The following is a 144,179-nucleotide window of genomic DNA, read 5'->3' on the forward strand; positions in this document are numbered from 1 at the left end:
AGTGCCAAGCTGAATAACTGCTTGTGTAAGGGCCAGAGGTGGACCAGTGTGTTATTAAAATAACTAAAACTAAACTCCTCCCAAACAAGCCATGAAGTCCCATCAGTACCAACCGGCTGCTGTGTCATCCTCAGCCCCCAGGTGTCCCATTGTGTTATTGAGTTGCTCAGTTTGTGAAGTTGTTTCTCTTGAGTAAACCATCCAATCTTCCTGAAATTGTAGTCATTTGTCTGTCTGCACATGTACATCACATCTCCTGGTTTCCATCACATTCAGATTATCCCTTCATGGTGCATCATTTTTTTGTGTTAGAGTGTATTAAATACACTGCTGTCACCAGCAGGAAGTATCTTAACCTTCATAAAGCACTAGAAATGAATTTAATAATGTCATGCACACTGAAATAGAGAATGTTCATTTGTGGAGTTTAATGTTGATTTTCTGTCAGATAGTACAGATTGAGAAGGCATCTAAAATTGTTGATGTCTAGCTTTGCATTATGTTCCAAAGTCAAATTTCGTGTGAGAATTTACGAAGATAGTTTAAGAGCTATTGACCCAACAACATGTAGTGATTTAGCTATAAAACAAATAGTAGCATGTTGGCAGCACTGGGTGGTTGATGTTTTGCCAAACTTTTTCCCATTCAACAGTACATAGCCTAACTTCCAGCTTGTTATGTTATAGTCATTCCAGCATAACAGAACAGAGGCTTGCAGCCAACCAATGCCTGCATGTAGCTGTTCCTAGAATGTAGCTCCTGTTTAAGAAATATCCTTTAATGTAAGATAGTTGAATAGCATGTCTGTGACATGTACAGCTTCTTCCTTAAATCTACAATCTACCATACTGTTTGTAGGATCATACTTTTGTTTTTATTCAAGTACAGTTGAAGGTTTTTGTTGTGGCCTTAGTGGCCTAAGGAGGCAACAAACAAATATTTGTACACTGTTGGTAGAATTAAAGTGTGCTTTTCTTCCAGAAGTACTCCTCCCTTGCATAACACATTGTGGTGTTCCTCAGTTGTGGTTTTGCAAGACCAGTCCACAATTCAAGTGTTGAGCTATAAGTGTCCTCTTTTTGTATGAAGTTCTTCCACACAGTTTTCATAGGCCATCCATAACCAGTAGACTTGTCTTTAGTTTCCAGAAGTGCAAACTAGTTACCTTCCTACTACCTGTTAGTTTCTTGACACACAGGAAACCACAGTGATCGTTAAAGGTTATTACTTTCTATTTCTGATTTTTGTTAATTGTCTTTTAATTATTGAGAGACATTTATTCCATCTATCAGTGGAATGTCCAGGTTGGAATTTCAATGGATATGAAAGGATAGATTACTACTCAGTGTAAATATGCCACCATGAACTGCATACACACATAACAAAAAGACTGTTACACACTAAGCTATCGGCCCAATCATTCTTTAGAAAAGAAAGGAAAACAAACATGCATTCACACCCCATACACACATAACTGTTATCTCTGGCTGCTCTGGCCAGACTGCAGTCCTCACACTGAGTGAAAGTAGCAATGGGGAGTAGGGCAGTGAAAGGGGAGAGATAGTAAAGTACGAGTGATGGGAGAGAAGAGCACTGTCTGGCAGAGTGTGCAGGGACTAGAAGGTGGCAGGACAAAGCTGTCAGTGATGGGACGCTATTGGGGGAGGATTGTAGCAGAAAAAACAGAAACAGAGAACAGAGATGGGAAAAGATGGGCCTGGTGGGTATGGTGACAGAGAATGGTGCACAATGATGAGGAGAGGATGTGAAATGTGAGGAAGTAATAGGACAGAGAGAGTAGATACTATTCAGTGGGGGATGTGGGGACAATAAGTTATTGTAGGCTGAGGCTGGGATAATTTTGTAAGTACAGAATGTGTTATAAGGATAACTCCCTTCTGCACATTTCAGAAAAGCTGGAGGTGGAAGGGAGGCTCCAGATGGCTCGGGTTGTGAAACGGCCATTAAAATCAAACATGTTATGTTTAGCTGCATGTTGTGCCACAAGGTGGTCCACTTTGCTCTTGGACTCATTTTGGCAGTGGCCAGTCGTCCTGGTGGACTAAGGGCCAAGACACTCTTTCCTCATTGCTTTACAACCTCACCATCTTCTCTCCTATCTACTTCACCTGCTCCTCCTCAACCCAGTGTGCCACTTCCTTTATGTTGACCTCCTCTTCTCCGACAGCTCCATCCACATTTATGTCCACATTAAAGCCACCAACCACTAACAGTACCTGCATTTCAACAGCTGTCATCCCTTCCACACCAGAAGACCTTGCTATGTAGCCAAGCCAGGGACAAGAACTACATTGCCCAGTATGCTGATGGTCTCACAAACGCCTTCACAGATGGGCATTATCCCCCAGACCTTATCTGCAAACAGATATCCCGTGCCATATCCTCACACACCCTCAATCCTCCAACCACTCTAAAGCACCAGCTACCCCCCTTCCTCACCCAGTGCCACTCTGGATGGGAACAACTGAACCACATCCTTCATCAGGGCTTTGATTATCCATCATTGTACCATGAAATGAGGTACATCATATTGTATCGTATCCCTGTGGAAGACCCAAGTACAAGATCTGCCCAATCCATTCACCTAGAACTTCCTATTCCAGTCCTGTCACAGGCTTGTCGTACCCCATCAGAATCCCAACCACCTGTGAAGTCAGCCATATCATATACCAGGCCTACTGCAGTCATTGCACAGCTTTTTATATTGATATGATTACACACCAGCTGTTCACCCTGATGAATGGCAACACCAAACTGTCACCAAGAATGTGGTGGACCACCCTGAGGCCCACTAACATAATTATCCCAATTATCCTAACCTCAACCTATGGCCCCCCACCCACCACCCAACAGTTTCTACCCCCTCTGTCCCATGAACTCCTACACATACTCCGTTATCCCTCCCCCTTCACTGCCCCACTCCCAATTGCAAGAACTGTGGTACAGACTGAGCAGCTGGGAATAGTGGCCATATGTGTATGAGGTATTCGTGTTTGTGTCGATGTGTAGGTATTTTCCTTTCTTTTCTGAGGAAGGCTTTGGCTGAAATCTTTGTGTGTAACAATCTTTCGATTGTACCTGTCTGCAACTCAATATACCATCTTGAAGGTGAGTAGTGATCTATCCTTTCATAATTATTTATATTCTATCCATCCTACTTGTACCACCGCTATCTAAGTGTGTGAACAGTGTTGTGCTCAGGAAAAAATGGCATCAGGTATCCACTAATTTTTAATAGCTACATCTGCAAGCTCCTGGCATTTCGTAGGATTGGAATACTGATCTACAGACTCAGTTATGCAATTAAAATTGCCACCAAGATTTATGTGGTGGTTTGTTGTCAGGAAAGGACAGATGTCTTTATTGGAAAAAAGGGGGCTTGCTCATCTGTTATTTGTACCAGACAGTGTGTAGATATTTATGAGTTGCACTTCCTGTCTATTACAAGCTATAGGCTGTAGAGAGAGGGTGGCAGTATGATATTGCATCATAATCCAAAAAACTATACTGCCAAGACTGCTGGTTGGATGAGGATATTGGCCTTGGGTGTAGGGTCAGCCCAGTGGATCTTAGCATGCTTCTGGGTAGTAGACCCACCTCATTTCACTCCTGTACACCTCAAATGAAACTGTGAACTAGTTTGATTCACAGCCCTTCAAACTTTTTATATATTTTTATATTTGATCTTGCTTTCATAATTATTTGTTATTCCAGATTTTAACATTCTTGGCAACATCTAAAATTCTGTGTGTATTTTACACTAACTAGGAGACTTCCAATTTGGTACTGGAGTTTTCCTTCCACTGCAGGTCTAGTAGGTGGTTGGGTGGAGGTCGTCATCTCAGCTGCTTCTGGCTGGTCCACCTCTCCCACCTCACTCTGTATTATTACTTTTTTATTGTTGTTTTTCCTTCCCACTACTTTTTACTTGTTCCTTTGCATCAGACGACACTGCAAAGTATAAAATTCACTGTTAACTCATTTCTCCTCATGTAATCCTTTAGGCTCTCAATATTAAGAAAGAAGGAACTTATGACCACATTGTTTAATCCCTTTTCACCTCATTCATCACATATCATTGTAAACACTTGTGATGATTCTGCTCTGGAAGAGAGTAAACTTGTTTTAACTGTTCAGTCATCAAATATTGCATAACATTGGTGAAAGGGTGCGCAATGGGCATCTGTAAGCATTTGTATTGTAATATGTTAAAATAATGTTTCACTCAAACCACCAGGAAGCACCCCACTGGTGTTAATGTTGGGAGACAGTTTCAGAGTTCAAACCTTATAAAGTATTAATAAATTCACAGTGTGTATTTAATTAAAAAAGATAAGATAGCAGTGACAAAAATATGTGAAGAATTATTATACTAAATACAATAATCCAACCTTACAAGGTATAAATTTAGTTTAGAGACCTAGCAGTTTGGAATCAAACAATCAGAAAGTGTCTTCAGATTGAAGAACGGTTGAACCAGTGCTGTAGAAGCTGTTCTTTGTCATATGGTAAAAAGCTGTATAAGTCAGTTACAGGGGCTGGCACTGTTGGTGGTGCAAGTACACAGGTGGTGTACTGGAATACCTATGCCACAGAGAGTTGCCATTAACATCAGTGACTGCTTGAGCTGACTATGTAATAGTCATGCAAGCTGTTCATTTTGAGGGCTCATTTAGAAGAGTTATGCATAGTTGACAGTCATTTTAACTTGAACATGCTCATTCCTGCAGTTGTCAGTTTTAATTTAAAGATTGTTGACACATAACAATGCAGAAGGTTGTGGTACCATCACCATTAAACTCACAATAATCCAACGAGTATAGGAATTTAACAGTGAATAACAGTTAAATGTATTCAGTGGTTCTTGAACTTGTTGCTGTCACCTTCAAAACTCCAGAATACTGAGGTAATTGTGATAATTATCAATTTTAACAGATTAGCACTAGTTGTAATTGGTCGTTAGTACAGTTGCAGATCATATGGTATATGATGCATGGTGTAAGCCTATGGTACAGAAGTAATCAGCAGTGGCTACTTCTGCCAGATAATATATAACTGCACATTTCTGAGTACTCTTATTTGTGATGGGATTTATGGAACACTGTGTATTCAAATGAAACTTCGTGTATAAATTCAGTATTTGTGTTAAGAGGTGCACACAATCCATAGGGCAGTGGAACACATAAGAAATGTTCAAATTACAAAATTCCATATCTATTCTGATTCACAGAGTCCTCTCCACACCATCCAATACACATATGTACAACAGAAGAACTTTCTAGTTAGCCCATGAGATCTTTTATTGCAACATCTAGGGAAGGATGCAATATTCTACTAGGTATTACAGCATGTGTGAATTAAGGAAAACACATCAATGAATAACACATACTTTTTCCAATCAGTGAATGTAGCAGCCAAGAGAACTCTTGTCAGTGTATAGTTACAGTATTTTTAATACAGTATTTTCCATACTAAAGTAGAAGGTAAATCAAGCAATGGGAACTCCAGGTGGGAATATCAACAATGTAGAGGGGAAAAGATAGGTTGCTACTTACTATACAGAAGACAAGTAAAGTTGTAGACAGGCACAATTAAAAGACACTCTCGTATAGCTTTCACACACACATACAAGCAAGCATAACTCATGCACACACAACTGCCAATTCCAGCATCTTGAGCCAGAATGGAACATGTTGCTTGTGTATGTGTGAATGGTGCTTGTGTCTCTCTTTTACTGCTGAAGTCTGTGGTCAAAAGCTTTATGTGAGTGTCTTTTAATAGTGCCTGTCTGCAACTTCATGTGTCTTCTTTATGTTCAGAAGGTAAACTGGATGGAAATGATGGAAAGCAAGCAGTGACTAGTGAGAACTGCCTTGGCATGTTGTATCTCCCTTGAGCTGCAGTGGTGGTGTGATGTCATGTTGATGTGTTTCTGGGTGAAGCACTGCCCTTTAGCAAAGCTTTCGGCAGAAGTGCATCATTGCATGGTGTTTGAAATGTACATATACAGTAAAACCCCAAATTAAGGAACCCACTTTTAGGAATTTCGCCCTTTACATGAATACTTCCATTGGTCCAGCAAAACTCTCATTAGAACAATATTATTCTTCCACACTTTTAATGAACCTTGCCTTAAGAAAAAGTCACTTTTAAGGAATAAACATGAAACATTCTGTAAATTAAAATCTTTCCTCAGTAATTAATTAAACCTCAAGCAGGCAAGCCATGTGTAACTCGAGCAGGTGTGTGGCATAGTTTGTTCATATGTAAAGAATAGCTGTCTTTATGTTACCAAGGTAAAACATTTATGAGCAAATCACAGTTTAATTTTAGTGTAATTAAACAAGAATAAAATAAAGTTGCATTATATGACAAAATCACTGTTTCCTCTGTTGCCTTATGGAAGTGATACCCTCCTGTTAATTATCAACTCGAAGCATTAAACACCCCAGTGGCATCAGATACCAGCCAGCTGCTTATTTTATTGCTAATAATGTTATAGAAAACTGCCTCATTAAGCAACTGTGATGTTAACTAGGAATATGAACTATTTTCTTGCTTTGAGCATACATTTTTCTCACCTAGCTTGCTGTTTATTTTATGTTGCTGCTGCTCTCTTGGACATATGAGAGCACAACTTATCACTGTGTTAGCTGAAGCAATAACGAAGGAATAGGCATGGCCTCACAATTGTAAAACAATGCCAGAATGGTACAAGACAATGTTATTTGTGGTTGGCACACTTTGTACATAGGCAGGCCTACTCAAGTATTAAAAAGGGGTTTTACAGTTATTGATAGTTTTAGAGTACTGAGTAGAAACTGTTTCTCTATACTGTAAGTGAGCTACAACAGCCAAATTTTAAAATCATGTAATTTTTGTTCCTTTTTATAAATTTTAAGCTATTTTTCAAGTATTCCAGCACTTCCAGCTACTTTAACTTCCAACTCTGGATTGTTTTATACCTCAATATGGACAACAGAGTATTTAAAATAAGTTTCTATTTTATCACGTTTTCTTTGCTACTCTATTCATTGATATTTTGTCTTTAATTTTCACGTGCTGTGATACCCAGCAAACTGTGATTACTACGCTTTTTGATTAGTTTGTTTTCTGCATAATTTATTTTCTAGTAAAGTGTAGTGTGCAATATTTAAGCTTGAAAAGTGCCTTAGACCAAGCAACAGAAACAAAACAGTAATAAATGTCATCTTGAAGTAATTTACAATATCAAAATACCATTATCATGTGTTATTCAAGTAATATTGCCACTTCCAGTCATCTTCAATATAAAGAGAGAAGCTACACGTTACATTTATTTGGTATTTCAACAGTATAGATCTCACAAAGAAAAACTGTGTGAGAGATATTACTTCCAGGAATTTTTGAAATGGCACACAGCCTACTGAAGAGAGTAACATTCATTTTGCAAAATATCACTGGGCTGTGTCTCACCCATTTCTGTGTGATGTCATTCTTTCCAAAGGTACTAGTCCAACAACATATGTGGGAGGGTTCTTGGGAAGTTGGGAAGATAGGAGAGAGGTACTAACAAAACTGAACCCATGAGGGTGGGTCATGAGTCATGCCTGCATATCCCAGTAGATAAGCACCTTACTTACAAAAGCCATGGTTCCACACTGGAGTCCTTGTCCAGCACACAGTTTGAATCTGCCGGGAAGGAAGGAAGATCAGTATTTAACTTCACATTGACAACCAGTTCATTGGATATGGAACACAAGCTCAGATTAAGGAAAGATGGGGAAGAAAATCAGCCATACTGTTTCAAGGAATACATCCCAGTGCTTGGCTTAAGCAATTTAGAGAAATCATGGACACAGTAACCCAGAATGGCTGGGTGTGGATTTAAACTGACATCCTACCAAATGTGAGTTAATTGTGCTAACCACTGCACTACCTCACTTGGTTAATCTACCTGGAATATTCAAAACTATGCACATTCCACTGAAGAGTCAAAGTTTCAGTTTAGAACAATTTGTCTCCTAATAGATAATAGTGAAAAGACTAGTAGCTGTTATCTTACTTCATTTTCAGTCACTAGAGTCAAAATTTTGGGTACTGGTAATGCCCCAATATGTGAATAGTGCACAGAGTTTCACTGTATCTCATCATACTGTATTTAATAAAGAACAGAAGAAGTGCAATCAGTCCTTTGTTATGCAGTTATTGTGATTAATTTGATAGATGTTGTAAATCCTCACTACACAAAGCAGCAGCCATAGTATCTGATGTAAAACTGTGTTGACTGTATCTGGCTTCATCGCAGTGCAGTCAAAAGTAGTCCCATACTCAGGGAATGAGAACAGAGAAGCAGATGCTGGAACCTGCATTACCATTCCAGGCAATGTCCTAGTGGAGGCAGTTTGCCATGGCCTTCCTCCATGGTGTGTGCTTGCCTGCCAGTATAGTGCGTGCTTATGCAGTATAGTTTTGCATCAACTTATTATGGATGAAGGGAAGGAAGAGGGTGAAACCCAGTGCCAGCACATAGCTTACTATCCTTGAATAGTGCCAATGTTGTCACTGAGCTTAATGTCTCCATCCTTCAGATGGATCACTATCAACAGAGTCCTCATTTTTTCACAAACTGTGGAGAGGGTTGGAATTTAATTCAGGACTTTGGCACAAATACTGATGATCAGGAGCTTGACACCACCATCTCTCCTCTGCTTTACAGTCAAATACTGACAGAAAGTTTCCACCACCAGGATTTGAGCTGATGTACCTCTGAGTCAAGTGCCACTGCACAAGCATGCATGAGAAACCTCAGCTCTGGAGGAAAGTTATAGAACTGTATGATGCCCATTTACATATTTACATTTATTCACTGCTATATATCCTAAACATTCTGTGACTATTTGTAGAACATTTTATGGATGCAAATAAACATTGTACCTTCCATTGAGAGGAATTGTGTCACTGAAAGTTGCTCTAACTGTGTAATTATATCAGCTATTTTGCAAAACACTGTACTTGTGTCACTGCAGACTGACACAATAGATGATACTAACAAGGGAATTATCTGATTTATCATGCTGATACATGCCATAATTGTTTCACCACTGATTTAAGATCCATATGTCAAAATTTGAATGTATTTTTTTCAGCTTTTTTTCTTCAGTTTTGGGTGTTTGTAAACATATAATTCTGACTATTGTATTGTATTGTATTGTATTTATTGGTCCAGTAAATCTTACATGTACAGTACAGCACATCAGATATTGGACAGGTCAAAGTATATCTTACAATTAAAACACTTTAGAAACTAGAAAATTATGTTCACAAAATTTTACAGCACTTCATATACTGGGCAAGTCAATGTGTAAGTTATAATTAAACCACATTAGAAACTTGAAGTTTACAACTGAGTACATGTATAAGCCAATATTAACGATTAAAGTATTTGCATGATCCTCTCTTAAGCTCTAAGGATTTTTGAGGAACTCTTCTACACTATGAACTGACATGTACACTAGAGAATTACATTCACAGAATTTTACTTCATATACTGGGCAAGTCGCTATACAACTTATACTTGAACCCCATTATAAACTTGAGAATTACATCTGAATGTATTTATAGGCCAATATTAATGGTTACAGTATTTGCATAATCATCACTTAGACTCTCGAGGATTTTGGAGGAACTCTTCCACACTATAAAAGCAATGTGTCAACAGATATTCTTTTAATGCTGCTTTAAAATTTTTTACATCTGTCATTACTTTAATTTCTCTTGGCAATTTATTGTAGATAATTTTTCCATGGTGTAATGTTCCTTTTTGGCACAAACTGGTTTTTGTATGGAGTACATGAAAGTCAGTTTTCTGTCTTGTATTATGATGATGAACATTTTCATTTTTGGGGAGGATACTAGGATTTGTTATTGTATATTTCTTTATAAACATTGCACTTTCAAATAGGAAAATACATGGAAGGGGAAGAATCCCCATCCTTTTAAATAATGGTCTACATGGTTTGTTCCTTTTTATTCCAGCCATGATTCTCACGATTCTTTTTTGCATCCTGAATAGTTTTAGGCAGGATGGCGAGTTACCCCAAAAAGTGATCCCATATTTTAGGACAGAATGTATATTAGACTACAGTTTAGCTTTCAGATTAAATGCTGTATATTCACTCTCGATGTGCAGGGATGGGGAACACTGTATTGATACTTGTCTTGGCTGTATGAGCTCATCTGAGCTACTGAGAGAAAACATGCATTCATATTATCAGGTGTGGTAAATGTTGGTTAAATTTTTAGATGATCATTTAAATAGTATAGACATATGGTTAGAAATTACTTAATACTTGACTTTCTGTATGAACCAAAGTGAAAATTCTGAAAATGGCTGTACTTATAACTGATCTGAAAGTGATGATGTCACTTTTGATTATCAGCTATTGCTGAAAGGAAATTTAGAAATTGAAATTACTTTATCATTCACAGAAAATGCAATGCTTTGATTGACAGTGCTAAGTAACACCCTTTTGTCAGCATTCTTTAAAAGAATTTTGCTTTATCATTGTAAACATTCAAACATTCTCTAAGTCAAAAATGATGAATTTGTAATAAATAACAGCAACATTAAATGTGTGTCTTTTTGAACATTTTCCTGAAGCTGGACAAAAAATCATTAGTTGCAGCAACACAATGTTGCATGACTGGACTTTAAATATTTCATATGATATAGGCACAAAATAATTTACAGTTTTTCACTTCTTTATTATACAACTTCAAGACATCATATATATAAAAATATGTCTAATGTTGTATTGAAGAACATGTCAGAAAAAGGAATGATGCTAATTCAGAGGAGAACATCACTGGTTGTCATGAATCATATGTGTGTAAATACACATCAATTTAAGTTTTGGAAAAATTGTGCTAAAATGATTCTTTCATTCAAAAGAAAAAAAATGCAGCAATGACTAACTAGTTCCTGCTTGTAGTAATAAATTTATACACAACAATCCATGTTATTAGTCATCATTGTTAATCGAGAATCGTGTGCCCATAAACTTTGGACCACATGTAAAAAGATCAATGTTCTGCACAATGCAAAAATAACAGTGCTCTGCATAGCATGAATAGAGCAACATTCTGCACAAAAAACATTCTATGACAGAATCTCGAAGACTAGAAAATGGAAAGAAAAATAATGGTTACCATCCATCACATTTATACTCCACTTTGTGGGGAAAAACTTGACCTCCTCTTAGTTTCTAGAACATGTATTAAAATTCAGAATCATCATCAGCTGCATTTGAAACTCATCTGACAGATACACTCAGATACTTCAGGGTCCACCAGGTATGACTAATGAACTTGAACCATTAGGCCAAGAGTTTTTGCAACAGAAAAATACATCTTACAGGATATTGTTATGAACAGATCACAGCAGTTTCCTATCTGTTACCTAGACAATATATTTCCATTCAATAGCTAATACACTATCAATTTTCCTCTTTCTGGTTTCAAAATATGATTCAATATGTGTGGCACCCCTCAAAATTTATTAACAATGGCATTAATTTATCCTTAACTCCAGCCCAATTTTCTGCAAATATGACAAAATCTGTCTGTGACTCATACTGCTGCCACACAACATCCTTAATTATATGCTCATGGAACATAAAAAAAATTACACATTTGGAGAATTCTATCAATATTTCAAACTTTTCCAGCAGTTACAAGGAATAAAATTGCGTTGACATGTTGGAAATATCACACTTATTTGTGTCTAAACTATACCAGTTTGGAAGTAACATTATGAATTTACATACACTGAAGAACCAAAGAAACTGAAACACCTGCATAATATCATGCAGGGCTCCCACAAGCTCGCAGAAATGCCACAGCAAAACATGGCATGGATTTGACTACTGTCTCAAGTAGTGTTGAAAGGAACTGACACCATGAATCCTGCAGGGCTGTCCATAAATCCGTGAGTACAAGGGGCTGGAGATCTCTTCTGAGCAGCACGTCATGAGGCATCCCAGATATGCTCAATAATATTTACATCTGCAGACCTCCATAGCCAGCGGAACTGTTTAAACTCAGAAGGATGTTCCTGGAGCCACTTTGTAGCAATTCTGGACATGTGGGATGTTGCAATGTCCTGCTGGAATTGCCCAAGTCTGTCAGAATGTACAATGGACATGAATGGATGCAGGTGATCAGGCAGGATGCTTACGTATGTGTCACCTGTCAGAATCATAGCTAGACATACCAGGGGCCAATATCACTCAAACTGCACGCACCTCACACCATAACGGAGCCTCACCAGCGTGAACAGTCCCCTGCTGATATGCAGGGTCCATAGATTCATGAGGTTGTCTCCATACCCATACATGTGCACCTGCTTGATACAATTTGAAACAAAACTTGTCTGACCAGACAATATGTTTCCAGTCATCAACAGTCCAATGTTGATGTTGACAGACCCAGGCAAGGTGTAAATCTTCGTGTTCTGTAGTCATCAAGGGTACACGAGTGGGTTTTCAGCTCTGAAAGCCCATATCAATGATGTTTTGTTGAATGGTTCATGCACTGACAATTGTTGTTGGCCCAGCATTGATATATGCAGAAATTTGCGGAAGGGTTGCACTTCTGTCATGCTGAATGATTCTCTTCAGTCATCATTGGTCCCATCCTTGTAGGATCTTTTCCTGGCTTCAGCATGTGAAGATCTGATGTTTTACCTGATTCCTGATATTCACCGTACACTCATGAAATGGTCATACAGGGAAATCCCCACTCCATTGCTACCTCAGAGATGCTGTGTCCCATTACTCATGCATCATCTGCAACTCCAGGTTTACACTCACTTAAATCTTGATAACCTGTCATTGTAGCAGCAGTAATTGATATAACAACTGCACCAGGCACTTGTGATCTTATACAGGCATAGCCGACCACAGCGCCATATTCTGCCTGTTTACATATCTCTGAACATTGAATAGGTACATTTATACCAGTTTCTTTGGTGCTTCAGTGTATAGATTGTATTTGTCTACAAATATTTCATAATCTTCTCCTTACTTTCAATAGGTAATTCAGTACTCATCTTCCAAGGCTCTGTAACTAGTGGCAAGAGCTCTTTAGAATTCAAGATTGTATGGTAGGCAATTTCAAGTCTGTAAACTATGGAAAGTCATAGTTCATAAATTGTCTGAATAGCTTACATTTCATTTGACCAGTAAAATTTTTGCATACAGAATTTATGCAAAGATAGAAAACAGCAGGGGCTAGTAGTTATATTAAATGGTTCAATAAAAGTGGCTAACTTTGAATTGAACATTTCACATCAGCATTTCAGGAGTGAACAAGTAGAAGGCATTTGTTTCTAATTGATCTTAATACTATTTTGTTTTGAAACTTTAGACTTGTACTATCTAACATATAATAACACAATGACTGATGAGAGAAAAACAGTAACAAAGGTATATTCCACTTTTTTTCCAAGTCAACATTCATTTGACCATGAATGTGTAAATTAATATACATATAATATATGATTTATCTGTGTCAACTGCTGAATGGTCAGCGTGGCTGACTGCCATTGCCAGGTCACCTGAGGAGCTACTCAACTAATTAGCAGTGGTTTCAAGGCCGAGAAACCTGACAGCAATTGGGAGAGTGGTGTGCTGGCCACATGCCCCTTATACTACAGCTGATGATGCCACTGGCTGAGAATGATAGAGCAACTGATCAGGTCCAAATGGTTTAACTAGGGCCAGAATGAAAAATGTGGAAAAAATATATGATTTACTTTGTGAGGCACAAGCACTATGAAGTTCACCAAACTTCTAGTGGCTGAGACAAAAAATAGATTCAGTATTCATAGCCATCTGTAATTTTGTTTTCTCTTTTATAAATGATAGAAATACTTCTCTTTTTTAGAGGGGATGTCAGTTCATGATTTCAAGAAGCATGGGAAAGACTTGATTGATTACATATACCAGTTCATGAAGACTATAAGCTCAAGAAGAGTCAATTCTGATGTAGAACCTTTTTATCTTGTAAAATTACTCCCGGATGAAGCACCTCATGAACCTGAGGAGTGGGACAAAATTATGAAAGATGTTGAAGACAAAATAATGCCTGGGGTAAGTTTCTTTAACATTACTGCCTACAGTTTTCAATAAATAGTGTTGTAGAAAATATTTTTCACTTATGAAATTTGTTATAAATGATACAACACAATTGACCAGAGCAGTCATGTCAACAGAACAACACCAGAAGAAAAAATTACCATCTTTACTTAATCATTAAAGCTGTCACTTGCTCAAAAAAATGTTAGGTATGTGACACCAAAATCTCAGTTTTCCCAGTAATGTAATGATCTGACAGCTAGGGAAACAGATTTTAAATATTTTATGAAATAGGTTTTTCTGGACAATTGTTCTATAGAAGGAAACCAAAATTACAAGCCAGTAGCATAAAAAATTAGCTTTTGATTTTCCTGTTAAAATATGTTTTAGAAAGCCAATCTGTTTTTAGCAGATGTGTTCATCTTTGTCACACCAGTGTAAAAAAGTATAATGAAACCAGCTAAGGAAAAAATCTTTGCATTTCACATACACTGAAAAGCCAAAACATTATGCCTATAGCCTACCATGACATTGGATGCTGCCTAATGGTGTTGCGGGCACATGACGCAATACAAAAGTATGTAAGCAGAGCAGACATGGATGGGGGATAACCCTAACAAAGATATGGGCTACAAATGGGGGAATCCATTGAGATAAGCAACTTTGACAAAGGGTACGTTATTATTATGCAGAGCCTGTGAATGTATAGCTCTAAAATGGTGAAGCTGGGCATACATTCATGTGCTTCTCCCATGAGCATCTACAGAAAGTGGTAGAAGGACAATGAAACTACCAGTAGGTGCTAAATGGTTTGACATCTGCAACTCTCCACAGAATGTTGGGCTAAGAGGCTTGTCTACTGTGCAAGGTAAGGTAGATGGTGATCAGTGGCAACTCTGCTGAAAGAACATAATGGTGGTGCACACACAAGTGTTTTGGAGCACACCGTTCATCATATGGTGTTGAACATGGAGCTCCATAGCAGACCACCTGTACGTGTTCGCATACTGAACCAATGACTTCATCAATTATGATTGCATCAGGCAGGGGACCATCAGGATTCAACCATCAATCAATGTTAGCTCATTGGGTGAATTGCACTTTTACTATAATATGTCAATGGTTGTCTCCACAAACATTGTCATCAATGTGAATGGTGCCTCATACCATGCAGTGTTCCACAGACACAGGCTGGTGAGAGCAGTATTACTGTATTTTATGGACAATAAGACTCACTTTTTTCTGTGAAAAATTGTCTCCAAAATTCCGGTACATCTCATACACAAAACTAAAATAAAAATGTCCAGTGTCCGATTTAAAATTCCCACTCCTCTTAAAAATGGCAATATGTTCAGTGCCATGGGAAACCTTCCTCTATCTAGCAACACTGGAATCAACTGGAATTGTCTCCATCCTATTCGAGCACCTCAAACACAGAACATTGACAAGCCTATGATGCATCACTGCAGTCTATGGTGCCAGTGAACCTAAACTGAAAGTGATTTGTGTTATTGGTAACAGTGCAATACTTTTGCCAGTACCTAGTTTTGTAATTGAAGAAAATAAAAGGTATTCATATGATATGGACTATAAACTGAAAGTAATAGTATATGCTGAAGAATATGGAAACAGGGCAGCTGAGTGACATTTTAGCCCTCCACCAACAGAAAAAAATCATTTGCTATTGATAGACTAATAAAGAAAAATTGATAAAAATGAGGAAGACTAAATGCACAGATAGAGGACTGAATGCAGAATGGCCAAAACTAGAATAAGATATATTGAAATGGATTCAAGGACACAATCAAAATGTCACTGGAATTAATACAAAAATAATTGAAATACACACTCTGTAATATTAGTAATTTTCGCCTCACAAACATTAAATACGCTCAATAGTAAACGCCTGATGGCCTAAAGTTATCGAACAATTGTAAAGTAAAAGAAATGAACCATCGCATAGCAGTGATAGAATCTATTATTCTGTATCTTTGCCGTTCTTGCGCGGTGCCAGTAAATCTCTATGTACATGTATCGATTAATGGTGTAAAAAAGAACTCTGTTGTTTCAAGACAAATGAGGCTTTTGGCGCCTCACCTTTTCTGTTTGTATTCCATGAGAGGCGGACGCGGACTTGCTGCGTTCCGCAACTGTATTTTATATTCTATGTGAAAGTATTGAGTGAATATGCTAATTGTTATTTTTTCCAAACAGAAAACATGTAGTTTCTTGTAACTGATATCGAACAGACAGCGTCAAGAGGACATTTTTACTGTTATGTATAAAGTATCTAACCACAATGGTCATCTATTGTAATTTAATATGAAAAGGTACGTAGCATTAAAAAACGTGTGTTAAAGATAAGTGTGCTTATTTTCGTAAATTAACCTTGATGATTCCATCTCCTTATTTACCTGTATGATAATTATTTTTGTGTTACTTCATCACCAGAAATACGATCACGCTGATGGGCCGAATGCAGCATGAGGCAGAAGGAACATTATCGTTTTCCTATTATTTCTGAACCAACTCCTTTTTTTTTTAATTGTGTAGTGTTGCATTTCTTTTAAAGTCTATAAATCTTCTGGTCCCTTAGTGTTGATCCGGGTATGACTACATCGCGACTATAAAAATGCAGAGAAATGATAATGTTTCTTCCGAACGATCTCAAATATATATATATATATATCAATATGCTGCTCTTATTCAGGTATTTAATGCTCAACGTATGTTATTATAATAGTGTAATCAATCCCTGATTCTGTTGCCAAGTGGCCCACCAAAATATTCACTTTTTCGACATTAAAAAAAAAAGTAACAGTTCTTTTTATTTTCGTTCCCCAAGAGCAATGCTACAACTCATAAGCTAGTGCTACAGTGGAACTTAACAGACTAGGGTGGAGTGCTACAGGCTTATGAAGCATCATGGACTTAGTATGTGGAACAAACCAAAATACCTCAGAAAATGCCACAAGAGTATCAAGAGAAAATATTATCTTTCCAGTGCTTTATTATTCAGCATCAAAAGAAAACCAGTGTGGAACTAAGCCAGATAACAAGTAAAGATGAAACTCCTCTGACATCTGATGTGCTGAGTAACAAGTGTTGCTATGAAAGTGGCTAAAACTGTAACTATAAAAACAAGTGAACACCAAAAGATGCACTACACTGTTGTCCTTTCATGTTGTGCTGACAGCACTAAAAAAAATCATTTTCAAGCACAAAACAATGCCAAAACCTTCTGAAATACCACCAGTTGTTGTTGTTCACATACATGACATCGGCTGGATGGATGAGGCTAGTGTGGAACTACAGATTAGCAGAGCATGGGACAGAAAGATGGGTGCTTTGTTGAAGAAGACTTCTCTTCTTGTGCTAGATCAATTTAGTAGTCATTTGAAAAATTCTGTGAAAAAGGATTGAGACAGGTAAATACAAAGCTTTCTATTATTCTGGGAGGACTTGTTTCACAATTGCAACCCTTGGTGTCTCAATAAACAAGCCATTTAAAGTGAATATGAGGGAGGAATGGAACTAATGAATGATAGACGAAACGAAACATGAATTCACATGGAGGAGAGCTTTAAAATAACCTACAATCAAACAAGCGTGTCATTGTAAAAAAACAGTTTTGATCTAGAGTGAGAGAAGACATTATTATTAAATCTTTCAAGAAGTGTGGCATAAGTAACACTCTCGACAGCAGTGAAAGCCATCTTATATATGAAGAGTACAATCATTATGAGGAAGAGGAAGAAAAAGAAGAAGAAAGTTCAGATGATGTTTTCCAGGAATTTTAAAGGTCAGTTTGGTTTTCTAAACTAAGAATTTTGTTTTAAATATGACTTTTCAAACTAACAATAAAATGGTAAAAAATGGTATATCTAAAAAAATTCCTTAAAAATTCTATCAATTACTATTAGTCCATAGCATCTTATAGTCTGTAAAATATGGTATGCTATGGGAGTCATTCTCCTGTGCTGGCATGGGACCCATGGTAGTAATCAAAGATACAACGACGACTGAGAACCACCTGCATCCCCTCATGTGTTATGTCTTCCCTCATGACAATGTCACCTTTCAGCATTATAATTGTACATGTCTTGGAGCCAGAATCATGCTACAGTGGTTTGAAGAGCATTATAGTGAACTTACATTGATGTCTTGAGACCAAATTCATCTGATATAAATCCTAAGGAATTCATACGGGTCACTATCAGGCAACAACACATGCAAATTATTTGAATTATATGACCTGTGCATAGATATTTAATGCCATGTACCTCCACAAATCAACCAACAAACTTTTGGGTCCCTGATATGCAGACTCAGTGATATATTACACTTCAAAGATGGAGAAATAAGCTACTAAGCAGGTGGTCATAATGTTTTGCCCCATCAGTGTATTTATTTACTTATATCAGTATAAGACAACTTTAGGAATTTCCTTTGTGTATCAGATAAATTCACTTCAGAAATCTAAATCCTAATCTTTCAGATGCTATTTAAATGTGATTTTTGTGTTGTTTCACCTTTACATTATTTTTAACAACAAAACATGTGTATGTGTTAGGTTTTTTGCATAGTTTTCAAATGCTGAGGGTCACAAAAAATGTAATTTGGACAGTCATACCTTAATTCAGGCAATCATTCTCACTAGTTGCATTTCAGGAGTAAAGGTATAATTCTGAAATTTTTTTGGAAATTTTTGTATTGAAGTAAATTAGAGGTTGTAAGTTACAGTTGCATATATCACACAAAATGTTTTTCATTGTAAATAGACAGTTGTATCTCACATTCTACATATATTAGCAGCAAATCTGATTTTAAAAATCATTTCCCCTTAATTGTAGTGTAGATAGTTATGTAATTACTACAATATTTCCACCTTTTCCTGCTAGTTGATCAGTTTACTTTAAGACAGTGTCGAAAGTTTGCAATTGCAAGGTAAGATTTTACAAAGTCCAATGCTGTAATATAGTAGTGTGTTCTGTGGAGAGTATAATTATATCAGGTTTATTTAGTTCCTGTTTATTTGGCTCCTGTTGTAAACTATCTGAATTTGTCATAAATTTCTCCACTTTTCCATTTTTACATCAGTTTAGTAGGGACTATACCACAACAAAATGATAGTTTTGAAACTCCACATTCTCGAGTAGCTTCAGGGAATCAATAAGTTTTTTCACAGGATTTTCTATTGTTAAGGAAAGAAAATTATTTTCTTCAGTGTTTACTGCCTCTGTTCTCAAAATGAATATTTAATCCTCGTGGTGTAACAGATCCAGAGATTAAAAGAGAATTAACAAGATTAATATAAAGTTATTTGTTTACCATTAAGAAAAACATTGTAACTGTCAGAAGGCAGAACCCCACTGTGAATGCTGCTCTATATGCAAGATGAGGTTCTTGCTCTTTGGAAGTAACTGTGCTCTTTGTAAGTAACTGTAGAACACCTTGACCACTGTCAAGTGTCAAGTGATGAATAGTGCTGCAAATGGTTGTGCTCAGTCGGCTATCAAGAGACATGTACCAGAGATAACAAAGGTATTTCAAGTACTGACCTCTCCCTCAGATACTGTCACCTTTCCAGGAAGTAAAGAACCTATCACCAGTCATCAACTTGAGTATAAGTGGCATCTCCATGTTAGGTCTGAGGGCCCTGTACAGGAGGGGCAGGGATGAGGGAGAACATGAAGTATAGTACTGCACAGTCAATGATAATAAGATCATTATAGCATAACTGTCTATAGGTGTCAATAAAAATTTAAAGAAAAGTATGACACTATTCCTCCTTGTGAGCAGTGAACTTTAAACATTTATATCCAAGAAATAAAATGTTGATTACAAATGGATAAAGTTTGAGAGTATTCTACAACATACTATATCCACGTATTCGCTGAACAAGGAAGGACTTGCCGTATTAGCTAGCTGTTCTAAAACCAAAGAGAGCTTCTCCACATATTTCAACACAGCTAAAGTGTCATAGGCAAACAAAAAGTGGACAAAGCAAAAATTAGTGTAATGAAAGTCAAGAAAAATTGATCAACAGTTTTTGAATTGAAAATTCTGTCTCTCAGTTTGACACAAAATGCTAAGGTTTGTTAATAAGTTAAATCAGTAATCAGATGAAAGGCAGCTGTCCAGACACTCAGTGACCTTAACAACATTGGAACACAGCATGATAGAGTGAATGTCAAAATACTAAATTATTTGTTCTAAAATTGTTGCACTAAGGAAGATTATACTATGGTTCCACCTCTCAATAATTCTATAAACAATAAAATGACCACATGATAGAACATCAATAAAAATTGCTCAACAGAGGAAAGGTGGTTGGAACTGATGGGATACCTACAAAGGTCTGCATGAAGTATGTGAAAGAACATTCTCATCTAGCAGCAGTCTACCATATGTTTCTGGAGTAATGAAAAATTCCAATTGATTGTGTGAAACTGTGCTTTCTCCACAAGTCTGTGAGACCCAGAGGGCATCAGTTACCAGTGCACATGTTAATTCCATGTTCTTTGGTTCCTAGAAGGTATTTGATACAGTTCCACAGTATTATCCAGTGGAGAAAATATGAGTAAACGGAATACTAACAAAGAGATAGAGGGGCTGGCCAGTACTTACCTCAGCTCAGTACAGCCGATAGATACACACAAAACAAAACCGAAAATTTATGTTCCTAGCTTTCGGAACAAATGTTCCTTCATCAGGGAGGAGAGAGGGGATGGTTGGTTGGTTGGTTTGGGGAAGGAGACCAGACAGCGTGGTCATCGGTCTCATCGGATTAGGGAAGGATGGGGAAGGAAGTCGGCCGTGCCCTTTCAGAGGAACCATCCCGGCATTTGCCTGGAGTGATTTAGGGAAATCACGGAAAACCTAAATCAGGATGGCCGGACGCGGGATTGAACCGTCGTCCTTCCGAATGCGAGTCCAGTGTCTAACCACTGCGCCACCTCGCTCGGTAGAGAGAGGGGAAAGAAAGGGAAGAAGGGAAAGGAGATTCAGTTACTCACAACCCAGGTTATGAAGCAACAGGGAAAGGAAAATAGGGAGGGTAGCAAGGATGGAGGCATGGTTGTCAGAGGGAAGCCAAAGATATTCTACTGTAAGTACTGTGCCAGCTTCAAACCAAAGAGGATGCATACAGAAGTAAAGTGGTATATAGTATAAAGATAAACACAACTATGCAGGATGAAAAGATGCGTGAATGGCTAAGAGGAAAGGGAAAGAGGAGAAGACTGGAGAGTAAATGGGAGTGAGGTTGTTTAATGTAAGTTCAGTCCAGGGGGATGGCGGGATGAAAGGATGTGTTGGAGTGCAAGTTCCCATCTCCGCAGTTCAGAGGGACTGGTGTTGGGTGGGAGAAGCCAAATGGCACATACGGTGTAGCAGGTTCCTAGGTCCCTAGAATTATGCTGCAGGGCATGCTCCGCTACCCTGGTATTGGGCATCTCCTAGGCGGACAGTTCGTCTGTGTCCGTTCATGCGCTCAGCCAGTTTAGTTGTTGTCATGCCGATGTAAAAGGCTGTGCAGTGCAGGCATGTCAGTTGATAAATGACATGTGTAGTTTCACATGTGGCCCTGCCTTGAATTGTGAACGTTTTACCAGTAGCGGGGCTGGAGTAAGTGGTTGTGGGGGGATGCATGGGGCAGGTTTTGCAGTGGGGTCGGTTACAGGGGTAGGAACCGCTGGGTAGAGAAGGTAGTCTGGGAATATTGTAGGGTTTAACAAGGATGTTACGGAGGTTAGGGGGCCGACGAAAGGAAACTCTGGGTGGTGTGGGGAGAATTTTGTCAAGGGATGATCTCATTTCAGGGGTTGACTTGAGAAAATCATATCCCTGGCGGAGTAATTTGTTGATGTTTTCGAGGCCAGGATAATATTGGGTGACAAGGGGGATGCTTCTGTGTGGTCTGGGGGTAGGAACATTGTTGTTGTACGGGGAGGAATGTATTGCTCGAGAGATCTGTTTGTGGGCAAGGTCTGCAGGATAGTTGCGGGAGAGGAAAGCACTGGTCAGGTTATTGGTGTAATTGTTGAGGGATTCGTCACTGGAGCAGATACGTTTGCCACGAATACCTAGGCTGTAGGGAAGGGAGCGTTTGATGTGGAATGGATGGCAGCTATCAAAGTGAAGGTACTGTTGTTTGTTTGTGGGTTTGATATGGACAGAGGTGTGGATGTGAGCTTCAACCAGATGAAGGTCAACATCCAGGAAGGTGGCTTGGGTTTTGGAGAAGGACCAGGTGAAATTCAGATTCGAAAAGGAGTTGAGGTTATGGAGGAAATTAAGGAGTGTTTCTTCACCATGAGTCCAGACCACAAAGATGTCATCTATAAACCTATACCAGGCCAGGGGAAGCAGCTGTTGGGTCTTCAGGAAAGCCTCCTCCATGCGGCCCATGAAGAGGTTGGCATAGGACGGAGCCATCCTGGTTCCCATGGCCGTTCCCCTGATTTGTTTGTAGGTCTGGCCTTCAAAAGTGAAGTAATTATGGGTGAGGATGAAGTTGGTAAGTGTGATGAGGAACGAGGTTTTTGGAAGATCTTCGGGTGGGCGTTGGGAGAGGTAGTGCTCAAGGGCAGAGAGACCATGGGTATGTGGGATGTTTGTGTAAAGGGATGTAGCATCTATGGTGACAAGAAAGGTTTCAGGTGGGAGAGGAGTGGGAATGGATTTGAGGTGTTCTAGGAAATGGTTTGTGTCTTTGATGTAGGATGGGAGTCTGCGGGTGATAGGTTGGAGGTGCTGGTCTACCAGAGCTGAGATACGTTCGGTTGGGGCTTTGAAGCCTGCTACAATGGGACGGCCAGGATGGTTCTCTTTGTGGATTTTGGGTAATAGGTAGAAGGTAGGGGTACGTGGCTCAGGTGGAGTGAGTAATTCTATGGAAGCCGTTGTGAGGCCTTGTGAGGGACCTTGGATTCTTAGGATTTTTTGCAGCTCAGTCTGGATGGAGGGAATGGGATCCTGGGTAACAGCTTTGTAGGTTGAGGTGTCGGAGAGTTGACGCAGTCCTTCTGCCACATACTCCACACGGTCAAGTACGACAGTTGTGGAGCCTTTATCTGCCGGGAGGATGACAATAGAGCGGTCTATTTTCAGCTCCTTAATGGCACGGGATTCAGCTGGGGTGATGTTGGGGGTTGTTGGGATATTCTTCAAGAAGGACTGGGAGGCAACACTGGATGTGAGGAATACCTGAAATGTCTGCAAGGGATGGTTTTGGGGGAGGGGAGGAGGATCCCTTTGAGAAGGCAGTCGGAACTGTTCTAGACAGGGTTCAACACTGGGTCTAGTATTTGGGGGCTGTGTTTGGGTAGTGAAGTGGTATTTCCAGTTGAGGTTCCGGGTGAATGAGAGGAGATCTTTAACCAGGGCAGTGTGGTTGAATTTAGGCGTGGGGCTAAAGGTTAAGCCTTTTGACAGAACAGATGTCTCTGGAGGAGAGAGGGATCTGGATGAGAGGTTTAGGACTGAATTGGGACTGGCGATTATGTGGCATTTGACTGTGGTTATAGTTGAGATTTGGTCTGTGTGGGGTATGTGCTGGGATGGGGAGATTGAGTAGGGTGGCTAGGCTAGGTTTGTTGGCTATGAGGGGGGTTTGTTGAAGGTTCTGTTGTGGTTGGTGTTTGTGAGGGATAGGGAGAGGGACCCCACTTCTTAGGTGTTGCACTAGCACTGTGGATAGTTTTTTCAGGTGTTATGTGGCATGGAACTCAAGTTTGCAGCTGGCTTCTAGGATGATGTTCTTGAGTGTGTTCTCCAAGCAAGGGTTTGAGAGGTGGAGGACTTTGAAGAGAGATAGGAGCTGTTGGGAGTGGTGGTTACATGAAGTAGTGTAGAGATTCAGGACAAGTTGGGTAAGGGCTAAGGATTGAAGGTTCTGGAAGTCCAGGAGAGACTGGTGGAAGGAGCAATTGCACCCGGAGATGGGAACTTTTAAGGTAAGCCCTTTAGGGGTAATTCCAAAGGTTAAGCAGGACCGGAGGAAAAGTATGTGGGATTGCAATTTGGCTACGGTGAATGCATGTTTCCGGAATGAATGTAAATAATGTGGTATAGGATTAGGGTACTTAGTGGGTAACTGGTGGGTAGGGAAATTAAATAACTAAAATTGAAATAGTAATCATAAGAAGAAATAAAATGCAGAGGGAAGGACGAGAAAGAAAGAAATTGTGTTGGTAATGTTCAATACCAAAGGAAGACCACTAAATAAGAAAAATACGGAAAAAGTTGACCAGACCAAGCAAGGATGTCCAGATCGGGGGAAAAGAACACACGTTGCTCAAAAACAGAGGTAGCGAGTGGCGAAAAAAGGATCGCGCGTGCTGCAAAAGATATCACGCGTACCGCAAAAAAGATCGCGCGTACCCCAAAAGCGATCGCGCGTGCCGCAAAAAAGATCGCGCGTGCCGCAAAACTATGGAACTGGCTGAGCGCATGAACGGACACAGACGAACTGTCCGCCTAGGAGATGCCCAATACCAGGGTAGCGGAGCATGCCCTGCAGCATAATTCTAGGGACCTAGGAACCTGCTACACCGTATGTGCCATTTGGCTTCTCCCACCCAACACCAGTCCCTCTGAACTGCGGAGATGGGAACTTGCACTCCAACACATCCTTTCATCCCGCCATCCCCCTGGACTGAACTTACATTAAACAACCTCACTCCCATTTACTCTCCAGTCTTCTCCTCTTTCCCTTTCCTCTTAGCCATTCACGCATCTTTTCATCCTGCATAGTTGTGTTTATCTTTATACTATATACCTCTTTACTTCTGTATGCATCCTCTTTGGTTTGAAGCTGGCACAGTACTTACAGTAGAATATCTTTGGCTTCCCTCTGACAACCATGCCTCCATCCTTGCTACCCTCCCTATTTTCCTTTCCCTGTTGCTTCATAACCTGGGTTGTGAGTAACTGAATCTCCTTTCCCTTCTTCCCTTTCTTTCCCCTCTCTCTACCGAGCGAGGTGGCGCAGTGGTTAGACACTGGACTCGCATTCGGAAGGACGACGGTTCAATCCCGCATCCGGCCATCCTGATTTAGGTTTTCCGTGATTTCCCTAAATCACTCCAGGCAAATGCCGGGATGGTTCCTCTGAAAGGGCACGGCCGACTTCCTTCCCCATCCTTCCCTAATCCGATGAGACCGATGACCACGCTGTCTGGTCTCCTTCCCCAAACCAACCAACCAACCATCCCCTCTCTCCTCCCTGATGAAGGAACATTTGTTCCGAAAGCTAGGAACATAAATTTTCGGTTTTGTTTTGTGTGTATCTATCGGCTGTACTGAGCTGAGGTAAGTACTGGCCAGCCCCTCTATCTCTTTGTTAGTATTTGTTTCACATCTCTATATGAGATTTTCCATTAATCATTTAGATCACCTATATGGTCCACATCCTTCATTGTTTTGTCCCTTTTGTTAGCTATCACTTACGTCTGTCATCTTAACATTTTCTCTTCTTCAGTGTTTTATATATCCATAAACTAATATTTTCGTCACCAACTGTGCTAGTTTCATCTTCCTCCTATTATCTTTTTCCGTTTATAGTTCTCTTCTCTTTTTTATTTATTGATTTATTTATTCAACATTCCATAGTTTTAACGTTCGTTATTTACTGTATTCCAGCCAACAATCACTGCCAACAATCTCTTCCGCACCTACCAGTATCATCCATTTCCGTCGATTTCTTGTTGCTGGCGATATTTTTGTGCCATTGGCAATCTTTCTCTGCCACAAGAAATTTCTTTTGGGACATTTTTGCGGCACGCGCGATCTTTTGTGCGGCACGCGCGATCTTTTTTGCGGCACGCGCGATCTTTTTTGCGGCACGCGCGATCGCTTTTGGGGTACGCGCGATCTTTTTTGCGGTACGCGCGATATCTTTTGCAGCACGCGCGATCCTTTTTTCGCCACTCGCTACCTCTGTTTTTGAGCAACGTGTGTTCTTTTCCCCTGATCTGGACATACTTGCTTGGTCAGGTCAACTTTTTCCGTATTTTTCTTATTTAGTGGTCTTCCTTTGGTATTGAACATTACCAACACAATTTCTTTCTTTCTCGTCCTTCCCTCCGCATTTTATTTCTTCTTATGATTACTATTTCAATTTTAGTTATTTAATTTCCCTACCCACCAGTTACCCACTATGTACCCTAATCCTATACCACATTATTTACATTCATTCCGGAAACATGCATTCACCGTAGCCAAATTGCAATCCCACATACTTTTCCTCCGGTCCTGCTTAACCTTTGGAATTACCCCTAAAGGGCTTACCTTAAAAGTTCCCATCTCCGGGTGCAATTCCTCCTTCCACCAGTCTCTCCAGGACTTCCAGAACCTTCAATCCTTAGCCCTTACCCAACTTGTCCTGAATCTCTACACTACTTCATGTAACCACCACTCCCAACAGCTCCTATCTCTCTTCAAAGTCCTCCACCTCTCAAACCCTTGCTTGGAGAACACACTCAAGAACATCATCCTAGAAGCCAGCTGCAAACTTGAGTTCCATGCCACACAACACCTGAAAAAACTATCAACAGTGCTAGTGCAACACCTAAGAAGTGGGGTCCCTCTCCCTATCCCTCACAAACACCAACCACAACAGAACCTTCAACAAACCCCCCTCATAGCCAACAAACCTAGCATAGCCACCCTACTCAATCTCCCCATCCCAGCACATACCCCACACAGACCAAATCTCAACTATAACCACAGTCAAATGCCACATAATCGCCAGTCCCAATTCAGTCCTAAACCTCTCATCCAGATCCCTCTCTCCTCCAGAGACATCTGTTCTGTCAAAAGGCTTAACCTTTAGCCCCACGCCTAAATTCAACCACACTGCCCTGGTTAAAGATCTCCTCTCATTCACCCGGAACCTCAACTGGAAATACCACTTCACTACCCAAACACAGCCCCCAAATACTAGACCCAGTGTTGAACCCTGTCTAGAACAGTTCCGACTGCCTTCTCAAAGGGATCCTCCTCCCCTCCCCCAAAACCATCCCTTGCAGACATTTCATGAATTCCTCACATCCAGTGTTGCCTCCCAGTCCTTCTTGAAGAATATCCCAACAACCCCCAACATCACCCCAGCTGAATCCCGTGCCATTAAGGAGCTGAAAATAGACCACTCTATTGTCATCCTCCCGGCGGATAAAGGCTCCACAACTGTCGTACTTGACCGTGTGGAGTATGTGGCAGAAGGACTGCGTCAACTCTCCGACACCTCAACCTACAAAGCTGTTACCCAGGATCCCATTCCCTCCATCCAGACTGAGCTGCAAAAAATCCTAAGAATCCAAGGTCCCTCACAAGGCCTCACAACGGCTTCCATAGAATTACTCACTCCACCTGAGCCACGTACCCCTACCTTCTACCTATTACCCAAAATCCACAAAGAGAACCATCCTGGCCGTCCCATTGTAGCAGGCTTCAAAGCCCCAACCGAACGTATCTCAGCTCTGGTAGACCAGCACCTCCAACCTATCACCTGCAGACTCCCATCCTACATCAAAGACACAAACCATTTCCTAGAACGCCTCAAATCCATTCCCACTCCTCTCCCACCTGAAACCTTTCTTGTCACCATAGATGCTACATCCCTTTACACAAACACCCCACATACCCATGGTCTCTCTGCCCTTGAGCACTACCTCTCCCAACGCCCACCCGAAGATCTTCCAAAAACCTCGTTCCTCATCACACTTACCAACTTCATCCTCACCCATAATTACTTCACTTTTGAAGGCCAGACCTACAAACAAATCAGGGGAACGGCCATGGGAACCAGGATGGCTCCGTCCTATGCCAACCTCTTCATGGGCCGCATGGAGGAGGCTTTCCTGAAGACCCAACAGCTGCTTCCCCTGGCCTGGTATAGGTTTATAGATGACATCTTTGTGGTCTGGACTCATGGTGAAGAAACACTCCTTAATTTCCTCCATAACCTCAACTCCTTTTCGAATCTGAATTTCACCTGGTCCTTCTCCAAAACCCAAGCCACCTTCCTGGATGTTGACCTTCATCTTGTTGAAGCTCAAATCCACACCTCTGTCCATATCAAACCCACAAACAAACAACAGTACCTTCACTTTGATAGCTGCCATCCATTCCACATCAAACGCTCCCTTCCCTACAGCCTAGGTATTCGTGGCAAACGTATCTGCTCCAGTGACGAATCCCTCAACAATTACACCAATAACCTGACCAGTGCTTTCCTCTCCCGCAACTATCCTGCAGACCTTGTCCACAAACAGATCTCTCGAGCAATACATTCCTCCCCGTACAACAACAATGTTCCTACCCCCAGACCACACAGAAGCATCCCCCTTGTCACCCAATATTATCCTGGCCTCGAAAACATCAACAAATTACTCCGCCAGGGATATGATTTTCTCAAGTCAACCCCTGAAATGAGATCATCCCTTGACAAAATTCTCCCCACACCACACAGAGTTTCCTTTCGTCGGCCCCCTAACCTCCGTAACATCCTTGTTAAACCCTACAATATTCCCAGATTACCTTCTCTACCCAGCGGTTCCTACCCCTGTAACCGACCCCGCTGCAAAACCTGCCCCATGCATGCCCCCACAACCACTTACTCCAGCCCTGCTACTGGTAAAACGTACACAATTCAAGGCAGGGCCACATGTGAAACTACACATGTCATTTATCAACTGACATGCCTGCACTGCACAGCCTTTTACATCGGCATGACAACAACTAAACTGGCTGAGCGCATGAACGGACACAGACGAACTGTCCGCCTAGGAGATGCCCAATACCCAGTAGCGGAGCATGCCCTGCAACATAATTCTAGGGACCTAGGAACCTGCTACACCGTATGTGCCATTTGGCTTCTCCCACCCAACACCAGTCCCTCTGAACTGCGGAGATGGGAACTTGCACTCCAACACATCCTTTCATCCCGCCATCCCCCTGGACTGAACCTATGTTAAACAACCTCACTCCCATTTACTCTCCAGTCTTCTCCTCTTTCCCTTTCCTCTTAGCCATTCACGCATCTTTTCATCCTGCATAGTTGTGTTTATCTTTATACTATATACCTCTTTACTTCTGTATGCATCCTCTTTGGTTTGAAGCTGGCACAGTACTTACAGTAGAATATCTTTGGCTTCCCTCTGACAACCATGCCTCCATCCTTGCTACCCTCCCTATTTTCCTTTCCCTGTTGCTTCATAACCTGGGTTGTGAGTAACTGAATCTCCTTTCCCTTCTTCCCTTTCTTTCCCCTCTCTCTACCGAGCGAGGTGGCGCAGTGGTTAGACACTGGACTCGCATTCGGAAGGACGACGGTTCAATCCCGCATCCGGCCATCCTGATTTAGGTTTTCCGTGATTTCCCTAAATCACTCCAGGCAAATGCCGGGATGGTTCCTCTGAAAGGGCACGGCCGACTTCCTTCCCCATCCTTCCCTAATCCGATGAGACCGATGACCACGCTGTCTGGTCTCCTTCCCCAAACCAACCAACCAACCATCCCCTCTCTCCTCCCTGATGAAGGAACATTTGTTCCGAAAGCTAGGAACATAAATTTTCGGTTTTGTTTTGTGTGTATCTATCGGCTGTACTGAGCTGAGGTAAGTACTGGCCAGCCCCTCTATCTCTTTGTTAGTATTTGTTTCACATCTCTATATGAGATTTTCCATTAATCATTGAGTAAACGGAATATCAGACCAGCTGTTTGATTATATTTAGTAGGTCCTAGCAAACAGTACACATTACATACCAGTCAGAATATATAACCAATCAGATACCATTAGAAGCTCTGAAAGGCATTTTTTTGATGATGCTGTCATATTGAGAAATACCCCACTGTCAGAAAATTGTAGCAAAATGTAATAAAACCTGCAGTGGATTGACACTTGCTGCAAGGATAAACAAATGTAGCATGTTGTGCATTAATAGTCATAAATCTTTCTTATTATATAAGTAGATGATTTTCAAACAATTACCAAAAAGCAGTCACAAACATTAAGTATCTGAGGGGGCTTACAGAATGTTTAAAGTGGAAAGACCACATAATACCTACTGCAGCAAAGGCATATGCCAGATTGAGATGGATTAGAAGAATCCATAGGAAATGTAGTTTGCCCATCAAGGAAGTGGCTAACAAACCTCTTGTTCAACAATTACTTGCATATTGCTTATCAGTTGGGATCCTTATCAGAATGTATTGATGGAACAAACAGAGAAGATACAAAGAAGAGCAGTGGATTTCATCACAGGTTTGTTTAATAAGCATGAAAACATCACAGAGACACTTACACATCACCAGTAGCAGATGCTATAAAAATCAATCAACATGTGATTTAGAGTAAAAATTCTGGCTGCATACATTCCTATATATGTGTCAGAAAAAGATGAAGGTAAAATCAGAAAGGGTCAAGCTTACATGGAGGTATACCATCTGTCGTTCATCCCATGTGTCATTCACATCTCAACTGGAATGTGTAGATGCAACACTGGTACACAAAGTGCCCTAGACAACACACTACAATGGGGCTTCGGGATTGTAGATGTAGCTATAGGTGTAGATCTGCTAATCAACTTGTTTGTGGTGATATCTCCCTCTTAAACTCAATCTGAGCTGGTAGAACCCATTCCACCTCTTGGGAAGCCTGGGTGTCTCATGTATGGGTAAACAAGAATGAAAGGATTAATCATCAGGAGTTTGCATGTGTGGCAAATAATGGTACCCCTTAAAGGATTGATTGCAACAGATAGGAAAGATCACCATGTACACTCAGTGCCCATACCTGGAGGCCTGTTTCAGTCTGCTGAAGAAGCTGCTCTAGCAACCATTGAGGGAACTGCCATTGTGGCCCATGTTGGGATGAATAATGTCCATAGTCTGGGCTCTTAGGTTATACTTGGTTCATTCCAGCAAACTGGTGAAGAAGCTTGAGAAGACCAACCTTTTTCATGGAATTTCAAAAAAGCTCAAAACCTACGGGACTATTGCCTGAAATGATTATGATTCTTGTACAGAACTGAGTGGGAGGCTCGAACTAGAGACTTCTAAAGCTCTGTGACAAGCTAGGCTGCAGATTTCCTGGACTTGTGATGTAGGATTGAGAGCAGTAGGGCCCCAGGTAGCTGACTGTGTGTGGAGACCACTACATTAGTTTCTTTTTTTCTTTAAACAAAAAGATTAAATGACACTCCAATGAGTCCATTTTATATTAGCTATAGGGACCTCTGAAATAGTTAGATAATTAGTACCATGTTCCATGGGTTATTTGTTCTGATATTGACCAAGTTATTTTATATTCACCTCACAAAGTGTTTTGTAAATATTGCTATAGGCTGATCATTTACATTTTGTCCTTTTTATTTTTTTTATTTTTAAAACATTCAGATGAAAGTTAGTAATTCCTACTAACCATCTTTTACTCATTACAATAATAGAAATTATTCTACAGAATAGAAAGTTTTTTTTTTTTTTTTTTTTTTTTTTTTTTTTTTTTTTTTTTTTTTTTTTTTTTTTCAAGGAGAAACTTCTTCAGTTTGATTTCAAATATTAGTTTACTGTCTGTCAGACATTTTATATCACTGGTTAAGTGATCAAAAATTTTGGTTATAGCACTGTGCACCCCTTCTCTGCACTAAATAGAACCTTAAATGTAGTTTTTTCTTCTGGTTTTGTGTAATGTACACCATTGTTACTTATGACTGCAGTGGATTATTGACAACAAACCTCATGAGGGATTAAATATACGAAGCAGTAATCAAAATGCCCAACTCCTTAAACAAGTACCTACAAGATGAGCATGAATAAGCACCACATATTATTCTTACAGCAATGAAGACTTTTCTTCCTTAAAGATGAGCTACCCCAGGACTTTATTCCATACAAAATTACTGAATGAAGATATGTAAAGTACATCAACTTGCTGATTTGTCACTCCCTAGGATTTTCAATGTTTCTAAGTGTAAATGTGACTGACAAATAGTTTTAGGAGTTCCAAAATGTGTTTTTCACAGTTTAAATTCTCATTAATATGGAAACATAAGAATTTTTAAGTTCTCACACTATTTATTATTTCCTCAATGTGTGTTGCACTTATTATTGGTGTAGTGTCTGTAGATGTGCAGAACTGAATATACTGTGTCTTTTAAAAATTGAGAGTGAGACCATTCAAAGGAAACCAGTCAAAGATACTTTTAGGACCACTGTTTACCTTTTCGTATGTTGCTATGTGTTTTCTTCGATTGATTACAGTGCTAGTGTCATCCACAAAAGAACTAAATCTGCTTGTAGTTTATTAGACAGGAGATTGTTTACATGTATAAGGAACAATATCGGGCCTAAGATTGAGCCTTGAGGACCCCAATATGTGATTTCTCCCCAGTCAGAATAATATCCCTTGATTACATTGGCTGAATTACTAAGAACAACTTCCTGCACTCTTTTCCATTGGTTGGCTGCACTATCAGTCCCATACAAACTCTGTTTATCTTGGAGAATATTATGATCCAGACAGTCAGTTGGCTTCAATAGGTCACAGGAAATAATGGCTGGTGTTATTTTGTTAATCAATAATTCTAAAATTTGGTGAGCGACCATGTAAATATCATTCAAAGTAGAGCAGCTCTTCTGAAAGCGCACCTTTAATTTAAAGAGTATATTATTATTGCTCAGTTGGACTATTATTCTAAAATACATCATCCTTCAAAAATCTTGTAGAATCGTGGCAGTAGTGGAAGAGGATTGTATTTATTGACATCTCTTCTATCACCACTCTTACAGAGGGATTTCACAACAGCATATTTCAACCCCTGGAAAAATGTCATGAGTTAGTGACACATCACATACATTCCTGGAAATTGAAATAAGAACACTGTGAATTCATTGTCCCAGGAAGGGGAAACTTTATTGACACATTCCTGGGGTCAGATACATCACATGATCACACTGACAGAACCACAGGCACATAGACACAGGCAACAGAGCATGCACAATGTCGGCACTAGTACAGTGTATGTCCACCTTTCGCAGCAATGCAGGCTGCTATTCTCCCATGGAGATGATCGTAGAGATGCTGGATGTAGTCCTGTGGAACGGCTTGCCATGCCATTTCCACCTGGCGCCTCAGTTGGACCAGCGTTCGTGCTGGACGTGCAGACCGCGTGAGACGACGCTTCATCCAGTCCCAAACATGCTCAATGGGGGACAGATCCGGAGATCTTGCTGGCCAGGGTAGTTGGCTTACACCTTCTAGAGCACGTTGGGTGGCACGGGATACATGCGGACGTGCATTGTCCTGTTGGAACAGCAAGTTCCCTTGCCGGTCTAGGAATGGTAGAACGATGGGTTCGATGACGGTTTGGATGTACCGTGCACTATTCAGTGTCCCCTCGACGATCACCAGTGGTGTACGGCCAGTGTAGGAGATCGCTCCCCACACCATGATGCCGGGTGTTGGCCCTGTGTGCCTCGGTCGTATGCAGTCCTGATTGTGGCGCTCACCTGCACGGCGCCAAACACGCATACGACCATCATTGGCACCAAGGCAAAAGCGACTCTCATCGCTGAAGACGACACGTCTCCATTCGTCCCTCCATTCACGCCTGTCGCGACACCACTGGAGGCGGGCTGCACGATGTTGGCGCATGAGCGGAAGACGGCCTAACGGTGTGCGGGACCGTAGCCCAGCTTCATGGAGACGGTTGCGAATGGTCCTCGCCGATACCCCAGGAGCAACAGTGTCCCTAATTTGCTGGGAAGTGGCGGTGCGGTCCCCTACGGCACTGCGTAGGATCCTACGGTCTTGGCGTGCATCCGTGCGTCGCTGTGGTCCGGTCCCAGGTCGACGGGTATGTGCACCTTCCACCGACCACTGGCGACAACATCGATGTACTGTGGAGACCTCACGCCCCACGTGTTGAGCAATTCGGCGGTACGTCCACCCGGCCTCCCGCATGCCCACTATACGCCCTCGCTCAAAGTCTGTCAACTGCACATACGGTTCACGTCCACGCTGTCGCGGCATGCTACCAGTGTTAAAGACTGCGATGGAGCTCCGTATGCCACGGCAAACTGGCTGACACTGACGGCGGCGGTGCACAAATGCTGCGCAGCTAGCGCCATTCGACGGCTAACACCGCGGTTCCTGGTGTGTCCGCTGTGCCGTGCGTGTGATCATTGTTTGTACAGCCCTCTCGCAGTGTCCGGAGCAAGTATGGTGGGTCTGACACACCGGTGTCAATGTGTTCTTTTTTTCATTTCCAGGAGTGTATTTCACATACGACAGGCCTTATTGTATGGGAAAAAATTTAATAGTCTGTTGTAAACACCATAAAATCCAATTGGGCTTTAATTCTTGATAGAATATATAATTTTCTTAATTTCAGGAGGAGAAGTTGTTGATAAGTTCATATGATTGAATTTTATGAGTTATATGATTGAATTTTACGAGAATAGAGTTTTAACATACTGCTGTGATATTTCTCTTGAACTGTCCATCCCTATATTTTATACTACATTTAGAAAATGATTATTAAACATATTTGCTATGTGTGATTGATCTTTACATCCCTTCCTTTTGATTCATTAGTGATATTATCTCATTCTGTGGCTGGTTGTCCTGTCTCCCATAAAACCTCATTTCATATAGCTTCAAGTCTGTGCACACAATTATGGTTTCTGACAAATGTGCCTCTTCTTTGATTTTTTGATAACTTTCCCTGATAATTTTGAGTGGCTTTTGTAGTGTGAGACTAACTGAGGTCTCTACTTGTTCTTGCCAACAGAGACATTTCCCTTTCCCTTTTACAAGGTATTTTAATCTCTCTAGTAATCCATGGTTTTTTACATGGCTGTGTAGTGTCCTTTCTGATTAGCTGGTGTGGAAAGCTATTTTGAAGAATTACATGAATTTATTGGAGAATAGATTGTATTCTATGTCACCATTTGGTTCGTTATAAATTTCATCTCATGTCATCTATTGTAAACTGTTATTAAAACATTTGTTATGGAATATTTAACTATCCTTATTTCCAATGAGGAGTGTCAATACTGTAAGGTACTATCTCATTTATCCTAACTGTGCATCATCATCATCAGAGAGACTGTTTGTTCCTGGGTACACAGTTAGTTTCTTGCTTTGAGCTTCATCAAAGAAAAAATTATCAATTAGGGGCCTACTGCCTTTATCCACCTGTGTTGGAAAGTTAGTTACTGAGATGAAATTTTAGGATCCAATTAAGGTTTCCACATCATTTTTGATATCAGAGTCTTTTAGGAAACCTACAGAGAAATCACCATAGACTACTGTCAGACTGCTGTCTGACAGATAGAGTATTAAGGAATCCAAATTCCTCATAAACAGTCCAGAATCTCCCAGTGAGGATTTATGTACAGTTACAATTAGAAGTGAACTGTTTTTCAGTGTTAATTTACAAGCACACTTTACCATGCCTGTCTCAATATTTTTGGATATGTATTCTGTCTTTACATAAGTAATAGCTCCTCTTTTTCCCATATTATTTCTGCATGAGTAAGATTCAAGAGTGTAATGTTTTATATTTAAATTCTCTAATCCTGTGGTTATGTGGTGCCCAGAAAGACAGAGAGTGTCTGTCTTTTCAGAGATCTCTAAATTTTCCAAATGGACAAAAGCTATCTTGTTGCTCAGTCCTTTAATATTCTTTTGGAATAAACTGACCTTACTTTCCTTTGTATTCTTAAGTATTTTGTTGGACTCTCCTGTTATCTTAACTTCCTTCATAACAGGCTGCCTAAATTCTGATTCCAATCTAGAAAAAGGGTACCTCTCTGACACCAGTTATCACAGGGATCTTGCTTCATGTAATGGTAGCCCCCTCCGCATTTTCCACAAGAGAGCCAGCCAACCTATAGTTCCTTCTCTTATTCAGGTCTAGGTCATGTTTACTACGAGGGCTATCCACAAAGTACATTACATTTTGGAATTAAAAATAAATAAAGTATTGGAATTTTTTTTTTATTATATACAGATGAAAGCCACACTTCAATACTACTTTTCTACAAAGTTGCCATTTAAATTAAGGCACTTATCATAGTGATGGACGAGCTTGGAAATTCCTTCATCGTAAAATTCGGCCGCCTGCGCCTTCAACCACGTGGTTACCTCTTCTTGAAGCTGTGCGTCGTCATCAAAACGCTGCATAGCCAACCACTTCTTCATTTCTGGGAATAAGTGGAAGTAGCTTGGTGCCAGGTTGGGACTGTACTGCGGATGAGGAAACAACTCCCACTTAAAAGATTCGAGAACTTCACGAGTGGCATTTGTCGTGTGGGCCCGGGCGTTGCCGTGAATCAGCAAGATCTTTGAGCCCAACTTTCCCCTGCACTTGTTTTGTATTGCTCTTCTGAGGTTGTGCAGAGTTTGGCAATACCTTTGAGAGTTTATTGTAGTGCCTCTTTCCAGGAAATCCACAAAAATCGTATTTCTACCGGGTTACTGATTAACCACGTGGTTGAAAGCGCAGGCAGCCGAATTTTATGACGAAGGAATTTCCAAGCTCGTCCATCGCTATGATAAGTGCCTAAATTTAAATGGCAACTATGTAGAAAAGTAGTATTTAAGTGTGGCTTTCATCTGTATATAATAAAAAATATTTCCAATACTTTATTTATTTTTAATTCCAAAATGTAATGTACTTTGTGGATATCCCTCGTATATCCCCATGTCCAAAATTTCAGTGAGCAGCAGCCTCCTCAACTCAGTGTTCACATGGCTTGCAGTGGTGTTCTCTCAGGGTTGGTCATGGCCCTGAAATGTCTACAAATTGGTGTACAGTTACTACTCTTATTTCATTCAAGTCACTCCTAATGCATTACTTTCTGTCTTTAGCCAGGTTGTTTCCTGCTCCACTGACTATGATAGCCTGATTCTCTTTATCAAAGTATTTACACAAATTTTCTATGTCATCTGTCAACTGGCTAAGGCACTTGGCTCCACAATACTTGTGACATTGTACCATTTTCTTAATTTGCCCTGTACTATCTTTCCTATATCCCTCTCATGGCTACTGTCTAGCAGTAAGACTGTTTTCTTCCTACTCTCTTTTAGTACTGATCTACACTTAAAAAACTTTCTTTGCTAGAAGTCTGTTATACCCTACTATGACCTAGAGCTGGATGAGACTATTCCCCTCCTAATTCAGGTAAGAAGTCAAACTTATTAGATATTGTAAGTTCAAATATAGATGAAGAAGTTGAACACCTGTTCCTCTTTCACCCATTGTTGTCGCCTTTACAAAGTTCACATATCATTTTCACCCTTCCATGTATCTAGTTCCAATTTCACATTCTCTATCTCAGCTTGAAAGGCACAAATCATTGTCGCCTGTTCAGCAATTCTCTTGTCTTTTTTGCAGAGCCTACAGTTCCAAGGGAGAGTCTCACTGAGTTCCCCATTTGTGACTGTTCACCTTCCTCTTTTATTAAAATGCAGGTTATATTCACGTATGTTAATGGTAATTGGTTAAAAGTGAAAAAACAAATTTAAGAAGGCAGATGGCAAAACAAGAGGGGAAGTAAAAATGTCCCAGCTTGTTTTGTCACATTACCCCCTCATTGGATTGGACAGATAGTTATTGCAAATAGCTAACAGGGTAATTCGATAACCACTAGTGACCCCAAACAGTGGATTAAATATCTACACAAAATTTTTACAAAAGAAATCTTATCAAAAACTACAGTACACATGTTTTTCAAATTCCAGCTTATGTGAACTGGCCATACAAAAATCCACATACAAAATATTTACATACAGTTCATTGTACAATGTCACAAAAGATCTGCAAGTTATACTTTTAATTAAAATTATGCAACTTCATCACATGTGATGTCCTTTTTGGGTAAGCAAAGATTAAATTTAAAGACACATGTCATTTTATACAAGTCCTGTCTTGCTTAACAAAAAGTTAATCCTCATGAGTAGCACAAAGTTAAATTATACTATGCCTTGCATTTTACTTTTTAGATAGGAAATTTCACTTTCTCAGTGTTTAGTATGTTTCACAAGCACTTTCACACTTTTAATGAGCTTTATCACATTTTCTCACCAAGTTGTCCACACCTACAATGGGTCCAAGTGGCAGTTAGTTATGAAATGCACTGCGATCAGTTCACTTGGAGGTGGTTCTCCTATGTCACAGTACATTAAAAAATGAGACAAAATACCCTACTTTAGAACACTTACTTTTACTTCTAACTTAATTCTAAAAAAAGGTTTAATATTAATGGCAAATGATAGTCATTACATCATAAATAAATACATTACATAGTTCTCATAACATTATAACTAGTAGCACTAAAATTGACTATAGTGCGAAAGGTGTGGACTCGTAAAACTTTAAAATCAAGTTTACTTTACACTACAAAACATTACTCTAAGTCATAACTGTCTGAAACTGGTTAAACTCGAAAGATTTTTGTTTCCTTCCCATTTGCAAAATAGCAAAAACCTAAGATGTGCAGTAGCACAGATTTACTAATCATTACATTATGAAGAAAATAGTCACCATCACAGAACTTAATTACTGTCCAAATCAAAATTACTGGGATGGAAATTGTACCGAATCATTGCCTCACTTCTCTGCTCCACTCTGAGAACTATTCTCACTCAACCAGAAAATTAAATCATCACAAAATCACAAAATGATACCAAATGGTTGACTTGTCCGAATATTCACATCACTCTTGCACCACAGTTATCAGTTAGTCAACAAACTTACTGTTCTTTGTTTCAGTATTACCACTTTAAACTCATAATTCCTCAGAACAAAAGCAGAAGTTTTCCAGATAATGTATTGGTCTAATGATGCAGCATCATGCAATTTGTACATCATTAAAATATTGCTCTTTCTGGTAAGTTCTCATTCCCAGCTGCATTGTCATGAATTGCAAGATATACACAGTACCCAATGTTGCCTAGATCAAATTTAGATCCTCAATACAGTTACACCACATTTGTTTGTATAAGTTATTTTTTTCATTAATCATACTCCATTATTTCACTTACATTTCTTACTTTGTTAGCCAATGGAGTGCATTCTCAAAAAGTATCCCTCTGCAGAGACAGGCACCCTAACCATTAATACCCTAACATTATTCATTATTTCATTATCTAATAAATAAACACCTGCTCTGCTTATCTAATACAAAATTGATTCTCCAGAAAAACACTCCACAGTAACAGATCCTTATGCTAAGGAAAACTTAACCCTCATTACCAATCAGACAAAATTATCACTTAGAAAAACTATTATTTCGCTGTATTCCATCAAATTACTTGATATTCTAGCCTGAAGGGTGGTGTACATACAAATCTTGCTTACACATTCCAGACACATTACTCCAGACAACTATGTTTAAAGTTGTAATCCCTTAATGTTCTATAGGTAGATAGTTATCTCCATATACTGATTGCACTGAACACAAAAACTTCTACAATACCACAATTAATATTAAGATATAGTATTTAAAATGGTTTATACTGCACATTGCCTCTGCTGTTGCATCAAATTATACTAATTTCACACATGAGTTGATAGGCTGTTGCACCACTGAATTGTAAACAGTTGTTGAGTTCACTGTTCAAAGTTCACTAGTCCTTGTTTATTGTGCCTACGTACAATATTCCTCACTTGGGGCACCAAATGTAATGGTTTGCCTTCTTCTTTTATGAAAATGCAGATCATATTCATGATGTTAATTAGTTAAAAGAGAAAAAACAAATTTAAGGAGGCAGATGGCAAAACAAGAGGGGAAGTAAAAATATCACAGCTTGCTGCTTTGTCATACATTGAAATCCCAACTACAACTGCCCCAATGGAATTCCAATCCTCAACTGACAAATACCACTCCCTGCCTGTGTGCTACATCTGCAATTATCTTGCACTGCAGCAGAGATTAAATGCTACAACTAGAATTAAGTCACTTAACATACTTTATGATGCATGAATTTTTGTTTTTATGAACCATAAAAATGAGCTCTATAGATTAGTGCTTCATCTGTAAAATATGATGTTAAAAATTATTTCCACTTAAAGCAAGAACTCAGCACTCACATAATTGCTGTATCTGTTAATTAACTTATTCACAATAAAATGTAGTCTTAAACTTCAATGTACACAAACTGTATGTAAACAGACTACTAGTGCAAAATTTCTGAATCATATGACATAAAATTTACACTACTTCCCAGAAATGAACTAAATAATCTAGGGACAGGCAATACTTAAATTGCTGGACAGGAAAAATAAGTAAATGAGATTCTGTAAATTTATTGCACCAAACTGTAAATAAAAATATGACTCCAACCTGACTTTATGATCTTTTTGCATTTCCTGGAGTAATATGTAAAGGAAATTGAAATCTTTAATGGTAAGCTTAAAAAACACACTAATACACATACTTACTGAACAAACTATACTAAAATAACTGCTATTACATTCTAAATAACTTATCTTTATGATAGCACTAAAATTCATGTGTCTCACCTGGTGTAGGGCTGCCAACAAAAATGTAAAGCTGTCAGTTGCCAATATATTACCAGATACAGAAACTTGGTAAAATTTAAAATTGACAGCAGTGAGAATTTGGATGTAAGTATATATCAACAGAATAACTAATGTAATGTTGAGGTAGTGTGCTCATCACAGGAGACAAGAAACTTAAATCCATTAAGATAAAAATTGGAACTGCATGTGAGATCATTTGGGGAAATGTAAAATTTAGTTCTTATGGTATCCAACAGATTCAACCCCAAATATAACTGAAGACTTGAGAGAAAATCTCAGTTTGCTTGAACATATGTTCCCCTACGAGAAGAATTTAATCCAGTAATTGAATGGATTCAGTATAGTTTAGTAAGTGGTAAGTATAATGAAACACATTCTGCAAAAGAATAGTAAACATTTTCCCTGAAAACTAGTTAGAACAGATGGTTCAGAAACACACATATGATGTGAATATTGTATCTAATGGTAACAAAGAAGCCTGACACTTTGAGGTTGTCCACATTGAAACTGGTATCAGTGATTATGAGGCAGTCATAGTTAAGAAAAGCAAAGTGGAATTAATCCACGTTCTATGAATATGCATAACTACCAAATACTGTTCATACAATAATTCACATACATATAATTATCTATGTTACAGTTTACAGCCTGCTGATTTTAATGGTATGTTTGCTTTTACCTGAATGTTTGTTAATTGAGAAAGACTGGTAATTAAAATTTTACAACATTGTAATTCTAAAATTAGTGTGAGCTAAGCAGTAGTTTTGAGAGGACCTACACCACTTGTTACAAAACTTGAAATTCCTTCCTTCTAGTATCTAGTTTCATTTTTTGAAAAACTAAAACTTTTAACTTAAATAATGTCCATAACTAAATTTTCCCCCCACTAAAAATTACCTTGCCCATTTGAGTCATTATGCTCATTTGATTCTAGGATTTCATATTATAATCTTGTTGCCCTAATTTTTCTATATCTGATAGTGCCCTTGGCTATCTAATTGAGCCACTAACTAAGAATATGAATAAATTCAAACCAAGTACCATTTATTATATTCAATAGATTAACTCTAATACTATTCATCAGTAAACTCTTCCGGGCTAAGTTGCCGTGGTCGATCTGTAGAACTTCTTCTCCCTGATGAAGATGCCGGCCGTGAAAGCCTACATGGAATGATTCTAATACTATTTCTGACTTACTCTGTTTCATATATTAATTGTGGTTAACAAAATCACAAAGTGTCATTACACGAATCTGTATACAGGGTGAGTCAGGAGGAATGGTACATGCTTTGATACATGGTAGTATTAGTGATTCTGAACAAAAAACTTCATATGGACATATGCCCTATTGTGAATGGTTTCCAAGATAGAACACATTTAATATCACTTTTGTACATCTTTCTTTAATAAGTCAAAAACCACACACACAAATGAAAACGGGACTCAGTGCACCAAAAGTGTAATCATTTAGTGTACATTCATACTGTGAACAACTGGATACCTATATGCAAGGTTTCTTCATTGTCTAGTGTGTTTTTGGTGAGCAATTATTCACAAAAACTTTTACACATCTTGTCTTTAGCTATTCAACTGTTATAAATGAATATTTGTGCAGAATTTGTTATGTGAAAATTCAGAAATACTGCTGGATTATTGAACTTCTATCTGACATTGAAGAATAGGATGCTTGCTTGGTTGACTTCATAACAAACTGCAACCTTATAATCATGTGAGGGACTGCATAAAGAAGTGATCATCACTCTGTTGGAACTTAATTTGAATAAATGTGCTTCTAAGTGAACCTCTGTGTTGCTTCTGGTATTGATCCACATACATAAATGGCCCAAACAGTTTTCAGCAAGGGAGTATGATTTCAAATGTGCTGCCGAGGATGAATGATCTACACCAAGTAAGAACACTTCCAATATGTACCAACAATGACTAACAAAGTACAGAGTGCAACAAAACAAGTAGTAATAAACTAAATAAAGAGACATCAGTGTCATATATCAACAGTGAACTTCAAAAATTTAGTTATTGGTAAGAGCAATTGGGAAACTGTGACTCAGATTTAGAAGAATGAATAACATGGAACAGTTTATGATGGGAGATTCACTCCATAGTATACAGTCTCAATAAATAATCTTCTGAAGCAACAGAAACTACTGTATATTGGATGTAGAAATAAATAAATTGTGAAAGTATTAATGTTTCAATGTTGTTATATATATGTTTACGTATGTATCATTCATATTCTTTGAAGGTTGTCTGTCACATGTCTCATAAATTCTTTGCTTCATTTTTTCGTGTTGTTGTGATGATCTCTGGCTATGTTTTGAAATGTGCAGTTGGTGTTTCATATCATATTGTCATACTGTGTGATGCTTCATAAATGATTCATTTCTAAAATAGCATTTGATGATTTGTCAACATAGTAGTAGATGTGCGCTGTTGATAAAGTTTGTATGAAGTGTGACAGTTGTCCAATTTTGGAAAAGAATTACTCAATGATACAGAAGTGCAAAGACGAGACAATGGCTTATGAAAGACAACAACTCGATAAACTCACCAGCACAGAAAACTGGGGGAGCTGGAGAATTATTATGAGAACTATTTTAGAGTGTGACGAAATCTTTGATGTCGTAAGTGGTGAGCTGATTAGGCCAGAAGGAAGCAGACAGAGTTACACAACTGAGCTTGCAAAATGGATAAAGGGTAATTCAAAGGCAAGACTAATTCTGTTACTTGACACCAAACCTTTACTTCCAGTTGGGGAATGCAAGACTGCTAAAGAGTTTTGGGATAAGCTATACAAGATCTATAATGTGCACACAGCTGAAAACATTGATCTGCTTAGACATAAATTCCATAACATTGTGTGGGAGGCATCTGGAGGTATACAAGATCATCTAGCCAAATTTGATGATGTACAAAATGAGATTTTGTTGTTGGACAAGCCGATTGACGATGGTGACCTTCGTGCATGATTTTTGCAAACTTTTCCAAAAGAGTTCGATTACATTTATATTACGTGGCATGATCTACCTGCTGAAGAAAAGACATGGAATAAATTACAAAAACAGTGTTTGAGTGATGAACTAAGAATAACAGATCATGATGACGAAAGTGTTGCTACAGCAATGATGTCAAAAATGAAGATTAACAAACTGCAACAGAAGCACAAACAAACCTCCTCTGCAGCAGATTCGTTAGGAATGCATCATTATAAAAGGAATAAAGACAGAAAATGCTTTTTGTGTGCTAAAGTAGGTCACTTATTAAAACAGTGTAAGACAGGGTTAGCTTGTTTTAAATGTAAGAAAAAGGGCCATCGATCAAATGAATGTAGTAGTGTAGACAAAAGAGAAGATTGTGCTATGTTGTCAACTAATGTAACATCAGTGGATAATTCAAGAAGCTGCAGCTACACAGATACTTCAAAATTGGTGGAAACAGTATCAATGGTGAGACACAACAGTTTTTCAGTAGATGTGAATACACTGGACTGTGATGAGTGGTACACTGTCAGTGGTGCAACACATCACATAACAAATCAGAATGATTGGTACACTATGTATGAACAATTTGAAACTTCGAGAAAGATGGATAGTGCCAAGAATGGTGTATATATTGAAGCATTTGGTACAGGCCGAATTGATGTACAGGTGTTCAATGGACAGAATGATATTTTGAAGATGTTTGGTTTTGCCCTGATGGATCCTGTAACTTGTTTTCTGTTAAGAAAGCTGCACAGAAGGGAATAAAACAAATAATCAAAAATGATGGCAAATTATGGGTATATTTCAAAAACAATATTGAAATTGCTACTGCCACATCCTGCTGTGAAAATGAACTTTATCATTTGGCTGTGAAGGTTTTTCGTCAAGAAAAGTCTTGTGTTGTTACTGAAACAGATGACACTTTACAGAGCTGACATGAAAAAATGAGTCATCAAAGTAAACTCTATGTGCACCAGTTTTTGAAGGATCATGGTGTAGAGACAACAACTAATATCAGTTTTTGTGCAGGGTGTGTCTGTGGTAAACATTACCAGATGCCATTTGGTGAAAGAGTGCAGAAACCCACTAAACCTGGATTGTTAGTGTGTGCAGATGTTTGTGGTTTGATGGAAGAAAATGATCTGCAGGGTCATTGATACTTTGCTGTTTTTAAGGATGATTTTTCCAGTTTTAGAGTAACATACCTTTTTTGACACAAAGATGAAATTAAAGAAAAGCTGCCACTGTTCATTAAAATGATAAAGACTCAGGCTGATGTTACTGTGAAAGAATTATGTACAGATGGTGACAAGGAGTTCCATAATAAAGATGTGCAAAAATTTGCTTTCTCAGTTGGACTGAAACATTCAATCACAGCACCATATGCGCCTCAACAGAATGGAATTGCTGAATGGGAAAATAGAATCCTGTGTGAGATGACATGTTCTTGGCGTTGCTCTGCTGAACATCTGCCAAAAGCATTGTGGGGTGAATCTGTTCTGGCTGCAACATTACTGATGTTTCGATGTTGTTATATATATGTTTACGTATGTATCATTCATATTCTTTGAAGGTTGTCTGTCACATGTCTCATAAATTCTTTGGTTCATTTTTTGGTGTAGTTGTGATGATCTCTGGCTATGTTATGAAATGTGCAGTTGGTGTTTCGTATCATATTGTCGTACTGTGTGATGCTTAATAAATGATTCATTTCTAAAATGGCATTTGATAATTTGTCAACATAAATAAATAAATAGGCACGTAGATAGTAAGATGCTTAGTGAAATGCATTTGTAGATCAAAAACATAATGTGTGAAACCTTCAGTAGAATCAAATAGAAAGACCTCTCACAAAACCCAAAGAAATTCTGCTCATATATTAAGGTTGCCAGTGACACCAGAGTTAGTGTCCAGTGCAATACTTCTGCTTGTTGTATAAACAGAACATTTACAACAAAAGTTTTGGTCATAAATTGCAGTCTCTCAAGTAATTAAATGAGATTATTGAAATAGATTAAGAGTTTTGAAGCAGGGAAAGTGGCACATTTTTCTTGTATACTTAGCTTATCAAATGGGGTAGCATTTTTTCAGGCAGACTGGCTTTGTTTTTTTTTTTTGGGGGGGGGGGGGGGGGGGGTTTGAGGTCCCAATATTCATCTGATTGTCCCAATTTAGGCTTTCGATGGTTTCCCAAAATTACTACAGGTGAATATTGGGATGGTACATATGAGGCTATGGCCAACTACCTGTCCAATCCTTGTCAAAAAATATCTCTTAGTATGTTAATACATGTATATATGAATTATATTACTTTTGTTGTTCTTAAATTATGATACCAAGACGTGCCCTATAATCCTGAATGAATAAACTTCTACCACTATTTTCTTGAAAAGGTCAATGCTGACAACAATTGTTGATTGTGACAATTCCTGTAATGCCTGAAATATGAATTATGTTATCTTTGTTGCTCTTAAATTGTGATCCCAAGAAATGACAAATATCCTTGAAAAATTGGAATGTAACAATAGGAGGTTCATTCAAATGAAACCGGGTCAGCGTGTCTACCTTTGCCTTACACTTAAGATGGCACCACGTAACTGCGGGTATGGTGACAGTATCTATTGGTAGAGACACTGATGTGTGTGCACCATTTGGTGTTGCATAGTGACTGTGATTTCATGTCGAAGAGAAGGTGGTACACAAGTTATCGTCCACTACCGAATATGCAAGTGAGTAAGCAGAAATAACAATGAGTAATTTGATTTTTGCTGGAGGAGGGAGTTGGAGGCCATGTAATGTATCAGTGGTTGAAGGATGTGTACATCGAGTACAGTATGAGTCGCTCAAGTGCTGTGGAGCAGTGCCTTGAGGTGCGTGAGTCACTGGAAGATGATGCTTGTCCTGGAGAGGGTCATCATGTCATCAAACCAGAAATGGTTGTGGAGGTGAATGCTTTAATCTTGGACAACTGCAGAATCACTGTAGATGAGTTCCATCAGTTACTGGATATTAGGGTGGGTACCGCCCACACCATAATGCATCAACACTTGAGGTTTCAAAAAATCTGTGTGCAGTGGCCTCCCCATCAACTGACTGCCAAACAGCACAATACTCAAATGGCACTGTCTTTGAGTCATGTGCAACCTTATCATCAGGAGGGATGCTGCTTTCTGTCACATATTGTCACAGGTGACAAAACATGGTGTCACCATTTTGAACTGGAAAGCAAGCATCAGAGCAAGCAGTGGAAACATGCAACTTCACCAACTCCAAAGAAATCAAAGGCCAAGCACACCAGTTTTTAAGGTCATGATGTCCTTCCTTTTTGACCACAAAGGTCCACTGATTGTTGAGTTCTTTAACCTACCACAAGATAATTGCTGCCCACCCACAGTCAATGCAGTGAAGACGACATTGCAGCAGTTTTGGTGGGAAACGTAAGAACTTCCACCGTACAGTCTCGTGTGACTTTCATGTGTCTGGACCTCTAAAACAAGCTATTCATGGACACTGATTTGCAACAAATGACAAATTGTGTGATTGGGTCAAGACCTGGGTCTGAGAGCAGCTTACTAGCTTCTTCAAGGATGGAATCGACTGGCTAGTGTCGCAATGGGATAAATGTGCCAACAGTTTGGCGACTATTTTTGAGTATGTGTACTGTGTATAACTACATTTTTGAGTTAATAAAATCATCACCATTGCTATATACTAGTGACCAGGTTTAATTTGAATCCCCCTTAAATGTTATGAAAGGGAAAGTAGCGGACATGCTGAGTCGCAGATAGGCACAACAAAAAGACTCTCACAATTAAACTTTTTCACACACACACACACACACACACACACACACACACACACACACACACACACACACACACACACACATATATCCAGTAGTGCGTTTGTGTATGTGTGTGTATGTGTGCGTTGTCTATTGTTCATGAAGGCCTTAAGGATAAAGGGTACTTATAAATGGTGGAAAAATCGATATTTTTTATAAGTTTATTAAACTTTATAGTCTTTCCTGATTACATTAATATATACATCATAGGGTTTCAAATGAAAAATGACCTGTATATACCAAATTTTAAAGTTACAGTCATGTATGCCGCCACGCCCCCTTTATTTCTGTTACAGAAACCAGTATTATTTCGAAAAGAACTGTGAGCTTTCTGTTTCCAGTGATTATACATATGATACAATGTATATGTTGGTAACATTGCAGGTTTCTAGTGTTTGTAAATCATTACCTTTGCTAGTATTTACTTTTTTTTTGCTGAAGCAATTTGTTCACATGTTACTGAATGTTTGTTGCCCAAGCACTACATATATTTGTGGAAGTACATATCCTTTAGTATGCAATAAATATGAACTATACTATGCATCAAAAAATTCAGTAAAAGGAAATTCTATGGTAACCAGTTCACAAACAAAGCAAGACACACTGGTGGAAGTAATCTGTCTTCAGGGAAAAAACTCCCACATGGCACACTTCCTGATGATTCAAATTTTTGTGTTTACAGTGACACTGTTTGTAGTGGATTTGTTGTTGGTGATGTGGGCACCTTATATTCTTTGATAAAGGAAGCAGTGAAATGTAAACAATGTGATGGTATAGACTGCCTGGAAATAACTGAACAACAAAGTAGCAGGAAGGGTTTAGTGTCAAAATTAGTTGTTCTGTGTAGATTCTGCAATAAATCTACCTAAAAAATGCCTTCAAACATTGTGCATAATTCACACGGTGTGAATTTGAAGTTAGTGCATGCAATGCATGCAAGTTGCAGAAAACAATAGAAATTAAAACAAATGATACCATTCATGACAATGTTGAAATAATCACCGCCATTTTTAACAACCACCTTCTGGCATCAGCAGTACAAACTGGAAAAACATGTTCTGTTAATGAAGCCATGTTATCCCTTCAAAAATCTATTAATAAAAAAACCAAGCAGATTAAAGTGTCTCCTGTCACAGTACATGAAATTGAGAATATAATTAGAGAGTTGAAGAGCAAGAATTTTGTTGGCATAGTTGGTATCTCTTCAAGATTACTGAAGGAGTGCTATAAGTCGATAAGCAAAATACTGTGCCACATATTCAATGAATCCATCCAGCATGGGATTGTTCCTGAGAGACTAAAGTTTGCTATTGTCAAACCGCTCTTGAAAAAAGGTGATAAAGCAGACGTTACCAAGTTTCAGCCTATCTCCCTTTTAACAACCTTTCCTAAAATTCTTGAGAAATTGGTTCAGGAAAGACTTATTGAACACCTCAAGCATTATAAGGTATTAAACAGTAGCCAGTTCGGATTTCAACAGGGTGAGTCAACAGAACAAGCTATTTTTTCCTTCACCCATCAAATCTTATAGTCTTTTAATGATAAATTATCTCCTGTTGGTATCTTCTGTGGCTTTTCTAAGGCCTTTGATAGTGTTAATCATGAAATCCTCTTAGCAAAGGCTGAATATTATGGTATAAGTGGGTCAGTTGGCTCATGTATTAAATCCTACCTAGCTGGAAGAAAGCAGAAGGTCATGTTGAACGACTGTGAGGGGTACTCTATGTCATCTAGCTGGGGCTCTATTGGCTGTGGTCTTCCGCAGGGCTGTGCAGTTGGCCCCCTTCTCTTCCTCATCATTATCAGTGACCTTCCCTTGCATACTAGCTTTAGAACTCACTTTTTGCTGATGACACCTCTGTCCTCATCAACAAAACTCCCAACCTCAATCTTGAGGAATCAGCCAATATTGTCTTTAGTGAAGTATGTAATTGGATTGTAAATAATGGGTTATCACTAAATGTTAAAAAGACCCAGTTTGTACATTTCCAAGTAAGGAAAGAAGTTGAGGATCAATTAAGTATTACATTGAATGGTAGTGAGTTACTACACGTTGAGTCAACCAAGTTTCTGGGTGTACACATTGACAACAGTCTAAAATGGTCTGAACAATTTTGCACCTCCACAAAAAACTCAGTTCAGCAACACTTGCTGTTTGTATTATTTCCACTGTATGTGACCAAGACACCACAAAAACTGCTTATTTTAGTTATTTCCATGCACTATTGCTGTATGGCATGGTTTTCTGGGGTAATCAGCCACTATCCAAAAAAAATATTCATTGCCCAAAAGAGAGTTATTAGGATAATGAGCAGAGTCCAGCCTAGACATTCTTGTAGGAACCTTTTCAGAAAATTAGGGATACTGCAACTGCATGCCAATATATCTACTCCCTGTTATGTTTCATTGGTAAAAATGGACAATCGTACAAAACCAATGATTCATACCATACCCACAACACCAGGAGGAAGATGGACCTCCATTATGAATCAAAAAACCTTACTATTGTACAAAAAGGAGTTCATTATATGAACTGCAAGGAGTTCAATGCTCTCCCACCATCACTGAAATTACTTATCCACGAGCTTCCAGAATTTAATCAACAGCTCAAACAGTATTTATTAGATAATTCCTTCTATTCGGTAGAAGAATATTTCAGTAGAGTTAACTGTAATTGATTTTTTCATTTACTAATTTGATGTGCTATTGTGCATTATGATACTCACAATTTCTGTTAACATTACTGTGTCTTTCATTTAGCTATTAAGATCTACCATTTTTTTCAACGTAATTTTTTCTATACCTATTAATGCGTATTTTGTCTTATACCAGACATCCTCTTGCAAGAGGTACATACTTTTATGTATTCCTTTTGTATTATTTGCAATAATTCTGAAATGTCCTACATCTATGCGAATGCCTCACAGTATTGGATTTATGGGATATAAAAAAATAAATAAATAAATTGGAAAAGGAAAGAAGGTTGCTCAAACATTTTGTGGTTTGATGTACCTTCCTCCTCCTCCTCCCAGTAGGTTCTGCAAGTACATAAAAATACTTGAAACTTGTGCCTAAAACATCTATGAAATGTGCAGTAGAAGAAACTGTAAATATTAGTGGAACCAGGAATATTGCTGTTGCACTCGATGGGACACGGCAATGTCAAGGACATTGTTCCTTGAATGGTGTTGTAAGTGCTACTTCTTTGGAGAATGGAAAAGTTGTTGATGTTGAGTGCTTATCTAAGTACTGCCACACCTGCCATGGTAACACTGAAGGACATATTGAACATCAGTGTTCTAAGAATTATGATGGTTACAGTGGAGGTGTGGAGTGTGGTGGAGCTCTAAAAATATTTCAGAGCTTGGTGCCTGTTTATAACGTTAGATATACAAAGTACCTAGGTGATGGGGACTCTAAAGCTTTCAATAAAATTAATGAGTTCAATGTTTATGGTGATACCTTGGTAACAAAACTGGAGTGTGGTGGACATGTGCAAAAGAGGATGAGTGCTATATTGAGGAATCTACAAAGAGAAATGAAAGGAAAGTTGCTATCTGATGGAAAATATCTGTCTGGACAAGGCAGATTGACAGAAACTGAAATAGACCCTCTTCAGAGGTATCATGGACTGGCCATTAGACGAACTCCACCTCTGAATGATGTTACAGCAATGAGAAAAGCTGTATGGGCCACCTACTTTCATAAGTTGTCCACAGATGACCACCCTGTTCATGGACTTTGCCCTAAAGTGACAAATTCTTGGTGTGGTTACCAAAAAGCAAAAGAAAGTGGTCAAATATACCATCATCAACATTCTCTTCCTGAGCCTGTTATGAACTAAATAAAACAAATTTTTAGAGACCTGAGTGACCCTGTTTTGCTCAGTAATTGTCTTCATGGTGGCACTCAGAATACAAACGAAAGTTTCAACCATTTCATCTGGTTACAAAAGTTGGTGTGCTAGATGCAGTGATATGGTTCAATGATGAAGTGATAGGAAGGTTAGAAGTTCTGAGAAATTTAGGTATGAAATGTGGCTCTAATATGGAAGATCAATTGCTTGCATGTGACAGACAATGGGTGCATGAAGCTGAAAGATTCGCTCTTCATGTTACCAAAGAAGCAAGAAGTGCTAAAAGGAATGCCAAGAGGAAGCTTGAAGATGAAGAAATGCTGCAGGATGAAGACTATGCTTCAGGAATGTTCTGGAGCACAATTTTATTGGACTCATATCTTCATTCGCAACTTCCCACAAGTTGAAGTTTTCAGAATTCAGGTACAAATATTTCGTAAGGTTTATAAAGCATTGCTCTAATTTTTTTCTGTAACTTGCAATAGTCCATACTTATGTAGTAGACCTAAGCTTTATTGCAGAATCAACTAAATTATAGAAATAATAACATTTTATTTAAAAAAATTTTAAAATTAAAATGTAAGATGTGATATTTTTTATCCTTGTAATGTACGTAATAGGTGGAATTAAATAGATCTAGTACCTCAGCCATCATGTCATGCATATCTGATAAAAATTTGGTCTCCTTCAAAAGTATAACATTGGATTAATTGGTACCTCAGTTTGAGGAAGCATTTTGGAAAAAATAATTGCATCAATTTCTTTGTAATTTCTTTAATTACCTTATGCAGGTTCAAAAATATTCAAAATACTTCTAATTTGGTTAGAAAGTGTGCTGCATTACATGATATCAACAAAAATATGTAAAACATATACTTCATAAACAGTGCCTGAAAGAAATAGGTGTTGATTTTTACATAACATTGAGCCAGAAAAGTATCCTGTATCCTTAATGGCCCAAAACATTAATTGTGAGAGTCTTTTTGTTGTGCCTATCTGCGACTCTGCATCTCTGCTATATGGTGAGTGGCAACTTTCCTTTTCATAATATTATTATAACCTTGAAAAAGTGATCTATGGATGACTAAAATTATTACTTCTACTACAGCTACTACTGCTGCTGCTAGTTGAAAGATCACTGCTGACAAAAATGGTTGGTTATGATAATTCTTCATTCATTTTCACGGTGAAAGTCCTGGATTTTCTAAAACTGCTAGCAAGGAGTTATGTGATCAGAAGATTTAAAAAATCACAGCTTTTATTTCAATTCTTGATGCAGCAAATTTCACAAGTAATAGCAAAGACTGTTGAACTTCAACCATTTACACATGTTTAACCACCTTGACCAGGTGGTCTTGAAAACTTGAAATCAACAAGCATAATGATAAAGATGTTAATCTGAATTTTGTGTGCCACCTAGGTGGACTCTGCAATGCATGTTGGCCCATGATAGTGTGCAGAGATGATCACAGTCAATATGTAGCACTCAAGACAGCACCAAACCGGCTCATCCTGGCCCATTTAATCTACCACTTGGGGTGGAACATGCTCTTGACATGATGCTGGGACTACTTCCTCTTGCTGCCCAGCTGCCTTAACTTGACTCACATGAGCACAACTTTGCTTGCCCATAGCCAGGTTCACAACCAGTAATGTAACTAAGTTGATATCTAAACAATGTGAATGGTTATGACAGATCTCAGAAGCAGCTTAATCATTATCTTGTCGATAGCACTACTGTTGTTGTTATTGTTGTTGTTGTTGTTGTTGTGGTCCTCAGTCCAGAGAGTGGTTTGATGCAGCTCTCCATACTACTCTGTCCTGTGCAAGCTTTTTCATCTCCTAGTAACTACTGCAACCTAAATCCTTCTGAATCTGCTTAGTGTATTCATCTCTTGGTCTCCCTCTACGATTTTTATCCTCCACACTGCCCTCCAGTACCAAATTGGTGATTCCTTGATGCCTCAGAACATGTCCTACCAATAGATCCCTTCTTCTTGGCAAGTTGTGCCACAAATTCCTCTTCTCCCCTATTCTCTTCAGTACTTCCTCTTCAATACGTGACCTACTCATCTAATCTTCAGCATTCTTCTGTAGCTATATATATGACGGTAGTATCTGTTCCCGAAAGAACAGTTACCGTCAATGACCATGCAGCTTTGCTAGAAATGAAATGATATTTAAATAGACACCCTAGCTGCAAGCAGGCATTGATATACTTCATTGGGGACATGTTGAAAATGTGTGCCCCGACCGGGACTCGAACCCGGGACCTCCTGCTTACATGGCAGACGCTCTATCCATCTGAGCCACCGCGGGCACAGAGGATAGTGCGTCTGCAGGGACTTGTCCCATGCACGCTCCCCGTGAGATCCACATTCCCAACACGTCCACAACACTACATTCGTAGTGCGCCTAATAGATGTTTGCCCATCATACTCATTACTCGTGGCAGATTAATCTACCAAGTCCCGTACGAGTTCGGGCATACCGTGTGCGTTCGCACAAGAAGGTCAAAGGCCGGGAACCCATATTTTTAACTATATATATGACGGTAGTATCTGTTCCCGAAAGAACAGTTACCGTCAATGACCATGCAGCTTTGCTAGAAATGAAATGATATTTAAATAGACACCCTAGCTGCAAGCAGGCGTTGATATACTTCATTGGGGACATGTTGAAAATGTGTGCCCCGACCGGGACTCGAACCCGGGATCTCCTGCTTACATGGCAGACACTGTATCCATCTGAGCCACCGCGGGCACAGAGGATAGTGCGTCTGCAGGGACTTATCCCATGCACGCTGCCCGGTCGGGGCACACATTTTCAACATGTCGCCAATGAAGTATATCAACGCCTGCTTGCAGCTAGGGTGTGGCTACATTGTAGTTGAAACAAATGAACCCTCTGAAGCTATTATTACACAGGACTTGACTACCACATCTGACAGGATTTTGGCAACTCAAATCAAAATCATCACTGTGCAGCTTGCAGATATTTGATTTAACTGTGCAAGTGCTAAGCACACATTGACACTCAGAATATCAGTTTTATGTCGCTGAGGCTTCAGTGTCTCAGTAATAGCTGAGCAAGACCATAAGAGGGTTCCCTAGCCACGGACAAGACGGAATCACAATATTTGTAGCACCATTGCCATGCCACCTAGGTGGATGCTACAATGTATTTTGGCCCTTGATAATGTGCGCAGATGATCACAATCAATCTACCATTCTAGAGACATGATCAATCTGGCTCATTTTCCTTTTGTCTGTTATATACATAATGTTAACAAATTTCATTTCCAATTATTCAAATTTAGGTCACTACCACTGCTGCCTTAGCAGGACTCTGTGACAACTCTACAATAAACTGTTCTGACCTAATAACAGCCCTTATATACGATTTTGACAATAGCTTGTACTAGTGGTGGCTCATGCAAAATTTTACCAATATTCTACATCAATACAAAAACAGAAAGACAACAAATTCACAGAAAATACAATAAAATTAAAAGTAGTACCCACTCAGTGCCAACAAATGAAGTCCATATGCCACTGTTTTCTGCTGCAGAATTCACTTATAATGTTGGAGTTGAAACCCTCAATGTTGGTTACCATATTCTTCTCAACTATTTTTCATTATTGCACTCTTGGAATTCATGACATATTCTAATGAAACAGGCAAATATTTGTGACATGGAAGAATACAAACATCACTGCTGATCACTGAATCTGTTACAAATGTGGAGAATAGAAAAAATAATAGCATACAATAGGATGTGAACCTGCTTCCTTCAGTCTGATACCCTGACACCACTAACCACCCAGTCACACTAAACACACACAACATTCAACTGCATTATTATTTATGTTAGGATTTCCTGAAGGCTTTTACCACTGATGCATTAGCTGACATTTAATTATAAGAAATAGTATCAAAGGTGACCTGTTTGTGATAAATCTTCAGTGTGCCAAGAACAATATTAGTAATATAAACCTGCCCAAGGGTGAAACATTCTCTTTCCAGTGTCGCTTTTTTATTGGTCTGTTGGTTAGAGCTCAGATGGCATGGCTGGGGTTATTTCATTTCTGTTCTTGCCTCTACTGAGGTAGGTACTAGGAGGATTGTAGCACAATTACAGCCATCAGGGATAATGTCACATCACAATCAAACACAGGCATCTGCACCCCTTCTCTGAGAGAACCATAGCATGGCTGAAATCATTTCAGGGCTGAAATCATTTCAGCAGTACATACTGTGCATTCTAGTTAGCATAGAGAGAGCACTCCAAAACACGTTTTTGTCCATTTTGTTTGTATACTAGCATGTATTCAAAGAGAAATGGCATAATTTTAGCGTAATATTTACAGTGTGTTACTTATTTATTTATTTTTTTAACTTTATTGCCAGTTCCATTAGTCCTGATAGCAATGGAGTTGCAAGGTTATGGAATGAGTCAGTATTTTTACAATGTTAACAATACAGCAGCAGACAATATGGTTAACTCATGACAAGACACATAGTAACAACACGGAACACTAGAAGATACAAAAACATATTACATACATCAGAATTAATACTTATGTGTACACATTCAAATTTACAATATCAAAGCATTTGGGCAACAATATAATGCTACAGCAACAAATAGTTTAAATTTATGCTTACATTGAATGGCTAATTCAATTGTATGATAAAAACATGCTCCTATGCGTTAAGAAATTCACTAATTGAATAGAATGACTTTTGTATTAGTTATTCCTTCAGTTTGCTCTTGAACTTTGATGTTTCAGGAGCAAGACTTTTTATGACACTGGGTAGAGCACTGTAAATTTTGATGTCTGCATAACTTACTCCTTTCTGTACAAGGGTATAATTTGACTGGTTGCTATGAAAGTCCTCTTTTGACAATGTGTTGTGACCTTGATATTCACTATTGGTTTTGAAGAGAGAGTGTTTTTTGTTAATGAAACATAAAAGAGAGTATAGCGATACAGATGGCCGTACCGTAGGTACAACCACAACGGAGGGGTATCTGTTGAGAGGCCAGACAAACGTGTGGTTCCTGAAGAGGGGCAGCAGCCTTTTCAGTAGTTGCAAGGGCAACAGTCTGGATGATTGACTGATCTGGCCTTGTAACAATAACCAAAACGGCATTGCTGTGCTGGTACTGCGAACGGCTGAAAGCAAGGGGAAACTACGGCCGTAATTTTTCCTGAGGGCATGCAGCTTTACTGTATGATTAAATGATGATGGCGTCCTCTTGGGTAAAATATTCCGGAGGTAAAATAGTCCCCCATTCAGATCTCCGGGCGGGGACTACTCAAGAGGATGTCGTTATCAGGAGAAAGAAAACTGGCGTTCTACAGATCGGAGCGTGGAATGTCAGATCCCTTAATCGGGCAGGTAGGTTAGAAAATTTAAAAAGGGAAATGGATAGATTAAACTTAGATATAGTGGGAATTAGTGAAGTTCGGTGGCAGGAGGAACAAGACTTCTGGTCAGATGACTACAGGGTTATAAACACAAAGTCAAATAGGGGTAATGCAGGAGTAGGTTTAATAATGAATAGGAAAATAGGAATGTGGGTAAGCTACTACAAACAGCATAGTGAATGCATTATTGTGGCCAAGATAGACACGAAGCCCACGCCTACTACAGTAGTACAAGTTTATATGCCAACTAGCTCTGCAGATGACGAAGAAATTGAAGAAATGTATGATGATATAAAAGAAATTATTCAGATAGTGAAGGGAGACGAAAATTTAATAGTCATGGATGACTGGAATTCGAGTGTAGGAAAAGGGAGAGAAGGAAACGTAGTAGGTGAATATGGATTGGGGCTAAGAAATGAAAGAGTAAGCCGCCTGGTAGAATTTTGCACAGAGCACAACTTAATTATAGCTAACACTTGGTTTAAGAATCATGATCGAAGGTTGTATACATGGAAGAACCCTGGAGATACTAAAAGGTATCAGATAGATTATATAATGGTAAGACAGAGATTTAGAAACCAGGTTTTAAATTGTAAGACATTTCCAGGGGCAGATGTGGACTCTGACCACAATCTATTGGTTATGACCTGTAGATTAAAACTGAAGAAACTGCAAAAAGGTGGGAACTTAAGGAGATGGGACCTGGATAAACTGAAAGAACTAGAGGTTGTACAGAGTTTCAGGGAGAGCATAAGGGAACAATTGACAGGAATGGAGGAGAGAAATACAGTAGAAGAAGAATGGGTAGCTTTGAGGGATGAAGTAGTGAAGGCAGCAGAGGATCAAGTAGGTAAAAAGACCAGGGCTCGTAGAAATCCTTGGGTAACAGAAGAAATATTGAATTTAATTGATGAAAGGAGAAAATATAAGAATGCAGTTAATGAAGCAGGCAAAAAGGAATACAAACGTCTCAAAAATGAGATCGATAGGAAGTGCAAAATGGCTAAGCAGGGATGGCTAGAGGACAAATGTAAGGATGTAGAGGCTTATCTCACTAGGGGTAAGATAGATACTGCCTACAGGAAAATTAAAGAGACCTTTGGAGATAAGAGAACCACTTGTATGAACATCAAGAGCTCAGATGGAAACCCAGTTCTAAGCAAAGAAGGGAAAGCAGAAAGGTGGAAGGAGTATATAGAGGGTCTATACAAGGGCAATGTACTTGAGGACAATATTATGGAAATGGAAGAGGATGTAGATGAAGATGAAATGGGAGATACAATACTGTGTGAGGAGTTTGACAGAGCACTGAAAGACCTGAGTCGAAACAAGGCCCCCGGAGTAGACAACATTCCATTGGAACTACTGACGGCCTTGGGAGAGCCAGTCCTAACAAAATTCTACCATCTGGTGAGCAAGATGTATGAAACAGGCGAAATACCCTCAGACTTCAAGAAGAATATAATAATTCCAATCCCAAAGAAAGCAGCTGTTGACAGATGTGAAAATTACCGAACTATCAGTTTAATAAGCCACAGCTGCAAAATACTAACACGAATTCTTTACAGACGAATGGAAAAACTAGTAGAAGCCGACCTCGGGGAAGATCAGTTTGGATTCCGTAGAAATACTGGAACACATGAGGCAATACTGACCTTACGACTTATCTTAGAAGAAAGATTAAGGAAAGGCAAACCTACGTTTCTAGCATTTGTAGACTTAGAGAAAGCTTTTGACAAAGTTGACTGGAATACTCTCTTTCAAATTCTAAAGGTGGCAGGGGTAAAATACAGGGAGCGAAAGGCTATTTACAATTTGTACAGAAACCAGATGGCAGTTATAAGAGTCGAGGGACATGAAAGGGAAGCAGTGGTTGGGAAGGGAGTGAGACAGGGTTGTAGCCTCTCCCCAATGTTATTCAATCTGTATATTGAGCAAGCAGTAAAGGAAACAAAAGAAAAATTCGGAGTAGGTATTAAAATCCATGGAGAAGAAATAATAACCTTGAGGTTTGCCGATGACATTGTAATTCTGTCAGAGACAGCAAAGGACCTGGAAGAGCAGTTGAACGGAATGGACAGTGTCTTGAAAGGAGGATATAAGATGAACATCAGCAAAAGCAAAACGAGGATAATGGAATGTAGTCGAATTAAGTCGGGTGATGCTGAGGGAATTAGATTAGGAAATGAGGCACTTAAAGTAGTAAAGGAGTTTTGCTATTTGGGGAACAAAATAACTGATGATGGTCGAAGTAGAGAGGATATAAAATGTAGACTGGCAATGGCAGGGAAAGCGTTTCTGAAGAAGAGAAATTTGTTAACATCGAGTATAGATTTAAGTGTCAGGAAGTCATTTCTGAAAGTATTTGTATGGAGTGTAGCCATGTATGGAAGTGAAACATGGACGGTAAATAGTTTGGACAAGAAGAGAATAGAAGCTTTCGAAATGTGGTGCTACAGAAGAATGCTGAAGATGAGATGGGTAGATCACATAACTAATGAGGAAGTATTGAATAGGATTGGGGAGAAGAGAAGTTTGTGGCACAACTTGACCAGAAGAAGGGATCGGTTGGTAGGACATGTTCTGAGGCATCAAGGGATCACCAATTTAATATTGGAGGGCAGCGTGGAGGGTATAAATCGTAGGGGGAGACCAAGAGATGAATACACTAAGCAGATTCAGAAGGATGTAGGTTGCAGTAGGTACTGGGAGATGAAGAAGCTTGCACAGGATAGAGTAGCATGGAGAGCTGCATCAAACCAGTCTCAGGACTGAAGACCACAACACATGTACTGAGATATCATTGTAAATATCTGCAGTTTCCTAAACAGTTTCCTGCATGTGTGCCCTGGTTGCATACAACTCATGATGACTATAGCTCTCATCTGAGCAATAAAAACGTTATCAAGAGCTGGTTGCCCCAAAAGATGATTCTGAAAGACAAAAGAACATAGAAATGTCCAAAATAAGCAGCTCTTATGGCATCATCATGTGTCGTCGATGCAATTATGCCTAAGGCAAATGTTCTAGAATGTAACCTTTTTTCTAAATCTAGGATATGGTTGGACCAATTTATTTTGCAATCTATGTACACACCCAGGAATTTTGCTGAGTCAACTTGCTGTATTTGTTGTCCATTACATTCTATATTTATATCACCTGATTCTTTATGTGCTATTTGAAACTGTACATAATGAGGGTTTTTTTATATTCAGAGAGAGTGCACTACAGTTAAACCATTTCAGAAAGATACATATTTTACCTGTAGGGGCCTTGCAAAATGCCAAAATTACAACTGACTTATTATTTGCAATAATTTCTGTTCCACAGGCTTCAAAGTGAGAATCTGCACTGTAGGTACTTATGTTTACAGATTTATATTTTACGTAAGTTTTAACATAGATTGCAGTGCCTCCTTTCTCCTTTATAGTTCTACAATAGCTGGCTGCTAATGAGTATCCATCAATTTGAGGCATTTCAGTTCCACTTGTCACATGGTGTTCTGTTAGACATATTACTTGTGCATGGTTTACAGATTCAGCATCATTAATGTCAAGATTTAGAAGCTCAAATTTGCTTCTGAGACCATTGATGTTTTGGTGGAACACACAGAGTTTACTGCTACTGATATTTCTGGTTCGTTGCTACACTTTGATAGTTTAGAATCTCCCCATAAACTCAGACTGTTTGGCAAATTATTACACCTCAGATTATCACCAGTCTTAACACTTAGCCTAAAAAAGGCTAAGAAACAGAGTGCTGATGTCTGTCTAATGATATTGTCCATTAGATTACTTCTGAATGCTTATTTTCTATTTCACTCAGAACTTTATTCACTACATGTCATTTTCCCATGTCATTTAGATGCAGTCCATGAATTGTGTGAAATTGGCAGCCAATATTGTTTATATTCACTGTAGTAATATTTTTGAAGTATTTAACAATTGATTCACTTTGCTCAACATCTGCACTTATTTCATGATTCACACATGACCATTGTGGTAGATCATGATAATGCGGGATGTTGAGAACAACAACATTATTATGAGTTAAGTGACTCAAACATTTCTTTATTTCATGATGGCATTTGATGTTTCATTTTTAAAGATATCATTCAATCCTCCAATTAGCACAACGTAATCATTTGAGGATAACTCACCAACTTCTGCCAAGTTTGCATGTTTCCTCAATTCAGTTAAACCTAGACATTGCTTGATGAATCTCATAGCAGCTATCACTGTATATGCCTCATTTAGTATATGAGAGCCAATTCTGCACCCACGGCTGTCAGCAATAAGTGCCTCATTTAGTATATGAGAGCCAATTCTGCACCCATGGCTGTCAGCAATAAGTATCAGTTTTCTTCTTAATTTTTCTTCCTTGGAGCCTTGAGACTGTGGGTGACACTGACGGAGTAGCTGTGTGTTGGTCAGACTGATCATCTTCAGAGTTGTTATTCACCTTAGCACTACTTATCTGAGTGTCTGTTGCATCTGATCACCAGCCATGGTGACTTGTATGCACACATTTCATTTCAATTACACTGATAAAAGTTTGATTTTATCTTGGGACTGTCCCAGTTGGTCAATGTGTGCATAGGAAAACAGTAATATCAGAAACTGAGTCCACCTTGATGCAAAACACCTTGTTATTTGTTTATTTATTTATTATCCCAAACTAGTTTTGGCGCCAAATATCACCATCATCAGTGGTTTTTTTTAATCTTATTTATTGTATGTTTTTTAAAGTTTGTTGAAGAGCTTTACTGGAAATGCCAGGCATGGCATAGAAACAATGGTTTTATCTTAGAACTCTCCCATTTGGTCCATGTGTGCATAAAACAGTAATAACAGAAATTGAGTATGCCTTGATGCAAAACACCTTGTTATTCATTTATTTCTTTATTATCCAAGGCAAACTTTAAAAAAACATACAATAAATAAGATTGAAAAATCCCACTGATGATTGTGATATTTGGCGCCAAAACTAGTTTGGGACAATAAATAAATAAACAAATAAGAAGGTGTTTTGCATCAAGGTGGACTCAATTTCTGATATTACTGTGATAAAAGTTTAATAAAGTTTAATATAAGGTGTGTTTTTTAAGTAAGGTCCGTTTTGTTGTAGACAGTAGTAGTTTGCATGCATACTGCAATGAGCACATGCGCCATGTACTGGCATGCCTCAGGAACAACTGTGCTCAGTTTCAGCTCTGTAGCTAACCTGTACGGTTCTGTTCTGTGCTTCCAAAATGTTTGAGACTATCAACTTGCCCACCACTCAGTGATACGGTTTTTGTCAGCAAGGGACCTGTCTGCTGCAGAAATTCATCAACAGATTTGTGAAGTGTATGGTGATACTGTTATGAGTAAAAGCAAAGTGATTGAATTCAAAGATGGCCATGACAACGTCCATGATGAGGATCTCTTCGGTCACCATTCTTTGGTTACAGACAATTTGGTGGCTTCAGTTGAAGCAAGGATTTGTGAGAACAGGAGCTTCACAATAACAAGTCTCTCAAATGAATTTCCTGATGTGGTGAGATCAGTGCTTTACAACATTGTTTCTGAACACCTAATGTCCAGGAAACTGTGCTCCTGTTGGGTCCCAAAACTCCAAACAGAGGACCACAAAAACCAAATATTTGAGTGTGCGATGAAGTTCTTGACTCATTATTATGAAGAAGGTGATGACTTCTTGAGTCAAATTGTAACTGGAGATGAAACATTAGTTTTGCATATCACACCTGAATCGAAGCGACAGGGCATGGAATGGAGACACACACACTCACCTGTAAAGGTGAAGGCCAAACAGATTCTGTCCCAAGACAAAATCATGGCATCCATGTTTTGGGATAGGCATTGTGTTTTGTTGGTCGACTTCATCCAACTATCAATGCAAAAGCATACTGCCAAATCCTGAGAAAGCTATGCAGAGTGATTCAAAACAAAAGACACAGCATGCTGACAATGGGAATTGTCCTTCTCCAAGACAATGCAAGACCTCACACAGCAGGTCAGACCCATGATTTATTGGACAGTTTTCGCTGAGAAGTTTTAAGCCACCCACCCTACAGTCCTGATATTTCACTGAGCAATTACCATCTGTTCCTCTACCTCAAATAGCACCTCAGTAGCAACCATAACAATGATGATGACGACATGGAAACGGCAGTGAACTCTTGGTTATCGGAGCAGGGGGCAAGTTTTTATGAAGAGGGTATTTTAAAATTGGTGGAGAGGTATGATACATGTTTGAACAAACTTGGCAACTATGTCAAAAAACAGTTAAGTATGTACTTTCTGAAAATAAATTTACTTTTTTTAAATAACCTTTCGTTGTGTACTTATGCTCAAATGGAGTTTACTAAAAAAATACACCTCGAATAAATATCATCACATGTGACAACAGAGTCAAGAACAAAAATACACACAACATACACACACACACACACACACACAAACCATTTTGACCAAAGCTTAAAACGATCCCCCCCCCCTTTTTTTTAATAGGCTTCTTCAGAAAATATTAACATTTTTTTTCATTTTGTGTGTTTTAATGATATAAAGTATCTGTGTAAAACAAAATTAACATTATACTCATTGTAAACTTTGCACTTATTAACTGTCTTCATCTTGGTAATACAAGGAGGAATAAAATTTTAAAAAAGAATTACTTGCATTAATTTGTATCTTCACCTCCTCTTTTGATTACTGTCTAAGTCAGTGATTCCCCACCTTTTGAAGTCCATTAGCCCTGAGTTTAATTAGATATAAGTGATATACTAGCTAGTACCCTCTCCTCTTACCCATCTCCTCACCCCCCCCCCCCCCCCCAATCCACCAATCCAGCATCAGCATAAATTCTAAATAAACTTTAGAATGAAAAAACTATTACTTTTAACACTTCCCTGTTCAAAATTAAGATAAATAAATGATTTTTTGCCATGAACTAGGGATCAATGAGATGAGATGACTGGAACTACTTATTTCTAACAATGCTTTTTTATCCGTGCATTGTGAGTGCTACCAACAACTCCTTTTTGGAAAAGGAAGCTAACTATTCACATTGAGGGCAGGCACTAGTAACAAAACATGATTCCACTGCACCACTCCTCTCCTTACTGACATTCATTTCAGCCACATCCCCCATATCCATTTAAAATCAACAAAATTAAAATTTTTTGCAATATATTTGTTTTATGTAAATCACTTAACTTCAGGACTCCTTACTTCTGAACTGGCAGAAATTGAAAGCCTTCAAGCTGTGAATGACCACTGATACTCAAAATAATAATAGTAATGTGTAGGCACTACTGCATTGTGGTACCCATTACATACACTGAGGTGACAAAAGTTTTGGGACACCTCCTAATATCATGTCGGACCTTCTTTTGCCTTAGTGCAGCAACCTGACATGGTATGGGCCCAACAAGTCAGAAGTTACCTGCAGAAACATTGAGCCATGTTGCCTCTATAGCCATCCATAACTGCAAAAGTGTTGCCAGCGCAGGATTTCATGCACAAACTGACCTCTCAGTTATGTCCTATAAGTGTTCAGTGGGATTCATGTCAGGTGATCTGGCTAGCCAGCTCATTCACTTGAATTTTCCAGAATTGCGAAGAATTATGGCCCAGTGACATGTCACATTGTCATCCACTATAATTCCATTGCTGTTTGGGAATATGCAGTCCATGAATGGCTGCAAATACTCTCCAAGTAAACGAACATCACCATTTCCAGTCAATGGTCAGTTCAGTTGGACCATGTAAACACAGTCCACATCATTGTGGAGCCACCACCAGCTTGCACAGTGCCTTTTTGACAACTTGGGTCCATGACTTCATGGGATCTGCACCACATTCGAACACTACCACCAGCTCTTACCAACTGAAGTTGAGGCTCATCTGACTGGGTTATGGTTTTACAGTTGTCTATGGTCCAACCGTTAAGGCCACGAGCCAAGGAGAGGTGCTGCTGCCAATGTCATGCTGTTACCAAAAGCACTCGCATCGGTCATCTGTTGCCATAGCCCGTTAACAACAAACTTCAATGACAACTCCTAATGGAGACATTCATCATAAGTCACACACTGATTTATATGGTTATTTCAAACACTGTTGCTTTTCTGTTAGCAGTGATAACTCTATGCAAATACCTCTACTCTCAGCCATTAAGTGAAGGCCATCAGCCAGAGAGTTTTCTGTGGTGAGAGGTAATGGCTGAGATTTGGTATTCGTGGCACACTCTTGATTCTGTGGATCTGAGAATATTGAATTACCTAAGGATTTCTGAAATGGAATGACCTATGCATCTAACACTAGCTGCCATTCCATGTTCGAAGTCTATTAATTCCTGTCATGTGGTCATAATTATGTTGGAGACTTTCCCACATGAATCACCTGAGTACAAATGGGAGCTCCACCAATGCACTGCCCTTTTATATCTTGTGTATGTGATAGTACGACCATCCGCATATGTGCATAACATTATCCCATGACTTTGACACCTCAGTGCAGTTACTCTTGTGCTGTCAATTAGTTCCTTTATTGTTGTGAAGTGCATAATGAAGCAATTTCTAGTCTGTTCTGGGAACTACCAACAACTCTGAAAACACATTTTATATTTCTGCATATTTGATGTATAGTACAAAGAACAAGGTACGTGTTTAGTGGGCACACTATGTGAGAAAAAGATTTGGCAGCTTTCAGAAGGAAATTTATTTCTTATGCTTGTAGGAGAAACATGTGCACAAACAACAACACAAACACACACACACACACACACACACACACACACACACACATGCACATGCACATGCCTGTCTCTCTATATTGTGCTGACTGTCAGATCTATCCTGGTCCAGATTGAGTGTACTGGGCTGAGGATGGGGTGCCGGTTGGGATTGGGTGAGGGATGGTGAGAGAGGGGAGGCAGAGGGAGTGGGAGGGAAACATCTAGTGGCTTGTGGGATAGTGGGGATCCATCTGTGGGCTATATAGGGGTGCACATAGAGAGGACAGGTGCAGATGGCTGGGCAAGTGATTTCACAGAACAGGGTGTGAGATGGCAACACATAACTAGCTGGCATAGATTGGACAGGGGTGCTGGGATAGGGGATGGGAGCTATCCTCACAGTACATCGTTTGTTCACATAACCTCTGTAGCCTAAACCTAAAGTAGCCCATTGTCCCCCCACCACCACTCCACTCAATTGTGTGTGTGTGTGTGTGTGTGTGTGTGTGTGTGTGTGTGTGTGCATGTGTGTGTGTGTGTGTGTATACATGGGCCATCCCCTGTCCCAGTACCCCAACCCAGTGTGTGTCAGCTAGTTGTGTGCTGCCATCTCATGCCACAGTCTATGAAATCGCTTGCCCAGCCATCTGCCACCTGCCCCCTCTACCTGCAGCTTAGCTACCCCACAGATGGCTCCCTACTCTCCCATGGGCCACTAGACACTTCCTTCCTATCCCCTCCCTGCCTCCCATGTCTCTCCATCCCTCACCCCATCCCTCACCCCATCCCACCCTGCACCCCCACCTCATCGCAGTACATTTACTGTGAGCATGTGTGTCTCTGTATGCATGTTTCTCCTACAAGCTTGAGATAGGAATTTCATTCTGAAAGCTAGCAAAGCAAAGCTCTGTACCTTTTGTTTGTGTACCTGTCTACAATGCAGCACTTCATCTTTTTGTTGAGTGGTCTCTTTTATTCCTAAATAATTCATTATTCTCAATCAGAACTTCCCTGTATTATTGTTCTTACATTCATGAGAAAAAAGGCATTGTTTTTATATAAGTGAGCAGCAGTGAAATTTATAATCTTGCTTCTCTCAGATATTTGTCTGTTGCTTCTGAATATGTCACAAATTTCTATCACTAAAATTTATCATTACTAAAATTTATAATTTTGGATGTCACAAATATTTGCCAGGTTCCTCTGAATATCTTATAATCACCAAGGTTGTGGCTATAGTGAGACCTGAGAATATAGCTGTTTTTTCTGAATATATAGTGGATTTCATTTCTATATTTACATTTGAATATGGTATTATTTCTTCATATCTTGCTCCCAAACATGTCATCTGCCTGCTGCTCTCTCACTGACTGAGTAGAACCAGGAGCTGACAGACCTCCTATCATTTCCATCGTACCTCATCGTGCAAGCTGACAACATAGCTGCATGAAACACGTAAGTAAACCACTGGCTTCTGTCTTGACTTCTACCATCTCCTGCAGAAATGTGTAGTGTTTTTGAGTATTTGTTCAATATGAGACGTAATTCAGTTCAGACTATAAATGCATTCAGGCAAACTGCATTTGAAATGTAGTAGATATTCGCAAGAAGCAAAGGTGCATGGTATACCTTCCCATGATTGGCAGCAGGATGAGATTTGTCACCAGCTGACCACACCCCTCTCTACATTCTACATCTACATTTATACTCCGCAAGCCACCCAACGGTGTGTGGCGGAGGGCACTTTACGTGCCACTGTCATTACCTCCCTTTCCTGTTCCAGTCGCGTATGGTTCGCGGGAAGAACGACTGTCTGAAAGCCTCTGTGCGCGCTCTAATCTCTCTAATTTTACATTCGTGATCTCCTCGGGAGGTATAAGTAGGGGGAAGCAATATATTCGATACCTCATCCAGAAACGCACCCTCTCGAAACCTGGCGAGCAAGCTACACCGCGAAGCAGAGCGCCTCTCTTGCAGAGTCCGCCACTTGAGTTTGTTAAACATCTGCGTAACGCTATCACGGTTACCAAATAACCCTGTGACGAAACGCGCCGCTCTTCTTTGAATCTTCTCTATCTCCTCCGTCAACCCGATCTGGTACGGATCCCACACTGATGAGCAATACTCAAGTATAGGTCGAACGAGTGTTTTGTAAGCCACCTCCTTTGTTGATGGACTACATTTTCTAAGGACTCTCCCAATGAATCTCAACCTGGTACCCGCCTTACCAACAATTAATTTTATATGATCATTCCACTTCAAATCGTTCCGCACGCATACTCCCAGATATTTTACAGAAGTAACTGCTACCAGTGTTTGTTCCGCTATCATATAATCATACAATAAAGGATCCTTCTTTCTATGTATTCGCAATACATTACATTTGTCTATGTTAAGGGTCAGTTGCCACTCCCTGCACCAAGTGCCTATCCGCTGCAGATCTTCCTGCATTTCGCTACAATTTTCTAATGCTGCAACTTCTCTGTATACTACAGCATCATCCGCGAAAAGCCACATGGAACTTCCGACACTATCTACTAGGTCATTTATATATATTGTGAAAAGCAATGGTCCCATAACACTCCCCTGTGGCACACCAGAGGTTACTTTAACGTCTGTAGACGTCTCTCCATTGATAACAACATGCTGCGTTCTGTTTGCTAAAAACTCTTCAATCCAGCCACACAGCTGGTCTGATATTCCGTAGGCTCTTACTTTGTTTATCAGGCGACAGTGCGGAACTGTATCGAACGCCTTCCGGAAGTCAAGAAAAATAGCATCTACCTGGGAGCCTGTATCTAATATTTTCTGGGTCTCATGAACAAATAAAGCGAGTTGGGTCTCACACGATCGCTGTTTCCGGAATCCATGTTGATTCCTACATAGTAGATTATGAGTTTCCAAAAACGACATGATATTCGAGCAAAAAACATGTTCTAAAATTCTACAACAGATCGATGTCAGAGATATAGGTCTATAGTTTTGCGCATCTGCTCGACGACCCTTCTTGAAGACTGGGACTACCTGTGCTCTTTTCCAATCATTTGGAACCTTCCGTTCCTCTAGAGACTTGCGGTACACGGCTGTTAGAAGGGGGGCAAGTTCTTTCGCGTACTCTGTGTAGAATCGAATTGGTATCCCGTCAGGTCCAGTGGACTTTCCTCTGTTGAGTGATTCCAGTTGCTTTTCTATTCCTTGGACATTTATTTCGATGTCAGCCATTTTTTCGTTTGTGCGAGGATTTAGAGAAGGAACTGCAGTGCGGTCTTCCTCTGTGAAACAGCTTTGGAAAAAGGTGTTTAGTATTTCAGCTTTACGCTTGTCATCCTCTGTTTCAATGCCATCATCATCCCGGAGTGTCTGGATATGCTGTTTCGAGCCACTTACTGATTTAACGTAAGACCAGAACTTCCTAGGATTTTCTGTCAAGTCGGTACATAGAATTTTACTTTCGAATTCACCGAACGCTTCACGCATAGCCCTCCTTACGCTAACTTTGACATCGTTTAGCTTCTGTTTGTCTGAGAGGTTTTGGCTGCGTTTAAACTTGCAGTGAAGCTCTCTTTGCTTTCGCAGTAGTTTCCTAACTTTGTTGTTGTACCACGGTGGGTTTTTCCCGTCCCTCACAGTTTTACTCGGCACGTACCTGTCTAAAACGCATTTTACGATTGCCTTGAACTTTTTCCATAAACACTCAACATTGTCAGTGTCGGAACAGAAATTTTCGTTTTGATCTGTTAGGTAGTCTGAAATCTGCCTTCTATTACTCTTGCTAAACAGATAAACCTTCCGCCCTTTTTTTATATTCCTATTAACTTCCAAATTCAGGGATGCTGCAACGGCCTTATGATCACTGATTCCCTGTTCTGCACTTACAGAGTCGAAAAGTTCGGGTCTGTTTGTTACCAGTAGGTCCAAGATGTTATCTCCACGAGTCGGTTCTCTGTTTAATTGCTCGAGGTAATTTTCGGATAGTGCACTCAGTATAATGTCACTCGATGCTCTGTCCCTACCACCCGTCCTAAACATCATTCATCCTAGTTCTCATCAAAGCTGATGTCATTGTGGCAGTGTACTAGCAGTTGATATGGGCAGTCCATTTTTTTCAGCTTCTGAAGTTTGAGGCATTTGATTTTCTTCGTACTTGAGAATTTTATTTTTCTTTATTTCCCCATGCCAAGTTACAGTTGGAAACCTGAAACAAAATAATATGCTAAGCTGAAAGGTAGGCATAGTTGGCAGTTCCAAACAAATATGCATTCAGAACCCAAATACCATGCACCAAAAGTGACAATAGGTAAATGGAAATGCTGTGTGCTAGGGCCTCTCGTCGGGTAGACTGTCAGCCTGGTGCAAGTCTTTTGAGTTGACATCACTTTGGTGATTTTCATGTCGATGGGTATGAAATGATGATGATAAGGACAACACAACACCCAGTCCCTGAGCGAAGAAAACCTCTGACCCAGCCAAGAATCAAACCCGGGTCGTTAGGTAGGACATTCCGTCACGCTGACCACTCAGTTACCTGGGTTGAACACTGACATTAGGTGACAGCTATGGGATCTTGGATAATATTCTAATACTAGAAGGTGATGGTGTGTATGTGAAGTGGGTGTCAACTTCTGAATCTTAAAACTGCATTTCAACACCAAAAGCTGACACTGTGTATGTGCAGTACGTGTCAGCTAATAAATCTTAAAGCTAACCTAACCTAACCTAACCAACAGTATTCTCTATATGCATTAGGCATCAGCATTTTTCCACCTTCCAAAGTTTGAAGCATTTGATTTTTCAATTGATGGAAACTTCAACAACTGCATGGAAGTGACTTATTAAACAGAACTAGTTTTGTGACAGTGCAGTCACATCTTCAGCTACCAAACAGTTGACCTAAAGAAGACACAATAACCATAATTAGAACTATTTTAAAACATAACACAAGATTGATGAAACTCTGACTAATGTGATGTATACAGACCTTTCAATACATAACATACTTAAACATACTTAATACTCCATAAGGGTAACAGAAGTCTCCTATCTTCCAGTGTGGAACCGGCATCACTAAGTACTCAACCATATATACTATCATATAAAGACAAGATGTTGTTTTCATTGTCACCAAAAATCTTGAAAAGCTCCTGACTGATGTATTTCAGATTTTTACACAATGCTCTAATAAACATATGATGAACATAAGCAAACACACACACACACACACACACACACACTAACATCGAAAATGTTATTAATAAAAAGTCTCAAATCATTCTTGACTGATTTACTTCAGATATTTACATGTACTGTAGTACATATTCAGTTGTACATAGGCTATATCTATTCTAAACTAAAATGTACTGGTTTTTTCTTAAAACTGATTCTGAGAAATGTGCTATCCTGTACTGTGCTGTGAAAATGTGTGGTTTCATTTTTCTTTATCACAGTCAATTTTAAGTATGATATCAAGTCATTTAAACCATTAGACAAAGTGTTTCTCCCATATATACTCTTTCCCCATGTATAGAATTTTAAACAAAAGTGTTACACAATAATGTGCTGTTACATTTCCTTTCTTACAGCTGGTTTTAACATAAAACAGAAAGATTGAATTTATGGCTTATCAACCAATAAACAAGGCTGAAGGTCAGAGAGAGGGGAAAAGAGGAGATGGACAAAGAGGGGGGAGGAAATGAGCATAGAAAGGGGAAATGAGGAGATGGATAAAGAGAGGGGGAGGAGGAGATGGATGGGAAAGGGGGTGGGGAAGAAGGGTGGAGAGGTGGGGGGAGGAGCTGACGGTTGGAGAGAGGAGAGAAGAGGAGGAGATGGAAAGAGAGAGGGGGAAAGGAGTTAGCATGTACATCCAATTCCCATGCATATTTAGCATTTGCAAAGCATTGTGCGGTTCACTAGTCATGAAGAAAATAGCCAGAGGAAGATGTGGCCCGAGGAACAGGGCTAGTTGAATAAGAACCACATTCTAAACATGGAAGCAAGCCCTAACCCAAAACAAGCTTACTGAAAATATGTAGGAGCCTCCTCTGGGGAAACTGCACAGTGGTGCATGTGTGGGAACCAGAACTGACCTAGTGAGTCAAGTGCTACCAGTTGACACAAGAAGCAAAAGAAAAGTGTCAAACTAAACCAATGTAAATATGCTGGTAAGCATTGGAAGATAGGGAAAACTCAGTAGGAACCAAAGGTGTCAGGAAGCAATTCATGATTAATAAATAATTTTGATACAGCAGTTGCAGTTTTCGTCTACTGAAATATAACATCACAGCTGTGATTGCCCCTCGTATCAAGTGATTTGCATTTGATTTTCTTCACACTTAAGAATCTTGTTTCCCTGTACTTTCTCCATGCCAGATTATAGATTGAAACCTGAAAGAAAATAATATGCTAAGCTTGCAAGCAGTGATAAGTGACATTCCAAACAAATATACATTCAGAACTTAAATAGTATGAGGCAAAACTTGACAGTAAGTGGTGGCTACTGGATCTTGGGTACTATTCTAACACTAGAAGGTGAAGGTGTATTTGTGCAGTGGGTGTCAGCTATTGAATCTTAAAACTACATTTTATCACCAGAAGACAAATGTGTGTGTGTGTGTGTGTGTGTGTGTGTGTGTGTGTGTGTGTGTGTTGGGTGGACAGTAGATGTCAGCTATTGGATCTTAAATATTCTCTATGTGCAGTGGGTGTCAGCTACAGGAGGGTGGATGTGCAGAAAATGTCAATCACTGGAGTTGTAAGCTACTGGAGATGTGTGTCAATGCACATGCACAGACATCAGAAACTCTAACCATGATGTCAACTAATCAAGTTGAGACTTGTTTCAGCATATTCTAGCTTATTCCAACAAGCAAAAGCAATTAATCAAGGGGTTCAGATTAATAAAGTCAAGGTCTGTTGCCACCAGAAGCTGACAATGTGTATGTATAGTCAGTGTCTGCTACAGGGGGTGTGGAGTTGTCAGCTACTATGTGTGTCAGCTACTGGGGGTGCCAGTTACTTGTCAAACGGGTGTGTCAGCTACTGGGGGTGCCAGTTACTTGTCAAATGGGTGTGTCAGCTACTTGAGGGGATCAGCTACTAAGGAAAACTGTATTTCTTTCATTCCCTCCATAGCATTGTATATAGAATATTATAATGTTGTTGCCTCATTGAAGTAAGCATTACAGAGAGCGGGGGGGGGGGGGGGGGGGGGGGGGGGGGGGGAGTGTAGTGGAGAGGAAATTAACTGTGGTGCATAAATCAGAGAGATGAAATCTGATGATGATAATGATGAGACAGGTATGGAAATATTGTACAAAATACAACTTGCTGGAACAATTCTCATCTTGATTAGTTGACACCATGGTTAAACTTGCTCACACCTATGCACATGCATTGATCAACACTCCAAGCAGCTGACAGCCACAGTAGCTGACACCCACTGCACATACAGAATATTTTAAAGATGCATTAGCTGATACACACTGCACATACATGTTGTCAGCTTCTGGTGATGGAGTAGCTAACACCTACTGTCAGGCACGTACTATTTGAGGTTTGAGTGCACATTTGTTTGGAAATGTTAACTGTCGCTATCACTTCTTGCCAGTTTACATCATTATTCTGTTTCAGGTTCCAACTGTAAGGTGACAAGAGCAAAGACAAGGAAAAGAAGATTCTCGAGAATAAAGAAAATCAAATGCTTCAAACTTTGGATGCTATAAAAAATGGGATGCCCATAGCAAGTGCTAGCAAACTGTAAAGAGTTCACAGAACAACTCTGATGTATACAAATTGTGGAAAATATCCAGTTCAAAGACAGATGAGTTCCTCCTGCATATTGGATGAAGAATGTTAAGTTTGGTTGATCAAGCAGATTTTGGAGAGTCAGAAGAATGGATTACTTATTAATAGAAGTCATCTAATGTAAGGTGTCCCATGCTAATTGCATAGTTGAGCCTGGATACTCTATGCAAGGACTGAAAACCTGGCAGGAAGTGGATAGAATTGTTTTTTGCAAAGACACCCAAACATTACAAAAAAAAGTCCAGATACAAGGACTCCATCAAGATGCAGTGTTATTAATGAAATGTCATGGAAAGAGCATATACCATAAGTTGTGACTTAGAAGAAGAAGATGATGAAGAAGAAGACAGAGCAAGACAAAAATGTTAAAGCTAAAGAAAACAATGTACTTATGAAAGCAGAAGCTGGAAATATTGAGGTAGTAGAAGAAGGAGAGGATGATGATGAAGTTAATAACATAGATGATGATTATGAAAAAGAAGATGACAATGAGGAAGATAATGTTCATGACTGGAAGACAGTCTCCAATAAATTGCCAGGAGGTATTGAGTATGTTTAGTGGGATGACCCAAATGTACTGATAGAGTGATTAGTTTGCCAACTTCAGAAGGAGTATGCACATAAATGACATAACATCTGTTGAAGAGAAACTTCAAGAAGTATCAGTTATTGCTTGTTCACAATGGCTGTCAAAGATAAAGTGAAAGACAGCTGTAGAATGGAAAGCTGCATATTAGTACATTCAGCCAATGGAAAGACAATCACAAAATATGCATTTCACAAATATGAAGGATTTAAAAAAAAGTAAATGTAAGTAATTATTGCATGGGATTTTGTGTATCAAACAGCAGTTTTGAGAACATTAAAAAAGATCAATTTCAAAAAAGAACTAAACATACAGGCAAAATTATAGTGCCAATATTATAATCTGGGCACACTGTCAGCTACTGCTGTTACAATATAGTTTTAAGATCCAGTAGCTGATACCCATACTCAAGTTATGATACATACTCTGTCAACTTCTGATTTTAGAATACAGTTTCAATACTGAATGCCTGTTTGTTTGGGTCAACAATCACTGTCTTGCCTGTTTAGCATTATCAGCAAAGGATGACATACGTTTTATGGTGCGAGGTAACATTAATCCCCTTGCATTAAGTCGCTATAATGTTCAAATGACTCCAAATGTGGTTACTGAAAGTATAGCAACCCTCATTTCTTACCTGTATGAATATGTGTATTATTACTATTCAGTATGCAGTTTTATCAAAGTATAATCTAATCTCCAATGGGTGATGGCACATGTTGGCATTGCCAGCAGAAGTTGACAAATATTTTGTACTGCAAGATAAAACTAATACCTGAACGTAAGGGTTGCTTTAATGGTTGGCAATATCACGAGAAAATGGCAAATATTTTATAGTTCAATGTAAAGCTATACACCAGCATGTGAAAGACAGCTGTAGAATGGAAAGCTGCATATTAGTACATTCAGCCAATGGAAAGACAATCACAAAATATGCATTTCACAAATATGAAGGATTTAAAAAAAAGTAAATGTAAGTAATTATTGCATGGGATTTTGTGTATCAAACAGCAGTTTTGAGAACATTAAAAAAGATCAATTTCAAAAAAGAACTAAACATACAGGCAAAATTATAGTGCCAATATTATAATCTGGGCACACTGTCAGCTACTGCTGTTACAATATAGTGTTTGAGTGACATTAAAGTATAGCAACCCTTATTACTTATCTATGTGAATATTCATTACTACAGTTCAGTATGCTATTTCTTCAAAACATTGTGTAGTTTCCCTTGCTTGACAGCAGAAGATGACAACATTTTGAAATCAAGATGAAGTTAATACCTTAATGGGTGATCACTATAATGTTTGGCTGAATTTTATATTGGTTTTAGTGATGAGTTTTATACACTAATTTGATAATAACATTGTTAACTTTGGTAATTCTCTCCAACAAGTGTACTTTAAGCAATAGTGCCAATACTTGAGCCACCTGTGTTTTAATAAGCAATACAGATTGGAGCTAATGTTGCAGATAGTGTCAACATCTGTTGATGGAAGACATATCGAAGTAGGGAAATAAGTATCATAGAGTTGTGCATAAATGTTGTCCCATAGCATTTTATCAACAAGCAAGCTCACCTTACATAAGTTTGTGTTGATTCTCTCATAATCCTGGCAAACATAATGATGGCTCAGTTGTTATAATTATGCATACCTCCAGCTAGGCCACTAGAAACTGTGCAGAGTGGTACAGCTGCAAGTGTCAAGTCCCTTGGATAAACAACAGTGGCTAATTTGCATCAGCTCACTGATGTGTAAATTACTATTTGCTCTGTGGTGAACTTATTTATGATCATCATGCAATATTTGCCTATTTTCTGGTCACTGATTTGTACTTTGTTGTTTTCAGCTGTCAAGTTATAGCTTTGCCTATTGACAGATCTATGAAATGATACCCAATATCTGATAATTTCATTGTACTGGTAAAACCAGTAGCTGTACAACATTACAAGGTACACACCTTAGCTACTGCTGCACAAAGTTGTGTCATTTTTGGCACATGCAGTGGTGCATGTCAGAACGTGTTTCAGTGCTTCTGCAAATTATGAAATGAATAATGTGAAGGAGCAATGGATTTGCATCAAATTCTGTTTAAAGTTGAAGAAAACTGCAACTGAAACCCACCACATGTTGACAGATACATTTGGTGAAAGTGCACTGTGTCAAGCAAGAACATTTGAGTGGTTCAAGCACTTCAAGAGAGGCAAGCAGTGTGCATGGCTACAGCACTAGGAGAAAGGATGATCTTCACTACACAAGGTTAAATCTAACTTTGGCTCAGAAGGGGGTAAATTATGCTGCCACAAAAGTCTTTGGTCACCTACCTAATAGCATCAAAAGTCTGACAGATAGCCATATAGCATTTAAAAGGAAATTAAAACAATTTCTTAATGGCAACTCCTTCTACTCATTAGATGAATTTTTGGACATAGTAAGTGGGTAATTTTCACAACCCCCACAAAAAAGGTAAGAATATTAAGTGTCATGTAATTTTATTAACCTGGCATGTTCCACATCATTACGAAGTGTCGTATTCATGATCTATGGAACAAGTACTAATCTAATCTGTGGAAGATGATGAACATTCTGGTTGATTGCCAATTTGCACAACACTGGAAATGATCATGAAGGTGTGTGACATGGTTCATGGGTAACCAACACAGACAGTTCACAATGTTTGTAACGGGCTTGGGCTGTCGGTGCTGTACATGTCAATGAATTCTAGCTGATGAACTGAACATGAGATGAACTGTAGCGAAGTTTGTCCCTTGCCTTCTCAGCATCAAAGAATGAAAACTCAGCTTTCAGAGGTGAACTAAACTGCAATGAAGACTTGAAGAATGTCCAAAATTCTTAATCAGAGTCATAACAGGTGATGAATCTTGGGTCTCTTAAAGTGCATTGGATTCTAATGCACATCTTTTTTTTTATTTTTATTTTCAAGATTCTTCCAAAAGTTTGCAGAGTCCTGCTATCTGTAGTGGCAGCTTAATGCTATCTTCATGCCAAGTAAAGAACCTTGGGTGTCAGCCACTGCCCATCTTACAGAAGGAGGCACCAGAAAAAATAATGCAATATAAGAACTCACTTTTGAAAAGTCAAATACAGCATACATATTTTGACTGAATCTTTGCTAGTAAGGAAGCAATAATTCTGAAAGTCAATCATACCTCTTGATTGATGCTGATATAAGATTAAAGTTGACTAGGATATAGTCCAGTAAGACATGGCCTTACGACTCATTGATGAAAAAAATATATAAGTAAGAACTAGCACCTTTCACACTTTTGTTTGTAACAGCAGTGCACTGAATAAACATTACAATATCAGGCAATGAAACACTTGTGACAAATAACTGTTATAGACTCTTCTTTTATACTCTGTTCCAACATAAGACAGTATGTACCAAAAAAAGTTTACAGTTACATGCCTGTGGAATAACTGTTAGCTTGCATTTAGCTTTATATACCTATGTGCTGTCCAGTCTTTTGTGATGATTATAAGTACTATACTATTAATTCAATATCTATAAATCCACATACTATTTATACTAATTCTTATGTTTCGCAGGTCACACAATGGAATCATCCCTATTTCTTTGCTTATTTTGCAAGTGCAAATTCATATCCTGGGATTCTTGGAGACATGTTATCAAGTGCCTTAGCATGTCAAGCATTTAACTGGGTATGTCAAACACTCATATTCTCACTTACAGCAAATATAAAAAGGCGTGATTTCCAGCTGAAATTAATTTTAAGAGGATTTGAATTACCTGTCTTACTTTTAACATTTAATACCTACTTGTTGTGATGTAAAAGGCAGTGTGCAGTTAAAGTAGAATGAATATGTTATGACAAGAGTGCAGTTTGTTATGGATTGCACATAACCAATATAGAAAAGTTAGCAGACCTACTCAAAAAATGCAAAAATATATACTATAATTTCTAAAGATTGGCTATTGTATGAGAAAAAGGCACTTAAAACCATAAAGCATGCACTTAACGACATCAAACATACACTTAAAGGAAATGAACCAGTACAGAATAGACATTCCTTAGAGCCTTAAATGTTTTATTAGAATTTTTAACATGAACAGTAATAATTTTACTTTGGTAACAATTATTAGTTGCATGTTTACAGGACATTACTAAATATTTTTTCCAGATTTATTAGAAAAGTTCTCCTTTTCAAGTTTTGAAAGGTTCTCTACACCTCACCTGATGTTAAATGGTAGAATGTCATTACAGCAGTGCAGCTAGGAGAAATAAGCTCCAAATGTTTCACTTATTTATCTGCTAGTACCAAGTTGATATCACAAATAAAACAAAGCCCGAATTTCTTCCCTCCAGCTTTCTTATTTTTACAGGAAATGAGACCCCAACATCCCCCCAGTGGCTGCTCTTAGGTAATGAAATCATATTTCCAGACTAACCCAATGAGGCAGTGCATTTGTTAAGACACTGATCTCATATTTGGGAGGATGGAGTTTGCTCAGTCTGGGCATCCTGATTTAGTTTTTCTGTGGTTTTCCTGTATGATTTCAAACAGCTGCTGGTATGGTGGATCACCTGCCCTATCTTCATTGAAACATACTTATTCACTGATGAGCCAAAATGTTATGACCACCTGCTTAATAATTTGTTTGTCTGTCTTTGGAACAAAATGTATACTGATTCTGCATGTCAGAGATCCAACAGTTTGTGGGTAGGTTGGTGGAGGTATGTAGCATTAGATGTCTATGAAAAGGTCATGGAATTTGAGTAGATAAAGACTGATGACCTCAGAAGTTAAGGCCCATAGTGCTCAGAGGCATTTGAACCATTTGAGTAGGTAAAGGACCACCAATTTGCGTTGTGGTGATGGTGCCCAATAGTGACTCTGATGGGTTCCGTAGGATTTACATCAGACAAATTTGGTCACCAAGACATCAATGTAATGCTCCTCAAACCACTGTAGCACTATCCTGGCTCCAAGACATAGGCAATTATACTACTGAAAGATGAAATTGCCGTCAGGGAAGACATCAAGCATGAAAAGATGCAGGTGGTCTGCAGCTGTCAGCATCTTTGTGACTACTGCCAGGGATCCCATGCAAGTGCAGGGGGACATCTTTCATAGCATAATACTGCTCCCATCAGCCTGCATCCATGGTGCGCTGCATGTTTCAAGCCCCCAATGATGGCATTCATGGAGACAACCATCAACCTAGTGTTCACCCCAATGATGGCTTTCATGGAGACAACCATCAACCTAGTGTAACAAAAATATGATTCACCCAAACAGCTGACAGATTTCCATTGATTAATGGTTGAATCCCAATGGTCCTATGCCCACTGCAATCATAATTGATGGTGTTGTTGGGTCACTATGTGAACACATAGGGGTGGTTCTGCTGTGATGCTCCATCTGATAACCTTTTTTCACTAATTGTAAGGAAACACTTCCCCTGACCTATGTCTATTTGTACCTTATACTGGCAGAACGTATCCATACCACTAATACAATTAACTATATGTTTTCCACAACTAGACCGATGCATTTTAAAGAACATTCTTTGATAGCAATGGGTATTAATGCCTGAAGTGCCGCCCCTTTAGATTTGTTGCCTTCTGCGGTCAATATTTGACAGTTCTCCACAGGAAAGGTTGGTATGTGTGTTCACTTTTGTAAATCATTAAATAAACCATGTGAGATTACATTTGTCAATGCACCTGTATCCACTATAATGTGCATATCTAAATCAGCTATCCTGTCATTTATTAAGTCCTATACAGACTCTCTTCTGTTCTCTCCAAATTGTCTACATTTTTGTGACACAAGTCCTCCTTGATATTTACTTATTTGTCATATCTCAGAGAAGAATTAGGAATTAATTGTTCACTCCCATCCCCTTTCATGATCTGCAAACAGGGGCCTGTCGCAACGTGTTTTGGTTTTACTGATTAGTAGGCATTTTTTTTTTCTTTTTTTTGGGAGGGGGTGGGGGTAATCATGTCACCTACACTATATGCACAGTGTGGTCTTGCTTTCATCAATTTATGTTTTGTCATGCCCATGAAGTAAATTAATTAAATTCTCTTTGATCTTGATCTACCTTCGCCCCATACGTAACTGTTGTTCCACTGGTTTAGCTACCAAGAGATGGACTGCTTGACTGTCTACCACTGGTCAGCCCTTGTCAATTATTATATTGGCTGTTACTGGCCACCAGGGTTACATTTTGAATCTATTGTCTGAAACTGCTCTGTTCTGTGTATACTGGTCCATTGTAATTAGGATTGTGGTTTACTTTAAAATCTCATTTGTGTCCTTGGTTTCCCCAGTTACAATAGTTACCTCCTGTGTGATTATTATTATAGGTGGTGGTACAGGTGCCCACCATGTTGATTGCATCTGCAATTACTACTTTGCAGTCACTATTTCACTAAGGTTCACTTTGCACATTATTTTTCTGGGCTTGCAACAGCCCCTCTTCATAAATCAGGTCAATCGAGTCCAGAATGAATAAAAAGCGTTCTACAACATTCTCAAGCATTGTGATCAATTTTTGCTTGATATGTGCAGGTAAGTGATTTTTGAGTATTTTTAGTACATGCATATGGGAGACTGTATTTGTCCAGTATCTTGTTCTGTTCAGGTATTTTTAAAAATACATCTGTAGCCTCCATGTTTACTATTGAATGGTGCTGGTTAAATACCACTCACTGTGGCCTCTATTTGACTCCTATTTGTCCAAGAAGGCATGCACAAACCTTTCAAAAGTATGGCCAAATCGGTTGGGTGTACCCCACAACAAACTTGATCTTCTATACCTCAGTCCAGTTGCATGGTAACGTATTATGGAAGACTGATTAGTACCACGGGATTCGTTCTTTTGCCCTCTGTACTAAAAGTTGGAAACTGCCTATGCCGGAGTAACTCTTCATCAGCTAGAAGACTAAACAAGCAGGATGTGAGGTATTGTAGCTCTCTATTAAGCCTGGCTGCACCTGATTGCTACTGATTAATGGCGCCTTTGTGATGTGAATACCACTAGTAAAACTGTTCCACAATTTTTCTTCCATTGCCTTTAAACCTGATTCATTCCTGGCAGTTAGTTCATTTTCCTTCCCCTTGACTACCTCTTTCACTGCTTCTATACAGATCTTATACCCTTGCACTACCTTCCGTGCTAGTGTCATATACTTATTCAGCTTTCTCCATTAAGGTCTGTATGTACATATCTATTCTTTCTAAAGTTTTCTTTATTAACTTACTGTTCAGTTTTAAATTATTCAATTCTGCAGACTGTTCCTGTGCTTTCTCAGGCAAATCTTTACATCTGTTTTACTTATATTAATTTATGACTGAATCCCCTGAATTTTAATCTGTGAATTGCCCACGTGTTTCTGCATAATTGTCATTTCCTCCTGTGGCCTGTTAATGTCCAATACCTCTTTACCTAGCTTATCTATTTCCTTAGACATACCTGTGAATAACTCCATGTTTAATTCTTTTCCCATTTCAGACAACTTACATGTTAAATCATTTGACAGGTAAGCATGCAATTTTTTTCTCATGTCATCAAATTTTTGCATTTGTTAATTTGAAAGTTCCTCAAGCTTTTGAGTCTCATGATTCCTAAAATCATTAAATGTTTGTGATTATTGTTTTGAAGAACCATTGTTCCATTATTACATTATTGTGTTAACTCATTAAAGTTTTGTGTTTGTTCATTAATTTTTTGTGTTTGTTCATACCTTGCATAAGTTGTAACAATATTGTGAAAAGGAAAGTTGCTAATCACCATACAGCAGAGATGGTGAGTCACAGATAGGCACAACAAAAAGACTGTCACAAATAATAGCTTTCAGCCAGTAAGGCTTCATCAGAATTAAATGGAAAATACACACATAATCACTCATTCAAATGCAACTCACACACACATGACTGCAGTCTCAGGAACCTGAGGCCACACTGGGAGCAGCAGCACCGGTGGCATGATGGGAGTGGCGGCTGGGTGGGGGTAATGAGGAGGCTGGAGTAAGGAAAGGGAGGGGTGGTAGGGTAGGCTTGGTGGACAGTGACATGCTGTTGAGGAGCATGGAGGGATGAAGTGGAAAGAGGGTAGGGCAGCTGTGTGCAGTGGTAGGTTAGGCAGAGGATACAGAGATGTGGGGGGGGGGGGGGGGGGGGTTAGTGGAAAAGGAGAGAAGTAAAAAGACTGGCTGTGCTGGAGGAATGAGGGCTGTGTAGTGTTGGAATGGGAACAGAGAAGTGGCTGGACGGGAGAGGATAATGACTAACGAAGGTAGAGGCCAGGAGGGTTATGGGAATGTTGGATATATTGCAGGGAAAGTTCCCAACTGTGCAATTCAGAAAAGCTGGTGTTGGTAGCAAGGATCCACACAGGCTGTGAGGCAGTCATTGAAATGAAGGATTTCATGTTTGGAAGCGTGCTCAGTGACAGGGTGGTCCACTTGTTTCTTGGCCACAGTTTCTCGGTGGCCATTCTTGCGGACAGACAGCTTGTTGGTTGTCGTGCAAACAGGAGTCACAATGGGGAGCTCACCTTCACCTGTGGTCGCGAATTTCTATATGGAGTACTTCGAGGAGGAAGCTTTGGCAGCATCCAGATGGAAACCTACTTGTTTTCTATGTTATGTTGATGACACATTTGTGATATGGCCCCATGGAAGGGACAAGCTCCTAGACTTCCTTACACACCTGAACTCAATACATCCAAACATCAAATTCACTACGGAGACCAAAGCAGAAGGAAGTTTACCATTTCTGGACGTCATGGTCAAAAGAAGAGCGGATGGCACCCTGGGCCATGGGATATACAGGAAGAAAACACACACCGACCTGTATTTGCATGCAAATAGCTGTCACCACCCTTCGCAGAGAAATGGGGTATTAAAAACACTGGTGCACAGGGCGTGCACCATCTCAGATGCAGAGAGTCTGCCCCATGAGCTGGAACACCTCAAAACTGTGTTTTGGAAAAATTTGTACTCATAATGTCAGATCAGACGCGCTCTCCACCCCACCTCTACAGTACAGCATGTGGAGATGGACGAAGTCACAGAGGAAGAGATAGCCACTGCCTATATACTGTAAACTGGTGCACTATCAGGGAAAGTAGGACAAATATTGAGGAAACACTGAGCAGGAACTGTCTTTTGACCACCCAATAAAACACGAGCATCATTGGGAAGTGTCAAAGATGATCTCGGTTTGCAGAAGTCCGGTATATACCAGATTCCCTGTGAGTGTGGGAAGACTTACATTGGACAGACAGTGCACACAATCGAAGATTATTGCTGAGAACATCAGAGGCACACTTGACTTATGTACCCCAACAAATCAGCAGTCACAGAGCACTGTTTGTCTGAAAATCATGAAATGGACTACCAACATACCAGGGTCTTGGCACAGACATCTAAATACTGGGACAGTGTCGTTAGAGAGGCTATCGAAATTCATATCAGGGATGGACTCATCAACAGAGACTGTGGCTATAACTTCAGCAATGCATGGAACTAGCACTGAGTCTAATTAAAAAGAGGCTCAGCAAAGAAAACAAATGAGAGACCAGGGCAGATGCGGCAGTTACGCCGACACCACAACAGACACTGATGCCAGCCTCTCAGCAACCGCTGATGCACGGCCGTGGGTGCAGACCGTAGAGAACACATCGCAGGGGAAAGGGATTTAGGATGGCCACCCACCCTCAGGAGCTCAGTTCGTCAGTACACCCGACGATGGCGACATGTCTGATCTCCGAAATATTGTGCCTGTTGGAGACTATGGACCGGCAGTACACCCATGGACTGTTCGAGATGTAAATGTTCATTATGGTCTAGTGCTTTCACATTCTTTTTACAGGTACACATGGAATTACAGATTACAAACCTTCACAAAATATTTGTAGCAAATTTACAGTTATTAGTTCACATATGCAGTCCTGGGAAGGAAGGAGTGGGAAAGACGAAAGGATGTGGGTTTTAAGGGAGAGGGTAAGGAGTCATTTCAATCCCTGGAGCGGAAAGACTTACCTTGGAGGGGGGAAAAGGGACAGGTATACTCTCACACACACACACATATCCATCCGCACATATACAGGCACAAGCAGTTAAAACACCTACTTGGTCATCATCATTTGTTGCAGGTCGTGGTTGATATTTCACATGTGACTGAACACTTCCTGGTTGAAGTGGCCAAGCGGTTAAAGGCGCTACAGTCTGGAACCGCATGACCGCTACGGTCGCAGGTTCGAATCCTGCCTTGGGCATGGATGTGTGTGATGTCCTTAGGTTAGTTAGGTTTAAGTAGTTCTAAGTTCTAGGGGACTTATGACCACAGCAGTTGAGTCCCATAGTGCTCAGAGCCATTTGAACACTTCCTGTTTCCTTAAATAACATAACTATCTGGTGAAGGCTTGAGACACTCCGATGGTGTCATCCAGGATACCGAACAGCATACATAGCACATGCCCATTGGGCATTTTGATCACAATAGCCATACATCAACACGATATCGATCTTTTCCGCAGTTGGTAAATGGTCCATTTTAACACAGGTAATGTATCATGAAGCAAATACCATCCACACTGGTGGAATGTTACGTGATACCACATACTTATATGTTTGTGACTATTACAGCACCATGTGTCACAAAGCGAAAAAAGTGGTCCAACTAAAACATTCATATTTCTTTACGTACTACATGAATATGTAATAAAAAAATGGGGGGTCCTATTTAAAAACATGCAGTTGCTATCTGTTTGAACTATGGTAGAATATGTAATAAAAAAATGGGGGGTCCTATTTAAAAACATGCAGTTGCTATCTGTTTGAACTATGGTAGTGCCATCTAGCGGGCCAACCATAACGCCATCTGGTTTGCCCCTTCAAGCTAGAAGAGTTTCGTTCTTTGTTTGATGCTTATTTCATGAGATATTTGGCCCGGTCACTATCAATGGACCTCCCTGTGTCACTAAAAACACACAAACACACACACAAATTTCAAGCTTTCACAACCCAAGGTTGCTTCATCAGGAAAGAGGGAAGGAGAGGGAAAGATGAAAGGATGTCTTTTTTGGGAAAATTTCGAAAAAATTGCGTGTAAATGTATTGAAAGGAGTGGTTTTTGGTGCCAGATTATGAAAATGAGGCTAACAAATGTCTGATGAAGAAATAATAACGTTAAAACCTGTGAGAAGCGGCTAAAAAATGATCGGTGATGTGGGAAAAATGGGAAGGATGTCACATCCTTTCATCTTTCCCTCTCCTTCCCTCTTTCCTGATGAAGCAACCTTGGGTTGCGAAAGCTTGAAATTTGTGTGTGTGTTTGTGTGTTTTTTAGTGTCTCTATCAACATACCAACGCTTTCATTTGGTAAGTTACAGCATCTTTGTTTTTATATATATTTTTCCCACGTGGGATGTTTCTCTCTATTATATTCATATCATTAATTTGAACCCAACAGTTACGTTTGTTATTGTCACCGTTGCATTTTGAAATCTTTTCCGTCATCTTACTTTCTCTTTTTGTTTGTGCCAGTAGTTTCACTTTGTATTCACCTTCCCCATTTTTACCGTAATCTACCATACAATTTTATCCTGCCTATATATACACAATAATACGTAACTTACTTCCAAACAATAACCAAAAAATTTTTTCCGCTTTCAACACTACCACTGGTATAAAATCCACTGTTCCCAGTTTACAAACAGTTCTTTTCACCTATTAAACAACCATTTCGGCTATTCTAACCACTTTCCCTTTATTTCCATTCTCGTTTTTCCCGCATCACCAATCATTTTTTAGCCAATTCCCACAGGTTTTAACGTTATTATTTCTTTATCAGACAATTGTTAGCCTCATTTTCATAATCTGCCACCATAAAACCACTTCTTTTAATACATTTACACACAGTTTTTTCGAAATTTTCCCATAAAAATACAACCTTTTATCTTTCCCTCTCCTTCCCTCTTTCCTGATGAAGCAACTTTGGGTTGCGAAAGCTTGAAATTTGTGTGTGTGTTTGTGCCTTTTTAGTGTCTCTATCAACATACCAACACTTTCGTTTGGTAAGTTACAGCATCTTTGTTTATATATTTTACCCACGTGGAATGTTTCTTTCTATTTCATCATTCCTACAGTAACCTAAGTATTTACATTTTAAAATATATTGACATGCCAGGTTTCTGTTTTTCTTACTCTGTACATATACATTTTCATATGGTATTTACATTTCTTTACATAAATATTGTACAAAGATTTACATAAAGACCGTACAGAAATTATACATTCAAGACCGTTAATATTACACCCATTTCTTGTGATATTATGTCCTGTAACATTTTTCAGTTTGTGTACTATCAGTTTTACCACATTTTGCTCTTGGGCATTACCCCTTTGAACGTTCATTTGTGAACAATTTGTATTTTTAGTCTCATCTTAAACTTACACAGTTCATCATTTTTTTCAATCTCATTTTCCACTATTGACAAAGTATTTGCACAGGACATTATCACATGATGTGCATGAGTATCCGTCATTACAGATGCTGAGAGGAAAGAAAGCTCCATAACATGAAATCATGATAAGCCTACATAACTAAGTTTAGCTACACCTTTGATAAGTTTACTAGAATGTGTGTACTGGTCTACACAAAATGTTATGGACAGGAAGAAGTATTCACTTTTACTCTACTGCTGCAATCCTTTGTTCATAATGAGAGAACTATTAAGCACATCAATTCATGACTATCTACTCACGTTATCCACTTACTTCATGTTTACTATCTATTGACAGTAAAATACTGTTTTATACAAGTGTCGTCTTCAACTGTAACAGTTGGTGACTTATACTTCCTTTTGCTAGGTGATTTCATTCTTGCATATTCTGTTGTGCATGAATATATTTCTATGAGAATTGTGCCAATGTCATGCCAGTCCATCATTTTAGTGCCAATGAACAAGTGTTAAACAATGCTGAGACAACTAGCGTTTGTGTGCAAATGTCCTATAATAATTCTTGCTTGGTGCTCTTCTCAGTCACATGGACTTGTAATGCATGGTCTGACTCCTTTTAATTTTGTAGCACAAGACCTAAGTACAACCTTTTTATACATCTGGCATACTGTAGCTTTTTCATACACACATTCATGCCATCACACTCACACATATTTGTATAAATATAATTATTTATTTTTGGTGCAGCTCGTATCTCGCAACTAACTATTGTGTTCCTTATTTTACCCAGGATGTGACTCCACATTGTTTGCTGTAAGAACACTTAAATACTTACTTTAGTTGCTCACTGGCTACTAATGCAACACACTTTCAATATTCATATATTCAATTTCTGTCAGTATGCAGTTCATTCGTTATCATTTTTTTTTTTTTTAATGAACTGTAAGAGCACACAAGTTCATACTGTGGTTGTCAGTTTGACTTACCTTTCTTCACCTGCAAAGAAAAGTGTTGTCATAGGTCGGGCACAATCCTATCTCTTATAATACATTCAAAACTAATTTATATACATTCATTCCTCATGTAGATATTCTCCTTTCATGTAACATTTAAATAGGCACTTCTATAATAGCTTGTAAATAGCTTGTACATAGTATCATAGTGTGCAGCTAGTTATCTGTAGATAGTGTTTACTTTGCCCTTTGTATATCTATTCCTTAGCTTAGTTCTTCCTAATTTCTTAATCTTAGTTTAGTTTTGTAGTGTATACATTTCATTTCCTTAGTAGTCAACTCATTAAGTTTTTTTTCTGAATGTTGCTTGGCGTTTCTTTGCTAAGCTACAATCATCATCTGGCAGCAGTCCATTGGCTCACATTGTGCTGTGCATGGAGGTTGTCAACCTTAAATCTACATACTGCATGTGTGCAGTTCTGTCCCCATTCTACTTCACCATTTCCATGTGCTGCATCTCAATTGTATGCCTACTGTGTGTTTAAACAGTAAAGTGTCAAATTAAATAATTCCCCATGCTCAGCAAGGCTAGTGTTTTGTAAACTTCTCTAGCCCATAAACATACAATCAAAATCTTACATAACTGAAACATATGTCCCAATAAGGCAATACATATGAAATAAGCAAAATGAAATCTTTCCTTAATATTAAATGTCAATCATAATGAGTATATTCAAGAGGATGGTATATCATCTCTTATATATGCTTATATACATTGCTCCAAGTCACGCACGATCAGTGTCACATTCTGTTTAGTGCACAAATTCATGTAAATATTTGTGTTGTGGAGCCATTCCTCCTTACCACTTTTTAAGTATACTAACTTACAGGCTCCTGGGTGATGGATTTCTGATTTAACAAATGGTCCTGTGCACAGCAGTTGCCACTCATGATTCAACTTACCATACTTCATCAATTTTGGATGTACTCTGTAGTGCATCGTATTTTTTTTTATTATACAATTGTTTTCCATATTCAGACTTCTCTTCAGTGCTAACCAGTGCCTGATGTATTTTCTCCTAATGTGATATTCCCTTCAAAGAGACATTGGATGGAGGTCTTTCCCAATCATCTACTTGTCTTTTGTCAAACAGGAATGCTGTAGGTGTAAAGCCAGTTGAGCTATGTGGAAGATTGATTGTTAGCAACTTGCTGGAATGGAGCAATGTACTCGATCCACCTTGTAACTTTGTGAGGGGGTAAGCCCAGATAAGTCTGTTAAATTCCTTAGCTATCCTTGCTATGAGCTTTGCTTTGGGGTGAAACCTGGGTCAAGTATATATTTAATGTTGTGAGTGTTCACGAACTCTTTCCAACGGTTGCCTGTAAAGTATGATGTGTTGTTCATCATCAGTATTTCCAGCTTGCCCACTTTGGGTAGATAATCTGTTGAAACTCTTTTGTGTTGTTCATCATCAGTATTTCCAGCTTGCCCACTTTGGGTAGATAATCTGTTGAAACTCTTTTGATGATGGTACTCACAGTCACTGACCACATAGCATACAATTATATATACATCGAGAAAATGTTGTATGTAACAACAACAGATCTTACACCTCCATCTCCTTGTGGATATGGTCCAACCATGTCCAAGGAAACTATCTTCAAGGTATTTTTAGGCAACACTGTGTGTAGTTCAATTAGTTTTGACTTATTTGCATTTTCCTTCTGACACACAACACATTTCTGTATTACCTGCAGAAATTTTTGTATTAAATTTGGATAATAACAATAACTGCTTACCTTACTAAGGCACAACAACACCCAGTCATCATCATCATTCATCCCCATTACGGTCGGAGGAAGGCAATGGCAAACCACCTCCACTAGGACCTTGCCTAGTAAGGCGGTGCGGGTCTACCGCGTCGCTCCCCTACGCTCTGTAAGGGAGTATGGGACTCATCATCATCATCATCTTACTAAGGCATCATAGTGTCCCCAAACATTGTGAGTGTGTAATATCAAGTTGTTAATTTGATCTTCTGGTAAACAAATACACCAATGGCCCTGCCCTGGGTTGTGTCAGTGAAATAATACACCTTGGTAAATCATAAAAAAAATTTTCAACCTGTCATCATTGTTCTGCAGCTGTTTTAGCATTACCTTTCACCATCTTGGATCTTTCTGTTGTAGTTGCTCCATGCTTTTACACATCCTAACTAATATGGCTGTTGTGTTTTATCTTTCATCGACAAAACCCTGATTTCTGAATTGTTCTCCATGAATTCCAAGATTTTGCCTGGACCTTGTGAAAGCCTCAATAAGGCATCAGCAATTACATTATGATTACCTTTGATATACACAATTTCAAAATCAAACTCCTGTAAATACAAACATCATCTAGAGATCCTACTGTGTAAAACTTTACAAGTGAGAAGAAAGGGCAAAGATTGATGGTCGCAATACACCTTGTATGCTTTCCCCACAGGTAAAATTCAACTTTTTGAATGCCCATTTTGTCGCAAGAGCTTCCAATTCGGTCAGACAAAAATCATGGATCATGTCAGGATGATGTCAGATGTTGTCATTCAAAAGAGCTTCTCTAATGTTGTCAGAAACAGTTTGTCATTGCTTGGTCCATAGCCAGGGATGGCTCTTCTGTAGAAGATTCAATAGACCAACATTATTTACAAGCTGATGTGGTAAAAATTTTCTGAAGGAAGATACCAATCCAAGATATCCCTTCAACTGCATCTTATTTTGAGGTGCAGGGCAGCATCTGATAGCATTGAGCTTCTTTAGGTCTGGAAGTATGCCTTGAGGTGATATTATGTGTCCAAGGAATTTAGCTCTTTGTTTACCAAAATGTGACTACATTAGGTTGGATGTGACTCTGTATTCTGAAAACCTATACAAGATTTTAAGACAAAGGCCTCAAGTGTTCTGACTACAGGGGGTGGGGAGCAATCAGTAAATCATCAACATACATAGTGACTATACTTAACAATTCAGGTCCTAAAACTTGATTTAAAGCAGAAATAAATACATCTGCACTGACGTTTAATCTGGGGAAAAAAAACACACACAGAGCTCATAGCTTCTGACCTCACACAAAAAAGGCAGTGCACTTACGGCTACCTTCATGTAGCGTAATTTGCTGGTATGGGTCTTGGAGATCTATTATGGTGAGGTACTTAATGTTATGGAATTTTAGAAGTTGTTCTTTCAAGTTATCAAGCCATGTCCCGATAGGCACAACAGTTTTATTTATTCTTCTTGAATCAAGCATGAGGTGCACACTACCATCTGATCTGCTAACAACTGAAATGGTTGTATTATTTCTCAATTTAGCATTCTTTTGATCTCTTTCATCACAGTCTCCTCCTTAGCCCATGGTCTGGGTTAAGATGAAAAGCAGAAGGTTTTGTATGGGTACACCTCCATTTTGACTTTGTATCCTTTGACTGTGCCAGGGCATTATTCAGTGTATTTGTAATTGATTAAACAGACTCTGTGAAGTTATATTTTTATATTTCTGGTATCTACAATCTCCAGTACTATGGGTACTCTTAAATCAAGTATTTGCACTTCGATTATTGCCTGTACTATGTCATCATATTCATCAACACTGATGTTAACAACTTCCTGACATATGACATCTTTGATATCACCACAGTTGTCATATCCAAGAAAACAGCTTATAACCAGTTCCATGCCTCCATCCCTATTACTGGTCATTGAATAGGGACCTATCGAGACCAGTTCCAGTTCTCTGAATTGCCCTGAGCACTGACCTCCTCATTAGGGGTAACCTCAACTATGAGCACAGTGTGCTTCTGGTTTTGTCAGTTAGTCTCTTGCACAGCTCTCAGTTTGAAATTTTGGTGTCCCTGGCAGCTATTCAAAATGTAATTTTGATTTTACTGATTGTACTCAGGTGGCACTATGTTATTTTATCATCCAGTTGTGTTCTGTCCTTGCCAGTTGTCATTTGTCACATTGCCCCCAGTCAGTGGCACATTGTAAGCTTGCTGACTATAACGTCTCTGACCATTAAATCCTGTCTGATTGAAATTCTGTCCTCAGTTATTTTTATATCCTCCTCTGAATTTTGTCCCTTTCTATTACCAAATTGGTTCCTGTTGGCATTTCTGCGAGGAGGATATGGCTGGAAGCCATGTTGATTGTTACTGCCATTCCCATTGTGTTGTCTGTTAGTTCGTGGGAGGTCTGCCTGTGTGCTGTTACTTTGTTGTTGTGCAACTCTCTCTCTTCATAGATAAGATCAAAATTGAAAACTGAGAGGAAATCCTCTTTAGTGTGCTCAGGAGTGGTGATTAATTTCTCATGTACATTAGCTGATAGTCAACTTTTCAAAACTTTAGGGCATCTGCATGTGATATTCGGTTTGCCTAATAACAGGTTTTATTTAGATACTTGTCGAAGTATCTTCTGAGTCTTCCATGTTTACTGCTGAATGGCACCGGGTTAAACACTTTGCACATCAATCTCTCTGGGTAATGTAATGGATCAGAACTTGTCTAGGAATGCCCTTTCAAACTGTTCATAGGTGTGACATTTTCAACCATGTCAGAGACCCACAGCAAGACCTCACCCTACGTATAACCTGCCACAAAGCATACCTTCTGTGCTTCAGTCCAGTTCCTTGGTAAAATGTACCAGAAGGCTCTTATGAACACAACTGGGTTTGTTCGCTTACCATCATAAGAAAAGACCAGAAACTGGCTGTATCATAATAACCCTTCATCTGTTATCAATGTATAAAGACATGCAGCACTGTCTGCTGCTAGTGTGGCATTGTTTTGATGTATTGGATCATATTCCAAATATCTCTATGCAACAGGGACTAAAGTCAGCAATGCACACTGCATGTTATAGTTGTGATCTATTTCACCTGACAGGTTAGGGTTCAAGTGTGGATAGATGCTTGGATTATCTATCCTGTCTGTTGACAACTGATAGCTTGGGGTTGAATGTTTCTTTTTCTTTTCAGTGTTAGCAATGACGTTAGTCCACAATTTTTCCTCCACTGCTTTCAACCTCTAATCTATTTCACCTCTTATTTCTGCCTTCTGTACCTTCATCACTTCCTTTATCACATCTACATAACCCTTGTTTTCCTGAGCTACCTTCTGCACCAGGGTAGTGCCTTGGTCTAGCAAACCAGCCTTGGCTCTGTCCTTTATTTCCTTAATTTCTTTTCTATCCTTTCTTGCTCCTTTCCCATGAACTGACTATTTAAACTTATGTTACCTAGTTGCAATGACAGATCTTGCACCTTCTGAGGTAGACCTTTGTATGCAATTTGCAAACCCATCAATACAGGTGTATTTACATTCTGGCATGATTGTGACTGCTCCTGCTGCATTTTTGTCTGAGCCTCAGAAATGTCCTTCACCTTATGCATGAACTGTTCTTGTACCCCACCTGATGATGTTACTTTTTGGCTTAAATTATTTTTATCTTGTGACAGATCAGTGAGCAATTATGTTTTTAGATATTTCCCCATACTTACAAGTTTATCTGATAATTCGTTTGAAAGATAAGGACACAAATCCAAGTCATTAAACTGTTGTGTTATGTCAGTTTTGAAAGCATCAAGAGTTTTCTTTTGCTATATAGGTAGTTCCTTTTGTGTATCTGTCTGTTGTTTTGTAAAATCATCACATTTTTCATTGGTGCTTTGCTTAAATGTTTCAGTTTGTTTAATAAGATTATTAAATTTTTCGTTTCTTGTTTTGAAAAATCATTAAATTTTTCATCAGTACTTTGTTTGAGTGTTTGTTTTTGCTTTTCCTTAAACTTGTTCTTGAAATCATTGAAGCTTTGCTCTGCATCATGATTGGGGTTTACGGTGTGCATAATGCATGTTTGCATTGTCCAATCAAGTTTGCATTTGGCATAAGTGTGGCAGGCAAAGAATGATTTAATAAGCCCACACTATCGTACATTACAGTTTAGTCAGATTAGATTAGATTAGATTAAATTAATACTAGTTCCATGGATCATGAATACGATATTTCGTAATGATGTGGAACGAGTCAAATTTTCCAATACATGACATAATTAAGTTAATTTAACAACACACTTAAGTTAATATAACAACTTTTTCATTTTTTGTGTTTTTTATTTTTTTATTTTTATTTTTTTTTTGAAATATTTTTTTTTTTAATTTATATCTAAAAATTCCTCTATGGAGTAGAAGGAGTTGTCATTCAGAAATTCTTTTATTTTCTTCTTAAATACTTGTTGGTTATCTGTCAGACTTTTGATACTATTTGGTAAGTGACCAAAGACTTTAGTGCCAGTATAATTCACCCCTTTCTGTGCCAAAGTTAGATTTAATCTTGAATAGTGAAGATCATCCTTTCTCCTAGTATTGTAGTTACGCACACTGCTATTACTTTTGAATTGGGTTTGGTTGTTAATAACAAATTTCATAAGAGAGTATATATACTGAGAAGCTACTGTGAATATCCCTAGATCCTTAAATAAATGTCTGCAGGATGATCTTGGGTGGACTCCAGCTATTATTCTGATTACACGCTTTTGTGCAATAAATACTTTATTCCTCAGTGATGAATTACCCCAAAATGATGCCATATGAAAGCAACGAGTGAAAATAGGCGTAGTAAGCTAATTTACTAAGATGTTTATCACCAAAATTTGCAATGACTCTTATTGCATAAGTAGCTGAACTCAAACGTTTCAGCAGATCATCAGTGTGTTTCTTCCAATTTAATCTCTCATCAATGGACACACCTAAAAATTTGGAATATTCTACCTTAGCTATATGCTTCTGATTAAGGTCTATATTTATTAATGGCCTCATACCACTTACTGTACGGAACTGTATGTACTGTGTCTTATCAAAATTCAGTGAGAGTCCGTTTACAAGGAACCACTTAGTAATTTTCTGAAAGACAGTATTGACAATTTCATCAGTTAATTCTTGTTTGTTAGGTGTGATTACTATACTTGTATCATCAGCAAAGAGAACTAACTTTGCCTCTTCATGAATATAGAATGGCAAGTCATTAATATATATTAAGAACAACAAAGGACCCAAGACTGACCCTTGTGGAACCCCATTCTTGATAGTTCCCCAGTTTGAGGAATGTGCTGATCTTTGCATATTATGAGAACTACTTATTTCAACTTTCTGCACTCTTCCAGTTAGGTACGAATTAAACCATTTGTGCACTGTCCCACTCATGCCACAATACTTGAGCTTGTCTAGCAGAATTTCATGATTTACACAATCAAAAGCCTTTGAGAGATCACAAAAAATCCCAATGGGTGGTGTTCAGTTATTCAGATCATTCAAAATTTGCTTGGTGAAAGCATATATGGCATTTTCTGTTGAAAAGCCTTTCTGTAAACCAAACTGACATTTTGTTAGTACTTCATTGATACAGATATGTGAAGCTACTCTTGAATACATTACTTTTTCAAAAATTTTGGATAAAGCTGTTAGAAGGGAGATTGGACGGCAATTGTTGACATCAGATCTATCCCCATTTTTATGCAAAGGTATAACAATAGCATATTTCAGTCTATCAGGGAAAATGCCCTGTTCCAGAGAGCTATTACACAGGTGGCTGAGAATCTTACTTATCTGTTGAGAACAAGCTTTTAGTATTTTGCTGGAAATGCCATCAATTCCATGTGAGTTTTTGCTTTTAAGCAAGTTTATTATTTTCCTAATTTCAGAGGGAGAAGTGGGTGAGATTTCAATTGTATCAAATTGCATAGGTATGGCCTCTTCCATTAACAGCCTAGCATCTTCTAATGAACACCTGGATCCTACTATATCCACAACATTTAGAAAATGATTATTAAAAATATTTTCAACTTCTGACTTTTTGTTCATAAAGTTTTCATTCAATTTGATGGTAATACTGTCTTCCTGTGCTCTTGGTTGACCTGTTTCTCTTTTAATAATATTCCAAATTGTTTTAATTTTATTATCAGAGTTGCTGATTTCAGACATGATACACATACTTCTGGATTTTTAATAACTTTTCTTAATATAACACAGTAGTTTTTATAATGTTTGATAGTTTCTGGGTCACTACTCTTTCTTGCTGTCAGATACATTTCCCTTTTCCGGTTACAAGATATTTTTATACACTAAGTAAGCCATGTACAACCTCTGGTTCTTTCAGTTTATCCAGGTCCCATCTCCTTAAATTCCCACCTTTTTGCAGTTTCTTCAGTTTTAATATACAGGTCATAACCAATAGATTGTGGTCAGAGTCCACATCTGCCCCTGGAAATGTCTTACAATTTAAAACCTGGTTCCTAAATCTCTGTCTTACCATTATATAATCTATCTGATACCGTCTAGTATCTCCAGGATTCTTCCATGTATACAACCTTCTATCATGATTCTTAAACCAAGTGTTAGCTATGATTAAGTTGTGCTCTGTGCAGAATTCTACCAGGCGGCTTCCTCTTTCATTTCTTAGCCCCAATCCATATTCACCTACTACGTTTCCTTCTCTCCCTTTTCCTACACTCGAATTCCAGTCACCCATGACTATTAAATTTTCGTCTCCCTTCACTATCTGAATAATTTCTTTTATTTCATCATACATTTCTTCAATTTCTTCGTCATCTGCAGAGCTAGTTGGCATATAAACTTGTACTACTGTAGTAGGTGTGGGCTTCGTATCTATCTTGGCCACAATAATGCGTTCACTATGCTGTTTGTAGTAGCTTACCCGCATTCCTATTTTCCTATTCATTATTAAACCTACTCCTGCATTACCCCTATTTGACTTTGTGTTTATAACCCTGTAGTCACCTGACCAGAAGTCTTGTTCCTCCTGCCACCGAACTTCACTAATTCCCACTATATCTAAGTTTAATCTATCCATTTCCCTTTTTAAATTTTCTAACCTACCTGCCCGATTAAGGGATCTGACATTCCACGCTCCGATCCGTAGAACGCCAGTTTTCTTTCTTCTGATAACGACATCCTCTTGAGTAGTCCCCGCCCGGAGATCCGAATGGGGGACTATTTTACCTCCGGAATATTTTACCCAAGAGGACGCCATCATCATTTAATCATACAGTAAAGCTGCATGCCCTCGGGAAAAATTACGGCCGTAGTTTCCCCTTGCTTTCAGCCGTTCGCAGTACCAGCACAGCAAGGCCGTTTTGGTTATTGTTACAAGGCCAGATCAGTCAATCATCCAGACTGTTGCCCTTGCAACTACTGAAAAGGCTGCTGCCCCTCTTCAGGAACCACACGTTTGTCTGGCCTCTCAACAGATACCCCTCCGTTGTGGTTGTACCTACGGTACGGCTATCTGTATCGCTGAGGCACGCAAGCCTCCACACCAGCGGCAAGGTCCATGGTTCATGGGGGAAAGAAATACAGTAGAAGAGGAATGGGTAGCTTTGAGGGATGAAGTAGTGAAGGCAGCAGAGGATCAAGTAGGTAAAAAGACAAGGGCTAGTAGAAATCCTTGGGTAACAGAAGAAATATTGAATTTAATTGATGAAAGGAGAAAATATAAAAATGCAGTAAATGAAGCAGGCAAAAAGGAATACAAACGACTCAAAAATGAGATCGACAGGAAGTGCAAAATGGCTAAGCAGGGATGGCTAGAGGACAAATGTAAGGATGTAGAGGCTTATCTCACTAGGGGTAAGATAGATACTGCCTACAGGAAAATTAAAGAGACCTTTGGAGATAAGAGAACCACTTGTATGAACATCAAGAGCTCAGATGGAAACCCAGTTCTAAGCAAAGAAGGGAAAGCAGAAAGGTGGAAGGAGTATATAGAGGTTCTATACAAGGGCGATGTACTTGAGGACAATATTATGGAAATGGATGAGGATGTCGATGAGATGAAATGGGAGATATGATACTGCGTGAAGAGTTTGACAGAGCACTGAAAGACCTGAGTCGAAACAAGGCCCCCGGAGTAGACAACATTCCATTGGAACTACTGACGGCCTTGGGAGAACCAGTCCTGACAAAACTCTACCATCTGGTGAGCAAGATGTATGAGACAGGTGAAATACCCTCAGACTTCAAGAAGAATATAATAATTCCAATCCCAAAGAAAGCAGCTGTTGACAGATGTGAAAATTACCGAACTATCAGTTTAATAAGCCACAGCTGCAAAATACTAACACGAATTCTTTACAGACGAATGGAAAAACTAGTAGAAGCCAACCTCAGGGAAGATCAGTTTGGATTCCGTAGAAATACTGGAACACGTGAGGCAATACTGACCTTACGACTTATCTTAGAAGAAAGATTAAGGAAAGGCAAACCTACGTTTCTAGCATTTGTAGACTTAGAGAAAGCTTTTGACAATGTTGACTGGAATACTCTCTTTCAAATTCTAAAGGTGGCAGGGGTAAAATACAGGGAGCGAAAGGCTATTTACAATTTGTACAGAAACCAGATGGCTGTTATAAGAGTCGAGGGACATGAAAGGGAAGCAGCGGTGGGGAAGGGAGTAAGACAGGGTTGTAGCCTCTCCCCGATGTTATTCAATCTGTATATTGAGCAAGCAGTAAAGGAAATAAAAGAAAATTTCGGAGTAGGTATTAAAATCCATGGAGAAGAAATAAAAACTTTGAGGTTTGCCGATGACATTGTAATTCTGTCAGAGACAGCAAAGGACTTGGAAGAGCGGTTGAACAGAATGGATGGTATCTTGAAGGGAGGATATAAGATGAACATCAACAAGAGCAAAACGAGGATAATGGAATGTAGTGGAACTAAGTCGGGTGATGCTGAGGGAATTAGATTAGGAAATGAGACACTTAAAGTAGTAAAGGAGTTTTGCTATTTGGGGAGCAAAATAACTGATGATGGTCAAAGTAGAGAGGATATAAAATGTAGACTGGCAATGGCAAGGAAAGCGTTTCTGAAGAAGAGAAATTTGTTAACATCGAGTATAGATTTAAGTGTCAGGAAGTCATTTCTGAAAGTATTTGTATGGAGTGTAGCCATGTATGGAAGTGAAACATGGACGATAAATAGTTTGGACAAGAAGAGAATAGAAGCTTTCGAAATGTGGTGCTACAGAAGAATGCTGAAGATTAGATGGGTAGATCACGTAACTAATGAGGAGGTACTGAATAGAATAGGGGAGAAGAGAATTTTGTGGCACAACTTGACCAGAAGAAGGGATCGGTTGGTAGGACATGTTCTGAGGCATCAAGGGATCACCAATTTAGTATTGGAGGGCAGCGTGGAGGGTAAAAATCGTAGGGGGAGACCAAGAGATGAATTCACTAAGCAGATTCTGAAGGATGTAGGTTGCAGTAGGTACTGGGAGATGAAGAAGCTTGCACAGGATAGAGTAGCATGGAGAGCTGCATCAAACCAGTCTCAGGACTGAAGACCACAACAACAACAACAAGTAAGCCATGGTTTGTTACGAGGTTTCTTACGAGTATATTTAACTATTTTCTTGGGGAAGCAGTTTTCAAATGCATTTACAAAAATGTCATGAAATAAAATATAGTTTAAATTGGCATCAGGTTCATGGTACACCTCATCCCAGTCTAACTGCTGTAGGCTTTCCCCGAAATTTGCAATTGTTAAATCGTTGACTGAATGTACTACTTTGGAGGACTGTTTAGTATTGCTGAATGGAGCTATGTCATATATTGTAACTAGCTGTGCACCATGATCAGAAAGACCATTCTCAACAGGCTGAGCATTTATCTGGTTAAACTTATCTTGGTCTATAAAGAAGTTATCTATCAGTGAGCTGCTATCCTTTACCACCCGAGTAGGAAAATCAATAACGGGTGTCAAATTGAAAGAACCGAGTAATACTTCAAGGTCATTTTTCTTATCACCCTCTTTCAGAGAATCTACATTGAAGTCCCCACAAATAATAATTTGCTTCCCCCTGTCTGACAGATAGCACAACAAGGAGTCCAAATTTTTCAGAAATAGGTGAAAATTTCCTGATGGGGACCTATATACAGTTACAATTATAAATGTGCCTTTATTTAATTTAAGCTCACAGGCACATGCTTCTATATGTTTCTCTACACAAAACTTTTTTGTTTCTATACTTTTTGCACAATGATAACTTTTGACATATATGGCAACTCCTCCTTTCTCCATATTTTCTCTCATTACATGTGCAGAGAGCTTATATCCACTTACATTTACCTTATCCATATCAGTAACAATGTGATGCTCAGACAGGCATAGTATATCTATTTCATCCTCAGCTTCTAAATCTTCTAAACAAACCAGAAGCTCATCTATTTTATTCTTTAAACTCCCAATATTTTGATGAAATATACTTACATTATTTTTAATTATACTTTTATGAGAACCTTTCCTTATTCTAACATTTGCAGTACTCTCCTGTCTGATTTTCTCATTGTGCTTAGGCCTAGTTGCTATACCAGTGGTCACATGGTGTTCAGAGAGGCAGATGATGTCAACTGGGTTGGGTGACTTTAATTCATCAATGCAATTACCTAGGACTGAGATACAACTTGGTGGAGATAAAATTTCTGGTGATTGGTGAAAATTTATAATTGACAGCTGTGATTGGTGATCCAATGTGCTAGAATTGTGCTGTTTAATTTCTTTCCTAAACTGAAGATTTGTTTCAATACTGACCTCTCGTAGAACTTGACATATTTCTGTCTTACCAAAGGTGCTGCTCCAACACCTGTAACCACTGGTATTTTACCATTCATGGCAGTGCCTCCCCCCCTTAAATTTCCTGCTATTACCCCAGCCAGTTTCCCCTTCCCTTTCCTGTTGAGATGTAGGCCGTGCCTGGTATGGTATAGTCCCACCTACTGAGAGAATCAACAGGAACCACACCAATATGAGCCCCCGCACCCGACCCAAGCAGCCGTTCCAACTCCAAATTAACTCTCCCAACAAAAGAGTTCAAATGAGGCTGGTCATGGCGCCTCAGGACAGATACAAATTCAACTCAACATTGGTGTGTCTCGATGCCGACGCAATCTTTACCAGGTCACACTCTATACTGTACCCAGGATCTCTGTCGATGCTGTTCCCTGGCCCTCCCACAATAACCACGGTGTCTTCCCTGGTAAATTCTTTACAGAGTGAACCTAAATGCTCTGTCACCTGATCCAGAGGAAAAAATACTTCCTGGAGAAAACTGTGACACTGTCTCACCTACTGTGATCATCATCTGCGTCCATGTTAATTGAAAACTGTGATTGGTTGTTGTCACTATGACTAACATTTTCAGTTTCAAATTTCATTTGTTACCACATCCATGTGAGTGACATCTTGTGCCTAGCTATTTGGCAATGGACTGGTAACAATGTGCCTATCTTGTGTACCATTTTTTTATGATTTTACAAAATGACAAAATAAATAAATACTTCCCAAAACGATATACTCTGTTTGTAATAGTGAAGATACCACTACAAAACTTACTCAGTGGTGCCTTGCTAACTCGTATCAAAATACATTGTCAGTGTAAATCAATTAAATGCACACATTTATCTCCCTAAAATTAATTTTCTGTCCAAATGTCTATGTATTTATGAGAATGATTCAGTTTAGTACAGACTACCAAACACAGTCATGCATGCAGTGGATTGTGAATTTTACTATGTTTCATTAGCTTTTTCACTGCCTATGGAATTAATTCTCCAATTGATTATGTTTAATCTTCTACACCTTATGTGATTTTCATCCTCATTGTGATAATATAGTATCCCACTCATGACACAGGGAAAGGCAACAATTACTATAATAGAAAATTTGCAAAATTACATGATTATTTTAAATTATTACAAGCATGCTAACTCTCTCCCTATGGCAATGTCCTAGTATGGGTTTCCAGGTACAGTACACTGGTATAGGTACATAGAGGAAATATGGCTCAAGTTTAAAAGAATAGTTGACCATGTGCTGGACAGATATGTACTCAGCAGAACACCTTGGTGCCACTAACAGCCTGTATATATGACCAGAATTTCTCTGGGTTTTGAGGAAGATCATTTGACAGTATTCTCCTATGGTAGTTACTGAAGGCTTCATGCATTACTCTCTTGATAACCAAATGCATTTAATTCAGCCTTTCTCTATCTATAGTCCTATGCTTCATTTTACACCTATTATGCAGTAATCTCTGGATCCTTAGATGTTTCTTTATAGTGGCTGTACACCATGGAGGATCCTTCCCGTTATGAACTGTTCAACTGGGTACATATCTGGCCTGCACATAGTCAACTTTTCTTTTAAGCTGATGCCATAGTTCCTCTACATTCTCCTGCCCTGTGCTGAATGTTTCAACTTCCTCATTGAGACATGACACTACTGATTTTTATCTAGTGTACTGAACATATTTATCTTTCTGCTTGTTTTAGCTGTCTTTTGTACTTTGGTAATCATTGTTGCCATAAATGTATCATGGTCACTGATACCAGTTTTGATGTGGGCATCCTCAAAGAGGTCAGGCCTAATTGTTGCCATTAGATCCAATACATTTCCATCATGAGTGGCATTCTGAGCTATCTGTTGGAGGTAATGTTCAGAGAAGGCATGTAGTAAAGTTTCACAGGCACAAAACTCTAATTTTCTCAACTGATTGTTAGATGATTAAAATCTCAACAAATGATTACAGTATGATAGAGGAATGTACAAGTGAACTGGGGTTTCCTCTAAAGTTTTCAGTTACATCAGGACAAGAGTTTGCTGTCAATTTCAGGCTTCAACCAACTTTCTGTACCTAATATTATGTGAGTTTCACTGCTTCAAACTCCAGCACTTTGTTTGAATGTTTCAGCAATTAAGCACAGGGATCCACTACAAAGAAACTGCTCACAAAAAATTGACCAAAAAAAAAAAAAACTGCTTGAGATAACAATTAACTGCTTGTTATGCATATGTAAGCTTCTAACAGCTGAGATGAAGAAAAGTGGAGACTCTGTTAACTGAACTAATTGTTGTTGTGAGTCATTCGGGTACTCAAAAATTGATATAAATGGACAAAGAAAAGCAACTGTTGTATTATTAACTCTAGAAAGACATCTATGTCACCCATGTGTAGTTATCTTTTAGGTACACTGCCAAACAGCTATCAATCTAGGGTTAATACATAATGTTAGGTGTTTATTCAAAACAACAAAAATAAATTAAAGTTATCAAAATACACAAAAATCAATGTTTATTAAGATACTAGAGACACATTTTAATATGTATGTACATATATTTTTAAAATTTCTGAAATACTGCAACCTTAACCATGTAATACCTAATAGTAGTCATGTAGGACAGTAATTGTAGTCCATTTTGTTTAAAATATTTGGTAACTGTCATTTGACAAAAATAATTTTTTGTCTTCATTACTGCTATATCATGAATTTGTAGTAAATTAATTCTATTATATACCATGTTTTTGTTTTCAAACCTTTTGAAAGCTGTTTTCAGGGCTTGGAAAGCTTTCACATGAGATGGTCCTGCTTCATTTTTGCATCTACATTTTCTTGTGTTTCATTTTCTTGCATTTTCTGCTGTTCATTTGCCCACAATATGTTTGGAACAAATTCATCATCTGGTGTGATGTGGAAACCTTGATCATAACTGTCATAAATGTGCCACTTTTCCATGCCACTGGGATCATAATCCTGGCATATTTGTATGTTAGTCATTAACTGATTTATAGTCTTCAAAATGGAACCATATATATCAGTTCAGTCCTGTTTACTCTCATTTTAGTATGGTGTCCCAGACTTTGTTCAAAGTCTTCATTTCAGTCATGCATCTACAACCATGTGACAACACTCCTTTAAGTCGGTTGAAAAATGACAAAAGGACTTCTACATTATCTTCATCAAGAGAAATCAATCTAAGTAGAGGTTGTTTTCTTTAAAGTTGTTTTAATGTTTTAATAACACTTTGATCCATTGATTATAGCAAGGATGTCACACTGGAGGCAAAAATTTTCCTGTAAACATTACATTTTCTCTTTCTAATAGTTCAGCCAAAGTATTAGTTGGCACATTATCCAGTAAACATAGGACTTTCCTGTGTTTACCAATTTCATTTTGAAGATTTGCCCAAATGAATATTATTAATTGCTTTTTACTAATTTTATATCCTGGAGATGAACTCTCTCATCAAGAAATTAAAGATTTTGACAGTAATGATTTCCATTTTAATACGGTTTCATCAGCATTGAAAACAAAGTTCAAGTATTAGTCATTTTTGTACAATTCTTTTCAAAACCGTCTTTAAAGAATTTGCTACATCTACATCAACTGACATTTTGCACCTTGAATTTCCAATTTGTGAATTCCATGATGAGATTTAAATATTTGTAACCATCGATTACTCGCCACAAACAATCTATCACCACCTATATTTTTATTTAACTGTAATGCCTTTTCACAGGGCAGAGGATCAGGTATTGGTTGCCAGGTTGATAATTTTTGTGCAAAAGCAACAATACTAAGCTGTATTTTTTGGTTTCTTTGTTAGTTTTCAATGTTTATTCCCCTCTTCACTATTAAGGTAGCAGGTGGATTGTAAATTGAAATCGGTATTCTACTTATAATCACCTATTATTTAACTACCTACACCATACTTTTTGGCTAACTTATGACAAGTTCCTCCTTTTTTTAATGAATTAATAATGTTTATTTTTTCATTGAAATGATAACACCACTCTCTTGTGCTTTGACAATTTTAAGCACTGATGCAATGCAGTACAGCAGCTTAGCAATTGGCACTGTTTAACTCAAACAAAAATGAAACTTGCTGGGTAGAGATCATGTGGGGCATGGACGGACAGTGCCAGTGTGACATGTCCATGCATGCACAGAACAGATTCTGGATTGACAATCCAGATATTCATGAATCCACATAACTGAGGTCCAGCTAATCAAGACTCCAATGTATTAGCTTCTGACACAGTTTGTGCCAAATTTCATACCCTATGATTACACACCAAAAAATTCTAAAAGAATTATCTTCTAGAATGTTTTACAGATTTCAGAATAGAAGTCAGCTAAAGTTCAATTATAGTTTTTCTGAAGTTTTAATTTAAATGTTTATTTTAATTACAGTTTTACTATCAAACTTTCTACACTGATAGGCATGTGCTACATTTTCTTACATTCTTATTAAAGTTTTTTTTCTTTATATAAAGTGTTTCTCATGAAACTAATTTCATGATTATATTCAAGAGGTATGTAATTAAGCACTGAATAACAGAATTCAGTTACATATTCGTCATGTTCCTGATTGCATATTTATCAGAACGTATAAAATTAAACACATGTGTTGCTTGCATTGGCATCTACTATTTGATATTAAAAATAAAACAGTCACAGTTGCAAAGTTATTTTTTTTTTTTTTTTAAATTTTTTTTTTGCCAAGTTTAAGCATCAGCAGATTATGTAAAACTGTTTGGTATCCAGGCCAACATCCATATGTGGCTCTACACTGTGCTCTACTTGCTGTTATAACAGTTCAAAGATTTCCACAGTTCCTTTCAATTAGTCTGATGATCAAATTTTCATCCAGACAATTTTATGTATATGTTACTGACATAGAGCTCTGGTAGCTGGCACAGTGAACTTCATTTGACAGTTTTACATAATCTGATGAAGCTTAACCTTGGCAAAATGCATTGTTTTTAAATAAAAATAACTTTGCAACTGTGACTGTTTATTTTTTATACAACCCATGAAAATCCTGTTTTATTTTTCATATAACCATGAAAACTGGTTGCTGCATCAATCAGCCAACAATGGATGTGAAGGAATATCTACTATTTTTCTCTTTTTTGTGATTATTTGCACTGATTGAAATAATAGGGTAAGCAAATTTCAGTAACACTATATTTATGTTAGTACTAACTCAAGACTGATATAAATGCTCTCATTAATTACTAACAGGTTAAAATAATAGTGAGAGTGCATTATTCTGAAAGTATTACATGATTCATCAATAAAACTCTGTCATAAATTATAAACCAGATACTGTGTCTAATAATATGAAACAAAAATTTTCATTTTGTAAGACATGGGCTGGTAACTATCTATGTTCCCTCTTTATTGCTTTTGATAATGTGGTTCATTATTTCAGACTGTCAGGAAACTTACCATATCTGAAAGAACAATGCACTTGTGCAACTGAATATTTTTTTATTTGTGTGCATTTAACTTTTATATCCTGCAAGTGTAATCCATTTTGAGGGAAAAGCTACTTACTAGCAATAATGAACTGCAGAAATGAGTAAATGAAGGAAAAGCTACTTACTAGCAGGAATGAAATGTAAATGAAAGAAATGATATTACAAATTTTCTAGGGAAACATAAACATAGCTATTTAATCACTATAACAAAAATTTTCATTTCGTGAATTTAGCCGGTCAAGTTTAGACACGTTCTGCATACCTGATGACAAGCATTCTCTGGCAGTCAACGATTGTTTCAGTTTATTTTATTTATTTATTTACTTATTTCTCCATCAATCCAATTGTGATAAACTCACAAGGATATAGAGTGTGTCAGTAAACAATTAATACATAGGTAGCAGTAAAGCAGTCGATCAGACAAAAGTAATACTACATGTCTGCTATACACATGTGTGGTAAGAATGACAGATTACACTAAACATTACACATAGAAAGTGAAAACAAATTAAAAACCAGTGAACATGACTATGAATGTTCATGGGTATGGTACCTACATCATTGCTCAAACCTAAACTATGGTGTATCACACTCAAATTTCTGGTCCACAGACCTAGGCGGTTTTTTCATTGTGGCTAAAATACTCTTCTAAACTGTAAAATGACCTTTCCAATAGAAATAGCTTCAGATGCTCCCTAAAGGAGGCATGGTTATCAAATTTGTTTTTAATATCTGGAGGGAGAGCATTAAAAACTTTTGCACCAGAGAACTGCACATCCTCTTGTACCGTGGTCAGGTTTTTACATTCACTGTGGAAATCATACTTTCTTCTGGTATCATTTCCATGATATTCACTATTTCTTTTATGAAACTCAGTATTTTTGCTGATGAACCCCATAAGAGAAAATATGTACTGGGATGTGACAGTAAGAATTTTTAGTTTCCGGGAAAGGTTTCTACAAGTACATCTGGAGTCTACACCGCTCATTATTCTTATAACACGTTTCTGGACCAGGAGTATTTTCTTTGCTATTGTTTGGTTACCCCAAAATATAATACCATACATTATAAGAGAAAGGAAATATCCATAATATGCTACTTTCGTTGTGTGTATGTGTCCACTCTCGGAGAGAACAAGTATGGCAAAAATCGATGAGCTGAGTCTCTTCTGAAGATTTATTATATGATGAGACCAGTTTACTCTAGAGTCAATTAAAATGCCTAAAATCTTTGTTGATTCAACTCTTTCTATTGGCTCTGTTCCACATTTCACAGTTAATTCCTCCTCTGTTTTAGCAGTTGCAGTGAACTGAATATAATTAGTCTTATTAAAGTTCAATGAGATTCCGTTGAAGCTAAACCATTTCACTAAATCAGTAAGAATATTCTTAACAGATCATTGAAGATCTTCACTTATGTGACCATTAATCACAATGTTGGTGTCATCTGTAAAAATGGTAAAAAAGCACTGCAACATTGTACATTGAGGTAGAAGGGTAGAAGACCAACAATGGATCCGTGGGGCACTCCACATTTAATGGTTCTCCATTCAGATGAAACCGTCCCACTATGGATCTTATCAGTACTATCTACTACTACTTTCTGCTTCCTGTCTTTGAGGTATGATTCTAATCACTTATTTGCTAAGACACTTATTCCTAACAGGTCTGCTTTCTGTAATAGGATTTGGTGGTGCACAGTATCAAATCCTTTTGACAAGTCACAAAATAATCCAATTGTTATCATTTTGTCATTAATTGATTCCAGAACTTTATTTGCGAAATCATAAATTGCTTGTTCAGTTGACCATTACTTCCAGAATACACATTGACTTTTGCTGAGAACGTTTTATTTATTTAGATGTTCCAAAATTCTCGACTACATAAGCTTTTCCAGTATTTTAGAAAAGGCAATTAGATGGTAAAATGGCCTGTAATTTGTCATCTTTCTTGAAGAGGGGTTTTACAACTGCATATATTGAGTCTGTCAGGCACAGTTCCTTGTTGTATGGATGCATTAAAAATTTGGTTAAGTACATCACTAATGTCAGCACAGCACTGTTTAGTAAGTTATTAGAGGTATTATCTACCCCAGTGGAATAAGAATTCATGAGAGGGATCATTATTCTTTTAATTTCAGATGCTGTGATAGGTCTACAGGGAATTTTACCTGTATGTTTAGGTATAGTCTTTTGCATATGACTCAAAACTTCATTAACAGAGCTGTTGCATCCTATTTGTTCTGAAACTGACAAGAAGACGTTGTGGAAAATATTGGCTATGTTATCAGGATCATGTTCTACATTACCTTCGTGTTCAAGTTTGAATTCTTGAGAAGTTCTTATGGTTTTCCCTGTCTCCCTTCTAACAATGTTCCAGATAGTCTTAATTTTGTTATGAGAGTTATCAATTTCTTGGTCATAATACAATGCTTGGGTAAAATATTCCAGAGGTAGAATAGTCCCCCATTCGGATCTCCGGGCGGGGACTACTCAAGAGGATGTCGTTATCAGAAGAAAGAAAACTGGCGTCCTATGGATTGGAGCGTGGAATGTCAGATCCTTTAATCGGGCAGGTAGGTTAGAAAATTTAAAAAGGGAAATGGATAGGTTAAAGTTAGATATAGTGGGAATTAGTGAAGTTCGGTGGCAGGAGGAACAAGACTTCTGGTCAGGTGACTACAGGGTTATAAACACAAAGTCAAATAGGGGTAATGCAGGAGTAGGTTTAATAATGAATAGGAAAATAGGAATGCTAGTAAGCTACTACAAACAGCATAGTGAACACATTATTGTGGCCAAGATAGACACGAAGCCCACGCCTACTACAGTAGTACAAGTTTATATGCCAACTAGCTCTGCAGATGACGAAGAAATTGAAGAAATGTATGATGATATAAAAGAAATTATTCAGATAGTGAAGGGAGACGAAAATTTAATAGTCATGGGTGACTGGAATTCGAGTGTAGGAAAAGGGAGAGAAGGAAACGTAGTAGGTGAATATGGATTGGGGCTAAGAAATGAAAGAGGAAGCCGCCTGGTAGAATTTTGCACAGAGCACAACTTAATTATAGCTAACACTTGGTTTAAGAATCATGATAGAAGGTTGTATACATGGAAGAACCCTGGAGATACCAAAAGGTATCAGATAGATTATATAATGGTAAGACAGAGATTTAGGAACCAGGTTTTAAATTGTAAGACATTTCCAGGGGCAGATGTGGACTCTGACCACAATCTATTGGTTATGACCTGTAGATTAAAACTGAAGAAACTGCAAAAAGGTGGGAATTTAAGGAGATGGGACCTGGATAAACTGAAAGAACCAGAGGTTGTACAGAGTTTCAGGGAGAGCATAAGGGAACAATTGACAGGAATGGGGGAAAGAAATACAGTAGAAGAAGAATGGGTAGCTTTGAAGGATGAAGTAGTGAAGGCAGCAGAGGATCAAGTAGGTAAAAAGACCAGGGCTCTTAGCAATCCTTGGGTAACAGAAGAAATATTGAATTTAATTGATGAAAGGAGAAAATATAAAAATGCAGTTAATGAAGCAGGCAAAAAGGAATAAAAACGTCTCAAAAATGAGATCGACAGGAAGTGCAAAATGGCTAATCAGGGATGGCTAGACGACAAATGTAAGGATGTAGAGGCTTATCTCACTAGGTGTAAGATAGATACTGCCTACAGGAAAATTAAAGAGACCTTTGGAGATAAGAGAACCACTTGTATGAACATCAAGAGCTCAGATGGAAACCCAGTTCTAAGCAAAGAAGGGAAAGCAGAAAGGTGGAAGGAGTATATAGAGGGTCTATACAAGGGCGATGTACTTGAGGACAATATTATGGAAATGGAAGAGGATGTAGATGAAGATGAAATGGGAGATACGATACTGCGTGAAGAGTTTGACAGAGCACTGAAAGACCTGAGTCGAAACAAGGCCCCCGGAGTAGACAACATTCCATTGGAACTACTGACGGCCTTGGGAGAGCCAGTCCTGACAAAACTCTACCATCTGGTGAGCAAGATGTATGAAACCGGCGAAATACCCTCAGACTTCAAGAAGAATATAATAATTCCAATCCCAAAGAAAGCAGGTGTTGACAGATGTGAAAATTACCGAACAATCAGTTTAATAAGCCACAGCTGCAAAATACTAACACGAATTCTTTACAGACGAATGGAAAAACTAGTAGAAGCCGACCTCGGGGAAGATCGGTTTGGATTCCGTAGAAATACTGGAACACGTGAGGCAATACTGACCTTACGACTTATCTTAGAAGAAAGATTAAGGAAAGGCAAACCTACGTTTCTAGCATTTGTAGACTTAGAAAAAGCTTTTGACAATGTTGACTGGAATACTCTCTTTCAAATTCTAAAGGTGGCAGGGGTAAAATACAGGGAGCGAAAGGCTATTTACAATTTGTACAGAAACCAGATGGCTGTTATAAGAGTCGAGGGACATGAAAGGGAAGCAGTGGTTGGGAAGGGAGTAAGACAGGGTTGTAGCCTCTCCCCGATGTTATTCAATCTGTATATTGAGCAAGCAGTAAAGGAAACAAAAGAAAAATTCGGAGTAGGTATTAAAATCCATGGAGAAGAAATAAAAACCTTGAGGTTTGCTGATGACATTGTAATTCTGTCAGAGACAGCAAAGGACCTGGAAGAGCAGTTGAACGGAATGGACAGTGTCTTGATAGGAGGATATAAGATGAACATCATCAAAAGCAAAACGAGGATAATGGAATGTAGTTGAATTAAGTCGGGTGATGCTGAGGGAATTAGATTAGGAAATGAGACACTTAAAGTAGTAAAGGAGTTTTGCTATTTGGGGAGCAAAATAACTGATGATGGTCGAAGTAGAGAGGATATAAAATGTAGACTGGCAATGGCAAGAAAAGCGTTTCTGAAGAAGAGAAATTTGTTAACATCGAGTATAGATTTAAGTGTCAGGAAGTCATTTCTGAAAGTATTTGTATGGAGTGTAGCCATGTATGGAAGTGAAGCATGGACGGTAAATAGTTTGGACAAGAAGAGAATAGAAGCTTTCGAAATGTGGTGCTACTGAAGAATGCTGAAGATTGGGTAGATCACATAACTAATGAGGAAGTATTGAATAGGATTGGGGAGAAGAGAAGTTTGTGGCACAACTTGACCAGAAGAAGGGATCGGTTGGTAGGACATGTTCTGAGGCATCAAGGGATCACCAATTTAGTATTGGAGGGCAGCGTGGAGGGTAAAAATCGTAGGGGGAGACCAAGAGATGAATACACTAAGCAGATTCAGAAGGATGTAGGTTGCAGTAGGTACTGGGAGATGAAGAAGCTTGCACAGGATAGAGTAGCATGGAGAGCTGCATCAAACCAGTCTCAGGACTGAAGACCACAACAACAACAACAACAATACAATGCTTTTGATTTTTGTATTACCTTCTTTAGTATCTTACAGTACATTTTGTAATGGTTTGTTTTTGTAGTGTCCTTAGACATTCTGGTTGCAATGTAAAGTTCCCTCTTTGTTTTACATGATTTCTTAGTTCCCTTTGTGATCCAGGGTTTGTTCTGTGATGTACCAGTTTTGCTTCTAAGAAACTTTTTTGGGAATACCTCTTCAAATAAGGCTGAAAACTTATTTATGAATATATTAAATTTGGCATTAACATCATCCACCCTGTATACTGGGCTCCAGTCCTTCTGTTGCAGTTTGTGTTTAAAGACTTCAAGTGAATCACTAGTCATTATCCTAATAGATTTCGAGGTGGGGCTTAGTTTCTTGAGGGGTGTACTGTCGTCCAGAATAAGAAGCTGTCCATCATGGTCAGACAGACAATTCAAGACAGCGGTGACAGTGAAGCAATGGTGCCTACTTAAATCTATAAAAGTATTGTCTATCAAAGATTGGCTCTCAGGTGTGATTCTGGTGGGAAAGTCAACTACTGGAATAAGATTATATGAATTAATCAGATGTTGGAGCTATGTTGTTGTTGTTTTCAGTTAAAAAGTCTACATTAAAATCCCCAAGAATGCTTATTTCCTTATTTAAAAAAAAAGTAGATAACAATAATTCGATTTGCACCAGGGAGGCCCTGAAGTTAGTTCCAGGTACCCTGTAAATTTCCACTACTATTACTGGGAAGCTATCTACTGTAACTTCCATTGCACAGGCTTCAAATAGTTGTTCTAGACAGTATTTGCTTACATCTACAGATCTATATATGACATTATTTTTAACAAAAATAGCTACACCACCTCTTTCCTTGTTGTCTCTAGAGTAGTAGCTTGCAGTGTTGTAGTTAGAATCTAAATGTAAGGAGTTAATGCCCTTTGTGATATGATGTTCTGTAAAGCATAATATTTGAGCATTTTTTATACAATTTGTGTCATTTATATTAAGTGACAGCTGATCTACTTTGCTGCTAAATCCCCTAATGTTTTGATGAAAGATGGACAGGTTAGACTTGTTTGTAGAGGTGTCACTTATCTTGGGTGCTTCTTGTTCTTTGTATCTGTAGTTGAAAAATCTTTTAGATGTAGTGGGCATACTACTTTCCATCTGCTTGCTGTTCCTTCAGTCTGTTTGGCTGTTGTGTTCTTTTCTGTTGTTGGTGGAACTTGTTTTGCTTCTTTTTCTTCTGCAGGTGACTTTTTTCCTAAAAGATTGTTGATGTGTTTGTTGAGTATGGCTTCTGCTTCTTGGTGACTATCAAGTGGTGAAGCTATTTTTGGAGCTGGCAAAATTTGTACTTCATTCACCATCATCCTTATTGGTTTGAACCATTTCATAATTTGAGGCTGTTTTATGATTTGATTGTTCGTTTCTGGCCTACTGGGTTTAAACCACTTCATAATTTTCAACTGATTGGGGGCTTTACTGTTTGCTGCTCACCAAAAACAGTTTGTAATTGGCCTTAGATTGCTACTTGTACTGGTTTCTTCATAGTCAGATGAGATACTGGTAGATATTTTATCAGCAAGAGCCTCTTTTCCTGATGCATTTAAATGAAGACTGTGAGCTCTATAGAACCTTTGCTCTAAAATGTTTGTGTCTATAACATCAACATTCTGGAAATGAGTACATATTTCTGCGAAACTCTTCGCAGTTTATGCATGACCAACTCAGTAAGTCATTACGCTGTGGGACATTCACAAAGAGAACATTCATATGAGTTAAATTACTTAAATAATTTTTCAGTTCTGTGATTGCCTTGAATAATTCATTTCAATAAACTTCATTAACTCCTCCAAGCAAAACAATGAAATCATCCTAGTCGGGATGATTACTTCATTAGATTTTGTTAGGTTTGTTAGTTCTAATAATGTGGCCCCAGGCTTCATGAATCCAGATGCCCTGAAGTTGTATTTTTCTGTTAACACTACTGAAATTCCCTGGGCATGACTATCCCCTAATACACAGATCTTCTCACGTTTACCAGTTTTCGCACTCGGGGGATCAATTAGCAACGGTCTGTTTACTTTATGCGATTCATTTCCAAGCTTTTTGTCTCCAACTGGCGTGTTCAATGAATCTTCAGCAGTGTGCACAATAAAGTTTTTATGCACTTGTGATTGACTGTTTTTAAACACTGAAGTTTCACTGTTTTCACACACAGAAGTTTCAATTAGCAATGGTCTGTTTACATTTTGCAATTCATTTCCAAACTTTTTGGCTCCAACTGGTGTGTTCAATGAATCTTCAGCAGTGTACACAATAAAGTTTTTATGCACTTGTGATCGACTGTTTTTACACACTTAAGTGTCACTGTTTTTACACATAGAAGCTTCAGTGTTATTTTGAGGTTGCACTTCCTGGGAACAGTTTTCTTCTGTTTTCCACTTGTTTCCTGATGGCAGAGCTTCTTTGTTCATCAGTGTCTCACATATTGAGGATTGAAGTTTCTTCATGTCCATTTTTAAAGCGCTGATTATTAATTGTAAAATGGAAATATGTTCATTAAGGATTGAAATTTTGTACATACAATTTACACACATTTCCTTTTTACCACCGAAATTTACTTTTTCCACGGAGAAGCACAGTTTACTTTTACACTCTGCTGTGAATCTCACAGCCAGTGGAAGCATTAAATTTGGTTAGCAAATTTTCTTTTTATTTGTATGCAAGTTGTCAAGGCTGATGATGGTTGTAAGCATCCAAGTTTATACAAACAAGTGAGAGACATAATATGGCTGGTACACACTTTCTTCAAGTGCAGATCACCTGTATGCACGTTCTGAAACTGTCACTTGGAACTGGCAATGACACAATCACTGTCTGTACAGTGGCCTCCACAAACTGCCATCATTCATGAATCAGACTATGGGCAGTACATATCCTGCAGGCCACCTTTTTGGTACCGGATGAGTCTTGAGCATTCTTAGACTGACTTGCAAAATCATTAGTATATATTCCTCTGATTACCAACCTTTTTAATAAGTGTACAGCTTCCAAAGTCAGGTTATGTTTCATAAAGTCTCAGTTTTCATTCTATGATTAAATAGCTGTATTTGTGTTTCCCTAGAAAATTTGTAATATCATTTCCATCATTTATTCATTTCTGCACTGCATTATTGCTAGTAAATTGCTTTTCTTTCTCAAATAGATTATATGTGCAGGATATAAATATTAGATGCTCACAAGTAACAGTGTTAAATAATCAGTTGCAACTTTACAAAGTGTCTTTCAGATGTGGTAAGTTTCCTGACAGTCTGAAATAATGAACCACATTATCAAATGGGATAAAGAGAGAATACAGACAGTTAAGAGACTGTGTTTCAAAAGTTTTTGGGTGACAAATGTCAGTACACATAATTCATTGCAGATGCACAGTTTGGCTATAGGAAAGGATTATCCACAGAAAAAGCAATTAATTCTTTTGCATGTGAGTCACTTTCAAGACTGATAGATTAAGTGCAGCATACATTTTCTTTGATTTAACAGAAGTGTGCAATACTTTTGCGTAAGTTGGTACGTTATGGAATTAAGGAAGAAGCTCAACAATTGTTCATTTCATTTCAAGAAGGTAGGAAAAAGAAGCTTTCCTCCAATGTCAACAAACAAGGAAGAGATTTGAATCTGACTGAGTTCATGAAAGTTGAGGGATGGCTGACTCAGTGTTTTGTTCTGGGCACATTACTTTTGTGATACATATCAACGATTTGTCACTAAACATGTTTTCCCTTTGCGTACCACTTGAATATTATTCTGGAAGACAGGGAGCATAGTATAAATGGTTTAGCTAATATGGTAGTTGATAACAATGGCATGTGGTTTTCAGAGAACAGACCAATAATTAACTACAACAAAATGCAATGCACACAATTTGTTGCACAAAACACTTGTAAAAGCAAAATTTTATTTTCTCAGGGTCATTAAAAAGGTATGACGTTAACATTTTAAGTTCTTAGAACTGATATAAGATGAAAAGTTTCCTTGAAAGTATTAAATCCAAGATCTTGTGCAGAAACTGAATACTTCTGTCTTCACTGTAAGAATACTCTCCATTTAATGAAATGTGAAGGTTTCTTTACTTTGACTGAAGTTTGTGAAATTCAAGTATGCTATTGTTTGTGTGTTACAGAATGCTAAATCTGCCATCCTTGTACATACACTCCAGCATGGGATATCTTTCTGACTATTTTCCCTAATTCAGAGGCAACTGCAACATTCATTTGATGAACACTAAATTGAAAAATGAATTGCACTAGGTTAACTCTTCATTAAACATTGCATAGAAATATATGAACTATTAAACAGGATTCATATGCAACTGTTTTCCTGCAGAAGTTAAAAACTGATTGATAAACTCCTAGATTTGGATTTAAGTTGAAAGGTTTCTTTTTGGCAACCCCTGTTCTGTGCAGGAGTTCATTGCTTTAGTTGATACCTTTTCTTTGTAAAGTACTATCTACTGTGTATCCTCTCTTTTGTGTCTTCATAATTCTTTAGTTTCTTTTATTTGTATATTTTCTAATTGGCATTCTGTAGACTATGTCCTGGCCCGTTCCATGATCAAGTAGCTTTGACTTGTATTGCACCAAGGCACCTGATAAATAAATAATATAAAATAATTGTCTCTGTTTTAACACAAGCTACCAGTTTTGCATCAAAATGCAATTATTCATGTGTCCCCCCCACCCCACCCCACCCCCCCACCCATCGCACCCCACCCCCTCCAATTCATACTTCAGCACCTTTGAGCATAAGTAATTATTTTTCTCTCTAGTCCACCATGGTAAGGGTAACAAAAATATCTTGTCCCATGAAACAGTTATGTAGTGGCAGACATATGTAATCAGGCACATGATAGTTCTACAACTTTCTTTGTCTCAAAAGAACAAGAACGTCTGCAGCCCTACACAAAAGAGTCCAAATTAGTGAAGATCCTAAACATAATTTTAAACATTTATGAATTCACATATAGGTGTATAAATTCTGTGACTGGGTCACTGCTAAACTTTAATCTTCTCTGCTATTATGCAAGAAATTTGTCACTTTTAACAGTTTGAATGACATGTTGTGTTACTGGTGTCATTATCCTTCATCATTTTTGCTGTATCTTGTAGCACTCATAATTATATTCAAATTTCCTTGTAATTCTGAATATTTCTTCCTTTTCAGTTTGTGAGTCCAGCATGCACAGAATTGGAAATGGTTGTCACTGACTGGTATGGTGAGTTCATATTTTTGGAAGTTGGAGTGTTACTACTGTGTTCCTTTTGACCCATATGTGAACTCTGATGTGTTTGTAGGTAAAGCACTTGGGTTACCAAAGTCATTTCTCCACTCCAGCGGACCAAAAAAGGGTGGTGGTTGCGCACAAGTGAGTTTATGAGAGATTTCTATAACATTGTTATTCTAATATAAAATGCTACAGAAAAGTACATTTACTGCTGTGGAATTACTGCAAGCATTGAGAAGCACAGTAAAATTGTTGTAGATATAATTGTCAGCAGCAATGAAAAGTCAGGGATTGTAACATTTTTATTTTAAAATCTAATATCATTGGGTTTTAATATGAAATAGGCTGGGTAACACACTTTTCTCTTTCCCCCTCTCTCTTTCTAAGAATAGTCAGACATTGGATGCATACTTTCCAGATACACACCTCAGTGCATTTTCAAAATTTAGAAGTTTTATATCATTTTCAACACAAAATAAACATAATAAATTTTTCTGTTACCATATACTTACACTAAAACAAACACAATCCAAATTTCGCCTAAATATGATAGTATTGTGATAGTAATGAATAAGAGTATATAAACTGCTGGCCATTAACACTGCAGCACTATGCAAATGGTACACAATAAATGTATTTCATCCAGAGTCCCTGCCCACACATTGATACTGAGGTGAGCCTGGTCAAGAAATGATTTTAATTTGATTAAGTTTGGTTATCATGTTAATTAATTATCCCACTTTGTGTGAATCTTGCCTCATCTGTAAATAAAAAAATGAAAGCTGTGGACTGCAGCTCTTCAAAGTTAATTGTAAGAATTCATTGACAGAACTACAATCTACACATTTCTCTTGTGGCTTGAGAGCTTGCACAACTTATAAATAAAACAAGAGTGTGGTTGATGGATTCAGCAGCTCTGATTTTTCACACATTTGTTTCAGGATCATCTTTTTTTTTTCCATACACTCTTTCTAGATTTAACCACTGATATTAACCTCTATAAATATGGGACACTTTTTAAACAACCTATGTAAGTGATGTACCCACAGCACACTCTATATTTGTGGGAATGATACAACAATTGTTAGCTGGGGACTTATTGAGAATGCTCTGACAATGAATCGTTTTGCTGCATCTCAGTTAGGAACATCAGATTGATCTATTGTATGAAAAATTAAGAAATCTTGTTTACTATAAAACTAATTTTAAAATACAAGCAGTACAGTATTCTAAATAAAGATCTGCATTGTAATAACACTAACAGAGATTGTAACTATCATCTGACAAGGTGTAACACAAAAGTTGTGGGCAGTAGCCCCTATTGCATGAGTATTAAATTGTATAACAAACATCCAACTTCCTTAAAAATCTTTTTAAAAAAAAGAACTTTATAGTGGTTTTGAATGACATTCTGTTTTTAGTATTAAAGAATTCTTTTCATGGAAGCAGAATGTCATCTTTCATACCACATTATTTATAACAAGTTGAAATATATCACACTTTGGTAATGGCTTCCACAAATCTATGATGTGAATTGTAACATATATCCACAGTCAAAAACAAACCTTGTATTTGTCTTTGAAGAATAAAAAAAAGACTTTAGAAATGTGCAAGAGGAACACGTATGCTTGTAACTAAAGACTGTAATGCATGAAGAAGTCCACAGGTAACCTCGAGTCTGATGTAGATGTCTGATGGGTAATGATGATGATAGTGATCTACTTTCTCACCTGTGGAATTTCCACCCTGCACTTTGGATCTAACTAAAAATTTTCATTAATGTACCCATTTGCCTTTATGTATTCTAAATAACTTATATCGTTTCATGTCCAAACCCGGTAGCTGAGTGGTCCAGTCTGGCTTAAGCTGTTGCTGCGGGCGCATGCTCGTCAAGTTTGCTCCATGAACATTCAGTGTTTACGCCAGTGTTTTCGTGTTAAGTGATTCTTTATTGGCATTTTGCATGTGAATTAAGTGTTATAAATTGAGCTATTGGTCTTCGTTCATGTCATCTTTCTACGTAGTGCCGTTGGGATTTCGGCATTGTCCGAAATTTCTTTGCTGCAGAACACCATGGCAAACTCTGTGAGAAAAAACACAGTGATTTTCACCTTCGACAAGTACACCCGTCGAGTACAGCCCTCTACACTTGAAATACATGACTGGATTACTGAGGTAATTGTCCTTCATTCTGAATCTGTTCATACCATGCAGCTAGACTCTGATGAATACTGCATTTTTGTAAAGTTTTAACGATCCCATGAGTGTAGACCACTTTCTGGAAAAACTTGGTTATGAAACAGAATTTATACACTGTGATGGTACTGAAAGTACTGTAAAACTCAGGAATTCTGAGTCTGCAGTTAGAAATGTAAGGGTTTTGAATATTCCCATAGAAGTAGACAACTCGAAAATTAAAGATGTCCTTTCAAAGTATGGGTTTGTCAGGCAAATAGTAAATGAAAGGTGGGCTTCACATTTCAAGCTGCATTCACTCTGTGGAGATGGAAGTGAAGGCAAACATTCCCACCTACATCTTTGTTGATGGGCACAAGGTGCATGTTATTTACTCAGGGCAAACCCCTACATGTCATGTATGTAACGAGTCTGGTCCTCCGTCAGCACTGCCCTCACCGTGTTTTTGTGCTCAAAAATAACCTTACAAAATACTGGAAATTAACACTCAACGATTTGTTGCCAGCCAGTAACATAACAGAGCTGGCGGCTGTCATGGATCCTGTTACTACCTCTGAAAATATTGCACTTAATGTTAATGAATTTCTGTCTTTTAAACCGGCATTAACTGCTGAAATTCCATCCCATGACAGTGAGTTTCCCACTAAAAAGCGTCCTCTAGAGGACACTGAAAAAAATGTTGATGAGGGCTCTTCCTGTTAAACACCTGTTGCCAGAAAGCTGAAGCCAAGTCCTGAAGATCTGTTGGAAGTGGAAGAAGGAGGTGAAATGCAGGTCAATGTGGCTCCCACTTCCTCACAAGGAATTATACTGCCACAAACAGATAGTGACGCAGCTGGTAATGACCTTTCACAGAAATGTGACCCTGAGCCTGAGGTCACAGCTGCAATAACCGCATCAAGTGCACAGGCCATACAGTGCGAACAGTACAAGGAAGCACCAAGTAAACAACCTGCTGACTCCGAAGCGCAACACCATGCTGAAGGAGGAAATAAACAAGCATCACCACCTTGCCACAAGACAACACAACAGACAACACACCGGAGCCAAATATATTGATGACCCGCAAGCCACCACCGTTGCGCCAGACGGCCACCGTCAGAGGCAGCGACCGAAACTAGGTCTTGCTGTCACGCATCATCAAGAGAAAGCCACACCAGAGAAGAAAGACATCAAGAAAAAGAATATTAAATATGAAGTCATCAGGGCCAACACTGACGAGGAGAAAGAGAAAGACCACAGTGACTTATAGCAATGCAGTGTCAGGATTTCAGGATAATTTTCTTTTCAAGCACTTTGTTTAAAAGCAGTAAAACTTTTTCTAGGAAGTTAGTACATGTAATGGGAACACAGCTTGTAAAGATCGTGACTTGTACAGAAGCACGTTGCTGCTACAATCATACCGATCCTCATCCCAAATAGCTTGTTCTGGTATGTCTGTTGTTAGGTTGGAGAAAGCGGATGTAGCTAGTTTGATACTTAACTTTAATCCATTAATGATGAACGTCACTCTTGATGGTACATGATTCACAATATCATCAGTTCAGAATACATTCTTGAAGAATATGGCACCTTGCTAGGTCGTGGCAAATGACATAGCTGAAGGCTATGCTATACTGTCGTCTCTGCAATTGAGAGCATATGTAGTCAGTGAACCATTGCTAGCAAAGTCGGCTGTACAACTAGGGCGAGTGCTAGGGAGTCTCTCTAGACTAGACCTACCGTTTGGCGGTGCTCGGTCTGCAATCACTGATAGTGGCGACACGCGGGTCCAACGTATACTAACAGACCACGGCCGATTTAAAGGCTACCACCTAGCAAGTGTGGTGTCTGGTGGTGACACCACATTCCTCCCCCACAAATCGGCATACGGTTGTGGTATAAGGCCTCCGTCCGCCGTGGGGAGGAACCCATGTTGACGTATGCGACCAAGGCTGTGCAACCCGCACCCTACCATTCGGACTGTGGTTAGCTAGGGAAAGCCTGAAAACCTACTCCAGGGTGCACGCCAACATGTGGTGTATGCGCCCATAGAGAGACAGGAGGGGCCGAAGGGTCGACCTCCATTGGGCCGGGGCACCTGACGGGCGATTACGACAAGACAACGTATGGTCCGGAGCGGACAAGAGTTCCATGTCAGAGGACATCTGGTCACGGGGAGTGATCGGCGGTGCGTGAGCACCTGACGGCTGCAGCAATGTGTCCACTGTAGGCGTCGCCGGCGGGAGAACAGGCTGCGGCGGCACACCGCTGTGGGACAAAATGGAAGGCAGCTTCGGTAACACCTGGGGCTGAGGCAAGCCAGTAGATGGGTCCCCAGGGTGCTGACTGGACGGCACCAGCCCTGAAAGCAGACGGCGAGCAGCAGATCCCGTGTGATGACAGAAGTGCAGCTGATTGAGATGCCGGCACACCTCACCAGAGGCCCCCAAAACCAGATACATAGCGCGTCCGAGGCAGCGAAGAATGCGCCCTTCAAGCCAATGCCGTGAACCTCGATAGTGGCGGTAGTAGACAATGTCGCCTGGGGCAAAAGCAGGTGTCTGCCATTGCACAGGAACCTGATGCGGCAGATGTAGCAAAGACATCAAGGTTCGATGATGGCGTCCATGGAGCAACTCAGCCGGCGAGCGACCATCTTGGGGCTGAGAGTGATACGAGGACAAAAAGAGCAATAACGCGTCCTCCCGAGAATGCAACTCTTTCAACTTCAACATCTGTGACTTGAAAGTCCTGACCAATCATTCAGCGGCATCGTTTGACTGTGGTGAAAATGGCGTGGACATCAGATGTTGAATACCATTGGCCTTGCAGAATGACTGAAATTCTGCGGACATGAATTGTGGGCCATTGTCGGAAACAATTGTCTGCAGAAGACCGTCAATGCAAAAGATAGCAGATAATGCTTGGATGGTGGCAGATGATGTCATGGAAGACATCTGGACAACAAAAGTAAAATTACTGAAGGAATCTATCACAACCAACCATCGAACATTCCAAAATAGACCAGCAAAATCGATGTGTAAGCGTTGCCAAGGGAAAGTAGTGGCTTTTGGCCATGCAAAGAATTTCTGCGGTGGTGTTGATTGTTGTTCGGTACATACCATGCAAGGAGAGCACATATTCATAATCGCGGCATCGATTCCAAACCAAATACAGTCCTGACGAGTAAGTTGTTTCATTCTCACTATACCCCAATGTCCTTGGTGGAGAAGCTTTAAGACAGAGGACTGTAACGAACGTGGGACCACGACCCTGGACTGATCATTATGAGAACGCAACAGCAAAACACCACGCCGAATAAAAAGTCTCTCCTTGTGAGCAAAAATCGGCGAACGTGTCCCTGATCCATGACTTTGACAAGGGCCATTTCGTAGCAACAAAACACAGAATGGTAGCAAGGACAGGGTCGGCAGTTGTGGCTGTAGCTACACAACGAAAATCAATTGGAAACGATTCGACCATGTCATTGGTTTCCGAATCAATGAACATGCAAGCAAGTTCGGAGGAATTGAATGCCCTATCCTCAGCAACAGGCAAATGGGACAACACATCAGCATTTCCGTGCTTAGCAGTGGACCGATACAAGATATCATAGCCATACTGCAAGAGGAAAATAGACCAGCGAATGCATTTCTGCACTGTACGTGGAGGTACAGGCTTGATTGGACGAAAAAGTGATGTCAAAGGCTTATGGTCTGTGATTATGGTAAAGTGATGACCATACAAGAAGTCATGAAACTGTGTAACACCAAATATGAGAGCCAATGCTTCTTTCTCAATCTGTGAATAATTTCTTTGTGCAGACGAGAGAAATTTGGACGCAAAGGCAATAGGGCGATCGTGCGAGCCATCTTTGTGTGCAAGCACAGCACCAATCCCAAAATCCGATGTATCCACCAACAACAAAAGGGGCTTCTGGGGATTGAATGGCATAAGGCAAGTATTGGAAAGCAACGCTGATTTCAACTGGCAAAAGGGGCATTTGCATTCCATCGTCCAGATGAACAGAACACCTTTACGGCATAAGCGATGAAGTGGAGCTGAAATGGAAGAGGCATGCAGCACATATCGGTGATAATAGTTTATTTTTCCCAGCACACTCTGGAGCTGCTTCAAATTCTGCGGCAAAGGCAAGTCTTGTAGGGCATGGAGGTGCATGGGACTGGGATGTATGCCTTGGGCATTGAGTACATGTCCCAAGTGTGGCAAGTCACTAGCAAAAAAACACATTTGTCCTTCCGTAAGCAAAGACCATTATGTCGGCAGACCTGAAATAATGTTCCGAGATTGGATAAATGTTCTTCTTCCATCTTTACGGAGATCACAATATCGTCCAGATAGTTTGCTGCAGTTGGGACCGACGCACAAACAGTTTGTAGATATTGCTGTGACAATGCATGGGCAGATGCACACACGAATGGCAGTTGTTTGAATTGATACAAACCAAGATGCGTGTTAACCACCAAAACGTGCTGGGATGTGTGAATGCTGTGTACAGATGCAGGCGGAGCTGGCCCCTGTTCGCGAACAGCTGAGCGTGTTGATGGCTGCCTTCAGCCGTCTTCAGGCTGCTGCCTCGGAGTGTAGCAGCAGTGGAGAGTCTGGTGCGTCGCATGGTGCACCCCAGGTGTTACATGCTTCACACACTGTCCCTGCTGTTGAGACATCTTTGTGGGTACTGGGCGCAGTTGGGCCACCCTCTCCCCAAAGGGAGTGGCGGGTTCAGCGGCGTTCGCAGCGCACGTGGCGGAGGGTAAAAGTGGAGGCTGGCAGTGTGGCATCACCCACTCTGCCTGTGAGTGGATATGTGGCTGCTCCTTCAGCAAGGTCCGAGCAGGCACACGGGGGAAGGGGTTTATTAATTATTGTGAGCTCCAACGTTAGGCGGGTGATGGAGCCCCTTAGGGAAATAACGGAAAGGTTGGGGAAGAAGGCCAGTGTTAACTCTGTCTGCTTGCCATGGGGTCTCATCCGAGATGTGGAGGAGGCCCTGCCGGCGGCGATAGAGAGCACTGGGTGTACCCGACTGCAAATTGTTGCTCATGTCAGCACCAATGACTCCTGCCATCTGGGTTCAGAGGTCATCCTCAGTTCGTACAGGCGGTTGGCAGAATTGGTGAAGGCGGAAAGCCTCACTCGCGGGGTGGAATCAGAGCCAACTATTTGTAGTATCGTTCCCAGAACCAATCGCGGTTCTCTGGTTTGGAGCCGAGTGGAAGGCTTAAACCAGAGGCTCAGACGATTCTGCGGAGATCTGGGGTGCAAATTTCTCGACCTCGCTATCGGGTGGAGAAATGTAGGGTCCCCCTGAATAGGTCAGGCGTGCACTACACGTCGGAAGCGGCTACAGGGGTAGCAGAGTACGTGTGGATTGCTCATGGGGGTTTTTTAGGTTAGATAATTCCCTCCCTAGGCCCGACTAGATGCCTCCTGAGACGCGGCAAGGTAGGAGTAGGCAAAATGCAACAGGGAATAACAATATTAATGTGCTAATAGTAAACTGCAGGATCGTCTATAGAAAGGTCTCAGAACTGCACTCATTAATAAACGGTCACAAAGCCCATATAGTACTAGGGACAGAAATTGGCTGAAACCAGACGTAAACAGTAATGAAATCCTAAACTCAGATTGGAATGTATATTGCAGAGACAGGCTGGACAGTGAAGGGGGAGGCGTGTTTATAGCAATAAGAAGTGCAATGGTATCGAAGGAAATTGACGGAGATCCGAAATGTGAAATGATTTGGGTGAAGGTCACGGTTAAAGCAGGCTCAGACATGGTAATTGGATGTCTCTATAGGCACCCTGGCTCAGCTGCTGTTGTGGCTGAGCACCTGAAGGATAATTTGGAAAATATTTCGAGTAGATTTCCCCACCATGTTATAGTTCTGGGTGGAGCTTTTAATTTGCCGGATATAGACTGGGAGACTCAAATATTCATAACGGGTGGCAGGGACAAAGAATACAGTGAAATTTTTTAAAATGCTTTATCTGAAAACTACCTTGAGCAGTTAAACAGAGAACCGACTCGTGGCAATAACATATTAGACCTTCTGGTGACAAACAGACCCGAACTATTTGAAACAGTTAACGCAGAACAGGGAATCAGCGATCATAAAGCTGTTACGGCATTGATGATTTCAGCTGTAAATAGAAATATTATAAAAGGTAGGAAGATTTTTCTGTTTAGCAAAAGTGACAAAAAGCAGATTACAGAGTACCTGATGGCTCAACACAAAAGTTTTGTCTCAAGTAAAGATAGTGTTGAGGATCAGTGGACAAAGTTCAAAACCAGTGTACAATATGCATTAGATGAGTATGTACCAAGCAAGATCGTAAGAGATGGAAAAGAGCCACCATGGTACAACAACTGAGTTAGAAAACTGCTGCGGAAGCAAAGGGAACTTCATAGCAAACATAAACATAGCCAAAGCCTTGCAGACAAACAAAAATTACGCGAAGTGAAATGTAGTGTGAGGAGGGCTATGTGAGAGGCATTCAATGAATTCGAAAGTAAAGTTCTTTGTACTGACTTGGCTGAAAATCCTAAGAAATTTTGGTCTTATGTCAAAGCAGTAGGTAGATCAAAACAAAATGTCCAGACACTCTGTGACCAAAATGGTACTGAAAGAGAGGATGACAGACTAAAGGCCAAAATACTAAATGTCTTTTTGCAAAGCTGTTTCACAGAGGAAGACTGCACTGTAGTTCCCTCTCTAGATTGTCATACATATGATAAAATGGTAGATATCGAAATAGACGACAGAGGGATAGAGAAACAATTAAAATCGTTCAAAAGAGGAAAGGCCGCTGGACCTGATGGTATACCAGTTCGATTTTACACAGAGTACGCGAAGGAACTTGCCCCCCTTTTTGCAGCGGTGTACTGTAGGTCTCTAGAAGAGTGTAGTGTTCCAGAGGATTGGAACAGGGGCACAGGTCATCCCCGTTTTCAAGAAGGGACGTCGAACAGATGTGCAGAACTATAGACCTATATCTCTAACATCGATCAGTTGTAGAATTTTGGAACACATATTATGTTCGAGTATAATGACTTTTCTGGAGACTAGAAATCTACTCTGTAGGAATCAGCATGGATTTTGAAAAAGATGGTTGTGTGAAACCCAGCTTGCACTATTTGTCCACGAGACTCAGAGGGCCATAGACATGGGTTCACAGGTAGATGTCGTGTTTCGTGACTTCCGCAAGGCGTTCAATACGGTTTCCCACAGTCGTTTAATGAACAAAGTAAGAGCATATGGACTATCAGACCAATTGTGTGATTGGATTGAAGAGTTCCTAGATAACAGAACGCAGCAAACAGAATGCAGCATGTCATTCTCAATTGAGAGAAGTCTTCCGAAGTAAGAGTGATTTCAGGTGTGCCACAGGGGAGTGTCATAGGACGGTTGCTATTCACAATATATATAAATGACCTCGTGGATGACATCAGAAGTTCACTGAGGCTTTTTGCAGGTGATGCTGTGGTGTATCGAGATGTTGTAACAATGGAAAATTGTACTGAAATGCAGGAGGATCTGCAGCGAATTGACGCATGGTGCAGGGAATGGCAGTTGAATCTCAATGTAGACAAGTGTAATGTGCTGCGAATACATAGAAAGATAGATCCCTTATCATTTAGCTACAAAATAGCAGGTCAGCAATTGGAAACAGTTAATTCCATAAATTATCTGGGAGTACGCATTAGGAGTGATTTAAAATGGAATGATCATATAAAGTTAATCGTTGGTAAAGCGGATGCCAGACTGAGATTCATTGGAAGAATCCTAAGGAAATGCAATCCAAAAACAAAAGAAGTAGGTTACAGTACGCTTGTTTGCTCACTGCTTGAATACTGCTCAGCAGTGTGGGATCCATGCCAGATGGGGTTGATAGAAGAGATAGAGAAGATCTAATGGAGAGCAGCGCGCTTCATTACAGGATCATTTAGTAATCGCGAAAGCATTTCGGAGATGATAGATAAACTCCAGTGGAAGACTCTGCAGGAGAGATGCTCAGTAGCTCGGTACGGGCTTTTGTTAAAGTTTCGAAAACATACCTTCACCGAAGGTATATTGCTCCCTCCTATGTATATCTCACAAAGAGACCAAGAGGATAAAATCAGAGAGATTAGAGCCCACACAGAAGCATACCGACAATCCTTCTTTCCACGAACAATACGAGACTGGAATAGAAGGGAGAACCAATAGAGGTACTCAGCGTACCCTCCACCACACACCGTTAGGTGGCTTGCGGAGTATGGATGTAGAGGTAGATATAACTAGCCACTCCCGCAGCAGACTAGATCGAATTTACGTGTCACCAAATGTGCAAAATTTTTTATTAAACATTGAAACTGTTCCCGTGTATTTTAGTGATCACAGTACACTTTTAACTTGCTTTAATTTAAGTGTACAGGCAACCCCTCGATTCAGAGGCCAATGGAATTTCAATATCTCTGTTTTAACTGACGAAGAACTGGAACAGGAAATAAAAGTAGTGTGGACTATGTGCCTCCGCACAGCAGCAAGCACCCAACAGTCATTGACTGGTGGACTAGGAGGGCTAAACCAAGTTATCATGCGGTATAGAGTAGTGAGGCACAGGGAGTTGAGGAATACAATGGAGTTTTATTACAAAGTTTTAAGAGACTTATATCAACAGGCACAATGTGACGTAATTCATCTGAATGATATAAAAAAAATAAAAGCCAAGTTATTAAGCATTAAATGGAAATAGATGGAGGGACTAAAAATTAAATCAAAAGCCACATCAGTAGTAGCAGATGAAACAGCTTCTCTGTATCACTTGGTGCAGCATGCTAAAAATGAACATCATACTTTTATTGATGGAGTCCAGACACATACTGGTACAAGGCTCACATGCCAGAAAGAAGTACTGGACGAAGTCCACAGGTACTATGACAACTTATATGACCCTACCACAGTGGACGATGCAGCTCTCAAGGACTTTCTCACTATTTTAGGTCCACAATTATCGGGAACAGAGAACGCTGACATCCTGTCACCTATTACTAAAGATGAACTGCATGAGGACTTGATGGCCTCGCTGTGGAGTTTTATGCCCGCTACTGGTCTATAATTGGGGACAAGATCATTTCCATGGCGAATGAGGTCCTGAACAGAAAAGCGGTCCCTGCAGAGTTTAAGGAAAGTAAAATAGTTCTGATTCCTTAGAGTAAAGGCAAAACCAACTTAAACAATTTTCGGCCTCTTTCGCTACTAAATTCTGATTAAAAAATAATTTTGCATATTATCAACAAAAGACACACTGCCTTTTCCAACAAAATAATGAGTCATCATCAATCCCATTCTCCAACCAGAATGATATTCAAAAGTCTATCTGCATACAGAGACATCATTGCAATTACCTCAGTGACAAGTATAAAATGTGCTTCAATCTTTATAGATTTCAACAAAGCTTTTGACCGCGTTAGCCATAGATACCTGTCTGCAACACTGTCAAGAATGGCTTTCCACCCTCAGGTTGTCAACATCCTAAGAAATATTGCAAAAGGTATAAATGCGAAAATAGCAATCAATGGCCAAACATCTAAACCCATACAGATAAGGCGAAGGGTTCCACAGGGCAGTCCCTTATCTATGTTTTTATTTTCCGTCTCTTTAGAGCCCTTTCTCCAGACTGTCCATGCAAGATTAACAGGCATAACGTTGAGTGGTGAGAAAAATGTCATACAAGCTTATGCTAATGATGTGGGTGTTGTAATAAGGAATAAGGAGGAGACAGTTACACTGGAAAGAGAAATCCAAAAGTATTGTCTAGTGTCGGGAGTGACAACAAATGAAAACAAAAATAAAATATTGAATCTGCAGGGCCTAGATCACCTCCGACTGGCATGGGCAAAACAAGACAACAAACATAAAACTTTTGGAATAACCTTAATGGAACGTCCGATGAGGATGGCTGCTTTTAACTGGATGGAAACTGGGAGGAAAGTTCATGGTGCTGTAATGGAGAACATCCATCGAACTATGGACCAGGTGCAAAAAGTCAGATTCATCAACTCCTGTATTTTGTCTGAAGCGTATTTCACTACGCAGGTATTTCCAATCCCCAAACTAGTAGCAAAAGGGATCATGTCCACTGTTACCAATTATTTATGGCGAGGAGACATATTCAGGGTTGGTGCGATTATCGTTATACTGGATGTCAGAAACAGGGGCCTCAGTTTGGTGGATATTTGAAATAAAGCACCTGCTCTGTTCCTCAAACAGACTTTCCAAATAATCAGAGAACTGCCACAATGTATAACAGCAAAGCTCTTTGAGACTATGACACCCCATAGCCTGCAAGCACTGATTGATGTACGAAGGATTAATGCCCGTTGGCAGTATGTGAGGAACTTTTTCCTCGAAGCAAGTTATCTTAGTGACAAAATCAGAAGCAACACATATATCACAGCACATGACATCATATTTGAAAGGAAGTTAAATGAGGGCAGAAACAAAATTGAAAAGAAACTCCCTAATTGTGACTGGAAAGCTGTATGGCGGAACATCAACTATGCCAGGCTATCTACAGATGCTATTTCTGCATGGTACAAAACAGTTAACAACATCATCAGCACCAGTGGGAGACTATATGAGATCAGTTAAAACCAGACACATCTTTGTGGAAAATGCAATCTGGTGGATACACTCCTCCACAGATTCACCTGTGGCAGCAATGTGAATAACTGGAATTGGATCAGGCAACAAATCGCTTTTCTCACCAGATCCTCGATGAAATATATAATGCCATCGCTCCTCCTGAGACCAGACACGACATACTTTCCAAAATTAAAAACCAATGCCATTAGCTGGTTACTGGGAAAATATGTTAGTTATGTCATCAAAAAACTTGGGTCGGACAAAGAGATAGAATTCCGCGTTTACATCAAGTGGGAATACGCAAAAATCAGCACGTATTGCAACCACAAGAAGCACTACAGCAACATGCTGAAGATCATTTTTGAAAGAATGGGTTTCGCTTAAAAATGTGGAACCACTAAAATACCTTGAATGAGAATGAACAGAAGATAATTAAAAGTCACTTGTGTTCTTATTATTATTTACTATTACCTTGCTTTCGAAACTTCTATGTTACACGAAGAGGTTTTTCAAAACATTTTGTTCAGAATTACTCATGTTCAACTTCCAAAGTATTTGTGTGATTCAAGAAGACAATGTCGCATTGCACATCGAGTGAGCAGGTCATAGAAGAAGGGAAAAAAAAAAAAAAAAAAAAAAAAAAAAAAAAAAAAAAAAAAAAGTGGTCAGTGCGACAGCATGTCAATCCTAAGGGTCCGGGTTCAATTCCTGGCTGGGTCAGAGATTTTCTCCACTCAGGGACTGGATGTTGTGTTGTCCTAATCATCATTGTGAAAGATAATCTTGGCCTGAGAGTGCTGGGAATTTACAGCATTCCTTGTGAGTGTGGCAAAAATTATGTGGGCCAGTCTATAATAACTGTTGCCGATCACTGTGTGGAACATCAGCGTCACCTGAAAAACAGGTATCTAGAAAAATCAATGGTGGCTGAGCATAGTTTGTGAAATAAACATAAGATTTTATTTGATGAAACAAGACTACTTGCTCACACTTCAAACTATTGGGACTCTGTCAGGGAAGAAGTTGAAATTACACTTTGTGAAAATAATTTCAACAGAGACTCTGGTTATGCACTCAGCAATGCATGGAAGCGCGCAATTGATAAAGAAAGAGTGCAGAGGGAGACTTCTTACATTCCTCGCAGTTCTCCGCCTGTTGCGATGGATGGCGCTGCAAGCAAAGCTGGATAAAGTACGCAAAGAAAATCTATGGATATAGAGGCCGCCACTTCGGTACACACCGTTTTCACCGTGACATCATCCAGCCAATGAGAAGCCGTCCACTGCTTATAAAAGCAGAAGCCTCATCAGTCCATGACAGTCAGTTTTACCCCTGCAAAGATGATGGAGGTAGTCATCGAAAGCTTGGGATGTTATCCAAATTTGATGCAGCAAGTAAAGCAAGAACTTTTTATGCAACACGCAAGCCGCCAAAGTGGTATCGAATCAAAAGACTTGCACCCAGCGAACAGTCTACCTGATGGGAGGCTCTAGTCACATGCCATTTATTTATTTTTATATCCTTTCATTATTTATCTTCCCTCTACTTTCATCACATAGGCCAAACTCTTGTATTTAAAATAATCACCTTAATGAATATTATTAGTGTGTCTTCTTCTTTTTCCTGCAAACTTCCAGAGTTTGTCTTTAGTGTGGCTGTAGGTTTTCCAGGTAATTTATTATTCTGACTAGTATCTCTTCTTCTATTAGTGCATCTTGCTTTTGAGAATTCATAGCACAGTGTATCACAGTATAGCACTTTGTGCAAATTTGGTATGCACCATTATGCTTTGAAAATTGGGAGGGTATTATGTTCTTGGCCCATATGTCGTGTTGCATCTCTCCCTTGAAGAATAACATAAAATCTATGTTTCTCACACAGACAAACTAGTTTGCAAAGTAGAGGAAACCAAAATTTTCATGCTTAGTGTCTTTTTCAGCATAGCATGCTTTTCTTCCGGCTTGTTCTCCTTCTTCATGCTCTAAACAATAAATGATTTACACAGATTATGCCTCTCAAATGTAGGTACATCCTGCAGTTTAATGTGGAAATTGATTCCATCAGAGTTGTAAAATCCATGAACATCATCCATTTCATATGTAGTTAGATGACATGCGTTTTTCATATGATTTCTTTTGCAAGACAGTATTGACCAAAGTGAAATTTGTCTCCAATATTTTGGACATTAATGCTTCCTGTTTTAGCAACTATATGCTATGGGAGCAGGATAAAGGAGCTCCCCTCATCCCCCTTTCCACTTTAATGTGTGAAAAACATGCGAGTGGATGTGCAGTTAGAGCATGCTTTATCAGACCTCCTTTCCTACGTGTTGTACAATTGGCCCAGTATAAAACTTGAGGTGAAGTCATGGCAAGGTCTGTATCCCACAATATCACCATATTTCCTTCCACATATCAATAATGGATTTCTTTCCAACACCATTACCATGTGATTTGAGGACATACGTAAGTTTACAATATGGAGCTGCACTGCACTTAATGATGGGATTCTGCACATCATAGATTAGTCTGGAAGCTTCTTTTCCAAAATGGATGATACATATTTAGGAATTGGAATGGTTCTCAGTAGCCAGCAGTAAAGTTATGTATAAGAGCGTATGACATACTGTCCCCAAGTGTGCCCGCACCCAAGTAATAGCTGTTGATACTCAGCAGATGATTGTAACTGGCTGTTGATTGTGAGTTTGGTGGTTTCAGCTCAGGCAAGTACACCATCAATGGACCAGGAAATATGGAACTCATCATCAACAGTCCAGGGAATGATGAACACATTGTTGATGGATCAAGGTACAGTGCATGATGTCAGACCAGACCACAGTGTTGTTGCTACAAGCCCACCACCAGACAATCCTGCAGGGATGAAGAAATGATTTATTTATTTATTTATTTATTTATTAGTGTACTTATATAGAAATTCATCGGTATTCATATTGCTAAATACAGATAACAATCCCTCATCATCTACTGGTATGATGCTTCTTACCATTTGATCAGGGTCTGCATGGGGATCTGTGTCATCCATAGCAATAACATATCCAAACTTCTTAGGAATAAAAAAGAAGAAATCTCATAAATGGTACATTCAGGTGTAAGTTATTATTGTAGAAGGAGAAAAATTAATATTTTATGTCCACCCTTTTATAACAGGAACTCATACTAGAGAAAGAAGTCATAGCCTGGGATGGGTAAACCACCATCTCATTATCAACAGCACCTAGAAAAAACATTCCGTAAGCAGCGCATGCAAACCCATCCCTCAGTGAACTCATACTAGAGAAAGGAGTCATAGCCCATATGGATGAATTACCATATCATTAACAAAAACACCTATGAAAAAATCTCATATGTATTGCATTATTATTATTATTAGTAGTAGTAGTAGTAGTAGTAGTAGTAGTAGTAACAGTATTGTAGAAGAAATATGAATTACTACTACATATATATTCAATCATCTCTCATTGGAATCCAGCCCTGTGCACTCAGTGTGTGGAATTACATCATAGCCTTTATTTCCATGAAACACAACAGACAATGACGTAAATATCAGACATAAGTATATAAACATACACATATAGATGGTTTGTATTTTTAACTGTTCATTATAAAGACCTGACACAATTGTCTCAATAATAGAATACGCTTACACTATCTATAATGGATACAGATAGTGTGTTCATTCCATAGACAAATACATTTAATGGTGAATTTATTACTTCTGGCAAAGCAACTTGTGCTATTAAAACCTAAGACTATGCATTCATTCAATTAATTAAGGCTGAAATGCTGTGATGTGCAGTCAGCAGACTGGCTCCCTCTGGGATAGGTGTTGTGGCTATATCCCAGGCTGCTGCAATGCCTGTGTTACTCTGATGACAATGTACTGCAGCAACCACAGTTGTCAACAAAACACATCAGATGAATTCACAGTTGCGGATAATGACTACCAGCAGTTGTAGAATGGAATGACGGCAATGAAAATTTGTACCGGATTGGGACTCGAACCCGGATTCCTCTCTTATTGCGAGCGATCACCTTACCATTTTTCTATCTGTGCATGACTCACAGCCAGGCCCAAACTTCCATATGTTGTCAATCATATGTCTATGATCTGTACTCACACGTCCATTGTGTGTATTCCTGTACAGATCAGACATTGTGCTTGAAAGTCACATGCCTGACATTGGCAGATAAATATGTTGCTACAGTGCCTGTATTATTCTGATGACAATGCATTGTGGTGGCTACAGCTGATGTGAAACACATCAGATGGATTTGCAATTGCATGGAAGTTTTGGTCTGACTATGAGTTATGCATGGACTGGCAAATGCTAAGGCAACCACTCGCAATAAGTGGGAAATCCATCTTCGAGTCCCCGTCTGGCACAAATTTTCATTGTCGTCATTCCATTCTACAAGTTGATGGTAGTCATTATTCTCAATTGCAAATACACCGGATGTGTTTTGTATTAGTTGTGGTCACTGCAGTGCCTTGTCATGAGAATAACACACTCACTGCAACAGCATATTTATCTGCCGATATTGGGCATGTGACTTTCAAGTACAACATCTGGTCTGTACAGGAATACACATAATGGATGTGCGAGTACAGATTTTAAACGTATGGTTGACAACATATGGAAGTTTGGGTCTGGCCGTGAGTCATGCACACATAGCCAAATGGTATGGCGATCACTCGCTATAAGTGGGAAATCCGGGTTCTAATCCCAATCTGGCACAAATTTTCATTGGCAACGTTCCATTCTACAGCTGACGGTAGACATTATTTGCAATTGCAAATTCATCTGTTGTATATCCCAGGCATTAGTCTCACATAGAGCCTGTGGAATGGGTGGAGAGGGTACATTCTGGAAGCACACAGTCAGAGGATTGGACGTGACAGCACCAGCCCCATTTCCACATCACTGAAAAATACTACAAGGGAAAAAATCATTATACCAGATAACAATATTTTTCACTCACACATGGAGATATGAAATGTGAGTACTCAGGGTTTGTGATCTTCATTAGTTAAAGCTGTTTGCTTGCCTCATCATCAGTGAATCTGGCCCACTCACTCTTAATAACTGGTGCAACTGTCAGAATAAGACTGAAATGGATTGCGTGCATGTTATTTACACATACGTAGTGTGGTGTGGGGTGTGTGTGTGTCTGTGAGTGAGTGTGTGTGTGTGTGTGTGTGTGTGTGTGTGTGTGTGTGTGTGTGTGTGTGTGTGTGTGTGTTAATTTATTGAATTAATGCACAGTCTTGGGTACTGATAATGCATATAAAAATGAATTTATTTGTTGAATGGACACACTGTCTGAATCCATTATATATAGTGCAACCACATGCTATTATTGAGACCATTCTGTTGGGTCCTTATATTGCAGAAACTGAGAGTATTTGCCTCTATTGCCTCAGGGCAGACTTTTGTATATGTATAATATTTCCTCAGCAAACTACCTAGGGTGGGCCATCCAAGGCTGCTGAGAGCTGATGCATCTTTCTCTTTGAAATGCAGAAGCAGCAAATCCAAAGCTTTGATCCAAAGGCTCTACTCTATGTGCAGTATCCACATGGGTTTGATAAGCAGAGTGCCCAAACATTGAGCAGCTTTCAACTGCAATTCATGCTGTGTCTGTGTGTGCAGACCAGACACTATTTTAAGTATTGTGTGGGGGTGAAATCCTGTCTCCTAGTGCACTGCTAGTATAAAAGCTTGAGACACACACACATCAGGTGTGTTTGCATGCAGTGGAGAAGAAACTGCAGTTTGCAGATGATGGGTTCATCAAATAATTGCATGGGAGTTTGTGTATCATGCTGCAAATGGGGGCAGGAAGTGTGTGGTCTATGCCACTTTGAAGAGCTCGTTGCAGTCTTCTGGACAAAAATATATGCTTACTGTGAATAATGTTCTAATTATGATATGTAATTCCTTACTTGTGTACATATTGAGCTGCTTGTTGAAACTTGTCAGTGGACATGCTGGAACTTGCTCAGGGCTGCAGGTGGAGGATAAATTGATTTTTTTAAAAAAAATTTTATTTCTTCATGAAACACATCACATTTTGTCACTTAACTTAAAGGTAATTTTACATTATCTCTTTTCCTTACTTCTGCTTGAGCCCCAGGATAGATAGGTCTAGGTTCTGAATAGAACATGCTTTTCAATTTTATGTATCCATGAAGTCTTCTCACTGCTTTTGATGTACATGATTGTGTCTACCTGGTTGAAAATTTGAAGTGATGTCAGCATATCTTCGTAAACCATTTCAGCACTGAATGGAAAATATTTGTTAGTTTAATACAATTCTTCAAGTCTTGCAAACTTTGCTCCTCTGAACAGTCTCTGGGTGATATGACATTTGTGCAGCACATAGTGACAACATGTCTAACATCTGTGAATGGGACGAAAGCAGTATCCTTAAATACAAACTGTCCACATTCATCATGAAAGCCTTGAATATCAGTAACTGCGCTCTGAGGTATCATTGTTAAATGCCTCATATGTGAGACTGTACCGGTTAATTTATACAAAAACTGCAGAGTCACAGTGAGCAGTGAATAGTTATTCACACAATTATGTAGTAATAATGTGTCTGCTGAAGTTTCCCTGGGAAAATTTTCTTATGATTCAAGTTCTTTACATTGTCTAACAGCCCAGATTTCACAATTTCATTCTGCTTTGAGCAATCTGTCATGATGATGGGTGCTAATTTCTTAAATTTCTATTGGTTGTACATGCATCCAAATTTATCATCACAAAGCAGAATCATGTTTTGGTTGTGGGTGGAGTGGGAAACAGTATTGATGGGGATCAGGGCTACAATATTAAGTTTGATCTGGTAAAAATAGCATCTACAATGAACCATACAAATGTTGGCTTGGTTCCTGCTTTACATCTACATCTACATCCATACTCCGCAAGCCACCTGACGGTGTGTGGCGGAGAGTACCTTGAGTACCTCTATCGGTTCTCCCTTCTATTCCAGTCTCGTATGTGTGGGCTCCAATCTCTCTGATGTTATCCTCATGGTCTCTACGCAAGATATACGTAGGAGGGAGCAATATACTGCTTGACTCTTTGGTGAAGGTATGCTCTCGAAACTTTAACAAAAGCCCGTACCGAGCTACTGAGCATCTCTCCTGCAGAGTCTTCCACTGGAGTTTATCTATCATCTCCATAACGCTTTCGCGATTACTAAATGATCCCGTAATGAAGCGCGTTGCTCTCCGTTGGATCTTCTATATCTCTTCTATCAACCCTATCTGGTACGGATCCCACACTGCTGAGCAGTATTCAAGCAGTGGGCAAACAAGCGTACTGTAACCTACTTCCTTTGTTTTTGGATTGCATTTCCTTAGGATTCTTCCAATGAATCTCAGTCTGGCATCCGCTTTACCAACGATTAACTTTATATGATCATTCCATTTTAAATCACTCCTAATGCGTACTCCCAGATAATTTATGGAATTAACTGCTTCCAGCTGCTGACCTGCTATTTTGCAGCTAAATGATAAAGGATCTATCTTTCTATGTATTCGCAGCACATTACACTTTTCTACATTAAGATTCAATTGCCATTCCCTGCACCAGGCGTCAATTCACTGCAGATCCTCCTGCATTTCAGTACAATTTTCCATTGTTACAACCTCTTGATATACCACAGCATCATCCGCAAAAAGCCTCAGTGAACTTCCGATGGCATCCACAAGGTCATTTATGTATGTTGTGAATAGCAACAGTCCAACGACACTCCCCTGCGGCACATGCAGTTTGATTGGCCCATATTGAACAGCTCTGTCAGGAGGGTCAATATGGAGCTAGATCTGCTGCTTCAGGCAGCTACTTTGACAGGCATAGGTTTGGTTCCTGATGATATTGGTAGGTGGGACTTCACAAGACATGACCTATATCTCAGTAGGAAAGGGGAGGGTAAATTGATTGGGATGACAGCATAATCTTTAAGGAGTGGGGGGGGGGGGGGGGCACTGAAACTTGTGGGAGTACTTCTTTCTTAGGCTAAGATCAGTGTCCAATCATCTAACATTGATTGAAATTAAGCTTAATTAGAAGCACAAACTGGCAGGTACTAGACATGTTAAAATATCACAAATAAAAGTTTCAGATAACTTATAGCTCTGATGAAGCAGCATTATATGACTTGACCCTCACTAAAATATTGTTCTTTCTGTTAAGCTCTCATTCCCAGCTGCGGTGTCATGAATTGCACAATATACACAGTACCCAATGTTCCCTAGTTCAAAAATACAGTGAAAAATAATGTTAGTATGTCAGAAGATTTTCATAAAACCACAGTGAAAAATAATGCTAGTATATTGCATCAGAAGATCAAGGGATTAAAAAACAAAGTAGATGAGCTTCTTGTTTGTTTAGAAGATTTAGAAACTGAGGGTGGAATAACTGAGGGTGGAATATGTACTATTACTGTCTGAACAAGATATAGCCACAGGTATGGAAACGGTAATAGAAACTGAGGGTGGAATAACTGAGGGTGGAATATGTACTATTACTGTCTGAACAAGATATAGCCACAGGTATGGAAATGGTAATGTAGGTGGATGTAAGCTTTCAGCACATGTAAGTAGAGACATCATAGGGTGAAAAATTTGGAAACTAAAAATGTTTGTGTAGAGAAACATATAGAAGTATGTGCATGTGACTTTAAGCTTGTAGAGAAACATATAGAAGTATGTGCATGTGACTTTAAGTTAAATAATGGTAATTTTCTAATTGTAGCCATTTATAGGACTCCATTGGGAAATTTTAAGCTATTTTTGAAAAACTTGGATTCTTTGTTGTGCTATCTTACCAACAGCCGAAAGCAAATTATTGTTTGTGGGGATTTCAATATAGATTCCCTGAAAGAGTCTGATAGAAAGCTTCACTTTGAAGTACTACTTGTTTCTTTCAATTTGAGGCCAGTTATTGATTTTCCTACTCAGGTGGTACAGGAAAGCAGCACACTGATAGATAATGTTTTTATAGACCAATACAAATTTAATCAATTAAAAACTTTTCCATTTAAGAATGTGTGATGGTTCACCTTCTTTTATTTCTTTGTTTGTTGTCCTCAGTGTCAACATACTGCATTGTGATACTGGCCAAAAAATGGGGTGTGGAAGTACAACACTGACTACTTTAAATAATGTATCTGACATGAGCACAACTGTGTTTCACAGTAGCTTACTTTCACTGTTCACAACCCCACAATAACATACAGTTATATATGGCCAGTGCACTATTGTTTAACTTCCGATAAGCCTCGTTAATAGTTTGCAGGCAAACCTCCACATACTGCTATAATAGTTTACCATTGAACATCTACAAGCAGTAAAAACCTAACCACAAAGTTCACAGGTCTTGAAGAATAAAAAGGTATATGTGGAGCAGACACTGCCATTGTTTTAACACACAGCCTAATTGTGTTACACTTATTTCAAGGATGCATTTTTGTTGATCTAACCAATACAGATTCCTCATCTGAAACTTGGTCATGGACTGACTGTTCTGGGACCGAAAATTGGGCCGTTATATATCCTCACAATAATAGGTACTGAAACTTCACATTGTTCGATGTTTAAGTTACAGAAATTACAGTTAAAACTTAGCTCATTAAATTAACTGAATACATGAAAAAATTCTGTCTTTTTCACAGTTTCTTCTATTGCATGAGTTAGGCCAAATTATTTGTTTAAATCATGAAATTAACAAATATAAGTACAAAAAAAATACTTCAGACAAAACTATTAATTATTTTGGGATTAATTAAGAGCTGGCTTTGCTAACATGTTTTCGAATAGAGCAAACTAGATCCTTTAAGAATGCCATTAGTTGTTCCTCCAAATGTTTATGATTAGTACAGAATTTATATCTGTTTATATGCCAACAATAGAATTTAAGTTACAAAACAATTATGTATTTTGCCCTATAATGAAAGATACTAACTAGGAATAGTTCAAATAAATTAGAAAATCAATTACATACATAAAACTAAACATAAAATTAGGTCTTGTGTTATATTCTTTAAAACTGAGGGCCAACCCTTCTCTTTTATTAAAATGCAAATTATACTCATGTATGTTAATGGTAATTAGTTAAAAGAGAAAAAACGAATTTAAGGAGGCAGATGGCAAAACAAGAGGGGAAGTAAAAATATCCCATCTTGCTTTGACACAAATGGGCTGTCTGTTCCTGATGCACAGCTAGTTATAGTGCACGACATAGCTCCCTACAGTAGTGCAAAACAGTCCTCCAAAATAGTGTGTTTAATTAATGATTCAAAAATTGAAAATTTTAGGGGAAGCTTGCAACAGTTACACTGGGATGAAGCGTACAGGGAACCTGATGCTAATTTAAAATTTGACCTATTTCATGATACCTTTGTGAGTCTATTTGAAAATTGTTTCCCTAAGAAAACAGTGAAATATAATTGTAAGAAACCATCTAAAAATCCATGGCTCACTGAAGGGATAAAAGTACCTTCTAAACAGAGAAGGGAACTGTATCTTCTAGCTAGGAGGAGTAATGATCCAGAAGTAGCAAAAAATTGTAAAAACTACTGCACTGTATTAAGAAGAAGTTATTAAAAAGTTCAGAAGTCTGTGCATTATGTCTGAAATAGGACATCTGATGATAAGATTAAAACAATTTGGAATATTTTTAAAAGGGAAACAAGGCAACTGAGAGCACAGGAAGAGTGGATTTCTATCAATCTCAATGAAAAGTTTGTTAATAAGAAGTCAGAAGTAGAAATCTATTTTAATAATCATAATTTTTAAATGCTGTAGAGAAAATAGGATCCAGCTATTCTTTAGAAAATTGAAGGCAGTATATGGAAGAAGCAATACCTATGCAATCTGATAAAATTAAAATTCAATGCACCTCTGCTACTGAAATTAGGATAATAATAAATTCACTCAAAAGTAAAAGCCCACAGGGAATTTATGGCATTTACAACAGAGTACTAAAAGCTTGTTCCCAACAGGTAAGTGGGATTCTCAGCAACATATGTAATAGCTCACTGAAACAGGGCATTTTTCCAGATGGACTCAAATATGCTATTGTTAAGCCATTGCATAAAAAAGGAAACAGGTCTGATGCTAACAAATACCACCCAATCTCACTTCTGATGGATTTATCCAAAATTCTTGAAAAAGTAATGTATTCAAGAGTAGCATCACTTATTTGTAAAAACGAAGTACTAACAAAATCTCAGTTTGGGTTTCAGAAAGGCTTTTCAACAGAAAATGCTATATATCCTTTCACTCAACAAATATTAAATGCATTGAATAACTGAACATCACCAATTGGGATATTTTGTGATCTCTCAAAGGCTTTTGATTGTGTGAATCATGAAATTCTTCTAGATAAGCTTAAATATTGTGGTATGAGTGGGACAGTGCACAAATGATTTAATTCATATTTAACTGGAAGACTGCAGAAGGTTGAAATTAACAGTATAGATAGTCTGCAAAAATCTGCATAGTCCTCTAGCAGGGGAGGTATCAAGAATGAGGTCCCACAGGGCTCAATCTTGGGTCTCTTATAATTCTTAATATATATTAATGACTTGCCACTCTGTATTCATGAAGAAGCAAAGCTAGTTATTTTGGTTATTATACAAGTATAGTAATCACACCCAACAAATAAGAATCAGCTGAGGAAATTGTAAATAATGTCTTTCAGAAAATTATTAAGTGGTTCTCTGCAAATGGACTCTCACTAAATTTTGAGGAAACACAATGTATACAATTCTGTACAATAAATGGCATAACACCACTGATAAATATAGAGTATGAACAAAAGTCTGTTGCTAAGGCAGAATATTCAAATTTTCTGGGTGCGTGCATTGATGATAAATTGAACTGGAAGAAACACATCGATGATCTGGTGAAACGTTTAGGTTAAGCTACTTATGCTATTATAGTTATTGCAAATTCTGGTGTTAAAAATATCAGTAAATTAACCTACTATGCCTATTTTCATTCACTGCTTTCATGTTTTCATCATATTTTGGGGTAATTCATCTTTAAGAGAAAAAGTATTCATTGCACAAAATCATGTAATCAGAATAGTAGCTGGAGCCCACCCAATATCACCTTGCAGACATTTATTTAAGGAACTTGGGATGTTCACAGTACCTTCACAATACATAAATTCACTTATGAAATTTGTTATTAATAATCCATCCTAATTCAAAAACAACAGTGATGAGCGTACCTACGACACTAGAAGAAAGGATGATCTTCACTATTCTTCATTAAATCCGACTCTGGCACAGAAAGGGGTGAATTATGCTACCACAAAAATTTTTGGTGATTTGCCAAATAGCATTAAAAGTCAGACAGATAGCCAACCAATATTTAAAAACAAATTAAAATAATTTCTTAATGACAACTCCTTCAAGTCAATAGATGATAGTTTAGATATGAAGTAATAACTGTAAAAAAAGTAATTATTTTGTGTAAAGATAACTTTTGCTCAAGTGACATGTTCCACATCATACAAAATGTTGTATTCATGTACTATGGAACAAGTATTAATGTATGCATGTATGTATGTACTCTCATAATATGGAAAGTGGGACCTTGCACACATGCCATACGATGGGCTGTAGACATTATATGCTCAGTTCAGCTGTAAGCTATTGTATGGATTAAACTGTGTGTTTAGGTAAACTTAAGCATTATTGAATATACTTGAATCCCTTTTTGGGTCATTTTTATATCAGTTTCTAGCACCAGTAATATGAATCCTGTGTTTGTGATTGAACATCCGTTTTAGCAGCCCATGTCTATTTGGATGTAGCACGTAGAATTGGGTGTTCAAACAGTTCCCATGACTGGAAGTTTAGTGGCAGCTGAATACCAGAATTTAGTACCTTTAAAAATTTCAAATGCTCCTTGTCTTTTACAGAAATGTAAGGCATTTTCCATACTAGCTTTTTCAGAATATTTTATTCTCTATAGAATGAGTCCTTCCCTGAAGGTATGAGCACCCTGTACCATAATAAGTTCTTGTATGCTATTCAAGATGACATATTCATGTCTTCAAAGTATCCCATAAGTATATGATGTGATGTGGTTTACACACACTAAAGCAATTGTATTCATTAACTGAGCCATCCATAAACCATTCTGCATTTTGTAAATCATTCCAGTCCACAGATGATGCAAAAACATAGGGGAAGTCCAGCAAAAATTTTATACCATTTTGTTTTTAGTGCATCATTGCTTCATAAACCATTATGTTAAATAAAATTTGTATCAGGACCATGCCTGATTCACTTGTAGGTTTCACTGTCTTGGTGCCATGTTTTTAAATTAATGTAAACCATAATTTTTGACATTCTTGTAAAAAGTGCACAGTATGTCATTTCAGTTCTAGATTGATTCAGGGTAAAGTGACATAGAAGTAAGAAAACATAAGAAATCTGGATAAACAGTGATATTTGATATATTTAATAGAGTTTTATATAAGAAAAATTAAAAGACATTATCAGTTAACATTCGTCAGTTCAGTCATCCAAAAAGTGAAGACTGAAAGCAGAATTACGAATGTCGGGCCATCATACAACAAAATTAGTTCTGTTTTTGAAAAAATAATTCTCACCAATTCTATATAACTGTAGACAGCAGAAATAAAGTGTTTTGTTCTGTGGCTTACACTAGCACATTCAGTGTATGTCCGCAAATTACACTGCTGACACCTTAACCAGAGTTCTCCAGGTTTCAAATGCAAGTATAGTTTCATACAGTACAAACAGTGACAGTCTTCAGAAGCACCACTGTTGTCACAAAAAAGGTCTTTTTCATTTCTTTTCCAAAACTAAGTTTCGTTTTTGCTTTTCTCAGGTATTTGGAATGCAAGTTGTCTCAGCTTCTTCATAATCATACCAAACATGTGTGACTTCTATAGTTTCATGTGTTGTACCAATTCACACTCCAATGCAGTGTTGACAGTTGGCTGGAATCTACTCACTGAACATCACTGAAGATCTGGTGAACACCAAATGTTTTTCATGCCCGCAGCCAGCCCATCTTACCTCTGATAACAGCATCTATAGCAGGCTGTTTCAGCTCGTCGGCTCCATTGTGAGCTGTGGAGTGCTCCCTGCTCCAGGGAGCCATGTCGCTTGTGTGACCATTGAAGTGGGCCAGCACATGGCACGGCTGGCTGAGGCAGGCAGCAAGGCAAGCGTTTTGATGTGCCAGCTGTGTCTTACAAGATCAACAACCTCATACTCTTAGCTGCTAAGATGTGGTGACATGCTACACCAGGAAATATGATGTTCAGGAAATAAATAAGAAACAACTGTTTTGCAACAAATTGCATACTAAATTTATTGGGCCTCTGTTGCTTGACATTTTCTTTTCAAAGATCGGAAATATCAGGCGTCAAAGTGTTCGCAGCGTTAATGTGGAGGATGGCCTTCATTGTTGCATCCTGAAGAAACTATCGTTCCTTACTTTTTACTCTTTTCATTGCTGAGAAAAGCTGCTCACAACAATACATAGATCAAAACATGCACATGATCTGAGCGGCATTGTTGTGAAGCTTGGGAAATGTTTTATGCTGTAATGAACGGTACCATCGTGACAAATCCAACGTGTTGTAGCACCTCTCTTTCAACAAAGTTGAATTTTGCAAACCAATAATCTCCAATTAAAGTGATGATGACAAGTCATCAGGGGAAACTGAAAAAGGCGTGTTGAACACCTCAAATTCCATTTCCAAACCAGTGAGGTCTCAGAATCGTGTTTCAAATGACATGATAAGCTGCTTTAACTTTGCTTAGTAATCACCGAAAGTAGTACCTTCAGGTGCATAGTTATGTCAGCTAGGAACGCCAGGTCTGATATCCATTTTATATCTTTCAGGCAACGCATTTCTTCCCCTTTCATTTCGAGAAAAAGGGATATTTCCTCACAAAGGGCAAAGAAAACATCAAGAACTTTTCCCTGACTCAGCCAACACACTGTACTGTGGTGAGGTATATCCCCATACTCTGCTTCCATATCTTTCAGGAATCCTTTGAATTGGTGATGATTCATACTGTGACACTGCACAAAATTCACACACTTCACGACATCTTTCATTTCGC

At 38.8% G+C, this 144,179-nt stretch overlaps 1 protein-coding gene and 1 non-coding gene across 2 annotated transcripts; one reads left to right on the forward strand and one right to left on the reverse strand.

Moving 5' to 3' along the window:
• The first annotated feature begins 13,952 nt into the window (after positions 1 to 13,952).
• LOC126176530 (aromatic-L-amino-acid decarboxylase-like) lies at positions 13,953 to 116,509 on the forward strand. The gene is made up of 5 exons (XM_049923686.1): positions 13,953 to 14,153; positions 77,528 to 77,641; positions 116,138 to 116,189; positions 116,269 to 116,339; positions 116,399 to 116,509. Exons 1-5 carry the CDS (start codon positions 13,953 to 13,955, stop codon positions 116,507 to 116,509), a joined length of 549 nt encoding a protein of 182 aa, XP_049779643.1.
• Trnat-ugu (transfer RNA threonine (anticodon UGU)) lies at positions 53,641 to 53,715 on the reverse strand. Its single transcript has one exon. It is a non-coding gene; the product is annotated as a tRNA-Thr (tRNA).
• Positions 116,510 to 144,179: the final 27,670 nt, after the last annotated feature.

This window comes from Schistocerca cancellata, chromosome 3 (assembly GCF_023864275.1).
Source record: "Schistocerca cancellata isolate TAMUIC-IGC-003103 chromosome 3, iqSchCanc2.1, whole genome shotgun sequence".
Classification (NCBI taxonomy): Eukaryota; Metazoa; Arthropoda; class Insecta; order Orthoptera; family Acrididae; genus Schistocerca; species Schistocerca cancellata.

Excerpts from the sequence above, each read along its gene's own strand:
- LOC126176530 (XM_049923686.1), top strand. The coding sequence starts at position 13,953 with ATGTCAGTTCATGATTTCAAGAAGCATGGGAAAGACTTGATTGATTAC. Across the intron at positions 77,642-116,137 it reads CATGTCAAGCATTTAACTGG|TTTGTGAGTCCAGCATGCAC; the intron begins GTATGTCAAACA and ends CTTCCTTTTCAG. Across the intron at positions 116,190-116,268 it reads GGTTGTCACTGACTGGTATG|GTAAAGCACTTGGGTTACCA; the intron begins GTGAGTTCATAT and ends ATGTGTTTGTAG.